The 144,179-nt window shown below is 39.7% G+C and overlaps 1 protein-coding gene across 2 annotated transcripts; it reads left to right on the top strand.

The window, feature by feature from the left end:
• Positions 1 to 73,082: 73,082 nt before the first annotated feature.
• SULF1 (sulfatase 1) lies at positions 73,083 to 134,700 on the top strand. 2 transcript variants are annotated; one of them, XM_010213261.2, is made up of 19 exons: positions 73,083 to 73,313; positions 78,835 to 79,074; positions 90,841 to 90,992; positions 92,985 to 93,154; positions 102,535 to 102,685; positions 103,736 to 103,911; positions 104,455 to 104,583; positions 104,842 to 104,898; positions 105,894 to 106,023; positions 117,837 to 118,053; positions 120,615 to 120,861; positions 123,147 to 123,243; positions 123,334 to 123,428; positions 124,074 to 124,139; positions 124,595 to 124,767; positions 127,622 to 127,764; positions 127,880 to 128,003; positions 128,857 to 128,890; positions 133,798 to 133,937. In XM_010213261.2, exons 1-19 carry the CDS (start codon positions 73,142 to 73,144, stop codon positions 133,826 to 133,828), a joined length of 2,604 nt encoding a protein of 867 aa, XP_010211563.2. In that variant the 5' UTR covers positions 73,083 to 73,141; the 3' UTR covers positions 133,829 to 133,937. The 2 variants fall into 2 exon arrangements, with proteins under 2 accessions (XP_010211563.2, XP_088385869.1); XM_088529743.1 differs by lacking the exon at positions 128,857 to 128,890 and having other exon boundaries at positions 73,092 to 73,313; positions 133,798 to 134,700.
• Positions 134,701 to 144,179: the final 9,479 nt, after the last annotated feature.

The following is a 144,179-nucleotide window of genomic DNA, read 5'->3' as shown; positions in this document are numbered from 1 at the left end:
AGAAACTCTCTACAAAGTACTTTGGAAGTGCAATATCTCGCTCTTCTGGCCCTGAGGTTAGCTTTGCTGTTCGGTTAGCAAAATGTATCTATGTTCCTTTCTATTCTGCTGCAGCTGTGATATGTTCTCCCCGTTCTGCTTTGCCTCTATCCTTTATTAATTCAGATATTTTTCCTTCATGTTACATTAGTTCTATGTCTTAAGGAATTTAGTTAGACACTACTTGCGGGGGCAAAGCCAACATTTTCGCTGTGCTTTCTAGAAATCACAGTCATGAATTGTGTAACACTTTTATATCAGGGTCTTCCCCCAAACTAGTTCTTGTCCCTGACTTTCACTTATGCTAGATTTCTGGCTTGCCAGAGACATTGATTTCCTTGCTGGAATAAGTGATTGCAAATCTCTTGGAAGCCAACTGCTAATCTCTGAGAAGGCGGAGGGGACAGCAATGCTCGGCCCTCAAGAAAAACAGGACAATTTTTTATCTGTGCAAATACAAATATCCATGCCTCATTTGTCTCTGCCCCCAAACACCAGGTAGTTAAAACAAATAGACAATTTCATGAAATTCTGCTCTTTTGCTCAAAGATTGTCTGAATTACTCTAAAGCCACTTCCTCTGTAAACCAGTGTATCATTCTCCCATCCAGGTTGTTATTTCAAGGTTAAATTATAGGCATTCAAAACATGAAGAGCAATAGCAAAAGGGTCTGGAGAGAGTAGGAAAGTAAGATGAAAAAATTAAAGTTGTGATTGCAGCAGTAACATTAGACACATGACATTTGCCTAGCCTGTGCTCATTCCATCAGTGCAGGAATTTAACCTGCCTGGGGTATAAATGGGGAACGACTGGGGTTCCTCCCACCAAAGTGTGTTTTAAGATCTGTTTAACTTCCTTGCCACACACACAAGTTGGGAAAAATTGCTTGGTGTCATGTGGCCTTTCTTACCTAGGGCACTGCACAGCTTCCCATTTGTGGCAATAGGTCAATTAGGATTACGTGGGGAGATGATTTGGTCTGAAAGCCGAGAGCTGCTGCTATTTGTTGGGGGTAGGTCCGTCACGAACGAAGCGTGTCCGCAGCTCCAACCCCAGGCACCCAGGAGAGTTTCCAGCGTGTCTTTCCCACTGTAGCATTGACTGTGCTTATCTCGGTGTGCACACCCTGCACGGGTTGTGTGCACACCTGGCACTAGTTGTGTGTACAGCCAGGAGTGTTTCAGATCTGCTCACCTTCCCCAACAGCAAGGATGCAGATGGGCTCAGCAAAGACCATAGAGGAGATGCCCATCAGTGTCCCTGTCAGGCCACTACTTGAACTTGCAGTGTGATGTAGGTGATTTCTAAATCTGTTTCCAAGCCTGCTTGGAATACTAAAAAAAAAAAAAAAAGGACCTTGACAGAACTGCACAGAAATATGGTCTGTTGAAACACCACAGCAGTTTTCTACTTTCAGGAAAGGTTTTGTAATGTGTTTGAATTTGCCACCTTGCTATCTTTGGCTGTAATTACTAATCCTTCAATGTCCTTAACAGGTGTCCTTGATATTATGAATTAGCTAATATTTTTGGAAGGTTTTAATTTTTATTCATGATTACACAATGAATAGAGCATGAGATATTTTTCATGTCAGTATGATTAAAATGCTTAATCCCCCTCAAAGAAATTTGCAGTGATTTACACTACTGTTAAAATTCAGGTTTAAGGTTTAGGAGAATAAAAAAAAAAAAAAAGAGGCAGCAAATTTTCCAACAGGATATTCTACTTTTCAGAAACATTGGGACAGATTCTCTTGTGTTTCTTATTTCTCTGTGCCAGTATTGGGAAAACTGTGGTGCTGGGGGTTCTCTAATTTTGCTGGGGTTTGTGTCAGAAGGTAAGAAACAGATCTGAGGCGGCTCAGGCAGCAGTGGAGGGCCCCTTCTTGGCTTTAGGGACAATTGAGGGACTGCATATGTTCAGGAAAGGTCAGAGTGGTCCAGTTCTCACACAGTGGACAACAACAACCGAGGCTTAAATCAGGTTAGGAAATAGAGCACTGATTTGCAAAAATATCTGAAGTAAACTGTGATGAAATGAAAAAAAAAAAATCTTAATATCTTATGATAAGAGATAATTCTGCTATTCTGCTGAATGTTAAGAAGGGCCAGTCCAGGACGGAGAGATAGAATGATCATAGACTGAGTTTTGAATTATATTCCACAGTCTGCGCTGTTTCTGATCATCTTTGAATTTTTTGAAGGAATGATCATTATAACTGTATTTAGTCTGTTTTCAAAACAGACTGCAAAACAGCCATTGTGCATGCACCTTCTGTTTTTATAACTTCTATGCTTTGATATTGTAATTGATGCAAGTGGGTGCAATTAAATCTTTATTTGGAAACCTGAACCAAAGCAAGTCATTCAGAAAAAAAAAGCCACCAAAGTACTTTGACTCTAAATTCTCACACATATTTGCACTTACAATCAAAGCTTTTGTTCTGTTAAACTAACAAGGGCTGTTTAGCATAAGAAAGAGTTAACACAAGCTACTTTAGGTTGTGCTAATTTCAAGGGTAACGCTAGTATTGGAAAAACCTACACAAAGCTAGGCTGTCTCCATTAAAAATGATTGGTTTTAGTTTTAATAAGTAATTGACCACAAGCAGAAATGCTTGTTCCTGAAAAGGACTAACAGTATATCAAAAAACACTCTAATTTGATCAAATGCCTCTCTCTTCATTTTCCTATTAATGAAAGAGTATAAGTGAACAGATCAGATCTCTAGCTTAAACTACTTCTAAAATAGCTAATAAACTCCATTACTTTATCTTGGTGGGGTTTTTTTATTTATTATTTCTGAAGATGAGACCAACAGTGTGAAATCTGTAGATTAGTAAGTTGTTTATTAACATGTCTTTATTACTAGTCTTGTGACATGGGTACTGATCAATTATTATATTACTGTACATGATTCAGGTACTACTGATCTCTTAAGATTTACATACAGATTAATATTCATGAAAGAATATTTTGGAAAAGGACAAGCTTGATTCATTGCAGTGGAATATTCTGTCTTCTCAGTCCAATACAGGGTAAAAGCACAAAGCCAAGTTAAGGCTGCCAGCTGCTTCTAGAAAGATTACAGAGTCAAAGTTTTTTACTTTTGCTCAAAAACAGTGGTCTAGCTCTCAGCTGAAAAAGATTTTTTTAAATGCAGGAAAAGACAAAAAAAAAAAAAGGCAAAGACAACTTTTCTTCTCAGACATTTTGGGTACACCATTTTACCATAAAGCAAGTCATAATAACGAGGCAGGTCATGATGTGTAGGCAGGTTTAAAAACCCTCACTTGCATTTACCTGCAAGATACCATATTGGCCTCTGGGGACACAAAGAAAGGGGACTTCAAAGGGCACCCTTGGACAGAAAGTGTCTCCAGCACAAGCCAAGATTATTTATGGTGCTCCTGTGTCAGAATATCTTCATGACGACCAAGGTCGGTCTCCTCAAATCTCCCAGGCAACTATGGCCAAGACAATAATCACAGTTTGAGTCTGCTTGAGGCAGACCATGAGGCAAATGAACTCATCTCCAATAAAAAAAATCCTTATTGTTCATGAGAGCGGTTTAAATAGCATCTGGGATAGTGTCTAATAAAAGTACTTGTCTTCTGATGATTCTCTCTTGAGGTAATTCAGTATCTCCATGACAAGCCTGATTTTCTTTAGCAGGACAATTACCCATTACTAGAGTACTTTCTGTCACTATACCCCTGCTTCAGCAGAGAGAGTGTAAAGTTTCTCCAGGCTGTCTTGCCTGCAGTGTGAGTGAGTTCCAAGATGGTATTTTCAGACCAGTTGAAGGCCATTTAAGGTATGACTGCCTCTAAAAGTAGTCCTTTTATCCTTCTCTCCCTTGGTTATATAGTTCTGTCCCATTTCTTGTGTCAGCACTCACAAGTCCATAACCAAAAAATAAAGGAAGAAAAAAAGTCAGCTAATGTTTATGAAAAGAAGTCAGCAGGAAGAAGAACCTGGAGAAGAGAGGCAGGGGAAAGTTTTTTTCTTTTGAAAATCTAGTTTACATCAAATATGAACCTGCATTCAAAAGCTGCATAGGAACAAAGCTGATTGATAGATACCTGTCTGGAGCTGGAAGCTGGAACTGCATGTCAGACTATTGCCTTTACTGCAAATCTTTTGCAAATTCTGTTTTTTTTTTTTTAGTATAAAAGAAGTGACTCTCTTATATTATACAATTTGAAGAAAATGTTAGGAAGGCTTGGTTTTAATCATGTACGAAATGCAAGCAAATTTTGAAAGTACCAGAACTACTTGCAAAATGGCATTTCTGTCCTCTTTTTAGAACTATGTACAGCCTTGGAAGCAGAATAAGACAGCTATAAAAAATATTCCAAATTCCAATTTACCTATGATTGTACAGAAGCAAGAATGACTCTGCTTTTTATGCTACCCTAGCTAAGACTTTTCATGATTCTACATTCCCACTGATGACAAAGAAGGAAGAGAAAAAGTGTTTTTCTTCCCTACAACCAGATGTGGACCTTAGATAAAAACAAAATAAGACAGTCAGACAAATATTACAACTTCATGCCACCAACCATTTAAATTTCTGCTTCATTGACACAAACTTGGAAATGATTCAGTGCCCTAAATTACCATTGAGAGTAAACAATAATTATGTTTGCCATAAGAGGAAGATTTGGGTAAGCGTCAGCCTAAGGAGTGCAGAAGGGACTATCTGTTATGAGTTTTGCTTTGCTTCTGCATTAGGCTTTGCTTTGGCAGAAAGTAATGGAAGGGCTGAAGGGCTACTCAGACCCATGACAGAGACCTCTGTTCACACCCCAGGCCTTTCATAAATGCAGCCAGCAGGCTCAACAGCTTAATGTCCTTTATCAGACACACTGCCTTTACCAAAACCTCCCCAAAATGCATCATACACTACTAGAATCCCCTTCCCCCAATTACCCTCCTAGAACTTCTCCCCACTACAAATTTTTCAATTTTCCAAACTCTCCAATTTTTTGCAGCCTCTTCTCTACCAAGACAGCTGCCCAACTTCCCTGTTGACTCCCCTCAACTTCTTTTGCTCTCTCAGAATTCAAGTAGTGTCATCTTGTTCTCCAAGGCACCATCATATTTTCCATCATTTCTCCCCCAGATTTTCTGCTACTACTAGATTTTCTTACTGACACAAGAAGTGAGCAACAGAAGTTTCAAGAGGTGAACTAGAGATTTTGGCAGTGGAATGCCCTTCATTTATGTCTGTCAACAATAATTTAGCTTTAGAAATACATGTATAATTCTATATACTGATATCTATACATGTCTATACATACTCATTTAGGGCTGGATCTTGGCACTGAAGCCATTCACATGCATAGGAGAAGGTACCAATTGCACCTCAGACAATACCAGGAAAATTTGTCTCTAAAAACACATTCTCCCACTATATGGGAAGAATGAATGCCACCTTAGCACTATTTTTATCAGCTAGAGCTGATTCTGACCTTCTGTATATATCTACCTGAGGAATTACGGCTACTTGATGGTTTAATGTCAAGAGGTTCTTAAGTGAGACAGCCACCCATCCCAGCTGCCTTTAGTCTGCCTGTATAGTTGTAGGTGCTTAAGTGAGAAGCCAAGGCCCAGGGGTTAATTACCTTAGCAGGTGCACTCTGAAGTTAATTGCATATAAGAAGTGGCCTAACCATATTTGCCATTTTTCTTAAAGGTGACAGAAGAAGAAGGTCAGAACAGTCCCTGCTACCATATAAAAGAGCTCTGCGGAGCTTTTACTGCAAATGTAGCTGGTCCTTCCGCTCCCAAACATTCTCAGTGTTATGTTTGAGACAAGATCACAAAGGGGTTAATTCAAATATTTTCTCCAAGTGTTTTGGGATTTGCTTGATGCTTTGTTGTTATAAAAATAAAAGGGCAACAGGGGCTAGTGGTTCCTTGACTTGCTAGGAAAAAATGAATCTGTATGTTAAACTATGTGTATTCCCACGCTCTAACCAGAAAAACATCATGAACATAGTTACATAGTTATTTTTTTAGGCAAGTGGTACCTTGACTATGTGCAGCATTAAAGGCATACTCAAAGAGGGAAATGGTAAGGTTGAACCTCCATAATAAAGATTTTACTGAGTTTGGTGAATTTAATATAACAGTCATTCAAGTCCCTCATTCTCTGTCACTGCAGCTTTTTCAAGCTGGAAGTTTTGAGACACTGAGGACAAAGATTAGCCGTATATAAGAGGGTGGACCTTGAAGATAACCACTGGTCCCCAGTTTACTAAAAATTAGCACTAAAAGCCTGTGAGACATCCTAGATTCTAAGATGCTGGCATTTTTTCAATTTTTGTTAAGTATTGCATGGTTTACCTCAAAATCTTACTGTAATGAAATTGAACTCTGTCCAAAAATGTGAAGTCAGCATAAGTTCTGAGAGCACATTGCTTGGTGAGTTCTCACACTTTCAAGCCTTATAGACTCCATACACACTCTCCCCTTAGCACTTTCTCTACTGAACCTGGGATCACCTACCTTGTGCTGGCTGGTTTACATCTGTTGATTTTCCTGCCTTTATTTGTGTCTATTTTCCAAATGTCTGGTGTGTTGAGCTCTTCCCAGACTCACTGATCACTTGTTTACTGTGCTGGAGTTGGAATTCTTGGCCAACTGGCAGCCGAGAAGAGAAGAACCACAGTTCTCAGTGCATTAAATCGTCATATTAGGCTGTAGCTTGGAAAAACTTTTGCTGGCTGTGTTTTCTTTTTCCCTAAACATGACATGACAAATATGTGGGGTTTTCATTTGTTGTTTTTTTGTCTTCCTCTTTTTATTTTGGGATATTTAAAAAAAAAAAAAAAAAAAAAAGTTAAGTAGGACAAATTTAACCAGGTCTCCTGCCAGGGTGGGAAATTTGACCTTTTTTATTATTGCAATGGTCTTGTTTGGTACTAAATTACTATGCAACCACTAATAAGGGAGCTACTTTAGAAGAAACAGTAATTGAAGAGAAAAACTATATTGGGATGGGATGTAAGTAAAGCAACACAAATTTGGGACTGATGAGCATTGCAAGCATTAATCTTTTTCTGGGGTGAGTGATAGTGATGACAACAATCTGACAAATTGTAAAGCCCTGTGATAAATTGAGTCAATTATGAACTTTTGTCTGCCTCACCTGCACTCTACCCACTCTTCTAGTTATCCCTCAGGGGTACTACTTGTAGTATTGCAGTCCTGAGATAAATTGTAGTTGGGTTTGACTTCCATACCATCCAATTCTGTTTCAGGAAAGTTGGAGGAGGACAAGAAAGTTTTCTTTAAAACTCTGCAATGACTAGAAAAAAACAGGTAATCATGAGTTCTTAACTGCACACTTAAAATATTTCTAAAGCAGTTCTTTTGTATCTATCATATGGATGGATTCATACTGGTGAAGTAAATGCTTATTTCAAAATACATTTAGTTGCTGGAGAAAATATGAAAAAAAATGTTCTGGGACATTTGAACTAGCAGGCCAGTCTAGGAAACAGAATCCTGCCCTTTCCTGTGCTCTCTCTGTTTGTGACCCACTGAATCTTTTTGCAGCGCAACCTTATCACAATTTAACACAGAGTGGTCATTGTTAGAATATCATGTTTGGGGGAATGGTTTTGAAGAATGGTTTTAGGTGAAAGTTACAGTTTTTAACTGCCACCCAAACACCTCAGAGTTTACTAGGTATACTCTAAGAGCCCAGAGAAGCAATTCAGGGCCTAAGGTGGAGCAATATCAAACTCCTGAATTTTGCTTGGTGTTCGTCAGAGTCTTTCAGCACAGAGAAATGCATCAAGGTGTCTGGGCAGTGCTTTTGAAAAGCCATGAGTCTGATGAACTTAGGCACATCCAGGTTAGGAAACTGCTGAGCAGGTGTTTGCTCAGGCGATAATGTTGCATTTAACCCCCAAATTTTGCATGAGCCCCTGTCTGGATTTAGAATGCCTACATATGGGAAAAAAAAAAAAAAAAGGTAAAATTAACTGCTGACTTCACTACATCAGAGCTGTATCCTCAATACTTTTGATCAGACCATTTTTACTTAGGCTCCTAAATATGGATTTATGAGCCAACATATTAAAACCTCAGCTGAAGTTCTTAAAGGAATTCACCTCTCTTACACTATATGGGATGGGGCCCAAGAACTACCCGTGGTTAAATTCTAATAAGAAAGTGAGAAGAGGTGCACCCCATTAAATCATGGGTATGCCAGGCATCTCCAATAAGAGCAAATAGTAGGTGCCAGGAGTACAGAAAAAAATGAGAAGCATAAAATGATACTTGTCCTGAATCTTGCCCAGGCAATTCAGGGATCTTCTGCAGTGGAAATGCATTTGTACTTAATTGCAGAGAATAGATTTTCTTTTTTCAACTTGCCCAAACACTTGAGTGCATGCAAATTTTTGCCCTCCACAGTATCCTGTGGCAAGGAGCTCCCCAGCTTTACCAAGCAAAGAGACATCTCGTTACAGACTTTTCCTGAACCAGGCACCTGCCAGGAGTGCTAGAGAGGAAGGGACATTGGTTGGCCACCCCCAGCTCACCTTTTCTTTGTCACTCAGGATTTTGCACACCTCTTATTCTTCCTCATCAGTATCAACATGAGCTCCTGTGCATAGATGTTCTAGGCCTGAGTTGGACTATGGATGTGTCAGTGCAATCTATCCATGCTCTAGCAAACAGGAGAACCTCTTCTTATATAAGCACTTTCAGACCTATCCAAATCTCTGTATTCAAGGAAATCAGGAGCGGATCCTATTCATAGGAGCAGCTCAGGTAGACAGAGGTTGGGGCACAAACCATGAGAAACGCCGCTTCATTACTGCTGAGAGCCGCCAACGCGGGCACTGAGGATCACGCGCTGTCCCCGAGCGGCAAGACGCGTGCACGTGTGTGAACGCGCACATATGTCTGCGGGGACACACAGAGCTCAACTGCCAAGGCCATCTGTGCCCAGCAAAGGTAGCGCGGGCCTGGTCTAGACAAAGATGAGGGAAGCGCCGCGCTTCGGGGCGGCTCGCTGGTTGCTGTGGAAACTAATTGGCGCTAATAAGGAAGGGCCACGTTAAGTGTGGGAACAAAGCAGGAGTGACTCTTCCTCTGTGTCCCAATTACCTACAATTAATCCTGCATATTGGGATTGTCTTGAGTTACATCCAGCAAGTCATTGTTCATGTTACTGCAGGGCCTGCCCAAGCAGGGCCAGGGTGACCCTCAGAGGAGTTTGCAGCTTCGGGAGTCAACTTGAGAATGTGTTTTATGGTGCATTATTTTAGCAGTGTTTCAGGTAGAGCTCTTCCCGCACGGCTTTCATGTCAGCCTTTAAGTCCTAAGCTCTTTGCAGATGGCAGTCTGGAGAGAGGAGCAGCATTGGAAAGTGTGGTATAAGCCGTCACGGCACAGCAAAGCTGGCTGCAATCATAAGGGTGGCAGGTGAATTACCCCTGGCAGCTGCTTTTAGGGGAAAACATGATCATGCACTGTGTTGGAGGGCTGGTGCCAATGTTGGCTTTGGAGATGTACATCTGTATTTCAAGTTGTTCAACAGTCTTCAAGAATAGGTGTGCACACACAGGCACCTGTGAACAAACACCCAGTTAGGGGTCATTTTAACCACATCAATTTTACACTTTTGTGGCCTAAAAGACATCAGCAGGGATAGGCACAAAAAGTAATGGATTTGGGCCCACACATTATATGAATGCTCATTATCTCATTTATGTTGCTTTATATACAGATAAAATGTGTGTGATTGCATATAAACACTACATAAAGTAATCCTACTGCATGTCATTGCCCTGCATGTTGGTTAGAAGTGTCTAGAGTTTAAACCACATTTAGTTTGCAGGTCACCTCACCAATATAAAATAGAAGAGTTTTGAGCTGAGTGCCAGTTCAGATGATGATTCAGCACACATTCATGTAGCACATTTTTTATGACTTTGATACGCCACATCACTGGCTACTATGCATTTTTAATTAAGAGCTACTACTGCAAGAATGGTAAAAAGCAGTTCAATAGTGGTAGAAAGAGAATGCCAACTAGTTTCATAATGTCTCTGGGGTTTTCCAAATGTGTTAGGTTATCCACCCTGTTTGCAAATCACAGTCTGCCAGAATAAAACACAGTCAAACCAAACCCTTGCCTTAAAGCAATAATTGGCAATGTTAAGAATCTTAAGATGCCCCAAGGACAGTAGTTGCATCTCTACTTCACCACATAGTGCTGCTGAAAATATTGTTTAGTTGCTTATTTCTCGGGAATTAGCAGATTAGGGAGTAGTGTATTAGTGGATATCCAACATCTGTTAAAGCAGTTTCAGTTTAATAGGCTGAAACACACACCATATAATCACTCTGGGGAAGAATCGGAGCAAATGTAATCATGAGTTACTTTTTTTCTTCTTCCTCCTACAGGTCAGCTCTCCTGGGCACAAGTCACAGTTCTTTAATCTGACATTTTGTTAAGTATTCAGTTTGTCACTAGTGAGCCTGAAATAGCCTTGTGCAAGGTATTAAAGAGCGAGCAAGCCAAATCAATGTTTCAAGGCTTTCATATAGCTGGATAGAGGGTGTCTTTTCACAACTGCAAACCTTTCTCTAAGCTGCGTCTTAACACTTTCAGAGTAACTTTTAATGTCAAAACGTTCTTCCTTTTCAGTTCAAAGAAAATACAACATCTGTCATAATGTGAAATGTAGATTTAATGCAAGTGTCAAGTCAGGCACTTGTTAATGAGGTAAAAACCTTTGAGTTTTTAAGTCTTTCTTCGAAACTATCCTGTTTCAGGGAGGGGAAAGGAAAGAACTCTTTCTTTGGCGCTTAGCGGCTTTTTGTGCTTATCTATCCTTCCTGGACATCTTCTGTAAATTAGTGTATTTTTCCTGGCAGTGTCCCTGAAAGGGAGGAAGGTGTGATAATCCTTGCTTTTTAACTGGGGGGAAACTGAGGAACAGGATGCAGACACAACCCAGAGCTGCCGAGGGCTCTCCGGGGGCCTGGGGGATGCGCGGAGGCCGCGTCCCGGCGGGCAGGGACAGCGAGCGCCGAAACTTTTTGGCTTCGTCCCGCAAGAAAGTGCGGGGGCGGACGGCGAGGGGAGGAAGCGGCGGTGCAGGAAGCGGGGAGAGCAGCGGGGAGAGCAGCGGGTGGCCGCAGCTCTTCACAGGGGGAGCCCTCGGAGCGGGGCTGTCACCGCAGCCTCGGGGGGAACTTGAGTCCAAGGAAGAGCAGGCTTGTGGTAAAGGCTTCTAGATATTAAGGTATAATTATTTGCCCTATTTACGCTTTGAATCCTCTCTCCTCTTGCACCCCCCTCCCCCCCCCACCACCACCACCTCCCCTTTCCTTTTTCCTTCTGCCTGTTTCCCTGGGAAGGTTGGGAGCAGCCATGGGGCAATCAGGGCACGGTGGGGCGGTGGGACTGCGAGATGCAAATGTCACATTGCAGTGCAAACGACTCCCGCATTAGCACTTTATCAGGATCTCGAGCAGCATCTTTTTATCTCTTTCAGAAAAGCCTCTCTCGGCGGAGATTGCCCTCAATAGACCTGCCATAAAAAAAATAGTTTTGCTGTGGTGCTTCTGTGCATCCCACTGCGAGGCGGGGGGGTTGTGTCCCAATGGTCCCTTGGGAATACTAGGAGTTGTGAGAAGTAACACAACTGGCCACCACACCAGACTAATCCACTCCCTCTACCTTCCCGCTAGTACCTCCCCCTTCTGCTCTTTTTTTCAATAGCAGCCCTTTTCTCAAAATCTCAGGTTACTTTGCTAAAGAGTTCTCAGCCCTATAGTTTCTGCCCTTGTCTCTGCCTCCAGCTCCTTAAGAGCCACCCAGCCCCAGCGATTGGATTGGGCAGCCCGTCTTGACACACCACTGTGCTGAGTGCTTGAGGACGTGTTTCAACAGATGGTTGGGGTTAGTGTGTGTCATCACACTCGAGTGGGGATTAGGGGAGAGAGGCAGCCTCGCTGGAGCTGTGTGGTCTTCCCCAAGAGCGAGCCGCAAGCGACAGAAGAACTACCTAGCTCTGGGGGAGAAGAGGGCGGACTCACTCCTAGCAGCAAAGAGGGAAGCACAAACCCCCCCAGTTTGTTCAGGTAAAGTAAAAGGCACCTCATGCTTCTCTCTCTCCCTCTCTCTCTTTTTTTTTTCTTTTTCTTTTTCTTTTTCTTTTTTTTCTTTTTTTTCCCCTTCCCGGTTTTCAGAGGAATGCTAGCACAGCACACTTGTCAAAGCCAGTTGCTGCTGCCTTATCAATGCTGCTATTGTAGGGCTGACAGATAACAGCGCCCGCAGCCCGATGCTCGGCTGTCCTCCCAGAGCCCACACTCCTAACGCCGCTAAGGTCACGCTTGGGAAGGTGCAGATGAGAAAAACCTCCCCCGGAGCGCCCGGCTCGGTGCGCGCAGCTCCGCGCAGCGCCGCCCGCACGTGCGGAGAGCCCCGGCACGGAGAAACGGCGGCGATGCAACGTTTGCAGCTGGTTCTGGGGGGGAGAAAGGCTTCTGCGTCTACACGGGCTTTTGCAAAGTCGGCCGGGGAGTGAGGAGAAACCCCAGCAGGGCATTTCTTCGATTTTTGCCGAAGATGCTCCGGGCAGCGTGCGGTCGATCTGTGGCTCAGAAGCAAAACCCGAGTGTTTTGCAAGGCAATTTGGGATGTCTGTAAAGTTTGGAGACTCCCTTAGAGAAACCTGGCTGGGCTCCTGGTGACCGGCGGGGACACGGTTTGGCTTACACATGGGCTAAAAGGGAAGGGAAAGTGGGAAATGTAGGAAAAGGCAGCGTGCAGTGTTAACGCTGCTCCTGCAGCTGCAGCAGAGCAGATGGATGTAATTCATTTGCAGATCTGTTTGTGAAAGTTTTACAAGTCATTGAAAACTAAGTAGCATCACTATAATGGATCGTTAAAGTCTTACTATATTTATAGATTCTAAACAAGCGATCTGAAGTGTTAATTAAATGTGAGGAAAAAATATGTTCAGAAAGGAAGAAGGGCAGAAATGTAATTAGAAATTAGTTATGGCAAGCTCTCTGTTATCATCCCCATTTAATTTGACTACTGAGTTCATTGATGTCTGCAGCAGGGGAGCCCAGCAAATTAGCTAGAAAGTGAGAAATGTTATCACTACTCAGAGTATGTTTAGATATCTGAGAATTAAGATATTCTCATTGTTTTACTCTTAAGTTATCTAGATGGGGAAACTAGAGGGCAGGATCTATGTTCCTTTTTAAATAAATCATTTTACTGTATATATGTATGTTGTGCAGGGTAACAGAATGATTTGTTTCTTTCACACTATCTCAGATATTCACACTAACTCTCACATACCTGTGGTGCTTAAGAATTATTGCTCTCCTACTTGTGAAAGAAAACTAACACTGTCCTCACCATTTACAGGTGAGATATGCTGTGAATAATGCTGTATGCTCTCTGTTTGGAAATAAGATCTGTTTAGTAGGCTGAGCGGGAGTATTTATGGCTGATGCTTTGTGATTTTGGCATTCAGCTGTGTAACAATGCCCATAAAACCATGTGTCAAGTAGCTTATACGTTTATGCCTCAAAGCAACTTTTTGTTAACATTTTTTTTTCTTTGAGCAGGCTATTTGGCCCCTTTACAGGTTGTTCACAGTTTGTATTTTCAAACCCAGTCTTCAGCAAGAATGTGTCCTCATAACTGACCCACAGTAATTTCAAACAGAGAATTAGCTAAATCCCTAATAAGACTGCATGACCAGACCAAGACTTATGTGAATAAATTGGACCATTTTAATTTTTCTCTCAGTCCACTCTTCTCTCACTGTAAAAAGCGATAGAAACTTTTACAAGCTGAAATAATGAAAAACAACCCCCAGAAAACCCCCACTCTGATCCTGTGCTAAAGCATTGTATGCCATGTGTATTGGACTAATTCTCCCCTTCCCTCTTCCCACTGTGTACTGAGGGAAGCCCAATGCACCAGCCTCAGCACACAAAGGTTTAGTTCCCCAACAAAGATAAGGTGCAGCAATATGTGACACTGTAAGATGTAACTTTTGTTGCTGTCACAGCCTGACTGAAACATGGCCATCTCCATGGGTTTGTCAGAGCACTAATCAGATGATCTATTAAAAACCATATTTTAAAGAAACAGCATAGTCAATTACACATGTCCATCTTGTTATTAGCTTACTAAAAAAAAAATCAAAAATTTGTTTAGCACTGGTAGAAAATCTGAGAACCTGAGAACCTAGGAACAGAAAATCATGTTTTCCCTTCCTTTATAATGATGGAGCTGTCTAAAAGACAATGCCCACAGGGCAGTCCAGCTTCTTGTCAAAATGTAATCTACTGTTCCAGATGGTAAACATTCAAAGACATATTTATGGTGACTTCTACATACCTTCCTTTGACTTTTTTTTTTTTTCCTGAGAGCACTTGTACTGAGTACACACATGAAGTTCCCATTAGCATCCTAGCAGCTGTAAAAGTGTTCAGAACTCACAAAGATGTTCCTCACAGTGAGATAAAAATAATCTGAGGGAAAGATCTGAAACCAGTGCAACCTCGGTAGGTCCGTGATATGCTCAAGGTAAAAAATTCCAGAGGTATAAAAAGATCCATAAACTGCTGCATGAAAGCTGTAATACATTTTTGTTGCTGCTAATTCATCTTTGCTTGATATGGAATGCTGAACATACCAGGCATGTCTGTACTATCTTCCGTACTTGTGATGTGAGGGAATCTGCACTGCATGAAATCTGGTGAGTTTCTTCTACTCTCATAGTTTCCTTCAACTCCCTTCAGCTGGAGAAGACTGGGCCAGATACTAGTTGCCTTCATAGAGTTGTTTTCAAAGCGTCACTTTTTTTTTCTCACTGCTCCGAGCACTGAGACAGAGCCCAATAAATTGTTTTCCAGCCAGAATGTGTTCTGCCCCGAATTGTCTTAATTATCTGTCAGTTTATTGCTTGTCAGGAGCTTCCTCTTCTTAGCACTTTATAATTGAGGTGGATGAGCTTGTTCCATCATCACATGCAACTTAATTTCTGTTGCTTGACATGTCTCCTTGGCCTTTCATTGATTTTTGAGTTTGTTTCAGAGGAAAAAGAATTAATTATGATTGGCATAATTTCACTTAAAAAATGATAAATTTCCAAATGTCATATGTCATATTTCCAAATGTCATGCTTTCAAAAAGTAAGCTAAATCAAAAAGTCATTAGGGAAATCCATATAAGAAACCTGAGTTGTCCTAGGGATGGCAAGTATCAATGTGAAAATTATTATAACAGCTCTCATACGAGTCAAAAATTGATAAAAGCACACTATTAAAAATGTTGTGATGCTGGGGACAGTACTTCCAAATGTGGAAGAAATTATAAAACCCACACTCAGTGGAAGTTAAACAGCTACAGAAAAAAATATTCTGAAAGCTTTGCAGATTCTGTTCTGACTACATCACTTCATTGCATACTATTTTGACAGTTTGCAGTTTACTCTCTAGTTGCGTCTGACTTAAACACTGCTCTCTACGTTGTATGTTTGTTCGTGCGCTATCAGGAGCTTGAGTGTTGTGTAATGGCAGGACTTATTCTTATCCCAACGAGGCTGGACACTTGTCACAGATGTCATGGGAGTCATGGGTTTCATGATTTTCTTAGCTTTAAAAAGGGCTTTGGGGGATTTGTGTTTGAGTGGGAAGGCAGACTGATGTGATAACAATTGAGAAAGCCTCTGAGTGCCTCAAGAGCAGCAGAGTTCAACAGAGAACGAGAGTCCCGTGACAACTCTGTGGTGACACAGAAAGAATCCAATTAGTGGCCACTCCTGCTGCTGATACCAGATTTCTCCCTCTTTTTTTTTTTTTTTTTTTTTTCCACCATTACTGCCCTCATTGTAATCTCATCCATACCGATAATGGGATCAAAAGTGTATTTTCTGAATGTCTGTTCAAATTTTAACTGCGGTGTTGGGAGATTTGAGGATGTTAAGTTAGAAGATACTGAATAGGACTGCTTGCAAGAGAGCTGCATGATACCCATCACTCAGTGGCTTTTTCATATGCTTTCCTAGCATGTCCGTCACAGGCACCGGGCACAGGGGTGCATGTCCATAGTGAATATGCCATTGATATAGTGAATATTCCACTGAGCCAGATGGCTTTCCTTGTCACTCTGTCACCTGTAAACATGGTCCATGCATGCCTGCCTATTACATACATGTAAAGGAGGGAGGAAAGAAGCAGGATTATTCCCTTTTGCTATATCCTGGTAGTAGCAGCAAGGCAAATCTAAATCATTGCTCTGCCTTTGTGGCTGTGTCAGCCCCCTAATATTCCCTCCATGCTTTTACATATATATATATATATATATATATATATATATATTTCACTATTTTTGTTCCACCACTATATCTCAATCAGATTTCACTCCACTATTTCAGTGTGATCAGAGGGTAGCAACTCTGATGTTGTTAGTGCATGCGCATGTAGAGGACCCTAAAATGCAAAGGTTCTGATGGCCTTCACCAGTTCTACCTCAGAATTCAAGGCACTAATATATGAACTGCCAAACTGGACACTTTTTATCCTAGCTGAATTATTTTAGCATATTTTAGCTATGTCAAGGTAACCCTTTTCTGAATCCTACAAAATCCTTGCCATAGAATCTCCTATTCCCACTCATTTTTTTTTTAACCAGTGAATTTAGTCATTTGTGTGTGTGTTTAGATTTTTTTTCTGAGAAAAGTAATACTTGATTCATTTTCTATTTAATGCACTGCAGACAACAGTTTTGGTATCAGTAATTTCCCAGAAATTACATTTCCACTCGCAGAAGCTGCTTAAAGAACTTGGTAAGCCTTTGTTACTGCGTGTGCTTTATTAAGCATGGAGCTCCGAGCTTTCCAAGTCTTTCCCATCACTAGTGATTTGGTTACAAGGAATTTTTTTTTGTAGTGGTTCACCTTTCATCCAAGAGTTCTTCATGACTTTCTTAAAATTTTGCTTTGAGTTATTTCTTAGTACAAATTATAAGTATTATAGACTATAATTCTACCTTGTAATTTTTAGAGACCCCCTGCAAAGCTGGTAATATTGGCAGAACGCCAAACAAAAGCCATTTTTATCACCATTTTTTTCGTAAGCCAGTATGACACTACTAAAACATATTCTGGAAGGTTGCTAGATATGGGTCTGTACTATAGAAATCAGAACAATTTCATAGGTTGGTCCCGAATGCTCCACGGAATATTTCAGAGATTTTCTAAATGAAAGCCACACACTGAAAGTCAACAGTTTTGTGTTCTAAAATAAAATAAAATAAAATCACTTCTGATGCTGTCTGGGTGTAATTATGGCACATCATGCTGCCATTTCTCTCTGTGATGTGACTCTAATCCATTTTAGCAAAGAGAGGAGCTGCTCTACAGCAGCTGTATTTTTGTGGTGCTTCCCAGGAGGTGGAGTCCTTTGGAAAGCACACAGAGAAAATGGGGAAACCTTTGGCACATGAGTTCTGGAGAATAAATGTAACAGGGAGCTGAAAATAGGGATTGTTTTTCTCAAAAGTGTCCATAAAAACAGAATAGTTGTCTGTTCCAGTATTGTAATTGCAATGTGCCGAGATATTCATTACCATACCATGTGTACTCTTTTGTCTGTTTTTACTTAAAAGAGAAAATGTGTTACCAAGCTCATAAATGTCTGCAGAGCTGCCAACTCTCCTGACTTTTATCAGTAGTTTCGTGATATTTAGCCTCCTTTTTGAAGGTTCAAGTGTTAGAGTCAAGATGCTACATGAGAACTTGAGAATTTAGATCTCTCTCCTTTTATTTATTTATTTATTTATTTATTTATTTATTTATTTATTTATTTATTTTTTATTTTAACTTGATCCTCATGGTTTCTGAGGAGGCTGAGATGTAAGTAGCTCTATAAACATGAAAGAAACCAACCAAAATTCCAAATTTTGCTGTATGTCAACACATGGACACTCTGCTATGGTGGCTTTGTATATGTTGTACCTGGAAATTTTTTAAAAAGCTCATTTTTCTTAAGCTTTACTGAAATCACACCATTCCTCCTCCTGGAATTTCTACTTTTTTTTTTTGTCTGATATTTTCCACTTTTTTGTTAAAGAGGTTTTATTGTGACAGAGGGTGCGGTTGCTTGACACAGCTAAGCTGGTAGAAGAGCTCCCTGCTCTGGAGAGAGAGGTTTTCCAACCTCCTGTCTTCTGTTTCCTGCTGTGTGTTCCCGTCTCCTCCCATGTACCCAGTCCAGCTCCCAAAGGACCTCCTGGTGTGTTGGATGAGTTCCTCCATGCAGCGGGAAGCTGACTTTGCTGCCAGCTTGGTGAGCTGATTCAGCCCACCGAGTGGAAGTCATAGGAGCCTGTGGCCTGGCCAGAGGGGGATAAATGTCCGCCCCTTTGTGAGGTGAATGTGGGAAGTTCACTGAGCTGCCTGGTGAAGCCTCCTCCCAAGAACCAAGGTGCTGTGCGTGTCAATGGGGAGGATGTTTGATAACAGACACTTGTGACTCGGCCAGTGTCATGATGAGCAAAGGGCTAAATGTGTGAGGTTTTAACAAAGGCATATCCAGTTTTGTGCAGGGAATTGCTGCAATATGACTCAGAGTGTGGAAAGAGCCTGCTTACTGTTTCTGACATTTTAAATAAACAAGAAGGCTTTGGAGAGAAGATGTGTGGGGGAGAAAAGAGGACAGAAACACAAGTGCATGCCTAGCTCCTGCTATAAAAAGATGAATGAGATTCTGAGGGTGACATCCAGCCTGCACAGCCAAGGCACTTAAGCTGTCCTGAATATTAAATACTTACGAAGCAGCTACCTAAAGGTAGTACCCATGTTCTCTATCTAATCAATGAAGAGCTTCCCTCTAAAGCCTCCAGGCATTTCAGTTAGGCAGACAGGATTTCCTTTTAGAAACCTTCAAAGGCGCTTGCCTCTTTCAGTTGAACATATAGGGGATGGAGCTTATCCACTTACTTTTTGAGGACTGTTAAAGTGCTTATGCTGGAGGGACTTAAGTTTCTTGGTTTGCCTATAGATGAGCGATGCCATGGATAAACGTTGTCTTGATTTGAATAGCTTTGATCTTATTCTTTCACATCAGTTTAAGATATCTCCTACACATCCCACGGAAGAAAGCATGAGGCAGGTCGTCCGTTTGAACAGCAGGTGCTGTGATTCACTTGAAGAGGCTAGTGCACTTATTTTAGTTTAAATGTAATTGAGGTGCTGAGTTAAAGCATCATCAGCCTCAGTACTGGGTTACAGTGACTGGCCCATTCATTCAAAATCATTTGAGTTATAGCAAGATGCTTTGAAAATGCTTGAATGCTGAATTAATATCTCTAAAGGCTGAGGGGTAGGTGAAATTTGGGGGACAGAGGTACTGGTGGAACTTAAAAGCAGGAAGGGGTAATGGGAAATAAAGGAGGATTGTACAGGCATGAGAAATCAGACTACAATTGGAGGAAGGAGAAAGAAAATTTTGGAAGGTTCAATACCCATATGTTTCTGGATTTAACTATGCTAAATCTTTTGAGGATTACCTCCCACTGACTTGGCTGCCTCAGGGCATGCCAGTCACAAATTAGAGAACAGTAGTGCAATAATAAACTGAACATGCCATAAATTATCAGCAGAAGATACCTTTTAGCTATTGCTTTTTTTTCAGGGACTAAAAAAAAAAAAAGCCAGCAGTAGTAGATTTTAGATTAATACTTTGGTTTTAGTAACTTATTAGCAATCATGAAATATGCATTGAGTCTACCTTTGCAGTCATTTTAGCAGTGATTCTCTTGGTATTATTTGCTGTTTTATTTAAAAGAATAAGAATGCTCTTAATACCTGAATTCCTAACTGTGTCCCTAATACGACACGTGAGTTTACCCTGGGTTGTTATGAACTATTTAACATCTAGAGGCAATTTATGATTTGAGATCATATTACTCTGGTTGTCATTGTGGAGGATTTAGGGAAACCATTACCAGAGAGCAATAAAAATGTTCTAAAGTTAACACAAGTTTATCTGTCAGGCATGCTCTCTGTAAGAGTCAAGGGGCAGCATTTCTTATCTCACTGTAAACTTGAGCCCATTGCAGGCACATAGACTTACAGAAGAAGATTTCCTATGGTCTACTGCTCTGCAAACTTGGCTCAGAAGGCTGCTGAGTTAGTTTTATAATCTTTTTTTTTCTCCTGCATATGGAGAATTTTTCATAAGCACCGATCTTCAGAAGTGAGAGAGGATAAAAGGAAGAGAAGGAAGGGAGATGTGTGGTCAGGGATTTCTAGACTCCTCAAAAAATAACAAATTGATTCAACATAGGAAGATGAGTAACTGCAAGGAAGTGTTGAAACAGGTGTGTCCCTTTTTTAGCTCTTCTCCATTTCTTCCTGTTCACATCCTATTTTCCCCTCTCATTAACTTTGTCTAAAAGATTTTCCTGTCTGTGAATGCAAGGCTTTTTACCTTGCAGCTCAGCCGCTTGTGAGGGCTCTGAGGTGCAGTGTACCTATCTTAAAAGAGAGAGATTTGTGTTACAAATAGTTGTTTTTTTTTTTTTTTTTTTTTTTTTGGTTCTTGGGTGCCTTTCAATCTGTTTTCACATTGGAAGAAAGAGGAAAATGATGCCCATTAAATTCTATGACTCCTTTGAAATGGAGAATATGCTACGATGGGCTGGAAAACCCAAGGAAGGCATGTGTAGCTTGCACTAGGCTCCATTGTCTTGGGCAAGGGGTGTTATGTGGCCATATCCTGACATTGTCTGTTTTTAGGACTCCTCTCTCCCCTGTGTCTAAGCTTGGAGAATTCCCTCCTCTTCCTGGCAGCTGTATGGCATGAACAATATGAGAAGACCATGAGTGTTTTGGGTGTCTCTCACCTTGTGTACAGTCAGAAACCTGTCAGAAACCCACAGGATGAGCTGAGGAGCTTGAATGCATCCCTGTGTGATGAGCGAGTTCATCAACCGTACTCAGAAGTAAATCTAGGACACTGCTGACTTTCTGCTGGTTCTCCCTTTATGCATTGCTTCAAGCTTCATTTGAATAAAGCTAGTTATTACATATTCTGTGCTGTTTGCAGAGGTCATTGACACAGGAGCATCAGCAGCTCCAAGTGGAATGGGTTAAGGTGCTACTGCTTGGACCTATCTGGTTCCTTCTGCTGGAGATCACTAATGGCAATACATGCTCACATCTCAGGAGCTCCAGTGCCAAGTCTGACATGCTATAGAAACTTTTTACATTGCCACAGGAATATTTGCCCGTTGTCAGGCAGAGGCAGTTCAGGTGATGAGCAGTGTGATTCAACAGTTCTCCATTACTACACTGTTACAGCTCTACACCAAAGTTTTAACTGTGACACTAGTGCTGACATGATAGTGTAAATGACACACAGGCACATGTAGCACCAATATGTTGAATCTGGTACCTGTTTGAACTATTTTTTTTTTCCAGTAGCCACCAAACTATACTTGGCCAAAAATACCACTTTTTTCCCTCCTGCAGTAAGTGAATGTGCAGGGCTTTTCAGTTTGGGACTGACTCAATAACTCATATATTTATGAGTGAGTCTGGGGCTTTTTTATTATTTCTATTTAAGTCATACCTTACTGTGACTCATCTATAGAAGAAGTATTGCAGTGAGTTTGGATAGGAGCATAGCACAAGGCAGCACAGATCTCCTGGAGCGCCTTGCTCCTCTGTTCCAGACACCTTGCTGAGTCACAGCTGGTGCTAAAGGAGGAACCCAGTGCTCTGCCCTTATCTTCAAAGCTCTGTGTGGGCCTCACTCATTGTTTGAAGAAGTTCTTTGTCTTTCTTAATCGTGAATCATCAATGCCACCCTCTACAGGAGCAACTTTACAGTTAAGGATGAAAATTCAGGTGGGCAGTAAACTGCTATTCTCACACTATAGATACAAGCATCAAAACTGTATCTGGGTGGATAGGGAACTTCTAAAAGAAACAAAGTAGGAGTCTAAATCATGGCTGATAGAGCTACTTAAGGAATGTAGACCAGATGGAGGACAGAAAGCAAACACATTATCTCAGTAAGTAGCATGTTGGAGTGCTTCTTGCACTTATCTGTCGATCCATCCACATATCAGCCTGCTCAGAGGTGTACTTATCTCCTAGGAGAAATCCTGAGCACGTTGCGACATACTCAAATGCTTCCAAGAGTCATGGCATTTACCATATATATATGTACGTATACTGCCCAATATCTACCTTTTATTTGCTGTAATGGACACAAGGAAAGAGTGATGTAAAAGAAGAGGCTGATCTATGTGCTCAGCAGTTTGGAACTGACATAGCTGGAGAGCTTTATTTCTGGCTTACTTTCTTTGTAGATCTGGAAGAAAATTCTCACTTGCTTGGAAGCCTCATGTAAAGCAAAAATTTTTTACTGTGGTTAAAGCCACACATGCCCTGGGAATGGTTCAGCTTAAAGTGTGTGTACATAGAAGTATATGTGGGATAAGTACATGGAATAGTAGATTGCCTTGGGCACCAGGTATTATATAATTTGCTAAGTCTAAAGGTATTATTTCTGCTTTGCTGTATCTCATGCATTCCTCCTATTCTTCCCTGTTTTGTATGCAGTACCTGAACTGCTTTTCTTTCTGCTTTTACCTTTTAGTCTTCCTACTTTAAGACCTTGTGTTAAATGCTGTCAGGAAACCATTTTAAATGCAAGTGTAAAGTAATTTTCCAAAGTTCTAATGAAAGTCAAAAGAATGGGAGCTTAATCTTTTTCATGGGAAGTTTTGTTCTGTTCTGCTCTGTGCCCTGCTTAAATACATTGGCCTTTTTTGACCTTTTCCTTGATGAAGGTTAAGTGGGAAATATCTTGACTGCAGCCTTTTCAGTTTAACCAAGAACATTTTCCATAGTCCACATTTACTTTCCCAGCTATGAACATTAATCTTCCTCAAATCAAAATTATCAAACCATATTTATAGTGAGAAATGGATAGCCAGTGGCAATGATCAAGTATGAATCCTTGTCCTCTCATGTCTTCAGGTCTATTTTTCTGCTTGTGAGGGTGCTATTCTGCATCATTGGAGTATCCTCTCCAAAATACTTGGGCGGTCTCTCCGTGAAAGAGTCTCAGAGAATGATCTATGACAATAAGACCCTGCTACCTTTAAAGGAAAGGCTGTCTTGTTCTTCAGTTGTTACACTCATGAGAGGATAAGACCTAGGTATGCCCCTTTCTTTTGCCCTCAGTGACAGAAGTACCCATTTTACTTCGGAATGTCTCCATTTGATATTCCACAGAAAATTGTATATGATGGAGCTTTATTGTGAGAGACACCACAACACGCAGTGACAGTGGAAAGAGATGATTGTGCTGTGCAGGGAAAGAACCGGCCATTCTTTACCCTCAAATTTCACTTTAGTTTAGTTCTCATTTTAATCAAGCCACTTCTTCCCCCCACAATACATCATCACATGATTAACATTATGTTCTCTCATAAATAATCTCAATAGGGATGCTCAAGTCTTTATCCCTCAGTCAAGAATATAGAAATTTGCCCATCTGTTCCCTTTGTCACAGAATTCCTGTGGAGAGAAGACTTCAGTTCTGTGTGCTTTGAACTAGACTCTTCACAAATGTATTAAATTTATTTACTATAGTCACAGAATGATTACAAAAAAAAAAAATCAGGTTGGAAATGACTTCAAGAGGTCTGTTGTCCAGCCTTCTGGTCAAAGGAGGCTCAGCTGTGAGATCAGATCAGGTTGCTCAGGGCTTTATTCAGTCAAATCTTAAAAGACTCCCAAGGACACAGGCTGCATAACTTTGGGGAAACCTCTTCAGTACTTGACTGTTCTCACAGAGGAGAAGTTTCTTCTTGTAGTCATTTTGACTTTTTTTTTTCTTGCTACCTCTTATGTCCCTTATCTCTTGCCTTTTCACCATACGCCACTGCAAAGAGTTTGTCTCTGACTCCTGGGTGACCTCTTTGTACCTCTTGGCAGGTGGCTGTTAGGTCTCCCCTGAAACAATCTCTCCTCTAGGATCCATAAGCCCAGGTCCCTCAGCCCCTTCCCACAGGCCACCTTCTCCAACCCTCAACGATCTTTGTGGCTCTCCATTGAACTTGTTCCACTTTATCACAGTCTTTCTTGTACTGTGGGACCCCAAACTGGACAGTAGTCAAGCTGCCACTTAATGAGTACTTACATGAGTGCTCTTGTTTAAAGACAGTGGCTTTTTTACTTAAAAGAATTAGTGAACTCAAGCTGAATTTTAAGGGTTTTTTTATTTGAATTAAGTTTAATAAAAAAAATTATTCTTGATATTTGTCATAAGTTGAGTTCTTAGTGGCTCTGAGTGGTTGAGCATTTATAAAAAACAGAATATGAAAGCAACTCTTCATTCCAGCTAGTAATTCATTCATAGCTCACCTTTAAATAGTTCATCCAGGACAAACAGGACAAACATTTATCCAAAATATATTCACATGTGATGGTCTCCTTCCTGTTATTGGCCAGTTTAGGTCTGTTGCACCGGACATATTTAAGAAACCTCTTTCAATTTCAGTGGTTTCTGTGCAGCCCAGCTAAACATAGCGTTGAAGACGCTATTCCATATTAGCTAAAAACTTTTTTTTTGTCTTTTTTTTTTCAGTTTAGGCTTTATTTTTAGTTATTGCCCTTCTCAGAATTTTAAGACCACTTTAACTGAACTTCATGACTCAAAGAATCCTTGCTTCAAAGGATTATGGCTCGTAGCCTGGAGCCATGAAGCAGCTTGGGGCTTTTCAGCTCTTCTGGTCAGCAGTGTTGCTTCCCCTGAGCTCCCTACTGCTCTTCAGCAGTACTGGCAGTGTTTCCTTTCCTCATCTGCATGTGGCTTGAAGCTCCTGCTGTAACTTCATTTTCGGTTCTCAGCAGTGGTGGTTCTTGTATGTCTCTGTAATTTAAGAACTCCTAATTAAAACAATCCAATTTTAGTTCAGTCTGCATGTCTTGTTGATGCATGTATTGTCCTTTTAAAGCTATTTTAAAGTTATTTTCTCTGTCAAGATAAAAGCCAGAGAAAATTCATGTACTTCAAACAAACAGAATCCAAAGCAACCTTAGTTTAGTGATTATTCTAGGTAGTTTCATTCCCCAGGCAGCCTGTGCGATTTCCATGTTTACTTATATCTACCCTTTTAAAATACTCCTTGCTGCCTATAGTTAAGAACTTTGTGAATGGCACCAGCCATTTAATTGATTCAGTGAAAACATTTAATTAGGAACACATCACTTCTGATTATTTGAAGACAAAATTTTAATTTCTTCTGTGGCAGAGTTGTGGCAAAATATCTATCTGAATCACATCTTTTAGTGAAAAGGTTGTTTGAAAGAGGTTAAGGGGTGGAACCACAAACATCCTCTGTTTTGCTCTGATGTCTGCTGCTATCTAACATATTATGCAAGTGATTTTAAATGATGTGGACTCCTGCACTGCTCAGCCACTTTTGGGCTATTTTGAGTGGAATACATCCTCAAGTTTGGTCTACATCTGAGCTGTCTTTGTGAGAGCTCTGCAAGGTGAAGCCTTAAGCAGAAAGAAATTTTAATGGATTTTTAGAGGGCTGAGGAAAAATCAAAGAACTGTTTCTGTTTTTTTTTTTACAAGAACTTCTTTCTTGTAAAAGAAGTTGTTTTAAGGTTTAGCATTGAGAATACTAAAAGTAACCTACATTTCAATAACTTTTACCTCTAAAACCTGCCTGCTATCCTGCAGTTTTTGACTGATTGAATTGAGTTGCCATGAAGCCAGGCCTGGTTCAGTTTTATTCATCCTTCTTCAGTAAGTCATCATCTTGTGCTCTTGCATTGGTAACCAATATGTGATAGCAGCAGTCACCACAAACCTGCTTAGCTATCAGGGGTGAGGGCACTACAATTTCTGTGTCTAGAAAGGCCTTGTCTACAAAAGCATTTACTGACCTTTTAAATCCTTGCAAACCTGCTTATATGAATGCATTAAAATGGGCTCAGTATTCCTTAAATAATTGCAAAACTACATCCACATCAGCTTATAGCTTTGCAGTTACCATACTCACCTAGAAGAGATGTATGTGTGACCTCCCTCAGTAAGAAGGGCTCTTACTTTTTTCATGGCACTTTCAGTCATAAGTGCTTTGACCATATTACACCTGAACGTATCCAAATACCCCCACAAGAGAATGAGGAGACCTCTGTTCCTGAACAGGATGAATTCAAAACTACCTCTCCCAGCTGTTGCCTCAGCCCTACTCCTGGAGATTAGAGGCTCCATTAAAAAAACAAACATGAAATGGGTTCTGTAGCCATTCCTCGTGGCTATTCCAATCCATAGCTTTGCATGTAGATCTAAATAGAAAGTAGTCAGTTTAAAATAGTATGAGAGGCAGTGGAGATCTCTCCAACTGGGTCATACTTCCTATCTGCTTTCTCTATTAGAGGAACAGTAAACTTGGGGAGAGATTTGGTTATCAGAAGATTGAGCATCTGGAAGAACTACCTCGATTAGCACAGCATACAATGCCAAAAATCACAAATTGAAGCCTTAAGTTCTACTGTCATCTTGATAGTGAGCTATCCTGTAAGACATAATATTAAGGGAAAAGTGCTGATACCAATCTTCCAGCCTTTAGGCTGTGGGAAAACTTAGCAGTAAACAGTACAATGGTTGAGTTTTTAAAAGTTGTTTAAGATCTAAAGTTGCTTTTTCAATTATGAACTTTCATAGTTCTCCATATTCCTGGAGTAACTCAACAAAATATATATTGAAAAAACTCTCCTTGGAAGAGGAGGGTTAATATAGCCAAAGCTTGACTCTAATATAATTTAGACTTTGTGAGGAGAGCATGGTAAGATACTGTGTTAGTAATAAAATAGTTCTACCATCATCTTTTAATAAGGAAGTAAATTCTTGTTCTATGTGTTCCGAAGGGGAAGGGCGACAACAAAAGTTAATCCCCGTATCCTTAGTGTAAAAATATTACTTTTGGTAATAATTCACTTCAGAAATTGTCTCTTTTTTTAAGTTCATGATAAGGAAAAACACTGTTGTAATAAATCACACAGATATGAGAGAGGCCGTGCAACCCATAGAACAACAGGCAATCCATAAATACTTTTGCCTCCATCTTTAGCCCTGCTACACAACATGGTAATAGGGTGTTTCAACAAAACTTTCTTTTTTGCTGGCAAACATAACTTTTTCATATTCTGTATTATATAATGTATTGAGGATGTAAAATGTCTGTGATTAGACTTTCAAGTCACCTCTTGTCTGATAAAAAAAAAAATCCCGACTGCACACCATGCCACAATATTGCTTAAGGGTAGTGGTGCAATAGATACACATTCAGACCATAATTCCTTTAACCTCAGTAAACATGTTGCAAATGCTTAGTGTCTATTGTGGTAACATAAAGCAAAAGTCTTAATTAGCCTAAACAAAACAAATACATAGGAGAGTCTTTAAGTATGCTTTCAATTTCATTAAAAACTCCTTGTGAATTTGCCAATTTTTTTTTCCCTTCCGATTTTGATTCAAACATAGGCAAACGTATTTGTATGTATGTGTTTTCCCCAAAGCACTGAGCAAAATGTCATGTGAGAATTATCTTTTCCATTCACAGTCATGCTGCTATTTGGTCACATTTCAATCCACTGCAAGAGAAAAACAAAGGTAGGGGGATTTGAAAGCCTGACAGATCTCCCTGAGTGAATTCAAACTGGTGAGGGTCCTGCAACCCTTAACAGAAGGCAGAGCTCAGCTGTGCCTATGGAGTGGTTCTACATTTCTCCCCAAAAAATCAGCCCCAACTGTTTAGCAACACAGCACAAGACACTTACTGTTTATTATAATTTCTTTGTATTCTTCAAATAAAATTGTGTGCTCTTCAAAATAGAGAGGCACAAGAGTAGTCTTGCCTTTTAAATGCTTCAGCTTCCTAAGTTGTCCCTTAACTATTTCAATTAAGGACATCTAACTTTTTAGTTCATGAATTGTAATGACATTGTTCTTTCAACGTCACTTTTCAAATGTTCAGAGGGTGATAAGCAGGAGTAGATTCTAAGTTATAGTGACTTTATTATTTTGTGTTAAAATATAGAAAAAGTCTGTTTTTTAAAACCACTGGGATATTTTTCTGTCTCAAGCAACCTTGTCTATAGTTTATGTTTCTCAGTGAGCAGCAGACCTTATCTGATTGCTGAAAAAGCAAATCTACCAGTACAGTGAGGCAAAGGGAGATGCTGGTATTTTATCAACTAAGAAAGCACACACATAACTGAAGGCTCAAGTCACATCTAAAGAAATTTCCTGCTCCCATCTCCTCCCTTCATATATTTTGAGGATCATCTTACATCTTAAAACTATCATGGTCCTGTTGGTGTGCCCCAAATATATTGAAATAGATGTGCCTTTAAATGTAGGGTTTTTTCTTCTCCCATAATTACGTAGCAGATCACAGTTAAGAATACTTTACAGTCATTGGAATTATAACAGTTCATATAAAGAGGCATTTTTGAGGAATAAGTGCCTGTCAGGTTCAATTTATTTCAAGAAGATTCTGTCACCTTTTTGCTATTTCTCAGTTCCCTTATATTTACTTCCACTTTCCCAAGAGACTAATTCTATTGGAATAATAATGGCAATATCCCCAAAGCAAGGCTCTATTCACTTTGCTTTGTAAGTTTTATTCACTTGTTTTTGTAAGTGTATTAGTATACTTACAAAAACAAATCTTTTGGTGAAGTCAAAGTAAGAATAATTGCAATCTGAATGTTGAGTAGATTGCTGTCTGAGATGAATTGAATCTTTTCTTTCTCTTTCTTTTTCCTTTATTTTTTTTTCTTTCTTTCTGCCTTTGTGTCTTCGTGACTTTTTCTTTTCCACCTAGGCTTTGTTTTATTTTGCACTTAAGAGCTAAATTTTTAGTTCAGGTTTCTACCCATAATCTAGAAAGTAGAACTTGCCCTTTTTTTTTTTTTTTTCAAATGTAAGAGTTGTGTCCAGTTTTGTCACTAGCTAGCTAGCTAAAAGACTTGGAAGCAGACTTTAATTCTATAACCAATGTGTTTTTACAATGTAGTAAAATAAAGTGTCCGGCCAATGTATTTTACCAAATGAATGATCAAATAATATGGCAATATTTCAGTCATTTCCACCAAACTCATGAGGACAAATTCAATGAACAGAATCTATTGTCTAGGGATATACACTATATATAAAGAGAGAGATAGTTTAGTCTTAAGTTTAATTTAAGGTTTTGATTCATGATTTGTAAAAGGAGCATTTCACATCTTTCAAAAGATGACATCAAGAAGTTTTCTTCTGTACTGTTTCCCTCAGATAAAAGGGGGTAGGGAGTGCTAACATTTTTAACCTGCTGATGCTGAATTACTTTGTCCAGCATATTGGAAATGAAAGTTCTTTTAACAAGGAGTCTTTAGCAACATGTGAGACAAACCCTTTGGAAATTGGCCTTCAGAGATAACCCTGCCGCATTATGAAAATCTAGAACCATGTGAGATCAGTTTTAACCATCATCAGAGTTTTTCAAATAGATGGTTTTCTGATCTACAGGGACTGATCCATTGGCTTTTTAGACAATAGCCATTTCAACTACTTAGGCCAGTGTTGCCACATGAGTGGTGAAGTCACTAATATTCATAAGTTGCTGGCATTTGGTGGCTTTCCTCTCATCCTCTGAATCTATTATGAACAAGGCTAGACAGCAGGATAGCAGTGCCAGATAGTGCTGGAGCTCCCTTATGTGCCAATAATGGAGTTGTACTTCTGAGATATATTAGAATATCTCCTTATTCAGAAATACTTGCTCCGTACAATGTCTACTAAAGGCAATGAAAAATCTAAGGTCACAGGAGAACGGAGAACTGTGATGTAAAGCGTTGCTGCTCAGTCTGCTCTGCAATCATCCCTATAGATGGATAACTGGAACTGGATTGTTCTGTCCATTTGTTGGTGTTTCTGAAGTTAAGCACCAGATTATTTACCAGACTGTTCTGTCTTCAGTGAATTTGAATTGCAATCAGTCATCTTGTTTTTGCAAATTCTATGTATAGAATATTTAACCCACAGATACACAAAATCATTTTAAGCACAGGAAGCAGTACATTCTCAAGCAGAATTAAGTTATTTCTGAGTGCTGGGAAAGCTGTTGTTTATCAGCAGTCTTTCTGTAGGGCTGATTTGAGAAAGTCATGAGCAACATCTCTGTCTGAGTCCGTAGAAGGATGTGCATGTAGGATTTTCATCTTGTCTGAAAGACCTCCCTTCTGGCATCAAGCTGAGTGCGTAAGTTCAGGTCTGACTCAGAGATCAAGTTCTGCCTCTCAAATGAATCACACACAACTCTCCCTGCAGTCCTCTCGATCTTGGAGGTTTTGCAATAGTGTTTCTTCTGTGAACTCAGATAAGATAACTGGAGCCCCAAGATAGCTGGATATCGGCACTTCTGGAATGATTCTCTATCGCCAATATATCCCAGCTGTGGAAATATGCCTGCACATAGTATGTCCTCCTATGTCTTATTGAGTATTGATAACCGGGATTTCTCTTGCTACACACACACACACACACACACACACGCACACGCACACGCACACACACATCTACATCCTCCTAGTTTTCCCCCAAAGAAGCAGTCCAGCAGTATATAAGTATCTGTTGTTTAAAGAACTATAACTTAATTAGACTTGCATTATGGCATGCTGTAAACCTTTCTCACTGTGTGACACTGTTAAGTCTCAGTCTGTACCACAGGTTGGAAATGTATCGTGACAAGGCACCTCAAAAAGGTTGCATGCAGAATCTAGATAGTAAGTGGTACACATGGTGCACAGAAACCTTAAGAAGAAAAATGAAAGAAAGAAAAAGAAAATGTTTCTGCCATTTCTTTGAACATAGAAGCATTTAAAGAAAATAATGGATCAGTTTTCAGTAGAAAAAGATTATGGAATAGCATTCTTTCTAATGTTAAGTCATAAATGAAGTCCTTTGTACACCTGCTGGAAAGTATTGTATTTTCCTATGCTCATGGATGTGGAAAACAGAGCTGGAAACTTTGACAATAGTAGCTACCATCTCCGTGTGTCTTTTTCTGCTTTGTAACAGCTGGTTCAATGCCTACTGAAGTAGATGGAAACATTCAAAATGACTGAAGAATGATGGAATCATTCTTCTGTATACTGTCCAATGACTTATCTCACCACCACTGTGCTGAACCAGCCCATTTTTTTACTCCTGGATGTGCAGATAAGTAGGTTCCTAAAGCCAATGTTTCAGTCCATTCACAGAATCAGAGAATCACAGAATGGTTGAGGTTGGAAGGGACCTCTAGAGATCACCTAGTCCAACCCCCTTGCTCTAGCAGGAACACCTAGAGCACATGGGACAGGGTCACATCCAAGTGAGCATGGAAAGGTGTTCTTCATCTGATAAGTAACTGTGCTTTTGAAATACAGTCTGCTTACTGGGCAAACCTAGGTGTTGTTATGATCAAGACAGCCAGTACATCATAGTTTTTTCATATGATATAAATGCAGACGTCTGAGTTCCTGCAAGTTTAGGTACATAAACTTAACACATAAATCAAAGTGTTAGGGCTGCAGACAAATGACTAGGTCACTGATAGACCATGGCTAGAGGTTAAGCTAACTGATAACCACTGGCCACGACAGAAAGCAGTGCAAGATGCTGAAAAAAGAAATTAACAAAATGGCTGTCAAAATGTCACATCATCATGACTGGATGTCACTGGTGGTCAAGGGGGACATAATATGTGAAATGGCACAACCACACACACAATCAGATGGGAGCACAGGGGACATTTCGGGGAGCAGAGTCTTACAAGACCAACAGCACCCAGGAAACCATAGCATTTGGTGCTGCTGTAAGTGATTCTTGATTTCACCTTACCAAGTAGATGTGAAACTAGCATCTTCAGAGCAGTGCTGAGCATGCAAGAAAAGATAAAAAATGAATGTATCCCTAAGTGATATTTTAAACAGAATAAAAAAAAGGAGCTTTTGTAGTACATATGCAGTCAGTTTACTGATTGTGAACAGATAAGGGCTGTTTTTGTCTTTTTTTTTTTGATATCTTCTTCTGTTTCATTTGCTCTTCTAACCATTTTTTCTTCATTAGCTTATTTTCATCTTGATAATTCATTTTCATTATTTTCTCTGCTATTACATTTATTGGCCATTACAAAATACTTTCCTTCCAAAAGCTATTTGCCCAAATTGTTTCCCATAACAACAACAATAATAGTATTAAAAAATACTCCTTTTTATACCAAGTTTAGGGCCAAAATCTGTCCTTTGGTAGTTATATGCCGTCACCCTTTCATTAGGATTTACACTCACATTCCTGAGGATAAAAATCTGGCCTTTGCATTGTGATCCTCCCCTCAGTGTAACTACAACAACTAACTGTCACCAAACATAGTAAGACCTTATTCATGTTTCAAAATTGAGGGAATAACTTTATTACAAGTCTTTTAGTATAGCTTTCCCTTCTTCAGATCCTCTAATTCAGTAAGTGAAAAACAGCGTCAGTGTGAACAGTGATGCTGTTTCTGTGAACAGAAATCGCACTTGTGACATTTAGCCTTTTCACTATATCACATATTTTGCTGGGAGGAAAGTTGCTTGTAACACTACTGTGCATTCAAACAACTCCTGTGGGTAAAGGCATGAGGGTAGAGACACACACTCACCCCTTGCTAGTGCCAGGCACTCAGGATACATTTCTCTCAGAAGGTCAGCAGAGTCTCCTATATTGTGGTCAAGTTAGGCTTATGTGGCCATGGGGACAGAGAAGTTGTGTTTCAGAGTGTGTTCTTAAGCCTCTTGAACCAAACAAATGTAAATGCTTGAGAAGAAAGTATTGAGGGTACCCACAGAGAAGGTCTAGTCATCATCAGCTGTCTATAATTTTGTGTGATGTTAGTGGGGAGAAAATGGTTCAATGGTAACTAGTGGGGATCATAAAAAAAATCTTCACTCCAATTACGCTATTACATCATAGCTAGGAAATCAAAGACTGATCAGCACATTATTAAAAGCTGGTGCGCTGGAAAGAACCAATCTTTTAAAGGAGAGCCAAAATACCTATTAAGTAGTAATAATGTTAATAATACTTATTAAGTGGTAGCGATGGTAATATTTTTCACTTTCCCAATTAATGCAATACCTGTGTACTTTCGTTGCACATTAAAAGTGTTCAGTCCAGATTCTGAACTTAAATCTTCAAGACAAAAGCCCAGAAGACCTAGTGTGTTTTTACAGCCACTAGCAACCTGAAAACTTTAGAGCACAATGTTGGTTTTGTTTTGTCTGTTCGTTTTTATTTATTAAGAAGTGGAATTCTTACTGAATTTCTACTTTGCACTTGAAGAAGCAGGTTTAGAAAGCTACTGCTATTTGTAGATAGTGTACACTATCAATATATCCTCCTGAAGAAAGAAGTTAAGAACAGGAAAGATAGTTGATAAATCAATAAAACTTTTTTAGCAATATACTTTGAGGAAACCCTTCCTGCCTGGTGGAATTAGAAGCAATGCTCCCAGTATAAATACATCATTCTGTGCAATATCTTTCTTATTGCATTGGGCTATATTCCTAGAAATAATATATATAAAAGAAAACTATTTAATCTTTCATTTTAAAGATATCACTGAGTTTATTTCTTAGAAATTGTTAAAACTTTTATTATTTTACTTATTGCAGTAAAAAAAAGACTGAACTCCGAAAGAGTGGAAAAACGATGACAATATTTCTTTCCTGCATAAGAGAAAGGTAAGAATTAAGAAGACTGTAATATTGCAAGTACTTATTTATAGCATAATAATAACTATGAGGTAATTTGTTAAATTCCCAAATACTGGCAACTTAGTATTTAAACTTATCCAGACCTTCACAGTCTTGGCAGCCTAAAAGCCAGTGCTTTAAATTCACAGTCCTTCCTGATTAGCTGACACAGTGAGTCATCAGCCAGAGACTGTGTGTGCCACTGCGCTGACCTTTTCTGCATTAGAAAAGCAAGGATATGTGTTGTTTTGTAGCAGTATATTGGCGATATAAGTATTTCAGGCCCCTTGATTTGTTCTGTCTCTATTTTGGACTTGTTGGAGGGAGGATTCTTACACTTTCTTTTCTTCCGCTCCATTCCCTGGAGTCTGTAAGTAAGTGCCCCAGTTTTCACTGGGATTTCAGTTTTGGGGACTCGGGTGCCTACTTGTGCATGAAATAAAGCTCCCCATATGTATCTGAAGTTCACAGTACTGTTGCCTCTGCAAGTTACCCAAGTTTTCCTAATAACGGTGTTTTTGACCTTTCTGAATTTCTCAGATGAAGAACCTAATTGGGTTCATTGTCCTTGATGGAGATACACTGAGTTGCCACTGTTCTAGTAAAACGGCTATAAGAAGCATCAAAAAAACGCTTGTTCCAAGAACAAATTGAACATGCAAGAGCTCCCAGGCAACAGGGTCCTTTCCAGCATGGTGCTGTGCCACATGGACCGAGATCATCAGCAGGGGTGCAAGCGAACTGGTGCACCAAAGTCTAGGGAGAAGTCCTTTGGGTTGATATGCTGGCCTGGGCAGGAAGGGTGCTGGGATTGATACCTGTTTGGATAGGTCTCTTGGTGAGAGAGCAAGGGCAAGGGGCAGGAAAGCGCGGGCCGGAGACGAGGGCACATCCCTCCAGTGAGCAGCTGGGCTTTAATCCAGGTTAAGGGAAGGTGACACGACAGCCTAGGCCAACGGTATTTCCTGTGCCTGCAAAAATAAACACAACTTTCTCCTGGCTGGAATCGTCTGTGAGATCCCGCGGCTTAATTAGCTGCCCCGGTCGGAAGAGGGGAAGCAGATACGAACTGCTCCCTGTCAGAGGAAGAAGACAAATGAGAAGTTTAGATTGACACTGCAGATACTGGTTACGTTTTAGTTACGTTTTAGTTGCCCAAAGACAAAATGGACTAATTTGTGCTAACTTCTAAGTGATTTGAAAATTACTTCGTTTTCAAAAAAAAAAAAAAAAAAAAACCAATTATAAGAGCTAAGACAATTATCTCCCAAACTGACAAGTTTATGAAAATATCACCAATATTCTCTATTCTCAGAAAACATCCTGACAACTTACAGAACTTAGTAGAGATGGCTATCTTGATATGTGAGCTGCCCACTATAACTTTAAGGTAGAGGAGTAAAAAACTTTCAGCTGAACAGTAAGATTAAACTATGCTTAACTTGAAGAGAGACAAGTCTGTTAAATTCCATAGATTCTCCTACAGGGAATACAAAAGAAAAGCACATCAGTTTCATTTTGACAGCTAAGTATAGCTTATCAATCTTATACATTATGATCAGAAGGAAGGATGCATCTTATTGAAGCTTATATACTGACTTCTGGCATTACGTAGAGTTTTTATTGAAGGGGAGTGCTATTCCTTTATGAATTTTGCAGTCTGTAGAGTATAAAAGTCTACTATATATTAAAGTAGAAGCAGCAACCTGTTATTTATTTAATACTTTAATACTTAGGCTTAACAACAAATGTTTTTGCTAATGTACTAGAAGGCTTGCCATAGGTCTTCTCAGGTGACTTAAGGCACCAGAAAAGCAGATAGTCCTTGGTAGGTACTTCAGTAAAGAACAGAACACAGGGCAATCAGGAGCTTTAAAAATTAATGTATGATCTCTAAGGATTCATTTCTTTAACAATGGTTACTTTGTGATTTGTAAGCAAGATAAACAGAAATGGATTAACTTGGTTTTGCAAGATGCATCAGCAGGGTAAAAAGGAAGGGATGAGTTTAATTTTGCAAGCATATTCTAAATTCAGTGTTAACAGAGTTTTTGTTACAGCTGAGGTCTGTGATTCCTACTAGATATAAGTGTTAACATATTTTCCTTCTTTTGCAGGTTTCGCTTATAACTAAGTTCACTGAGCAAGACATACAGACCTCTGCCCAATGCTATGAAAATTAACCAAGGCACATTAACTGCAGGAAATCTTCAAAGGTACAAAAATAAAATGTGCACCTGATAATTAATTAAACAAAACAAGTCATCAGCATGTGCTACATAGCCTAAGTATTATGTTAGGTCAATAATTAAGCTGTAGTAAATCTTCCAGAGATTCCCTCCTGCCAAACCTTAGAGACTCAAGACTAACTCAAGGACCCTTAGCAATTCAGTAATACAGTAAATAATTATACAGAAATCTGCTCAATCTGAATTTTGCTAGCATTAACTTTCTATTTTTTCAAGACAACCAGAATTAGTCTAAGTTGTTGCTGTTGAATAATGTCCTGGGAGCAAAATGTGTGTCTTTCTGGAGCCTATGAAAAGTAATACTTAATAGGTTTGAGTTATGTCAAGATAAAAAGCACACTTTTCCTGCAGGGAAAGATATACATTGAACAAAATGTAAAGGTCTGGAATTTTCTCTTGTTTAAGAAGCTAATCTGACTGCACACAGCTTGTGCTGGCAGAGAAAAGCACTATGCAAGCTGCCTTATGTGACTGCCAAAGCAATTCCAAAATGATCTGTACTAGTTTTGTTTAAGTCCTGGCTGACTTTTAGCAGGGGTTAGGCAGTCACAAAAAGGTGTGTGGTGGTCTTGTGTTGTGGGAATTATGACACTAGCCTAAGAGTATCAAATCATACGTCTCAACAGAAAAAATAAAGCCACATGATAGATCATAAATGAGGAAACTTAAAATGTCCTGAGATTTGCTTTTCCCTCATCCATAGTATTTTCTGTCACCTTATGTACATAAAATATTTCTGGCTAAAGAATTTGCAGCTATATGTTATTTAATAGCAGGTGTATGTGTATCAGAGGCAAATTTGGATTAAAAATTTCATTACAAGAAATGAAAGACAACTGGTATACTCACAGTTTATTTCAGATAGTATAGAATAGTCTGTATAGAATTCTGTTTGGAACCAGTTAATATTTGATATGTTAACTCCTGGTGTATTTTAATTTCAGAAAATTTAAATTACTGGGTCTTCAGAAAGAATATTCGATTTTTCAACCAATTAGAGTATTCTCTATGTTCCTCATTCTTTTTAAAAGAGGTATATCTTTATAATGAATATTTTACAACTTCTTCCATTAGGAGAGAGTTCATGGTTTTATTTTGTATTTTAGAAATATAAGTAGCAGTATTTTAAATTTATATGGCCAGAGGGATTTATGCAATCATCTAGTTAGCTGTCTTGCATAGCACATGTCAAACTATGCGCCTGTTTGAAATATGACATATCTTTGGGAACAAAAAGAATTTCAGTTTTAAAATTTCCATTGATGAATATCATCTCAGGTAACTGTACGGGGTCTAATCTGAATCATTATTGAAAGTGTAGTTTGAATGACTCTAACTGTGATTTCTAGTCCTTTGATATTGTTTGACCTTTTCCTTATGAGATTAAAAATCTGTCTTTTTCTCTATTTATTTCCCTGGATATGTATTTATAGAGTTAGACCAAGTCAGCCCTAACGCACTGCTGAACTGAGCAGTCTGAGTTGTAAAGTCAGTGCCTAAAAAACATACCTTTTGGTCCTTTGGCCCTTCCCCTATTTCTTCTCTGCACCCACTCCAAATAATCAAAATTTCTAGTAGTGGTTTTTAAGGTATGAACAAGATGTTAAAGAGCTAATATTGTTTCTTCTCACTCCCTTCGTTATGTCCATGAGGCTGTGTTGCGCCTCAGCATGATCGTAATAAGGTGTTAGGAACTTATGGTCACTTGACTATCCTCATCACTGCTAAATCCTGCTCAGAACCATTGCTTCCAGAATGACAGTATATTCCTATGGGTAAGGTCTGCCTGCTTTATTGGCCCTCCCCCTCTGTGACTGTATATTATACTGACCCTGTAGAAAGCATGTATTTTTGCTGACATCCAGCTTAACAGGAGAGCCAGGCTGTCCGATGTTACTGATGTAGTTATTACCTCTCATTTCAGTTCCATGCCATCTGCCAACTTTTTCTAGAAATATATTTTTGTGGGTTGCTATTAAAGATATTAACCAGAACAAGACTAAGAAAATGCATGTTTTAGATTCCCTCAGCACTGGAAATTGCAAAGTAGCATGCATTAGACTAGTGATCTTGCTTTGGTTGGAGAAGATGAATTAGATCAGCATTTGAAGTGCCTTCCAGTTCTATTCAATGTGATGATAAGTGATCATGGTGTTCCCAATCTACCAAAGGCAGGAAGAACAAATAATCTTATCAAGAACTTTATACTGGAGGATTTCCAAGCAATTTTTGTAGTTCCAAAGATTTATTCTATTTTTTTTTTTTTTTTTTTTAGTGGCTTAGACATTGTTTATCTAACCTGAGCCTTGAAGTTCACTCTTCATTGACTACATTCTAGGTTGTTGAGAGAATTTTTTCAAAAAAATTATAATCATCTCTTTTCTGTGCAGATTTAGGCTCATGATAACTCATGCAATGAAACTATCATGTATACTCGCTGTGAGGTATGCAAAACTGTAATTTCTATTTGTTGACATTAGGAATGTCTTCAGAATATTTATGAAATAAAGTGTTATCACTTTCACCATGGATAAAATAGTTGGAAAGTGCCAAGAAAAATTAAAAGGCAGCCTTTTGACCTAGAGCTTAAAAATCATGTCTCTTCTGTATATAATCTATTAATGACACTTGCAGTGCAAAGACTTTCCTGGCACATTATCCACTGACATTCCAAAAGCCAACTTCTACTAATTAAGTCAAATAGAACTTAACCCTTGGGGTCAGGTTTTTTAGAAATGTAATTTCGTTAGTGCACACACACATATCCCAGGTCCAGTTCCAAACAGACTTTAGGATTCCAGCTTATTTGGAGATGTATAAGATCTTGAAACCCCCATTTCTCTAGATATGAAAGGGACATGATCTGGAAAAAAGAAATGAAGAGGCTTGAATTAAGGCATTTCATCCTGAGTTATGGAGATGAGATGAATAAATCTGTGTGAGAGATCTATAAGTCAGGAGTTCTGATGTGATCAGTGGTGTTTGCAACCAAGAGACCTAACAATAACTAGGTAGATGGTCAGATGAGTCTCTCAGAGTAACTTGAATCCCTGTGGGCATAAATTTGTTAGGAGAGGCTATGAAGCCAGGATACATGGAGATACTGCAAATGTAAATGACAATCTTTTAGAGTTTGCTACATCACTGTTCATCATTTATGCATGCTGAGGCCACTGTGACTGGTCTGCCAATTGTAGGTATTCCCGAATTTCCTGCAAGAAGGCCAACAACCGAAATACCATCTTTTCGTACGGTTCTTCCTTCTGTGCTGCCATTACATTGTTACGAGTTGCCTAGATGGGATACAGCCAAGTCATGCTGAATGTGTAATCGACAGCCTTTCTCTAGCCAGGATCTTGTCAGGGTTTTCATCTCCTTGTCTGGAGAATTTTTTCTTTCTTTCCCTCTAAAAGGCTGTAAGGAAACACCTACCAAAACAGGCAAGTCCTATGGGAAAAATCCTCTAACAGAGAGGTACATCCCTGTGTTGCACACAAAAACAGATTCAGGCATGTACCCATATCTGCTGAGAGTCATGTGGACTCTTTCTTGTGCACCTCTCGCAAGTGAACTCTGCAGCCAGGTCTTAACGCATTAGAATATTTCATTTTTGGAAACAAATTTCATTCATTTTCAACTCTTTTTTTTTCCCCCCTCCCATACTGTCAGGTTCGGAAAAGAGAATTGTAAGCAAAGAGATTATTTAGCTGCCAGATACATTTATTCCCCATGAATACATATAGGTAAACATCTTCTTAATTACAACAGATAGTAGCAGATGAGATAATACACTCAACTCTGCCTCTTCACTTCCTCTTGATTTCCTGGTTGTCTTGCCCACATCAAACTTCTGCTCTGGCCTGGGAGAAGAGCTTCCTGCTTTGTTTTCCTTTAGCCATCAGCATCTCACATACAAACTGTTTCTATGTTTCTCTCTATACACTGTTAATTAAGGACCAGATGGATTTTTTTACAGCATATCAACACAATGAAAGAGTCTGTGAATTTTACCTTTTCCTTTTTGTTAGTCATTTGTCGTATTTCTGTAACCTACCAAAGGGGGCCTGGAACATCTGCCCTACGAGGAGAAGCTGAGGGAGCTGGGCCTGTTCAGCCTGGAGAAGAGAAGGCTGAGAGGGGATCTAATCAGTGTCTACAAGTACCTCAAGAGAGGCAGTGAGGAGGATGGTGCTGGCCTCTTTTCACTGGCGGCCACTGACAGAACTAGAGGAAAAGGCCACAAACTGAAGCACCAAAAGTTCCACAGGAACTTAAGGAAAAAAAAATTTAACAGTGAGGGTGACAGAGCACTGGAACAGGCTGCCCAGAGAGGTTGTGGAGTCTCCTCTGGAGATCTTCAAAATCCGCTTGGATGCAGTCCTGTGCCACGTGCTCTAGGTGACCCTGAGTGTGCAGGCAGATTGGACTAGATGACCTCTAGAGGTCCCTTCCAACCTTAAGCATTCTATGATTCTATGATTCTATATGAAGCAACAGCCAGTTGTTTTACTTTGTCGCTAATCACCTGTATTATATCAGTTCACACCAGTAGAGCTTCAAAGGAGAAGCTCATTTTTTTCTCCATTTGTTTCCTCTTTCTACGTAGTAGAAGGGATTTCCAACTGCTGATCAGGTTGCTTTGGTTCTTTCCTTGCTGACACATTTGCCTGCACTGCACACCATAATGAGGAACTCACAGTCACAAGTTAGGTGCTCAGCATGCTGAGAGCATACTCAGGAATGGAAAGGTGCTAAAAACTTTTCTTATGGACTGCAGCAAATTGAAGGCATGAGTTTTTGACTAGCTGTCCCCTTAGGATTTCAAGGTCAAGCTTTCAAAATGCTGATCTTTAGAAATAGTTATGAACTATGTTTTCCCACATTTAGGAGGTTGTTTTTTTCCCGTAAGAGCCAAGACATTTCCTTCCTAATGAATGTCAGTTGTATTAACCTGCCTTAGTAGTGACTTGGTGCTATTCAAGGGCATCAGAATAAGACAAAGTTAGTCCAATAAAAATACTTTTAATATTGCTTGTAAGGAATGTTTCTAAAGTGAATTTTGTAAGAGAATCATGTGTGACATCATTATTTCCTCTATCTCTTCTAAATATTTCCATTCAAATGGATGTTTAAGAATAATGCAGGGTTTTTTTTAGCCACATGCTTCTACCACCAGTAACTTGATCCAGAAGTATCTTACGGATTTTCTAGCAAAAGTACAAAATGTCTTCTTAGGAAGAAGACCTATAACATCATTCAGATTGTAATGATATATATAGTCAGGGAATGGAAAAAAAATCCAGAAAGACAGCTCCACCCTGTCTTAATGTATTGTGATCAGAATGACAAAAACAAAACAGCTAAACCAAAACCTTACAGACAGAACTCCCTAATGTGACATTGATGGTGATGTAGATACAATAATATTAAAACTGTACATGCTTTTTGAGTGAAGTATATGGATAATATTAACATTTCTCCATAGAGGAATTTTTGGGCATCACAGGAAAAAGTAACTTATCTGCAACTGCTTAAATCTGTTTCTAGTGAGAAAAATACTTAAACAATGTTTACATACGTTCATGTGTTATTGACACAGCAATGAAAGTTTATTCAATTCAGACCAAGAAACATTAATAAGACAATATTTGAGCATTTGTTGTTGTCTTGCAGATTTACAGATCTTAGACAACATTTCTTCACTGTTTTTTTACCCCTATTGCCTCCTCAATCTCTCCCTAGAAGGAAGAGAGAAATGGCCTATTTTCTGTGTCATGTTACGCCTGAGAATTTTTGATTTTGGCAAGCAATCAAATTATGTGCCAGTTAAGTGTAGGCTATTGCCTAAAGAAATATTGGAAGTGAGGGCAGTATGACTTCCAGGGAAAGCATCAACCATGCTGTGTAAGTTATATGTATAAGTTAATTTCTCATTAAGCAGAAAAATGAATGGGTTTCCAGCCAACTTTATTGATACATTGGAGTGTGCATAGATAAGCGATGAAGTGTATGCTATAGATTCTCTGAGGAGTAAGTCATCACCCCACCCTCAGCCCCTGTGGTGTTACTCTGCAGTGAGAAGGCTGCTTAGTTTATTAACCCAGTATTTAGAAGAATTTAGTCTCAGCTCCTTGCTGCAGTTAAGACTTCCTGTGTGACAGTGCTAAAGTCCACAGGGAAAGGATTGCTATGCCAGCTCACGGGCCAATTGCAGAGACAAGTGTATTTAAGATTGTGGAGCGCTTGAATAATGCAGCAACAGGAGGCTCATAAATGCCATCGAGAAATCCCAGGCTTCACGCCCCAGAAGCTGCCTGTCCCCCAGTGGTCATGTTTATCTTCAGGCCTGGATCCTGGAGGCTGCAGGCCATCTCGCTTCCCACTAATGGCATTCTCAGGCCCTCAGTCTATCAAGTCCAGAGCTTCAATGGGATTTTGAAATCCTTTGAGATGTAAATTAAGACAGTTAAGGCAGTAAACTACAACCACTGATCAACAAAGCAAGACCTTATAGCCATTAATTCTATAGTTATAGGTAGCCAGACATGACTGAGTGACAGTGTTCAACCATGCAACAAATTGAAAGCAAACAGAGATATGATGACACAGTAATTGTAACTGAAATGAAAACATTCTTTGCCAGCATTTCTAAATTCTTACACATACACATTAACCTTCTCTTTTAGGTAGTAGGCCTGTTTTATAACATTTCACAGCTCAAATAGTATCAGATTAAGAAATTACTTGCACTTTGCATCCCTGAAGATTTCAAACTATGCATAGGTATGGCTATCATCTGGAAAAACAGAAAAATATGATTGAATATGGTTTTTCTGTGGAAGCACAGATGCTGAATTTGGGTTGCGATTTAGGTGAATACGTAAATTCCCCCACCAGTGGCAGAGAAGTAGTAAAGAATGTTTGCAGAACTTCATGCTAAGGTATACTTAATATTCTCAAAGGGTTATATTCTTTTGTTATGCTCAGAACAAACAGCAGATTTTTACACCTCAAGATACTTGGATGTATTATGATGAATTCTTAAGACATGAGATGCATGGTAGGTTTTAGAGAGGGTTAATTTTGTTTTTTTCAGAGACAAATGCCCATAATTTCCTTTCTCATATTTGTGAAATTGCTGCTGTACCACCTTTCTGAATACATGAACAGATTCTTGGATTGAAGGTGCACTTGAATTTTCTGCCATCCCTCTGCTGATAGAATTTTCTCCCAGTCTAAATATTGTATCACAGCCAGCAAAAACTGGGAAAAAATAAAGGAAGGTGACAGAGTGCTGAAGATCTAGCATAATGCTGAAATAAAACAGTGCAAAGACAACAAACTCTGAGGAGGTTAGCACATCCTAAGGGATGCTTATTAGGTGTTTGTTGGAAGAAAAGCTGATGGAAGAGAGACGGGTGGGTCTGTTTCATTCCAGAAATATTTTGTAGATTGAGCTGTTCTTATTGGGTTTCAGATTTCCAAAAAGGTTCTGGTGATTTTTATTGAAATTCAGCCCCATCTTAAGACCAAAATCATGAAGTAGCCATGTCTTCTAGGATTTGATGTTTGTTACAGTGAATGTATTGAAGTTGCAAGCATCTTGCTGTATTGTCCAGCAGGAAATTTTGCAAGTTTAGCTTCCAGTTTATAAATCATTAGTACTAAAGATATACAAGCTACATTAGACACTGATCTTTAGGAAAGATTTACAGGCTAGGAACTTCATATATATATGCATACACACATACATGTACATAAATAGAATCATAGAATGCTTAAGGTTGGAAGGGACCTCTAGAGGTCATCTAGTCCAACCCCTCTGCACACGCAGGGTCACCTAAAGCACGTGGCACAGGACTGCATCCAAGTGGGTTTTGAAGATCTCCAGAGAAGGAGACTCCACAACCTCTCTGGGCAGCCTGTTCCAGTGCTCTGTCACCCTCACTGTCAAGAATTTTTTCCTTAAGTTCCTGTGGAACTTTTGATGCTTCAGTCTGTGGCCATTACCTCTAGTTCTGTCAGTGGCCACCAGTGAAAAGAGGCCAGCACCATCCTCCTCACTGCCTCCCTTGAGGTACTTGTAGACACTGATTAGATTCCCTCTCAGCCTTCTCTTCTCCAGGCTGAACAGGCCCAGCTCCCTCAGTCTTTCCTCACAGGGCAGATGTTCCAGGCCCCTGATCATCCTCGTAGCCCTGCACTGGACTCTCTCCAGCAGCTCCACATCCCTCTTGTACTGTGGAGCCCAGAACTGGACACAATACTCCAGATGCGGCCTCACCAGGGATCAGTAGAGGGGCAGGATCACCTCCCTCGATCTGCTGGAGACGCTCTTCTTAATGCACCCCAGGATCCCATTGGCCTTCTTGGCCACGAGGGCACACTGCTGCCTCATGGTCAACTTGCCATCCACCATGACACCCAGGTCTTTCTCCGCAGAGCTGCTCTCCAGAAGGTCGGTCCCCAGCCTGTACTGGTGTCTGGGGTTATTCCTCCCCAGGTGCAGGACCTTGCACTGTTCTTTGTTGAATTGCATGAGGTTTTTCACCGCCCAGTTGTCCAGTCTGTCCAGCTCCCTCTGGATGGCAGCGCAGCCCTCTGGGCTATCAGATACTCCTCCCAGTTTCATATCATCAGCAAACTTGCTGCGGCAGCACTCTGTTCCTTCATCCAGGTCATTGATGAATAAATTGAACAGGACTGGACCAAGGACTGACTCCTGGGGGACCCCGCTAGCTACAGGCCTCCAACTAGACTCAGCACCGCTGATCACCACCCTCTGAGCTCTGCCATCCAGCCAGTTCCTAATCCACCTCACTGTCCACTCATCTATCCCACACTTCGGAGCTTGCCCAGGAGGATGTTGTGAGGGACGGTGTCAAAAGCCTTGGTGAAGTCGAGATAGACGACATCCACTGCTCTCCCCTCATCTATCCAGCCGGTCATTCCATCATAGAAGGCTATCAGGTTAGTCAAGCAAGATTTCCCCTTGGTGAATCCATGCTGACTACTCTTGAGCACCTTCTTTTCCTCCATGTGCCTGGAGACAACGGCCAGTATGAGCCGTTCCATCACTTTTCCGGGGACGGAGGTGAGGCTCACTGGCCTGTCGTTGCCTGGGTCCTCCTCCTTGCCTTTTTTGAAGACTGGCATGACATTGGCTTTCTTCCAGTCCTCCGGCACCCCCTCCCCTGTTCTCCAGGATCTTTCAAAGATGGTGGAGAGTGGCTTAGCTATGACATCCACCAGCTCACACAGCACTCTGGGGTGCATCCCATCAGGGCCCATGGATTTGTGGGTATCGAGTTTCCTTAGGTGCTCTCTGACCCAATCTTCCTCTATCCAGGGCAAGTCTTCCTCTCCCCCGCCTTCTTCTCTTGTCCCTAGGACCTGGGGCTCTAAAGGGCTGCCCTTGGTAAACACTGAAGCAAAGAAGGCATTCAGCAACTCTGCTTTTTTGGTGTTATTCATAACCAGGGTACTCACCCAGTTCACCAGTGGACCCACATTTTCCCTGATCTTCCTTTTGCTGTTAATGTATTTGAAGAAGTTTTTCTTGTTATTTTTAACGTCCCTTGCTAGATTGCGTTCCAACCGCCCCTTAGCTTTCCTTGTCGCATCTCTGCATTCCCTCACTATGTTCCTGTATTTCTCCCAGGGGGCCCGTCCTTTTTTCCACATTCTGTATACTGCCTTCTTCTGCTTGAGCATTGCCACAAGCTCCCTGCTCATCTACGCAGGTCTCCTGCCCCCTCTGCCTGACTTCTTACACACAGAGACGCACTGTTGCTGGGTGTAGAGGACGTGCTGCTTGAAAACTAACCAACTCTCTTGGGCCCCCCTTCCTTCTAGAGCTCTAGCCCATGGGATTCTCCCGAGGAGGTCTCTGAAGAGGCTAAAGTTGGCCCTCCTGAAGTCCATCGTTGCAAGGCTACTTACAGCCTTGCCTCCTCCTCCGATTCTGAACTCCACCAACTCATGGTAACTGCAGCTGAGACTACCCCCCACCTTCACATCTCCTACAAGTCCCTCTCTATTTGTTAGTACGAAATAGGAGCTACTTTTTAGATTATCACCATTATAACATCTGAACAATGCACTGAACAGCTCTGGAAGATTTAACAGAAGATGTCTGACTAGAGTGACATTATCTGTTGGGTTATTATAGAAGGTGACATAAAATTCTGTTGAATATTTTTTGCATAATTGTTCAGAAAGCATTAAGAGAAAACTGGAAAAGGACTAAAATGTTTTGTTTTGTTGTTGAAGTAGTTCTAAAGTTTATTATTTCTATATTAAGAAAAGATCTGTCGAATAAGAAGGTATTGCTTTGCAAACTGACTTTTAAATGCAGGACAGTAGTTTTTTTGCATCCTGGATAAGCATGCTTGATAGCAACAGAATACTGCTATATATTGATTTTAAAATTCAAAGTTAAAATGTGTGTGCATTCTGTTTGAGTAGAAGCTATACAAGAGACTTCTAGCAATTATGTTACATATTTCTTTTCCTTCTTTTTGCAGCACTTACACATAAATATCACAGAGAAATACATTTTAAATTAGCAATATACTTCACTATGTAAAGAAAATAAGAAGGATCATTTCATCCATCATTTAAGGCAAACATTTCAGGGACATGGGACTTTTATTGGCGGTAGCAAACTAAACAAGTCTTGAGTGAGAAGTAGAATAATTTTTGCTGTCAAAACCTCAGGGAAAAGGTAAGCAGGACTGAATGCAGCTACCTATCATTTCTGGCACATATCTTAGAGGCGTTTATTTGAAATAATAGGTATTTTCTTAAGCTGTATGAACTAAAATGCTGTTCCTATAAAGGGACATGTTTGACCTGCTTGAAGCTATAAAAGAAGATTTGTGATTCTCCTAAGTCCACATGCCCTAGATTAATGTTAGTGTCAAACTGGTTCTACGTTAAGCTCATTTAATGTGCCCGTAGGCTATAAGATGTTACTTTGCCACCAGCAAAGGTCACGTTTTCAGGTACTGACAGTGCAAGTAATGACAAGTTGCTTCTCTGTTTGAGTGGATCAGGGTCTTTTTAGCATTTGTCCAATGAATCTGGCAAACTTGCAGCCTCTGCCTGAGAGGGCTCTGTGCCTTTGAGCATACAGCAGAGGAATTATTAAACTTCTGGCTCTGAAATCTATAGCTGCATTTAGTTCAGGCCTCCCAGAGGAATTTTGATGCCTTTAGCTAAATATCAAACAATTTCAAAGCTCACTACCAAGGTAGCAGATTTTTTATTGATCATAAAAGAAATTGAAAAGTTAATTTATATAGTTTTGTTTGTTTGTTTTTAATGTGTGTTTTGATCATGTTTCAGCATAGTAGGTTACACTAGTTCAGTGCTGCAGTTAGTTAGGAAAAGAATATATATAATCTCTGTAAAAATTTGCAAGTATGTTTCTTAAGATCTGATCAAGCAGCTCAAACTCAGAAATGGAGCTCAAGTGCACTGTTTTGCCAGGTACTTCATAGGTGGTTGAGTCACATATGCAAGTCATGTAACAATATCAAGATCTACACAAAGTTGTGAGTCATCTTTAACAGGTGATAGGAAAAAGCATTAACCTGCTCATGTGGAAGCTTGACATTTCACCAGGTAAATATGATTTCTCCTCTACATTTTGGTGGTGATAAAGAAATTTTTGTTCTCGTAGCAGAAGCCAACAAAGGGAGCTAAACATTGTCATGGGTTTGGAACAGATTTTGACACCAACATTCTGCGTGGGAGATTCTGTGGGATCTGACAAAAAAGAAATGGAAGTGGCTTCCAGGAGATGACAAAAGCATGGCTACCCTAGGCCTCTGTCTCTTGCACAAACTGCAATAGATAGTCCACGCCTGGAGTCATGCCTTCATTTCAGTGATTTCTCTCAGACTGTTTATGCTGTTAGTCCAAAATTGTCATCTGAGAAAAAAGCAGGAAGGTCTTAAGTATACCTCCCATGTCCTCTTTAAGATGTCCTCCCAACAGGTGATCTCACCTGCAGAATCTGGTCTGTCTCCTCTTCCCAAGCACATGGAGCTTGTCTGGGGCAACTTCTCTAGGGGAAGAAGGCTCAAGGGTTTGCCAGCATTGGCTGGTAACTGAGGAGTTCCTCGGGAGAGGAACTGTAACTCCAAATATCAGCAGGAGAAGGACTTAAATCTCAGAGCTCTGTTTCCACAACAGGTCCCCATCACCTTGTTGGTTTTCCATGGCTAGGGCACATCTTGCAAAGTGGGGTCTCTGGAGACTTAGGCCTGTTTTGCATCTTCCAAACATCTTTAGGATGTTTGGAAGGATCTTAGGAAATTAGTGTGACAAAAACAGGGTAGAAACTGAGCAGGCTCGGAACCCTAAGTGTCCAAGGAAATGGAGGTATCTCAGGCTAATGAGCATGATAGGTAAGAATTATTTTAATTGCTTTTCTAAAGTTAAGCTCCTAAGTTCCTTTGGAAGGGCACCAATGTGATTTGCTGCATGCTTGCTGAGGAGCACAGCGGTTCACGCTGCAGTGACCTGAATATCACAGAGTTTGTTCATTTGTTCGCATATGTGTCACGGTTCCCAGGGGTGTCCATGCAGGGGTTTAACTGGACCTGATTAGCTTAATCAGCGCAGACTTGTGCACAGACGTGCCTTTCTCGCCTCTGTGCTGTTCTGTGTCACTGATGCTCTTCCCCCTTTCCTCTCATTACATTTTTCCTCTTCAAAAGTTCCCCAGTTTTGAACACTTTCCCAAATAATTTCTCTCCTTGTTCTTTTCTCAGATGCATCTGTATTGCTTATCATGGGAGATGAGATGATGAGGTGGGATATGATCTGAAAATATAGTAGAATTTGACCCACAAACTCTTCACAGCAAAGTCTGGGATCTGGACAGCTTCCTTAGTACAGCTGAGCAGAAGGGGAAAAGAGGGCACTGTAGAGAATGGTGGAGTATTAGGCTTCAGGAGAAAGCAAACAAGCATTACAAGGTAAACCTGTGCCAGTCTTTTCCTCATAACAACACTGGGTATTCAGTCACAGCTTCTCCGAAACATAAGGAAAAGAAATAAGGAAATATTTTGTGTGGCAAGTGATGTCCTATGTCAATGTCATTCTTCCAAGAGCAACAGGAGAATTACACTGGCTTATGCTGTTAGAAATTCATGATTATGATTGATGCTTTTGAACACAAGTATATTTTCCTTCCAATTCCAGATTATAGGACAATTCTATGCTTTCTCTTTCTTTGTGAGGAAATAATTATACAGAGTGTTAAATACTTACATAAGAAAGGAAAATAACGCAGGTATGTATGTGCATATGTGGCTCTAATTATAGACATATACAGATACATAGATGAATAGAGATCTCCGCATTTTGTTTTGTTGTGGTGATTACTGATGCCCTCGGACACAAGACGGTACATCATAAGAATTTAAGAAAAACTCCCAAATGTGACCAAGCTTTCATCCTCTTTGCCTTTCTCTGCATTTTTTGCAGTTGTGCTATAACTCTTTGAGGTAGGGGAGCATCTCCAGGGAGATTGTAGTCTGTGCATGAACAGTACTTTGATTACTTCTGAAGGTTCTTTCATTTTTTCTGCTTTTCAATACCTTTTCAGTAACTGGCTGGAGGTAATACATTGTAAATTACATCAATTACGTGATCAAGTAGGTGGGATTCAGAGACTGAGATTTAGGTGTCAGTGTGTGAATATCTGAGCTGCCATTCTAGACAATCGCGTTCCCATCAATACAACCAATGGTGCCTGGAGAGCTGGGCAGGCATCTGCACCTGGTGAGCCAAAGAGCTTTCCAGATTGCATGATTAACCTACTTTTACATGCATTTACCCACAGCAAAAGGAATATATACACCTGGACTCATGAGGTCAGTAACTCTTCCTACAGTGTCTTTCCCATTATTAAGATATTCTGGGTGCTCAGTAACCATTTAGTAATACTAACGTCCATTAAGCATTACATAACTTAATTACACTTATTCTTGTCCTATGAAAGTATTAAACCCCAAAGTTAGAGAGCTGGTCTGGTGCAGTCTGAACAGTTCCAAAAGATAGTTATTGCCATAAAGTAAGAGCGCTCATCACCTTCAGAAGTTGTTTAGCAATGTGCAGAGTGGAGACCTCAGGGTTATGTTCATACCTCTAGAGAGGCTCATCCTAACATCTTAAAATCACTGATAAGTCTTCAAAATGGACTTTAAATGATTCATAGATTTCTGTGGTTGATCCTGTACCTGAAGGTGAATTTGATTGTTAAGTAATAAAATTCCCTATTCTAAATAAGACTTTCAGTCTTCTTTGTTTTTGGTTTTGTGTTTGTGTGTATGTGTGAAAAACCAGTTGTTGACAGGTTAGAAATAAAGAAGAGTTTGAATAACTAGACTGAGAGTTCCCAAATTCTTTTGTCTCAGCACTGCCTCACTAGATATGTTGGTTGTGCATCCATTCAGAAGCAAATACAGTCAGCACTTGATTATTCATGTGTTACAGATTATTCATGCCACAGATATTAACTGAAGCCCAGAGCCATATGAATGTGGCTATGCTACTTCCAGGAGCATCTCAACTCCATAATCGGTACAGCTGCTTTTGCATTACACAGAGCTGGAGTTAATAAGCCCATATGAATCTTATCTGGCTCCATAGTAAGCCGGTTCCCTGGGAAACACAGAGGAACACTTGATGCTATCAATCTGTATCCAGCTGGGCTTCATTATTTTGGGCTCAAAGCTAGGTCTGCCAAGCCCATAGTGGAGCTGGCATTGGTGGCAACTCTGTGGCTGGCAGGCGGAAAGCAGGGGAGCAAAGCAGTTGCTTCTGCACCATGATCCCTTTTGCTAGAAGAGGAATTTGGGATTAACTAGTGGAGGCGCAATGTCATAAGACAACTCATTCAATTTTGTATATTAACGAATAAGTCTTTCTGAAGCTCTACAAGAAGCAGCATGGAGCCACCCAAGTGTCCTTGCCCTGAGTACGGGTGCTGGTGGGGAGTACTTGTCCCCTCAGTCCATGTCACAACTCAGGTACCGCAGCCACTAAAGTATCTCCTGAGGCTGTTTCTACATTTCAGGTGGAGTGAAAGAACTGTGTTGATTCTACACACACCTGTGGACTGTCTTTACTTTGTCCTTTCTCATCTCAGAGCAGCCTATGTATTCCAAAACCAACTTTTGGTATGTAAAAATTGAGGGTTTTTTAATGCCTAGTTTAGAGGAAAAATGTTTTTCAGCTGTCATAAGGGCCAATTTTAAGGATGTGTATTCATTTCTAAACTGGACTTTTGATCCTAGTCTGACACTGGCACCATGAACTGGGCAGCTCTTGTAAGCTTGCATCTTAGAAGAATGAAATAATTCTCCAGCTCTGATTATTTATTTCAGTTACTGATATTCTTGCACATGTGCTTTTCTCACATAATAGTTAGACACATTTTTGCTAGACTAAGATTTATTAAAATTGTAGTGATTTATGATAGTCATGAAAGTTGTCATAGTTTCAGGATGCTGTTTCCATACATGACAGAAGCACTTCTGAATAATATTGTACTTAGATACAGTCACTGTCTGGCCTTAATTTTGCCTTCCTGCCAAGTTTTGGGACAATAAACTTTGAGGGTATCCCCCCAGATTCTTTATGATTGTATATTTATTTCTTTATTTTTAATTTACTTTCAAAAGTCTGATTTCAAAGAATGTAGGTTCTGAAACTATGATGTTAACCCATGTAGAAATGAAATCCAGAAACCTCAAGCATGCTGTTAGACAATGGAAAACTAAGGTCTACAGACAGACTGAAACATAATTAGAAAAAGCATAACACAAAAAGCATCTCTATTGTGCTGAAACAAAAGTCTCCATGGGTTGCAAATATTTTTCATTTCTTTAGCAACTTATCATCAAAACAATTCTACATAAAATATAAACTAATTAAACCTCACAATTTGAAAAGTAGGTAAGAGCTATACTGAGATAAATTTCTTTATCATTGAAATACAGCTTGATCCATTTGTAATTGACATTTGACAGCATATAGCCCACTTAGACCAGATGGTGACAATCACATATGGAAAGTATTTTGAGACTGTTATTATAGACAAGATTCTAACCCAAATTTCCCAGACATTTAGTGTAAGGACTGTGACAAAATTAAGGCACTGCCTAAGCTTAAAAAGAAACTACTTTAGGTATTGTCTGTTAATTGCACTGGGAACTCCCATAAATACAGGTGGTTCTAACCATGCCTGGGCAAGTCCCTTAATGTTTTCTTAGCAAAACAAGGACCAAAAACGTGCTATGAGGAATAGATTCTGAAAGCTCACGGAGCCAAAAAATCTGTTGCTTGTGACCCCAGAGAAAACTGCAGTAAGGACATTTGGTAAGACTTCAGTTGCTTGTATTTCTTTGAGCTTTTTCTTTCTGCTAAGTGCTGAATTATTTGAGCTATGTCAATAATTGCCCAAGTTTGTCTGCATGATCTAAGTCCTTTAAGAAATTACTTATGAAAGGAGTGAATTTGATGAGTATATTAGTTAAGCTAATTAATCATCAGTTAATCATGGGCTTGTATCTAGACAAGCACAAGCCTTGCTATATACAGTGCCTCTGGGCAATAAGTAGAGAATACTGTATCTCACATGAAGCATTGAAAGTATTTCTTTTTCATCTCACTTATGCTAGCCTATAGGTATATTATAAATTCATTAAAATGAAAAAAATATATCAATTCTTTACAATCTCTGTTCTGCCAGTAGTGCAGTGCGTGTTGTTCAACTGAATTTCCTCAGTTTGTAGGAAAAGGAAAACCCAGCCTGCAGAAATCCCTCTACCACACAAACTGCCCATTCTATTTTATAAACTTGCATCTTTACCGAAAGCTTCAGAAACTCTTAAGCGTGCCTGACAGGTAAATTAATCTATTGTCTGACAGACCAAGATGTAAAACTAGTACTTTTCCAGCTAGCATTCACTTTCAAGGCATCTTCAAGCCATCCCCATTTCAGAATTACAGTTCAGGAAAAGAGATGCTCTACTGGGTACAATGCGCACAACTGTTTCTTTGTGGGTGGAAATCTGTGACTGTGACTACCTAGGAGCAACTAACCAGAGCAACCTCTGTTGCACCATAATTTCTGTTCTTTGTACAGACTACAGTGTTTTGTAGCAGCTTGGATGTATCATCATGTTTCTAAGAACTCATCACCATGCTTGCTGTGTTACTGTAGTTGAGTGTTAATGTGAGAAAGTCTTTGACATTGAGAGGTTTTTTTTAATCCAAGAGGAATGGTGTCACTATTTGTATAACACAAAGCTTAAAAAATATCTTTGTGGTCTCTGCTGTTATTTTCACCTCTAAAGATTTAACTCAAGGGCAGTTCAGCATACCTGGCTTTTGCACAGCAGATCTGTGGCTTGCTAACCTTAGTCTGCTGCCGTGCAACTGAATGAAACTTTCCCCACTACTTATGTAGCTGCTTTCTGCTGTGCTTGTTAACTCCAATTCTGTCAGAATTCGCAGGGCGAAAAGCAGGGCAATAACTAGAAATTAAGATGGTGATAATGTCAGCACCGTCAAATGTACTAATCATAAAACAAAATAATAAAATTTCATTTCACTGGTCTAATGGCAGTTTGTTTGCTCCACTCTACTCACTTATATGCTCAGTTCAAGACTAAAGAAATGTCTCTTTCTCGGAGGATGATTCAGTTCTTTGATGCCAGAGCCTTAGGCAAAATTCCTCAGCTCTGCTGTATTTTCTGTGAGAATATTCGTGTTCTGAATCCAAGCTCAAATGTTCAGTCACTTTGGCTATGTGAAGAAATCGATTGTTTAACATTTCAAGAGACTCTTAACAAAGCCCACTTCTAAACAAAAACACTCCTAGTTAATTCTTAAGTTTACTTTGCTAGGCCAACCAGGCTGAACTCTTGAACAACCCAGGAGTAGGTGCAGTAATATGAAAGTACATTAGAAACACATGGTTGTATTTACATTAAGTAAATTTACTGCATAGGAGGCCCTGCATTAACAGGGTCTGCTAAGGCACTTTCAGCCATTATGTGACGCAAACCTATAGTGGCAATGTGGCAATAGTGTTTCTAACTCTGCCAGCAAACGGCAAGAGAATAGCAGGCCTCTCAGTGGTCTTGAAGAAACAATTCTGCTCCTCTCTCTCTTCTCTCCTTCTGCCCTGTCAAAACGAGAACGTGAACAGTAGCCTCACCAAAACACTTGCCGGAGGCAGTGGGAGCCGAGGAGAGCCTCTTGTGCAGGAGGGACCTACCAGCTTCCTCTCGGTGAGGAATGCAGAAAGTACAGGGGAGCTGGTGAGAAAGGCTGAAATTTCATGGTTCTCTGGCTTTTCAGACAGGTCCCCACCCTTGCATACATGGGATAAGTTTACTGGGGAAAAAAAAAAAAGAGAGAGAGAGAGAAAGAGAAACATAGAACTGAAAACTGGTAATTCTATCAAAATGAAAACCATGTTCCCAAAATGTATAGCTGGCTTGGCTCAGTACACAGGAGTGTTCCTACTCCTGCCCTCCATCTTTTAAGGAGGCACTGGGGAGCATGGATTAGATGATTAAATCAAATCAACTAACTAATTACATTAAAACAGTAAGTTGGATAAAATTATTGGGTTTTGCTTCAAGGTATTGTGAAGGCAAATTCCCTGTACAGCTTCACACATTAAGAAGGAAAGACTCTTACTTAATAGGACTTGGCCACAGGAGCTGTGCAGAAGATCAGAGCCAGAAATAGCAGTGAGAAAGAAGTGATACTTCAGACAAAGTGCAGCAGTATTCTCTGACAGTTCTGCCAAATTTGTTAATTTATTTTAATTACTTTTTAAGACTTAAATGATACTTTGTTTTAGTGGTGGTAACCTGCCCAAACTAGCAGCCTATGTGATGTTGAAGTTATGTTTTGATGAACATCAATATTTTAAATTAATTCATTGTGCAAATGTACAAAAGCCAAACAGTAATAACATTTATACTGTCAGAATTACTGACGTTTGGTCATTTCTTCTCCAGCAAGGCTGTAAACACAGATGAGTTACCCGGTATGTGTCATCCAAACTCTGTCTTCTTCAGCCCTGAAGAATAGACATTTCTAGCATTGCCAACGCTCTCTGCGTTATCGGGCGTCTCACTTTTGGCATTGTATGATTCTGGGAAAATTTCTCTCTCATTTGGAAGGAAAAAGAAATGTTCTTTAGGACTTATGATTGCCAAAAAAACTTTCAAAAAGTACAACTATAAAGACTAAGAAGCCAAAAGATAAATACCATGAACACAACATTTTTTAATATCATTATTTTGAAACCAGTTTCTTGATTTGTCTTGAGGCTTGACTCATGCCTCTTTTATTTAATGCTTGGTGTTGGCAGCATTAGAATCTCCTTTTTTTTTCAGTGGTTCTGCTTATTTGTGCTCTTCAGTAACTTGTACACCTCTACCATTTTCATCTGCACCAATTGCCTTCTTTCTTTAATGTTGCTGCAACTATTGCAATAAGTGGGAGTTTTGCCAATAATTTCAGAACTGAACTTAACAAAAATATCTTTTGGGAAATTTAAGCAAAGAGTTAGTTCTTCACAGTATTTCAGATTGGATCAGCATGCTATTGTGCAGCACGATTAAACCATTGTTATGCTTTTATTCCCCCTGTATAAACATAACTGTGGTATAAAAATCTTTTTGATGTCTAGAATAGTGTATGGCATCACAGAGAAACTAAGGAGGTCTCCTAAGCTGATTAAATAAAACCAACAAGAGTCACAGGAGGGAAGGGAGGAGGGAAAACACTTGCTCGCCTGATCTGAGATGTTTGCAAAAGCAGCAGCAATTCTGCACCAGTTAAGGACTGAAGTTTCCCTGGTGGACTGATGACCTTTGAAGTGATAATTGCTGGCTTTCCTGGAACTCCAAAAGAGAGTATGTATAGTGGGTTCAGAAGAAAAAGGGATAAATATTAATGAAGCATTGGATTTTCATTCAAGAGCAGCGGGAGCCAAGCAGTTAAACGCTCTTTTTCAACCCATGAAGCAGGATGAAAACTCAGTTCCCTATAATATTTGCCACATATTCTACATACCTTAATCTCTTAGCAGTTTTATAGAGTGCTATGCATTTCTGTGGAGAAGAGAGCTTATTCTGATTTTGGAAAGTGTATTCATTTTGTTAGGCTTTCTTTCCATTGAAACTCTATGTTTAAAAAGTTGGCTTAAGATACTTGCAGTATTTACGCTCAGTGTAACCCATACGTATGTGTAAGAGCTTTAGTTTCCCATTATGGCGGCCTTAGAAGTGTCAGACCGAAAGATGAAAACACTGTGCTTCTTCTGACGTGATCCATGTGAAGGCTGAATGTCTTCTATACTATAGAATGTCTTCTATAATACTTTTAAAGATGATCTTGCACACACTTCACCGTCTGCTTGATTATAGAAAATAACAGGTGAATGTACAACCATTAGTATGCACTTTCCATGCTCACTCACAAGCAGGATGAAAGGAGTTTTCTGTAACTGTCCAGAACAATCCCTGAAGCTACACAAAAGCCAGAAAACTTATCCCATAGCTTACCATAGAGATTTAAAAAAAAAAAAAAAAGGGGGGGGGGGGAGTGTTTCTTAACTGGTGGTGAAGTTATTTTCTGATAGTTAGTGGTTACTTTCATTAGCAAGTGAAAAAATACTTAGAGCCAAAAGGCTTACTAGCTCCAGTCAGATGTTAATTTACATGTCTGTCCGGACTTCAAAAAGATTAAGTATTAGCCTTTCATCTAGCATGTCAGCCGTATTGTACTGTTATCTTGAAGTATTTTAAAGACAAATAAGCTTGCAATTTTCAGGCCGATTAGATGGTGTGACTGCAAAGGCATTTTTGTAATCAAGAAATGTCTTTGTAAAAGGGCCATCATATCTGATCTGCTCCCTAGGTCAATAAGGCTGAAGGGCTCTTGCTCTGTTGCATAAGGAACTCATGGTAGCCTAAGGCTGGGCCCACCTTCCTATGTATACACTTACTGCCAACCTAGCAACATACTCTACATGTTTTCTTCAAATGGTGAATATAGTATCGAAGGAGACATCTAGTTTCTCTGGAAAACATCCTTGTAAAGCTGACTGAAACGAGAGTGAAGTTTCTAGGGACTAGCACAAAGAAATGAGTGATCAAACAGCCAGACTACTTAGTGATTTACAAGGTTATTTTGCCGATGATTTTGTAAATGCAAAAAATGCTGAGTAAGTAATTACACACTGAGGAAACTCTCCTACTTATTGGCTTATTAGTAGCATTCATAACTTGAGAGACCCTCCACAGAGGAATCACTTGCTAATTCCTTATAGTTAACAGCTTTCATTTGCTTACATTATATAATTTTCTTGGAGGAAAGGGAAAAGGCAGAAAATATTCACAACTTGTATAATCACTGAGCATCAGAAAATTCAGTAACCTTCCTTATTTGTAAATAAGGAAGGCTACATGCTTATTAAGAGACGTATCATATCTTCAACTGTGAACAGCCTTTTCTAAAAGGCTGTTTAATAAAAATATGTGAGCGATGGTGACTACTGTTAAATCTTTTGGACGCCAGCAAGTGCTCTTCTTTAAGGTGCCAGTGGGCTGTGAGTATTTCTCTGAAAACATGTAATCTAGGGATGACCTAGGTAACAAGGTATCAACATAATAACCCAAATAGTAGTCTGAATATGGGATGAGAAAGCTAATCTGTTGGCACAACTATGCTAACTTTGCAGCCATTTTAGAAGTGCTGCGCTTTTTACAATGGATGAGATGATTTGTTTGCCACTATAGTCTATATGTATGTGTAGAAGCAAGTGATATTACGTACTCTAATCCCCACTGATATTGTCATTGATCAAATTTGAATGCCTCACAGATTATGCAATTTAAGTGCCCTCTGTCTTCAAAGGGATAGACAGCTCAGCACTGAGGAGTGTTTAGCATGTTTATATTTGGCAAAGAATCATAACTCAGATAATTTCTGTAACATGAACCCATCTAAAGAATTTTTATTAGTAAATAAGCAAATATTAGTGAAGCTTTGCCAGTTCCCTTGTTTAGTTCCTAAGGCATACTTTGATTGAAGAAATACACTCTGTCTTATATTACTGAGGTATAGAACAAGTGAGCATGGTTATGCTTGGAACAGTGACCCAGATAAAGCACTAGGCTTATCATCACTCTTAATAATTTCCAAATAGCATGTACACCTTTTACAAATAAACAGATGTTTTAACTCTAAGGTGGCCATAGCTCAGATGTGAAGCTGACGCATGGAAGCAAATCAGGAGCACATCTTTGAGGAGGTTGGATCCAGCTGGGTCCACTAAGGACCCAGGCTCCTGGTCCAGCCTAGCATGAAAAGTCATCATCCTTAATAAGTTACAGAATAGTGTTAGTTTTTAAAAGTTCTTCTGGCATAGCATCTGCAGCTTTTATACCACAGGGTTTTAAGGAAGGTCTTGTACTTATGACTGTCGTCATTTAATATTGCAGGGATCTATATCCAAGACACAACTTTCATTAAGGATAGAGCTGGCCACAGGGTGACAATGCAGAGTTAGAGGCTTAAGATTGTATTTTCATTTCACACTGCAATGAAAACAAAACCCTTCCAGTGGTTTTGAGGTTTTCTTCCACAACATGAAATCATGTTGAAATTTGAAAAATTAAGTATTTTGGTCAGATCCTCTGCCTGGAAATAAGCAAAAAGCTTATCCTATCCTGAGCCGCACTTCCTTTGTTTTAGTTCAAATGTTATCTCCTTGATATCCATGATATTTAATCAGTTAATTGCTTGCACAGTGAATTGAAAAGCTTAAATGAAAGACATTGCGTAAGAGAACATAAAAATATTGAGATTGGTATAGCCAATATATAGCTTACGAACAAGGACATATTAAAAAGTCCTATAGTCCTACTCTGCAGGATATTTCTGTAACATAAGGCATAAGGAATAGTTTTCAACAATAAGCCTTAGGCAGGTATTAGATGCTAACTTGTGACATTTATCACCCTGTCTAGGAGAAGCATATGATTCACACTAGTCAGTCAGTTGCCTTGGTTTTAAGCAATTTCACACTAAAGAGAAAATGTATTAGCAAAAGCTCTCTGCTCTTTGGTTACGGTTATTTGCTTCCTAAGATTGCCTTCCCACTGCTTCTTCACCTTAAGCTAAAACCTGTATGTTTTGGCTGTTACAGTTGATACATATTTTGTCTAGACTGCCAAACTGCATATTAAATCACAGAAGACAGAATAGAAAATGTATAATAAATAGACCTCTCATTATCATACAATATAGGTGATGCCTTGTGACATGTTCTAGTCTACTTCCTCTCCATTTTTTTTTTTGCATTTGTTTTGTTTACACCCTTCCCCACAAAGTAGCCAATTCTGCTGATTATCAAGAGAAATTTCCGGATGAAACATGTGGACCCATCATAACTGAGATTGCCCTTGTGGGCAGTGCAGAAGAGGCTACTCTTCTGCATTTATAGCTTAATGGGCTTGACTTTCATTCAGATACACAGGCTTTTTTTTTGTGCAAGTTCTGAGTATCTCATTTGCAACTGATGCTGCTGTTTCCCATCAGGCAGGCCCTGAGGGCAACCCGCCCTGTCCCCACACACCCCCGGTCCCCTCCACCGCCAGCAGCACCGCAGAGCCCCCAGCCCTGGCAATGTGGTTATAAACGTTACTTGAAGCATGGTAGGATTTCATTTGCAGATACATAAAAATTACATTAGGGAACATAGGAAACACATGCCAATGCTCAGACATTTTGCTGTATCTGCTTCCCAGCTCTGTTCCATGAAAAGCTGTATAACCTAGTTTTAAGAGAGAAAATCATGCAGTGAATTGTGAAAGGGCCTTGCTAATAGTTGTGATGTTAAGACAAATGCCTGTTGCCCAGAGGTCAACAGTTTTAAATGTAGGAGATAATGGAAACATAATCTGGTGCTATATGATGCCTTAACATAATGCATTTTTCATTTAAAATCTTTTCTTTCTCTTTATATCTTACCATGTTCAGTATATTTTTGTCTGAATATTAATCTCAAAGATACTTTACCCATTAGGGAAGAGGCAAGTTTCTATAAGCCTTCAATAAAATGGAGATGTAAGAAAGAGGGGAAACAGAAGCAAGTGACTGAGCAGTGGATTACAATATGTGCTATACCGGTTCTGTCATCCTTGGTCTACAGGTCTGCAGAGTGGATTTAGAGTACATAATCTGTTTGAAAACACTGTGCCATTAAAGAAAATGCTATGGAGAGTTAGGAGTCTTATAAAAGTGAATTACAAAATGGAGCAGAGACAGAAAAATGTTATTTTACTTTCAGGGCATCCTCCTTTCTGTGGCTTAGAATTCCTCTGCAATATTTCTCTGTTTAACAACAAAAACAGAGAAACAGAGTATGTGATTTTTTTAAAACATCATTTGTCCCCCCCCCCCTTTTTTTTTTTTTCTGGAGTAAGTTACAGTTTCCTGACGTGCGTCATGACGCTATACATGAATAATAGGGCGTTTGCAATCTGGAGGTTTTTTTATGCTAATATTCAGTGTTGCCTTCCTTTACCACAAAAAGTGTGGGCCAAAAATAAGGGAGAAATGTGCCATGACCTTCTTGTACTGTTTTTCTGAATATTCTGTCCAGTGGATAGTGTTTGTTTTTCAGTGAAAAGCCCTGAAAAGCATTCCTTTGCTTGGAGGATACCACAAGAGGTATCTGGAGCCTGTAGTAGTCTGTGAAACTTGTGGTTCGCAATCTCAAAAGGTATCTGTTATTAAAATCTTATGATCAGAGCTGCCTACACAAACAATACTTCGGGAGAGGTTGTGCAGAAAGAAATGCAAGCTATTCCTACTACGGAAATCTCTGAGAAAACTCGGGGAACTCATCATAAAGTTAATAGATCATAATGATATCTTGAAGAATAATCTGTTTTTATGATAGATTTTAATGTGGTAAGAAATAGTACAAATCTTTAAAACTTATCATATGTAGAACTCATTATGATTAGGCTTTATTTCCAGGAGAGTTTTCCTGGAAAACTACTTTACAGTAGTTATAAACATTTTGTCAAAATTCCCAGACTAAAATCTATGAACAAATACATTTTGCAAATGCAGTGCCATTGTGAATAGAGGCTTTGATAATACTGGATGCCTCTAGCAGCACTTCTTATCTGGATTTCAAGACAATAGTGGTTACAAGTGTTACAGTCCTCATGTTATTGACGAGAAAACTGAGGGCAGGGGGATGAAAGACTTATAGCTCATCCGGGAAACCAATGGAGAAAAAGAATGTGGTTATGTACCTCAGTTCCTTGGAATATTTAATTACAGACCTCTGAATGTTTAACTTCTAACTTTTCTCAGACATTGGAAGATCCTTGGAAAATTGTCATTGTTCATTCTCTGGAGCACTGGAGTATCCAAAGGATTATCAACCTTCTAAGAAAACAATAATCAACCTGAATAGTATTTTTCAGGAACAATTGGAACTAAAATTCATGTTTTAAAGCAGCAACAGTTTCGCATAATGAAACAGGGGATACAAGATTTAAGCTCCCTCATTTAGACTTTAAAATCAGCCATTTGGAACAGAGGAGTTCCCATTGGAAAAACATTATTTTAACTCCTGATAAATTACTCATTTTGCTTGTTTATTTTAAAGGACACCATACACAGGAATGTATTCATTGCACATGAATTAGCTCCTATATTATGAGTGTGCAGTGTGGTTAGTGTGAAACCTTTACACCACCCAACTCATCAGAAACCAGTCAGATCATTTGTTTTATTCCAGCTGTGCTCTTTACATTTACACAAGGCCAGGAAGGGAAAGGTTTTCAAAAATCTTTTTTTTTTTTCTTATATATAAAGTTACATTTCTTTTTCATATCCTGATTGCTTTAATCACTCAGCTTTTACTAACAACAACAAAGGAAAAGTGATTAAGTCTAAGTTGCATTTCATTTCTTCTAAAGCAATGGCCCCTGGAATAATTAGAAAACTTCTGTCTAATTCAAACAACTTTGGATTAGGCCTGAAATCCTGCATAATTCCCACAACTGAGGAGCAAAATTTAGCCTTAACATTTGGGAGTTTTGAATGTGGGAAATAATTTCAGAGATTTTTTATAAGATGTGTACAGTGATAAGTGGAATGGGAATCCGAGAATCGAAAAGGGAGAGTCTTAGTCTTGCTGAGTAACAAGAGACATGGATGCTGTTCAGTGGTACTACTGTACACTGAGCCCTAGGACCTGCGCTGATGCCCTTGTCCTTTGGAGAACAGCCTGGTAGTTTAAAGCTGCCTCTGTTCCTAGAGGCTACTACTACCACTTTGGGGGGCCCACTGCCAAAAATACAATAATTAACTGCAACAAGGTCTGGGGAAGGCCACCAGGTTGACCAGGGGCTGGAGCATTTGCTCTGTGCATAGAAATTGCAGGAGCTGGGCTTGCTCACCCTGGAGAAGAGATGGTTTCCTGGGCAGACAACAGCAGCCCCCGGTACAGTGAGAAGACAGCCCAGTTTTTGCAGTAGTGCCTGACAGAAAAACAAGAGACAACAGAAAAAATATGGAAATAGAGAGGTTCAGATGGGATGTAAGGATGTTTATTTTTCACCCTGGGGACAGTCGAGCAGTGGAAAAAGTGTGAGAGAAGCTGTGCGGTCTCCCTGCTTGGGGGATTTCAAGACCCAAAGCCCTGAGCAACCTGGTCTGACCTCGCAGCTGAGCCTGCTAAGGACGAAGAATTAGGTTCTCTCTCTGCTGGTCCAAGCAGTCCTGAATCGGGCCATTGACATAGGCGAGAAATGCAGTGTGTGAGAAACTTTCCAAGAACACCTCACCTACATTTATGAAAAAAAAGTCCAATAAAGCAAGCATTGATGATATCCCAACAATAATCACTGTAAATGTCCCAAATTCCTTCCTGAACTAAAAAAGAAGCACAGTTCCTTGCCTTTCTATCTCCTTTCCATTATCTAAAGTGTGATTTTTGATTTCAGCCTGGTCCTTTCTTTTCCTGATGGATTCTTCATTATTTAGAAGATTCTACCTAATAGTTATCAATTTCCATTCCTATCTTTCTTCTCTAAACATGATGCAAATCAGATGCTGAGACACAAACTTGTCTACCTGCTCTATCACTGCTATAGAAAGTATTTTATGTTGGTGCTGTGTCAGGCATCTTATCAGTCCTGGCTCACTCTGCAAAGATGACATAAAATCACATCTCTTTTTTATACTTATATAGGAAATTTTGTTAATGAGAAGTACATTGGGGAAAAAAAATGTGATTTAATGTGTTTCGCTTTCATGCTTTAAAACTGCGCTCTCATATACAGAACTTAGGACTGTGAAATGGAAAGTACCTGTATGTGCACTTGAAAGATATGGAAGGTCTTTCTGTAGGGAAAAGTAGATGCTTGTATACCTGTTAGCCATTTAAAATGTTTTCTGAGGTTAGGCTATTCACAGAATAATTTCAATAAGTAATTCCTTAGTCTCTCAGATGTCATACTGAAGATTATTTTCAAACAGCTCTTTGAGAACAGATTTCCAGGATTCAGGTTTGCTGAATTGGTATTCTTTGGACAGATAAGCTGTATATGCTACATTCAGTACTTGAACATGTAATTTTGACTGTTTAATTTCAGGCTTTTGGGGTAATAACATTAATTTTCAGATGAAATTCATCATCCAGATGCTTCATACATTTTGGTCTTTTCTGATATGCCAGCGATATTTAGCTTATTTTAAAATGTTCAGAAAAGATCTTAAGGCATCCCTGTGCCAGGGATTTGTTGTAGAACCAGCAGAAAGTTCATTCAAGGGGTTGAGAAGTCATGTTGAATACAGCAGACATGTTTATTTTGCACAGCAGGACGCATAAGCACCTAAATATCAGGACTAAATAAGGACTTGGATGCCTGCCTTGAGAAAATTGGCATTCAAATCCATCTGTCATATTCCTTGATTATATTTCTGGTCATCCTCGAACACAAACTTTTTCAGCTGGTAGGACATGGCAGACAGGATGATGCTGTTCTTTTTCCTGGCATAGGTTCAAGGCTACGTGGAGACGCCGTTCCGAGTTTTCTTGCAGCAGGTCAGCAGCCGGTCACTGCAGGAATCCCCCCTAAGCGCTTGCAGGTGTGTTCTGGTGTGGGGACGGCAGGGTGGCAGGAGGAAAGGGACCAGAAGGGTTATGTGACAGCGGGCACGAGCCCCTTGCTTTTCAGGACTTGGGCTGCACCTTGTTCACCCCTACGCTGGTCCCAGCTAATGCCAAGGGCCTCCTGATTGCAAAGGCTAGTAAGAATAGGATTGATACCAGGGTGATGGACTGTTCCACAGTGTCTCAGTCAGCGCAGCTTCCTTGCTGACTAGCCTTTATGGAAAAGGATTGGAAGCATCTGTTTTTTGTAACATTGTTTTGTTTGGGCTGTCTGCCTGTTTACTATTATTAGCAGGCTGATTTATCTATCCTATAGGTTTCTCATGGAGGATAATTATTTTAAAACACATTTCTTGATCTGCCAAAGAGCTTATATGTGTATCAGTGGAGGTAAAATTTATGCTGTGTCAAGGCTGGAAAAGCCACTTGACGAAGAGAAGCAACCTGGTCAGGAAAACCTTGCCTAAAGGAAAGTACTCTGAGGGTCTGATCCACTGATTGCATCTTACTATTCCTATAAAACTCAGTTTGAATTTATTGAGAGTAAGATTCATCTGAATATAATGGGACTACTCCAAAAAAAATTTATTAGGCTTGGTGTCTAAACTGCAAGTGAAGGGGAAAGTGAACAGACACCATATGCAGCCCGTAGCGTACGTACGTGCCCAGGAGCACACTCCCTGTGCACGTAAGCATATCTTGTACTGATGCTCCAAACAAATTCCCTCTCTGCGTGACAGAGCAAGCGCTCACAGAAGCTGCTCAGTTTTCCTGCTTAACCAGTGTGTGGCAGCTGCCCATGGTGGCTTTGAAACGTCCGTTCTTCTGTGCTAGAGTTAAAATTCCACCCGAGAGCCTTTCCCTGGGGTACAAGTGCCACTATCTGTTTAAGCACATATGCATATATAGGTGGTTATTTAGAGTTGTTCCTCTTCTTAGCATCAGTTCCTCATGCTTTAGTCCTTCAGTCCTGACACTTCCCCGCTCCCTTGCCATCAAGGAGAGCAGCAACAGCCACTGCGTTAGCCTGGATCCCACCAAATCAGGGCCCTGGAGGTGCACTCTGACACCACACTGACATCACTCTGACATCGGTCTGCTTTCCCACCTACATGATGTCACTACCTACCAGAACTGCCCATATGATAATGGAGGGGGGCACAATATGATAAAGAGCTTGATTTGTTCTCTGTTTTCTACCTGTATATATGCAGATCCATAAATAATCTGGTCTAAAGATGATGTATTCATATTCAAGTTATTTCCATTATATTGTATTGTATTATGTTCAAGTCATGTCCATTTATTTAGAAAAACAGGCTGTTTACCAAAAAAAAAGGGGGGGAGGGGGCAAATAAAGCCATCTTTCAAGCAGACTGGCAGTTTTTGAGAAGAAATACATACACTTAACGAACAAGCCATTAAATTTCTCTATTTTCTTAGCTAAAGGAGATGTGAAGAGCGGTGCTCTTGCACAATTTCTCTATACTGCAGACTCGAAAAAAGAATTATAGAAATGCACAAACTGTGTCACTGCTGTTCACCACTGTGATATGATCTCCCAGCTCAAGGCTGCTTACTGGGTCACTGAACCCTCAGTATGTTGTTGTACAGTATGTTTCAATAATGCCCCACACTGTTGAAGTGAGCAGAAGTATAGCAAAGATATGTGGTTTTAAAAAGGAATTTGAAAATTATGTTAAATTCCTTCATACACAAAGGCCGCTCTTTATCGTTGAAAAATACTCTGAGTGTTTTGCCAATTATATTACCTGGTAGCTGGAAAGCATACTTCCTTTAAAGATAAAAAAAAAAAAAAACAGAAAACCCTGATATCAGAAGCCTTTTGGAGCCTAGTGCACATCTAATTATCTGTCTTGGTCTTAATTATTTAGCAAGTGCTAATAAACCACACGTATCGTGACACTCATGTTTAATAAGCATATAAATTTAATTGATTTTTTTCCCCTCTCTTTGAAGACTCTCAGACATGGAATTCAATCATGAGCCAATGGCATTATAACTTCCAATATAACATCAGGTTTTAATAAGCCTCCTGTTTGCTGCACACATGTGCTTAAGACTGCCTGGAAACCAAATCAGTAGAGAAAAGGGATTACTTTAGATTACTTTGAAATGTGCATTGTTTGAAATGGCCTCTGGTGACCAGCTTTCATGAATGGCTGATTTTACTTGTGGGGCACGTCATCTGGCTCAATTATACCAGTCTCCTTTGTATGACAAGTGCACTTGGTTGTGCTGAAATATGAAATTTTAAAGCAAGGTAAATAAGAGGAGAGGGATATAAATTCAGGAAACAGTATATTATTAGAAGGTGTAACTTAACTTGCTGATAAATATGCTAGAATTTTCTTTTAAAATGCTTCACTGAGTTGAAGTTGATATAAAAATATTATGTTTGATTTTCTTTAATGTTTGGTTCAACTATATGGACATTAAAATAAAAGAAACATTTTCCTTTTTGCAAGGCAGATAATTTCCTCTACAGAATTTCTTTTAAAATTATATTGGATTTGGTTGTTTTTCTCTGACAAAGAAGTGCTGGAAACTTTTTGCTAAGAATATTCCTTAACCTATTCAAAGTTATAAAAGTGGGTTAAAAAGTGTGCATTATCCTTTCAAGCTGCTGCAAGCTTTTTCCTTTTCTGTCTGTAGCTGTTTGTGAAATTATAATGTAAAAGCTTAATATAAGGTTATGATTCTCCCTGCCTGCAATTACTTTAAATTATAGTTACTTTAAATTAATCTAGCCTGGGGCACTGATGATGTATCGCTATAATATCCAGATTGTATTTGGAAGGTGAGTAGATAACTAATTGATTTGTAAAGTGCCTTGGAAGTCCAATAGATAATGATTAGATTAAACCTAGATAGGAACTACATTCCTTGTGTTCACTATAAATCCTGTACTTTACTGCTAAGATTAGTGGATTAACCTTTAAGAAGAGACAGTAGATCTTGCTTTTTCCTGACTTATACTGTACTGTAAATGTATTTCCCATGGCTGCAGGCTTAATATTCCCACAGGAAAGTAATCTGCACATTTACACTGTGACTTCTAGTCTGAGAGTTCTGTGTTTTTCTTTTAAAGAAAAGATAGAAGTGGAAGACGTGATAAAAGAATTAACATTACTAAACTCAAAACAGTAATCTGTCAACAGCTCTTTTCACTTAAGTGCTTTACTATATTAGTGAAGCTGAGAGTTGTTATTGTTGTTGTGGAGTGTTACAACCCTCTAGTTGTCAAGGCCAAATGATTTAAGGAGAGATTTAAGACTTCTGAACTCCTGGCTCACTTTGGTGCAAATGAACCTCTATCCTCTTGGATCTCTGATTATTTAATTTCAAGCTGTTTATACAATTTGTCACGGAATAACTAATTTCATAATTTTACTTGGATCTCTAACTGCACAGCTGTTATGATTCAAGTTATGTGAGACTTTAACAGGTCTTTCCACCCTTTCACATAAGCATCAAAGATTCACAGAAGTTGTACATGTGTGCTTGAGAAAAAAAATCAACCCCTTTCACCTTGCCTTTCTTTGTATGCAAAATGTTCTGAGCATCCCAGCGAGGCTGTGGAGTCTCCTTCTCTGGAGATCTTCAAAACCCACCTGGATGCGACCCTGTGCCATGTGCTCTGGGTGTCCCTGCTTGAACAGGAGGGTTGGACTAAATGATCTCTAGAGGTCCCTTCCAACTTTACTATGATTCTGTGATTCTGTAATTGCTAGATGGATGCATTTCACTTTAAAGCAAAGAACTGAAAATGATTGGCATAAGCCACTGATTCTGGCCTTCATTGGCACACAAATGGATGAAGCCAATGCCAACCAACATGGTGCCAATGAGCAATTTCTGTCCCTCTAGGCAGGTTGTAAGATTTTTGAAACTCGGCTAAGTATCCACCATAAAGTCATAATTATAAAACACTGTCAATAGCATTGATGCTCTACACTGCTTTTAGGAATAATCAGACTTCCTATCCCCTGACATTCTGCTTTTCTTATGGACATTCTGATTTTAAGGAAGAAAAGAATAGCAGTGTCATATTCCTATCAAAAACATTCATCAAAGCTATAGCTGGTACCTCACCTAGTCATAGGCGAAATATCAATAATAGTTCTTGGAGTCCTCGTGCTTGGGGTTGAATGGATTGAATGCCCATTTTCTTGTGATGATTGATAATTGGGGTTTGGTTTGTGTGAGGTGTTTTGCTTATTCATGAGAGAATCCTATGAGAAGAATGAAGTAACTCGTCACCCACAATGAGAATGCCTTCCGCTTATTTTCTGTGCTTTTGGTGATCTATGTGCAAATTCATAGCACTGTCAGCAAATCTCAGAAATGTCCTTCATTTGTTGTATATGTCTTAGCTACATAAAACTGTGCAATGTTTGTAGTCCAGAGAAATGATCTGTAGGTTACCATAGGATTAGAATCCCTGTGGAACCTTGCTCCCAGTCTGGCTTTGCCAGGCACAGTTATTGATAACGTCAGAGGAAATGGAAGCTGAATTCTGGATGCAAAGCTCACTATCACAGTGCATGTTGCTATTATTTTTTCTTTGATTGGCCAGAGCAGATCCATCTTTGTATGGAAAGACCACTAGGACTGCAGGTCTTAACCCGTGGTTTCATCTAACATCCTGCTGTCACTGTTTGTGCTGCTAAGAAAACATGAACACTTTGGTTGGCAGTTACTGAACTGGGGTATTGCATAGTCTGTAGTATTGGAGCAGACATTTGTCCAACATCTTTACTCATTATCCTTGCATTTTATTTCAGATTTACAAGCAAGTAAGAATCCATGCAAGTAAGCCCACATCCTTTTGCAGGAGTACCTTACAGCCATGTTATTTATAGAATAATAAATATGAAAAAGTACATTTATCTTTAAAGTTTATAAGGAAGAATATGCTTAGGGATACTCAATGGTCAAGTTTGATATACAAAGTTTATGATTCTGGACAGATTTTATTGGCCAAACACAAAATGACATTTTGAGGGCACATACTTAAGAATGGAGATACAAAAACAGTGTGGATTTTCAAAGGGAAATGCTCTTTTCGAAAACTGATTGCCCTTTGCCATTTTACTAATTAAGCACTCAAAGCTGAAGCATGAAAAGAATCATAAAACCCTTCCTGACTTTAAAACAAATATGTTTTTAAAAGAAAATTTCAAAATATATTATTCTAGCTTTCCCTTTTCTTTCTGGTCACTGAAAGATATTCTATAAAAAGACCCAGCAATAAGGTCCCTCTAGTTTTTATTCCACATTACAAGAAGTGGCACTGTAGCCCTTCTTTGCAATGCCCTGCCATTGTAATTCCAGTTTCACGGGTAATTAATTCTCCATGCCAACGAGACCTTGAACTGCCTGTTATACTACTTGCAGCATAGAACCAGCTAAAGAACCAAGTTTTCAGATTTTATCCCATGAAGGGTGAGTACAAACTATGAATTTATGTTCCAATGGGAAAAAAAAAAGAATTATCCAGATGAGGAAAGTAATTTCTTTGGATTTCCTAAAGTTTCGTGTATTTACTGACAACATTTCAGTTGTCATAGGTATGTTCTGTAAGAAAAATCTCTCAAATTTTCCAAATAGTATCAAGAGAAGTTGGGATCATTATTTGTTTACTCTCTAGAGAGACACAAATTTGTAGTACAACTTTAATTTCTGGACATTGCACAAAAAAACAAGTTTACTTCCCCATGTGATTTTTTTAAAAAAGGCGTCTTTCTCCTATTTTTTCCTATTTCTAAAGACAAAATTACAGTGTCTCTAAGGATACCTGTAGACTATCTGTGACTACACATACATTGTAGCCTTGCCTTCCATGTCAAGCCTATATTCTGACGATTTTCTTCTTTTCTTCATTTCATTCTAGCAGTGGGAAAGAGGTTGTAAGGATACAAGTTCTCAAGGATCACTTTGGAACAAAAGTCTGTCTTATGCAAAATGAAATTGTTATGAGCAATGAAAGCCAGCATAATCAGGCTTTTGTGTGAGAACTGTTGAATAAAACTAGATATATTATTCTAAATATTTAGATTAGTTCTAATATTTTCTTTTCTCTATCAAGGTGAAAAAAAACAGATAAGGCAATTTCCTTAGAAAAGGGCTATCTAAGGTGAATCTGACCTGCTAAAGGAAAGTTGAAACAAAAGGGTTTTTTTACAAACTAACATAGCCCAAAGAGGATGAAATGAAGAATTAATGCTGGCTTGGGTTAGTGATTTTTTTTTTTTAACTAAGGTGTAATTGTCAGGAACTTACATCTTCATATTGTGGGGGATTATTCAAACACATTGGTGCCAATGTTTGTTCAGTGCAGTCAGAATGACTGCGCTTTCTGGGTCAACACTGTCTGAAAAAGTTTGCTGTACAGTACAGCTGATGTAAGAAACTAAACATTGAGTCTCACTTCATGTATCCTTTTGTGCTTTGTGAGGTGAGTCAAAGTTTTTCTATTTAAAGATCAGACATTGAGAGAAATTGTATCTTCTGCTTTTGCACGAAAAGCATGTGGTGTCTGGTGGCTGTCTGAAGAACTGTGGCTGTCTTCAAGAAACCCTGTTCCTCGGTGCTTTTATCCGCCTTTATGTGAGTTAGAACAAATAGGTGGAAATTGAAGTATTTTTATAAGTCAGTCCAGACTAATTACAGATGTCCGGTCTACTTAACCTAAGTGTCATGTAGTCTCTGAAATGGCATGTGGCTTTACCTGCTGATGCCCTGGATTGGCACTGCCAAGGCACTAGTCGGGGACTGGGTCGCTTGTTGGTGCAGAGACAACGCAAGGCAGGATTTCTCTGCAACAGACCCTGGGATTTTTGCTCAAGACATTCACACTTCTTCTGTAATTACAGCCTGCCAGAGCGAGGAGCATGAAACTCTTTAGCTTGTGAAGCTTAAAATAAAAGGTGTATGTGAAAACAAGAACAAGATCCTCTTCCTAGCAGTCCAGCCCCAAGTCCCTTCCCCTCCCTTTCTTATGCTTCCTTTGCCCTGCAGTTTAGAGCACCTTCCTATTGAGGTATTTTCAGGTGAGTGAGGGCCCTTTCTTTTCCTTCTGTGTTGCTCTCATTATCTTTTTTTCTTGTCTTTCTGTTACTAGTTAATGTTGCATGTCTAAATACAAAGTCACAAGTGTGGAAACTCAGGTCTTCTCGCGAATTATGCTCCAGTGTAATTTTGCAATGTGCACCACAGTGCCCAGGCAGCCTTTCCTACAGGCAGGCATCTTAAGGTAGCTGGCTCTAGGTTTTGGGTGGCTTCATGGTTCTTTTTTGTTTTTGTTTTTAACCTGATCAGTGTCTCTATGTTCATAGCCCCAAAATAAAAATAGAAGGAATGTGCTTGGCAGGTTAATACCCAGAGGGCACCGGCATGAATGGTTTCTTTCCTATCCTCTTCCTTTTTGCCCCCAGAGATCCCCTCTCTCCTCTTGTGCAACACGATGGTTTCACAGCACTGCAGCCAGTAATGCCAAAAATGTTAGCAGTGTAAGCGGCGGCCTCATCCTCTCCAAGCCAGTCCGTCGTCTTCAGCTGCAAATTGCAGTGTGCTGCAGTGAGGCAAAGCCTCCGTGCTTGCATCGGGGCTTACGGGAGCAAGGCTGCCTGACTGACAAGCACCGGCACGCTGCGATAACGCGCTGAGAAGTATCGAGGACGAGGCTTTGCCAAGGGTACCGTGCATTATGGATGAGGCGCTCGGTGCCGCCGCTGATTGACGGAGGGACCGTTGTGCTGTTCTACAGCGCTGGGTAAGATCCTCCGGATTGTCACTTAATATGAGCTCTCTTGTCGGGGGGAACAGGACTTTTCACGTTGTGATCCAGCACAGTTTGCAAACGACAGCCACACTTGCCTCGCTGCACTGTAAGGGCTCTGCTGCTCGTGCAGGAGAGTTAACTGAAAAGAGCGGTAGCTACTTCCAGGTGCCACACACTGGAATTAACTCCTCAGGATTCAGGATGTCTAGAAAGGGTGAAAAAGCACCTGTGTTTGATGGCATGACATATGTGTCCTTTTTCTCCAGCAGCCAAGATGCCAGCTAACCACTACATAGATCTGGTATTAAATCGAGCAGGTGAGCTGGGGTGAATGCAAAGGGGTTTTTTCTCCTCTTCTTTTTCAGGGCAGAGCAGGAAGCTGTAATGAGCAGTTCTGGGGACTTTGAAGCCCCGTCGCCATTCTGAGGTCCTTGACTGACAAGCCTTCTGCTTTCTCCTCCCCGTGGGGCTCCTCCTGCAGATGTGCTGAGCACGTCTCGTCCTCAGCATCACTGCAGTCCTGCGCTGCACCCAGGTACTGAGCGTAAGGGACGTGGCATGAGCAGGGGGTGGGCAAAGAGCCCTGTGAGGTGCGGACTCGACATCCTGCCCGCACCAAATGCAGGCACTGGCATGATCCCGAGCCAAAATTATCCTGGAAAGTAGAGCTGCAGAATGACCAGGTTAACTCATTCTTAGCAAATGACTGTATAAAGCTCTTTTTTAGCCATAGGGCTTATAGTCATGTTCGGTGTCACATGTCAGGGTTGACTTCCCTAAATATCATCCTTTCCCTGTGTGAGTGAAAGCTCATTCGCTGTTTGAACAGATTTTCTTTTCCTCCCTGCAGGTCTTGAAAAACTAGAGTTCAAGCACTTCTGGATCAGTCTTTTCACTGCAATATTGGAAATACTATGAAGCCTGCTTGCTTTGCACTCCTTTGGGCGGTGCTCAGCACTGACCTGCTCACAAGCCACGGTTCCACTGCCAAATCACCGAGGTTCAGAGGACGCGTGCAGCAGGAGCGCAAAAATATCAGGCCAAATATTATACTTGTACTCACAGACGATCAAGATGTGGAGCTTGGTGAGACATAATTGTTATTTGCTACTTCCTTTCCTCATTTGAGTCTTTCAGTAATTTCTGCTATGCAAATAGTGTTTTACTTGCAGAGAACATGTATGTCCTGAAACTGTATCAGCGTATAGGAAAGGTATGGAAAATAAATTTATGGAAATTGTTTGATAGCATTCATGTGATTTAGTTACGGGAAATATTTGCTTATCAAAATTCACCACAAAAGGCTTTCATGATCACCATAAAATGGTTTACTAGTATGTACGTAAATATAAAGTTAAAAATTTTGCATCCAAACTTCTTAGTAATGTTTTCCAACACTGTGATTTTCTGTAGCATTTAAAAATTTGATCCTTATGAGGCTAACCTTTGCCTTGATGCTCTATAGATGAGTATTTGTATTCTGCACATAGCCGTCATATGCATGTGCGTCATCTGACATGTTTACACACACAGACAAACTGGCCTGCAGGATATAAACTTAACATTTCTATCAATTGTTGAAGTGTTTAAAAGCTGCCTGTTTTAAAATTATGCTACATATAGACAATATATGATAATTTTGTTTTCACAAATATATTAAATAAGTGAGCACAGCCTGGACATAGAAGCCAGAAGTGATTTTCACATATTTTTCTCAGGGTAGAAAAAGTTAAAACACTTGATGAAGTTCCAGAAGGCCTTTGAGTGTTTTTCATTAAGTAAGTTAGAAAGATATTAATTATGTTTATGCATATAATTGTTTTTTCTGGTTTACTGCCCAAAGTGAAAAATTAAGAAGAGGAAGAGGATCATTTTAGGTTACCCCCAAGCAAATATTTAAATTAGGAGTGGGGGTATGGGAGAGGAGACCAAAAAGATAAAAAAAACCAGCAAATCAGTTCTTAGTGTTTTTAGTGACAGGTATATTTTTAAAGAAATAATGTGAATGTCTAACCCAAATGCCATACGAAATTCAAAAATCAAAATCCTTCATTCCAGAAAAGTTGCAGCAAAACTATTCATCCACTTTAAAAAACTTGGCCTGAAAAGGTGTAGGCAAAAACATGGTCCAGATCTGATAGGAACTCCAGCAATTCATTTTGCATTTGGCAGGATATGATAATAATTTATGCACCCCTATAACGGTTGGAGGTTACGCACCCCAATGAGAAAATATGGTTAATAAACTAACTGTGCTGCCGGTTTGAGGGTTAATCCTCCTATGTGGCAGTTTTTACAGTGAGCTTGCAGGGCAGGGCTTTGGATCTGAGCACATCTTATCTATTTTGCTTCTCGCTCTTTCAAACGTCTGCTCCATTTAGCCACGCTGCATAACGAAAGGCCGTCCCGCTTCTATTTTTGGCCTAAAATACAGCCATTACAATAGGAATGTGCTTCTCCATGCAGCCAGTTTGAAAATGCCTTTAAAAGGGTCAAGCCATGTCGTCTTCTTTGTTATTATTATTATTTTTTTTGTGGCCAGAAAGTGCCTGCGTCCTCCAGGGCGGCGAGGAAGGTAGGTCAGCAGTGCGCATCCCAGCGCAATGCTCGCAACTGCCTCTCTCCACCCTGTGAGCGGAGCTTGTGGAGGCGCTTGGGAGGGACTTGTGAGGGACTTGCAAGAGGTGAGAGGGCAGGAAAGATGATGGTGAGAGGGCAGGAAGGATGTGGCTCCTATTAGTAACCAGCTGAGCAAGAGCCTGGACGCGTATGTGCTCCTGCTGCGTTGAAGGAGAAGATCCGAGTTTTCCTTTCTCATAGATCATTTCTCAGGAAACAGAGTCAGCCCCAGACTTACTGTATTGGATTATTCGCACTCTTACTAATAAATCATTCTGCTCCTTTGAAAGCAAAGCCATATTTTTCTTTCCACGAGCAGATTATCGCCTCGTCCTTGAGCAAATCCTGAGGAAAAAGGTTTCCCGAAGGTCAGTGGGAAGTGACACTTTGTACCACAAACAGAATAAAGTTCAGGTTTTGTTATCCAAAAATCACAAAATTGAAAATCTCTTAATATAGATTATTTGATATTGTATTCCCAGCCTGAGCCTTTCTCAAAGCTGTTCTAAGGGAATACTTAAACGTGAAAGGGTACAAGGCACATCATTGTACACTTCAATCAGGAAAGATTTGTCTCCAGAGCATGCAGAAGTATTGAACCAAAATGGTCAGCTGCCTTGAGTGCAAATGACCTACAAGAAAATTTCTGAAGAAGCATTCAATCAGAGCTCAGAGTATGGAGGAATGCACATCTTCGTATGGATCTGTGCTATCCCTCCAGCAATTTGCATTCTGACTGCACGTAGAAGTTTGGCAGGAGTTGCTCCCTCACACAGCTCATCAGATGAAACCCTCACACTGCTCCACAACTCCATTTCAGTTCCCATACAGGCCAGGACGTACTTGAAGAAATAACTGTCCCACCCTGAGGCAAACTGGCACCTTTCTTAAGGAAAAGCACCAGGACTCAGATCTGTACAGGAGCATCTCTGCAGACACTATCGTTCTTCTGCTTGGTTCTGGAGCAGTGGCCCAAGCTCCCAGAGACCAGGGGGGTAACCACCAAAACTTCCATGATGCATGCAGATACTTACAACTTTTTGATGACTCTTTATTCACTTCCCCGTTCTCCAGATTCTCTATTACTTATTCCTCCCATGTACTGCACACATCAGTCTCTCAAGCCATTGGCCACCCAGTCATTCTCATAATCTCACTGCAAGCAGTATCTTGTGCAATGTTAGAAATGAGTCACAACTAATAAATACATTGGTATTTCCAGTTTTTCTAACCTATCCTTTGAGATTTGGGATGATGGAAAAAGGTTAAAAAAATCTAAAATAAATAAGTAAATGAAATGCACCTTTATATTTGCGGCCCAGTGCACCAGACAATGAAATCCATATAAAGTGTTCACAGGGTACAACATCAGGGGAAGAGTTCACAGTATCATCTAGCCCCATATTAGGCATAATTTGCCCGATTTGCTCTCCATGTTCACTAAACTTTCCAAGTACTAAAAAAAAGACAGGCTGGAAAAATGGGAATATGGTCTAAGAATTGAGAATCCATCACCTCACTAGGATTTTGCACAAATCCTAAGTAAAGGTTATATCTTTCTAGTGACCGTTCTACTACAGAGATGTCCAGCTAAGATACAGCTGGTTGAAAATCCGTAGCAACGGCAAGAATTTATGAAACCTTGGTTACCAAATATATTTCTCAATGTAAGAGGAGAATGAAGTGAGAGGTCGTGCTGAATTTCTTGTCCAATGAAACTTAACTGATTTCTGGAGCTGTATTGGCCGTTCCCAGTTATTTGGTTCCCCTCGGGCCCTCCCTGATGGCTCATGCAGAACGTGAGTGTCCTGCTGTCAGGCAGTGCCTGCAACGTGTGCCCTGAAGACGAGGTGCCAGATGGTAAAGCACGCAAGCTCCGAGGAGAGCCACAGACAGCAGATCATAACTTATATCAGCAAGTTTTTTCTCCTACTTGTGTTTTGTATTCAAAATGAGGAAGTCTCACCTCCTTTGAAGTGTCTATTCCAGGAATTCCAGAGGGGGTAAATCTATTATCAGTGTCAGTAAGTGCATACCTGGAGGAAAAACTTACTCATAAACAGCAGGTTTGCAAGAACAGAGGGCTGACCAAGCACAAGAATGAGGAAGTGCTTGAACAGCTACTCATTTATAATGCAGGGAGGCATGAAAGCACACATCAGCTCTGCTGCTGTGCATCAGTGTACTACTAGCGTGCACTTTCCACCTGAGGACCTACGAGCACTTCACAGCTGAGCTCTCAGTGTAATAAACTGTGTGTGACATTTCAGAAATGGGACAGCTGTGGCAAAAAAAGAAAAAAAACATCCCCTGCTACTTCACTGTAGCTTTAAGCACATGTTTTTTGGCTGTATTCTGTCCAGCAAAGCACCTTCCCAACTACATTTGGCTCTGCAGACGTCTAAGAGCGGGTGCTCTGCGTTTAGAAAAGAGGAACTGTGAAGGAGGAAGAGTCCAAAATGATGATGACTTCATTGTATTAGGTGTATCTGTAAAGACACTACGTGCCTCTTTTAAAGACCCAGAAACTGATTCTGTAGCAAATCACTTTGATGAAAAAAATCACATCTTGCACAAATTCATTAGCCCCAAAAAGAACAGAGTACACTTAATTAAGAGCATAATTTGTAAGGTTTTAAATGTTTACATCTATCCTTGAAACTTCTTGGCAATTTGAGGAGAGGAAGAGAAAGGGTGGCTACAGCTACTTTTTCATGATTTTGAAACTTCTTATTAGATAAGCAAAGTGAATGGTAAAACCAAAGTAAAAACAGAAAGTAGAATTCCAGAAACTTCTTTTTACAATCAGAATTGTGCAAGCATTTGAATTCACAGACTTGTTTCCAGAGTGCATGCTCACATGTCCACAGTTTATATTCACTCTTCAGTAGCTGTTCTGTATGACAGAAGGAACAAAATTTGGCAGCTGTCAGCAAGCACTGACATTCCCTGTCAGGATCTGCTGAGGCTTTATGCAATAAGAAATCTACAGTCCCTACCCGTCTCACCTGTTGTGATGTCTTAAAGGATGAAACAAGTAAAACAAAACAAAAAATCCCTTTTTTCTCTAAACCAAATCAATGCTTAGGAGAAATGCAAGAGGTTCTTGAGAAGGATGCCATATTTTGGCAGTGTTTTAGTATACAGCCCAAAGCTGATTCTGAATGCCATGCTAGAGTCAGACCTGCTACTCCTGTATCCAAAGAAACTTTCCTCTAGGAAAATCATTACAGAATTTTGTCTTTCTCTCTCTCTTTTTTTTTCCTTTTTTTTTTTTTTTTTTTTTTCCCTCCCCTTCCCCCAAGACTCTTTCTTGGCCTCAGGTAAGTATATGCTTACATCACTGCTTAGTTCTTGACTGCAAATCCAATGTGGAAATCTAATATGCTGCTAATTACTGTAAGAGATTATGTATCACTGGAAAGCGGTGCTTTTAAAAATCTTTATAAATAGTCCACCTGTGAGAAGTTCCAGCATCACTGGGATCAGCTTACATAATTTAGGGTTACTCACATGAGTAAAGAACTGTAAGAATTCATCTGTCAGAAATGGAGTAAATATTAAAGATTATTATCTGATAAAAGAGAAGGAATTGTAACAGACTTCATTAGTAATCTCAGAATGGCACATATTTTTCTGGCACATTGACTAATGATGCAGTCTGTATAACATATTATTTTTCTACTGCAGTATTTGAAGAGCTACTGACCTGCAAATATGATACAGGTCTAAAGCTTTAACATTGTATTTCTAGAATAGCTTGCACTTCGACTTTGCACTGAAGCTCAAGAAAAGAAAGAACTCAGTTTTGCTGGAGTCCTGGAAAAGACTTTTGGCAATATAATATAGAATTTTTTTTTTTTTCCTGGAATTACCTAGTCTGATGTCTGAGGACAGGCTAAACACTGATACTTCTATGGCATAATAGCAGCCAATAAACTACCACCATCTTTTGCAGCCATGGAGTGATTAGTTCCTCTCATTTCAGGGTCCTTGCAGGTGATGAATAAGACCAGGCGGATCATGGAGAACGGAGGGGCCTCTTTTATCAACGCGTTTGTGACCACACCGATGTGCTGCCCCTCGCGCTCCTCCATGCTCACCGGGAAGTATGTGCACAATCACAACGTGTACACCAACAACGAGAACTGCTCGTCCCCATCATGGCAGGCTACCCACGAGCCACGGACCTTTGCTGTGTATCTCAATAACACAGGGTACCGGACAGGTAGGAGATGAGTCAACATTCCTCTGTTTAAGATGAAAATGATGGGTATTCAATGGCCGTTAATGAGCGTTGAGATGATTCAAGAAACGGATATTGAACCTCTGCCTAAAATGAAGGTCCTGTCATCCCAGGTTGGGGTTACAGTGTTTTGGTGAGGGAGGGACATACCACCCGCTGCTCCATGTTTTCATGCTTGGATATCCCAGGTGAGAAATAAACTACTGGGTAGTTAGTCCTAGTGAGAAAGAGGCTCATTTTCACTGCGTTGTGGGTCCAAACTGGCAGGCCCAGCTGTGATTATGGTCAGGATTATGGCCTGCTTGAGGACAGTTGCTAACAGTTATGGGAAAAGATGTCAGGGCCAGGTTAGAGACTGGTGCCAAAGACCTCACAGGAGTGAAGTGCCCATCATGAGAGTGAAACAAGGTGAATGCTATAATTTAAACTTGGCCATGGGGTGATATTTCATTTGCATTTTCTGAAAATGAATAGAAACATGCCTTTAAGAAGGATTGTTCTGCTGAGCACCACTAAGATCCGATAATTTCCTTGTAAATTCCTGGTGGTTTTCCGTAGTCAGGAGATCCCTTTCCTGTCTACAAAGAACTCTTCTTATTCCTCTCATTTGTGCTTCAGCTCGATGTAAAACCCGATTCATTTATGCGTCACCTATCCCTTAAGATTCAATCTGTAGACATGTTAGGCTCCAGCCTGACTCCCATTCCTTAAGGTACAGGAGTTGTGCAAGGTCATCAGGGGGCAATTTGTTCATTCGACCACAAAGACTCTCCTTTACGGGACCAACGAGGCACAGGTCTCGCTGCCAACTACGTTCCTTACACTGTCATTGGCAGCAAAGAAACTTGTCTCTATCAGCAGCTCAGGCACAAGAACAGATTGCTTTCAAAACATATAGGGGAATGTCTCCATGCTGTCTGCTGAATGTCTCTTAATGCTGCTACATGCAACACCTTAAATCTATCATCCTGTTTGCCATCTTTTCTTTACCGCTCAGACAACTCACTCTTTTTCCTTCTGTCTCTCTGCATCTGTAGTTCTGGAGAGATTCTACATCCTGTTTAAAAAACAAAAACAAATATTTACCCTCTTTGGCCCTGGTTTTGGCGCTGTCACATGCACTGAACAGTACTTCAGTCTCTACTAAGCTGATTTCATGGCTAGTGAAGATGCTGAAGTTCCTCTAAAATATAAGCTTCATTTCTTGGCTTATGTCTCAGAAATCCTTTCTGCTTGTTTGATGAGTGCTTCATGTGAGACCCTTTCTTGTTCTTATAAAATACAGTATCTTACTGACTTATAATCTAACACTTGCACAACTGATTGCCCCCTATGTAAACTAGGCAGCTGTGGTGGACTTTTCAGTCACTACCTCTCTGCTCTCCTGGCAAATTTGGATATACTCTTGATTTGGGTATACTTTCTGCTCTGCCATGTATTATGAAGGCACATGGAGCTATCTACTAAATGCAGACTTAGTCCCATTAAATGTCAAGGAAAAGAGTAAAAAGAAAAAGAAAATGAAAAATCCCTTTTCAAAGGCAGTTTGAGGGATCATTATTCTTGAAACTATCAGGGTGGCTGAATTTTAGCAAAGAGCAGAAAGGAGGAAAAGGAAACAGAAAAAAATGGAAGTCTGTGTCTGAAACTCTGTTTCTCCATTTCTGTACATTGTTTAACCTTATAATAATATAGTCCTAAAGAATTTTTCCATTTATTCTTTGTGAGATAAGATTACCTTCCAGTTATCCCATAATTACTTTTTGAAGTGGTACCTTAATTACCGCCAGAGCTTATAATGCATTTTTCAAGGACATTGTTTCCTCATTAAAAAGTCATCTAAAGTCCACTAACTGACTAATAGTCTACATTTCACAGCTAGAAGATTTAGTAAAATTTAACGGCTCAGAGAATACCTGGAAGTGGTGGAGGGAAAACTGGGAGAGAGGGAGACTATGTGCTAGGTAGGCTAGTTGCAACTCTGTGCTGATGTTGTGGACAAAGTAGATACCTCTTCTTACGGTGCTTCTTTTACCCTCTGATTTCTTTTATGTTTTGAAAGGAAATCAATATCTTCTTCAAGGTGAAATTAAGGCACAGAAAGAGCAAGTGAGTGACCAAGGCCACTCAACAGCTTGGTGGCAGTCCTGATAACAGACTAGTCAAGAGCACACCAGTCCAACATACTAGTCGAGACCCATGTGCCTTGTATACCTTGAACCTGGTTCTCTGTTCTTAATAAGATTTAACTCTCACTTTTTAAATAGGGCCAAATTATTCTATAAGTTAGTGGAAATAAGGTGGAGAAAGAGAATGATGTTTATATAACCAACTTAATTCTGTTGATTCCAGATGGTTTCCAACATCTATAAAGTATCCGCTGTCTAAACCTGCTGCAGTCTTAACTAAATCCTCTGAACTGTAACTGATCATATGTGGGCAGATTGCTTACAAGGAGCATCCTGCTAAAGTCACTAGGACTCCAAGCAAGCACAGCAGTCCTTTTAAAGAGAGCTCTGAAATGTGCTGCAATAAACTGCAGTCATAATTAGAACTCCCTGGAAAAACCTAAAAAAAATATATATATATTTTCTTTCTGTTCTCCCCTTAAGTGAATTGCAGGAGACATTGCAAATATCCCCTCTTTTTATTTTTATTTTTTTAAGTAATATGCCAGTGCTAATTCATAGGCAGGAACTATGCTGGGTGGGAAGAGGCAGATAACATTCAGAAATAACACTGCCAAACCCAAGTCATTTTTGCTTCTAATTCAAAAAAAATCTCCAAAGAAACAAGGCAATTAAGGATGTTGCAATGTTTATAGTTTCCTTTATTTGTAAGCACTGAGTTAATACCACAATGAGTCAAATGCAGAGCCTCCTGATTTTGAAAGCCCACAAAATTGGGACCATTAAACTAGAATTTGTAGATTTCCAACTTGACGGTAAGAAATACCAAGGGAAGATACACCAAATAGGTAAAAAAAAAAAAAAAAAAAAAAAAAAAAAAACACACTTTGGAGAGCTTCAGAAAAATGAGACATTTGTTTTCATTACATAGGCTCCATCTGCTCTTGTCAGGAGGAGAGAGGGACAATCTATAATTACTTCCAAATTTGGTGGAAAATATGAGAAAAACCTGAAATGTTTCCCCTTGAAGTTTCTGATGTCGATAGACATCCCTTCAGCAACTTATGTTTGAATCTTTTATTCATATTCATTAGATGCAGCAGTTGAGAGATTTGCTTAGCGTTTTCCAGTGTTTTGGCTAGTTATTTGCTGTTCTTTCAATATTGCCTGTAGCACTGTAACTCTTTTTTTTACCTTCTCCTTTCTGTCCCAGCCCTTCAATATGTAGTCTTTCATCTCAGATCTGCCCTTTTGTATTGTCAGTTCCCACTGACACTCGGCTACACAAATACAAATGAAATATCCAGGAGTGAACTACATGAACCTTAGCTTCCCTCATAGGAAAGGAGGATTGTGCTACATCTTAATAACTGAGCAGTAACTGAGAAATTTTGTCCTATTTTAGAAAACAGCCATAACAGCAATATAGTCAGTATATAGCAAACATAAATGTAACAATCACTTTTTTGTTCAATAGTGCATTGCACTTCCTGTGCTATGGTATTTTACATTCTTACCAGCTGAAGCTTTATCCCTTTACATACGTGACCAGGAATGTAAGTCTAAAAATCTCACTCTGGCTTGACGTGCACATGCATTCAGAGCCCTCACTGCTTAATGCTACTTTATAAAATAATTACCTCCTAATCCTCACTCTTTTTAGCCCTTCACAGGCAGGGAACCCATGGAGGAGAGAGCAGGAGTCTGCTGTGTCTCAGCAGTCATTGGCAGACTTGCAGGACGTGACAAAGTTAGGACCAGATTCTCCCATTACGGAATGCCGCTTGAAAGAACAAAGATCTCCAAATTAGTCCAATATTTGCTTAGTTTTTTTATTATTATTCTTCAGGAAGGCATGTTTCACAATATTTTATTCCTTGCTCTGAAGGATCAATCAGTTAGAATAACATTCTTGCAAAGCTGATGTCATTCTCAGGCTTTCATGGGGCAGAAATGTCAAAAATAGCAACATTGAGCAACATGAATGTTACTTTATAAATACTAGTTTTTGTAAAACTCAAAATGCAGGAAGTGACTAGACATCTAGATGTCACCATATGGCATGCTTTGAGGTCATTCACAGACTTCTTCATGGTGATGCAGAAAGCTGGTCACTTGCTGGACATCTAGCTAATAACTGTTCACGTTGCCTTCTGATGCAAGCCGGTTGGCATCTGTCAATTATGGGTATTTTTCTTAGCATAATGAACAGAGAACTAATAATATGACAAGATAACAAAAGGTAAGAGACTGATAGACAGGCTTTTAGGAGAAGGGGTGTATAAATTGTACACCATTCCTTTTTGACATTTGGGCCAGCTAATCTTTTGTAAAGAGGGCAAAATGTCCCCGTTTCGAAGGCGTGGTTCGACAATACATTTCCTCAGAGGCAAAGCCTTCAGTGTTTCCTGTTCACAGCCTTACAGTAAAATTCGCTGCCAGCACACACTATTTTTATTCTGGATTGTTTCAGTGACCTGATTTGCAGCCTGCCTCACACTCTTTTGCAAAACTGAGATGGTGGCAGAATACAATATAGGGATGGGAAAGAGCGGGCAAAGAATGAGCCCTGCTTTTTAGAAGATTTCTAAAGTAAAAATAAAGAGAGAACCCCAGGCTTTCAAGTTCTTTATTGATATGAAAGAGGGCCACCAAACAATTTAACTTATAAAAAAATTAAATAATTATTAGATATACATCTCACTTTTCATAATAAAATTGCACTTTCAGGCAAAGTGAGGAACTTATAAATAAGGATGAAATATGATGAATATATTCAAATATATGAAAAGCCCAGAAAAAAAATGACATATGAAAGAGGAAAAAGGCCAGAAAGGAGAAGGAAAGGGATTTTCTAGTTCTATGGTATCATTTAAGTTAAACTTTTTTTGGATTCTCTCCAGAACCTCATCAAAAACCACAGCATGTTTGTCTACTTATGTTTAAAGCAGAAATCTGTGCTTTTAAATACACACAGAAAGCCTTATTCTAAAAGAATATTACTAAAGCTGCACATTCAAGCAGTCCATTTAGGACAATCTGGGTAGAACATTGCCTGTGAAATTATTTCTTCCCTCTTCTTCTTATGGCCTAATGATTGTGCTTCACTACATGATCACAAACCACATTCCTGGAGGTGAAATTTCCTAAACTGAAAAAAAGGAGTGTAGGTCCACTCTTGTCAAATGGAATAGCATTAGTATCCACATAGGTCAGCAGCAAGGATGAGGTTACAGACCTCATCTATAAAACTCTACTATTTCCTCTTTCAGTAGTCAACCAGAACACTCAATTACTTATCACTAATATACTGTTATCACAAGTAAGGAGGAGTTTATCAGACGTATTTTCAGCTGTTTGCTGAAAGGAAGGTGCTTATGGGGCTGAGAAACCTTCCCAGGAACTGTCCTGTCCATATCACTGCCCCAAAGTGTCTTTTCTTCGGCACATCTGGCTCCTTTCATGCTACACCATGAGGAGGAGTGCTCCACTCCTCTGTTTTCTCTGCAGGACGATGTCTCCACCGCTGCTATAAGCCTCGTCCCCACTGTCTGTCTGTCTGTCTGTCTACCATTGAGCCATTCCCACCCTCCTTCGCCACCCACAGCTGCTCAGTCCTAACAACCACATCCTGTTCCCACTGGTTGACATCAGCAAACTTTTTTCCCAGCCAGCCCAGCAGATCTGCTTTGCCCACCCCCTTGTCTCCTCCATCGCCTTCTTTCCCCGTCCTGTACTCTGTCCACCCAGTCCTTGGTGGATACTTCCCACCCAGGGTGTCCAGGCCAATGCTGCTTTATCCCTTCTCTCCTCTCGCAGAGTCCCTGTCAGTCTCCTGGCTACTCACCCTGTATCCACCTCATCCCCTCCACATTGACATTGACCTCCCCGTAATGCATGCACAGGTGGGGTGAAGGAGTTGGTGGCAAAAAGGAATCAAGAGCCCTGTGTGCCCAGATCTTCAGCACATGCAAACTGCAGGGCGTTTTTTTGTTGTTGTTTTTTTCAAAACTGAGCAAAATTTGAATGGGTTTTCACAAGCATAATAAAAGATGCCTCCTAGACAGAGAGTCCATCATGTCTTTGACAGAGTTCATGCTCTCATTGCAGAGCATGGGAGCACTTTCAAATGAAAGCTCACATAATTTTTTTCAGATGCTAAATGTAATTCTTTTTCCATTACTACAGTTCTCAAGGATGGCTACTGTTAGGGCTAGGAAGTTTCAAAAAATTTTGCCTGAGGCAGACATCCAGTGTGGAAAATTTCAGTCCAAGTATGAGAAAGTTATAAGCAACTGAAAACAGGGTCTTATAATGAGAAGTGTCAGACAACATCAATAATGGCAAGTGCTACCAGCCTGGCCCATAATACAAGCTTTGTTAAAGGCATCACCCAGACTAACGATTGGTGTATCAAGTTATAGGCTAATGCCTTTTGCAACTGCTGAGTTATAAAAATTTTAATGCTCTTTTTGGTTACAATGGTAACACTGACAGCAACTGGGAAAGACCCACAAGGCTGCATTAAAAAAAAAAAAAAAAAAAGTAGAAAACCTGAGGTTTTCTGCTGTGGTTAAGTTACAAGACTGGGAACTAAGAAATCTGAATACTGTTCTTGGCAATGCCACAGATTTCCTGTGCGATTTTCACTAGTTGAAGGTTAATCTCTGGGTGCCTCAGTTTCCTCAATACATTTCTGGGACAGTGCTTTTTTGATTTCCCAGTGAGTGCTGTAATACTAAAGTGGCTATTTGCAGTTTAATGAAGTGATACCCTAATGCTTGGTAATCTTTTGACAGAAGGGAAAAATCAAACAACTTCCCAGTTTTGAATCTATCGCTTGCATAATGGGAAGAAAGCAAGGAGAAATTTACTGGAATAATCCTGGAGTTGCAGTTTTGTTAGGCTCTGTCCCCAAAAGCACTGAATCACTGTGTGTCAGCACTGAAATGTCATATAAACAGTGCTTTGCAACTCCTGCAAATGGTTTCCTGATTTTGTTAGAGGAAGTGGGCTCTCTACTTAAAGCTCTTGTCTGGGTCACAGTGACTAAACCTCATTGCAGCCTGCCTTTTTAAAGGTTTGGTTTTGTTTTAAATCAGAGACATTCCCACAAGCATCAACAGACAACTAGGGTATAGAATATAGCAGAGGTCCTTTGACCCGTAGCAGTGCAGAGATGTCCCTCCAGTGGATGTGGTACAGTTCACCTGTATGCTGATCCACTAACGCAGAGCGTAAGTGGCCTATTCTACTGTGTAAAACTTAGTCATACACATTCATGGTACATGCTGGGAAAAATGTGCTGGGAATGGCAGGAAGCTGAATCACATCAGGGTGTAGAAATCCTGCCTTGAAACCCCATGGATAGCCTGCGTTAAATTCTCCTTGTTTTGCACCATGTGAAGCTCCTTGGATCTCTCAGCCCAGTTCAGGACCCACTAGCTAATTGCCAAAGGGAAAATAGCAACCTGCATTAAGGAATCTGTTTATATGAGATCCCAGACATGTATATTCTGCAGCCACTCCTTCGACACATAGATGTCTGTATAACAGTTCACCGCGCCGTGCGTTGTTGTTTGCATAAACTTAATTGAACATACAGAAGCTGCAATTACCCTGATATACTAAGCTACTCTACATGTGATTAAAAAATAACAATGCGTCCTGGGAACAGTTAGCAAAAGTGCCAGAATGCAGATAAAAACTGTCTTATTAAAATGCAAAATTCGGCATTTATCTTTCCTGTTATCCCTGTGGGAGCCATTACACACAATAATGAAAAGATGTCCCTTGAAATGGCATAGATTTTAATTAGTCTTTTACCCATTGAATCATAATCTCTGTTTTATTAATTACAAACAGAAATGTCTTCCTAAACCCCATAACTGCTGAGTGCAAGTGGCTTCTAAAGTCACATGCATCCTGCCAGGGGCTATATCTCAGTCAACCAGTGCTGATACGTGGGCAATTCAGCAAGCATCAAGCCACAGCCAAGTTGAGGATGTGGGTTGACTGTATGAGCCAAGTACGTGAGGGTGCAGGGAGAACATTTGCATGTTGTGTGTCAGTTCCTGGGCAGTTCTGTGACATATACCATATTACTTTAATTATTTACAATCCTTTGGCTAGCAGAAAACATACAGAAGACACATAGTGCTGACTTGCTGACTGGGAGTTTACCCTGTGGGTACTACTGTGCTTTCTTTTGACTCTAGCACTTGTCCTCATGCAGAGGTTGAGGAAGCATATGCTGGCAGTGTGCTCCAGCTCTGACTCCCTTGCCCCTCGCATACCCAACTCTCAGAAAATGCTATGGTGAAGTCCTCTGGTTTAGTAAAAACCTGGCTTTTCCCTTCATATGTCTGCTTCTATTATCCTCCCCAGCTTTTGATCAATAAACCATCTTTAGTTAAAGCAATTTGGCAAACGTGATCCATTATCAAGGGTAGTGCTGCTTCTCTGAGGATTCAGGGGTTTACCATACCTTTGACATGGGAATGACTTTAATCCACAACAGGGTGAAACATCTATTTCTGCAAAGCGTCACTCAAGGAGCTGCTTAAAACTTGACAGTTCTGAGATTGTATTTATGATAAAACACTAAATCATTGCCAGCACAAAGGTGAATGGTTCAGGCTGTCAATCCAAATTCTAATAACGCACCAAAATATGGGACTAAGGGGGGGCTAAGAAAACATTATTAAAGTTGCAAAGTTGAGTAATCTACAGCAAGGAAATTCCAGAATGAATTGGCCCCCACCAGCTCCAAGCTTCCCTTTCCTCTTTTTAAATTCAGTTTATCTCTTTCTGTCCCCGTGCTCCAGGTCTTTTCATCTCTGCATTTTATGCTGGTGGTTTTCTCTCAGGTAGTGCCAGAATATCAGCAGAGGAGCAGGATACAGAGAGGCTGATTGCTCTTTGTTTTATTGCCCAAATTGAAATTGTAAGGACTTTGTCAGGCCCATAAAATAACACCCTATGGTGGCATTAAACTGAGAAGCTTTAGCAAGTCTTTCCTGAGCATCTGTGTAGTGCAGTTTTTCTGAGGTTTACAGCTTAGCCATTTTGGGATGGATTTACACAGCCACCTCTGTTATTTACAGAGGCACTACATCAAAACTCAGAGACACTAGGGCTTCTCATAGAAAAGCTTGTAAATGATTTTTAACTGGGCAAATCCATTTATTTTTCCCTAGCCCTTTTCTAGGAAATTGCTGAACCATTTGGCTAAAATGTTCCATAGAGCAAAATTCAGCCTGAGTCACATACTTGTCATGGAAAGTATCATCATTAATGGTTCAAGTCTGGCAAAACTATAAATAGCAGAGTTCAGGTCTCGGCATTAGTCAATCTAACTATAGGTGGGGCTATCAAACCAGTCTACATGATAAATTGCCATAACTTTCTATTTTAGAGCTTGTGATTCTGTGATCGTTGGTGGTGGCAGGTTGGCACTTGAGTCCTTTACAGGAGCAAATGGAGGGTTCCCCAAGGTCACACAGTAGTTACTGGTGGAGCTGCAGTGGCCTTCAGCAGACCTGACATCAGATCTTCCCCACAACCAGAGGACAGTCCTGTATTTGCTTGACTCAGCAGTGGTTTCTTGGCCACCTTGCTCTCCCATACTTCACTGACTTCTTCTGCCTTTCCTGCCTTTCCATTCTACGGCTTCTATTACCACAGTATTTTGGCCTTTACCCTTACACTTTTCTTGCACATCTGATACCCTGAGAGTTTTGCATGCTTTGGCTGCCTTACAGAGGTGAGATACAGTTTACTCTCCATAAGGCAGCCATGCTGGGCACGCGCTTCCTCCCCACAGTCACCCTCTTCACCTCAAGCTCCTTGACTTCCACTTGGCATCAGGAGAAAAGAGGAGAGAGACCAACTTTCTTTCTTAATGGATGTGGGAGGAAGAGCTGAAAGTCTTGCCTAGTGTCTGTAGGACTTGTTTATAAATCACATTCCACATGGTATAGGAAAGTAACATTATATATGACTGTAACCTCTGGTTAGTGACACTTGGCAGTTAGATGGATGGGTTGCGCCATATTTATGTTGCCTCAAGCAAGTTCAAACTATGAACATTTTGTTTTTTTCCAACAGTTTTCCCAGGAAGGAGTTCCCCATGCCCACATCAGTCAGATCCAAAGTATTTAAGCCCTTCCACAAATGTGCTTTTTTGGTTAGACAGAATGTGTCTAGGTCAAATGCGAGGTTTTCCAAAGTGACTTCATTTCCGAGTCGGAAACGAGTAAGGTTGTTTGCCATGTGTCCTGGAAGGCAGCTGAGGCTGGGTGGGAGGTCGGCTGGGATGCAGGGAGCGCTGACAAGGGCAGGAGAGGGCGATGCAGGAGGAGCGGGCGGCCCAGGGGGTTCTCAGCAGGGATGTTCATCCCTGGATGTTCATCCCCGCAGAGGGATTTCTTTGCTGCTTGCTCCTCTCCTAGTGTGTCTTGCTTTGCCAATACTGGGAATGCCGTCATTCCCACTGCTCAGGATATAGGTGACAAAAATGCTGGCACCAGTGACTTTCCAGGGCTTTGAAACTGCCTCCCCAAAAATCAAATCAAACTCAAGACACCCAAATGTCCAGCATTGCTGGGTCTGAGCTGGAGTTAAGGAGACCCCAATAACCTAAGTTGCAGACCTGGGCAAATGCGTTTTGTCACTGCATTTCCCAGTGTCCCAGGAGTGGAAATGCAGCCCTGAGACATCTAGACCGACTTTATTACCCAGGTCAAAGCTACACATAAGCAACTAAAGAGCTTCCCTAGCCCAGCTGGCTCTAGAAGCACTACAGCTGCATTTGCAGCGCTAATCCACGTGTCCACAGCCAGCTGAACTGCTTTGGTGTCTGTGTGACTCTGGCATGAGTAATCCACAGCTCCCAGATCGCTGGGAGCTTTATGTATGGGGTTAGATAGAGCTCTTTCTACTTCCTTCCAGGAGAAGGAGCAAGAGCCCCTGCAGACACTCTTAGGACTGGTAGCCAGTTCTGAAAATTTCAGTATGAATGGGAACTGATTTGTCATCTGGAGCTAACCAAAAAATATACTTGTTTTGTAAACCAAAGAGAGGTGGTTTGCCGTCAAATCCTGCTTTTTTTTTCCCTTTAGCTTTGCCTTAGAGAAGCTGTGGTAACTGAGCAGGGCAGGGATTCCCTCCTTATCTTTCCAAACGGGGCCAAGCAAGATGGAGCTGCAAAGTTCCCAGACGGGTTATCAGACCAGGAAATATAACCACGTTGCCAAGCCCAAATTTCCAAAAGTCAGAGGCCAAGCTTTGAAATATCATAAGATTTGCCTAAAATGACAAGAGGTAGTCCTTGGAGGTTTCCTCTGAGGGTTGAGTTTTATTCCATTGTCAAGAGGAAACCATGAAAAATCTCCAAAAGCCACAGGTTATGTAAATCAAAGGCTTTCAATTCTAATAAAAACTCTGCAAATTATCTATGTTAATAGTCATGAAAAAACCTCTTTGATAAAGCAAATCTGATACATTCTAACACATAATTTTGTCTCCATTCTTGCATGCTTTTTACTTAAACTAAAGGACTCCAATTGCAAAGCCTCATGTCTGTGTTCTTTTTTTCTTTTCTTTTTTACCTTCACAGCTTTTTTTGGGAAATACCTCAATGAATACAATGGCAGCTACATCCCTCCTGGGTGGAGAGAGTGGGTTGGATTAGTGAAGAACTCCCGCTTCTATAATTACACCATTTCTCGCAATGGTAACAAAGAGAAGCATGGATTTGATTATGCAAAGGTATTTTTCCAGACACATAAATGCTGCATCATTAATCCATATGAAAATCACTTTCAGATAATAAATTAGCCAGATAATTAATTAATTAATGAGCTACAACCGAGAAATTGAGATGTCATTTTCTCTTCAGGGCTTTTCAGATCAACTTCTGTGTGAGAATTTTAACTGTGCAATAGAAATAATTTTCCAAGGGTTCTTCAATGCGGTCTGCTCTTTCTTCTTTCTCTCTACCAGAAAGTGTTGGTTCCATGGAAGAAACAAATAATAAATAAAAGCTTCCTTGAAAGTAACTGGGTGCCTGGTGCTACTGGATGTTAGCTGAGTGTTGTCAGTTATTACCCACATAAGAAATCTTAGTTAATGCTGTTTTCCATTATACAGTGCAAAAAAAATGCGTGTCTGTGGTGTCAGACTCCGGATATGACTATGAGAATAGATAAGTGCAAGAATATGGCCGTTGGAAAACTTCAGAGCTTGTTTGTGCTCCTGACAAGTTTGGAAAGTATGCCAAGGTGGCCTGCCCACTGCTGTGAAGTTTCTCAGAAACACAGATCGAGACTTTCCAGCCTGCAAAAAGCAATCTGGAATTTCCTCAGAATGCAGCTCACAGAAGATGATACAGATGTTGCAGCTGTGGTTTCTGACCCATGTAATGAGATTTTATTGGAAGCTCGCAGTGCCTGTTTGTGATTTCCCCACCCATAGAAATTAGATGATACTGATTACATATTTATATAGAGTGAAAAAAAGAAAAAAAGAAGCGGGAGGGGGGAAGAGAAAAGAAAGCATGTTGGTTAGTTATACATTCCTTACCCACTCTGCCTATGGAGCAAGAGTAAACAGGGAAATAGGAGGGGAATGGATGCTTTGGGAAAGCGGTCCTCCAGGCCACAAAACCAGAAATTATCAGAAGCCCAGCGTCTCGAGACCAAAACCGCTTCTGCAGCCCCAAGGGTCGCTCCCTGCCACTTCTGTGCCATCGCAGAGGTTTTAGCAGCCAGGGCTACGGCGTTTGCTCCAGGGGCAGCACGGGCGAGGGGCAGGGGAGCGAGGAGGTCACAGCTGGCGGATGGTCCCAGCACCGCTGTGTGACACAGACCTTGTCCCTGAGGCTCTGCTTGTGCAGCTGTTCGGGGCCGCGGATCCACAACATATGATTAGTCATGCCTGGAAGTGCTTGAAATTGCAAACATCGTCTCAGCACTTTCTCAATGAAGCTCACAGCAGACCTCCAGGCCAACAGTGAATGCTCAGAGAGGGCAGGTGGTTTAATTTAAGTTTTCATCCTTTTTTTTTCTGAGTTCTATTTCCTCCCTTCCCCTTACAGGCTTCCATTTGCCACCTTGGCTGTGGGTTAAGCCGGTTTATTAGCAAGTCACAACCTTAATCTCAGCAGCTGCCCTGTTTAAAGTTGTACCATTAAAAGAGCAGAGCCTGCAGGAATCTGACTGCTCCCTGTGTTTGCATTTGCCTTTTCTCCGATAAGGATTTTTGTAATACGTTGATTGCAGATTTCACCCAGTTTGTCTAAAAATAAGAATATAACTGGAGCAAAGAGCACAGAAGTAGTGGAAATGTGAATGGAAAACTATCATAGGAATGAATTATTTCTTGCAGTTATGAGGCGTTACTTTGTGAAAGCGTTTTGTCAATGAAATTTAAGAGGGATATCTGTGTCAGTACAATCCATCATTTCAACTGCTACTTAGTATTATATTGTAAAATATGGTAGTTGTATTTATTTAATACAATCTGCTGTATCTGATTTACAAAATACCTTCTCATTTTATGTGGTCTTGTCTACTTCAGAAAGTAATTACTGCGCAGTCTCCCCCGTGCTCTTTAGACTCATACATCCCTTTGATGGTTTGCTTTTACTTCCTGATCAGAACTTTAATGAGGACTTGAAAATAATATAATAACATGATAGTTATGTGATCTAATTAATCATGGGCTTTGTAACTTTTGCTTTGTGTTAAATGTATGTTACAGGACTACTTCACAGACCTAATCACTAATGAGAGCATTAATTACTTCAGAACATCTAAGAGGATATATCCCCATAGGCCCATAATGATGGTCATCAGCCACGCTGCTCCCCACGGTCCGGAGGATTCTGCACCGCAGTTCTCCGAGCTCTATCCCAACGCTTCACAGCATATGTAAGTGAAAACCATCCACTGCAAAAGCAGCTCCTTATATTTGCTTTTTGTAAGGTATTTGCTTGCAGAGGGATTAAAAGAACAGAGAATTCCAATATAAGAAACCCATATGGAGTGGTGAATTTTTGCTTGTATATTTTGCTGTGCTTGTTCCTTTTGGAAAGGAGAGTGACAGCCTTAAAGCAGAGAGACGCTCTTTTTTCTCTTGGGAGGTTGAGGGAGATTAAAAGGTCAGTATTTGCCTTTGTAAGGGCAGCTTCTTACAACACCCTGAAAATATGTAGTTACAGGTCAGGATCTGTTAGAAAGATATTACTTCCTTCATGTTCCTCCAGACATGCGTTTCCTGTACTCTAACTAAGCAAATGCATTTTTGTAGCTTTTGAGAGCACTGATTTTTTCACAGACTAGATACTGGCAGATTGCTGGAGAGCTTATCAATATGCATTTTTAAATAACATGCTTATATTTGCTGATGATTACCCCGATACAATAAAAATTTGTCATGGTGTCTACAAAACTCAGGCAAGCTTCAGGTAAAAAGTAGACAATAGTCTTGGATTCTACAGCTTCCTCTATAGATTGGATGGTCATCTATCATCGGTACGTGGACGATCTTTCCATGTAGAAATGGGAACAATGCCTTTGTGCCTCCTACCACATAGAAAAAAAAATAATAAAAATATATAAGCTGGATTCTACAATAATTTCCCTCTGAAAATTAGAAGAAATCAGCTCTATCACACTTTGGAAAAGCTCTATGTCTACAAATTGCATTTTGGTCACTCTGCACTTGTTCACACTCATTTTTATGTTATTTGTAGTTATACTAACAAGCTTAAAATTGCAAAGAATAGCAGCTATCTTGCATAAACTGGTCACTATTTGGGGCCAAAAATATGCTCTTCGTGGCACATGGTTAAATATCTGTTAATCGGTATTTTTTTGTCTCTTGGCTGCTACTTTCAAACTATGTTACTCTCCCTGACCTTATCTTGTTAACTCTGTCTTTCTTATCATGTGTTCTACTTTCCCACATTCCCGAGATGCTAGACTTTGCAGGTAATGCAAACCAATCATCAATATTTCAGAGTTATTAGGTATTTGGAATAATTCCTAAATTTCTGCAACAGTAATGGGATTGTTACTTTTGTAAATATTTGCTTGAATGGGAAACTGGTTCTTGCATAACCATCCTGAAGAATTAATATTGCCTTATTTTTATCCAAAAGTTAAATTAAGACAGACTTGCTAATTTAGTTCCCTGAGTTATAAGCTCCAGTAGAAAGCAGCAGGGGATGTTTAAGAAAAAGTCCAGAGATATTCCTTTCTTCCTGCTCCTCCAGCTTTTGGAAATCATTGGTTCAGGTGAAGCGGATATAGGCTGTTGTTTCCCATTTTCTTTGAATTGGTCTGATTTATTTTGGCCATAGGCAATTGCATTGCCCTGTGGCAACAAATGCACAGTTCCAGTCTGCACTGTGTGCTCAGAACACTGACTTTTCTTTAAACGCATGGCTTGCCTGTATCACCAGTTATTCCCTTCTTCCTGTCCTGTGAGAAATAAGGAAATCAAATTTAATAGACCTTTCCCATATCTTCTTTCAATCACCTCATTCTATAGCAAGAGAGTTTTAATCTATTTGTTCTGGCTCTGGTCAACAGATTGTTCATCATTTAGACAGATTGTCTAGCCTTGGGCAAGCTCTTCTTTTTGCTGGGGACAATTCATCAGAAAGGAGGGTAGGCTTCCCACTGTGTCAGCTTAGCTGTGGGGGCTATGTCTGAAGGAAAGCACTGAATCATCATGTCTTGCCCTACCTCTCCCCAGGCCAATGTAACTCATTTTAGGGTCCATGCTAGCCGTATTCTGATAGAACAGCGCCTTACTCTTGGTGTGTTCAGCCCCCTTTCTTCTAGCTTGCGCTGCTAGGATCAAAGGATTAAGTTAGCAACCTAGAATATGAGAATCAGCTGTGCATCTTCCCATTTTCTGGTGGTGTTGGTTTCTTGGCAGCTTTCTTGCAATGAGTTTCTTCTCTATCTAGCTGGAGAGTGACTTGGGAAATTGTTTTTGTTTCTTGTTGCACTGACTTGACTGTATACGTTAGAGTTAAGTCTGAAGACTAAGAAATGAGACAAATTGAAGACAAACTGCCAAACTGCGTGGCTGAAACTACCAAATAACTGATTCCCTAGAAAAAAAAATAGTAACATGTTCTGCCTAAAAGATACAAGAAGTTAAGTTCTCACAGAAATACTTGTTGCTCTGTGTGAAAAAAGTATGAGAACAATAAAATCCCTCCTGCCAAAGTTTGTGTAACTTGAACATTTAACCCTTAGGTTTTCTTCCTTGGTGGTCAAGCACCATTTGAATCTCTTTTTCTGACCTTGGGTGACAGCCATCTGACCTTGGATCTTGTTTTTAAAAATGCAGTTGCTATATCAGGTTACTGTAACGCCTACCTCCAACAAAGAAGGGAAAACAGGTCAAAAGCTGCTTGCTGGCTTTACAAACTGAGATGGAAGGTTATACCTACAAACTAGGAATCAACATAGCCTGTCAACCACATGTGAGAGGAAGTTTTGCTTAACAGGACAGCTGAGGCACAGCTTAAATTATGTCACATTCTTTGCTGGTAAAATGCCTATCATTTGATTGAAAGACTGCCTTTATAAATTAAAAAACAACAACAACAACAAGCTGAATTTTGAATAGCAAAAAATTGCACTTGTGTGTGTGCCAAGGAGAGTGATTACTGAAGGAAATACTCAACTTCAAGGAGGGTTCTGCTCTCAGTATCTCAAATGTTAGGGCCTAAGTGTCTTATTTCCCCACCTTGAAATAGATGCAGCAGAATAGTCCATAGTATTTATGAAAAATCTATCAAAGACAAAATGACAAGGAAGACGTACATTCCATCCTATAATGCTTTCCTCTTCAGTATAGACGACCTGCTAGAGTGGCATGAAAAGGCTTACAAAGACAGGAAAAATAATGAGGTGTTCATGGTTTAATCAGTAATTTTAAATGATTTATCTTAATTCTCAAAAGCTCCAGTTTAACGTAAAACACAAACTATATCATACTGGAAGCAATAAACATTCTCTAAGCATCCATGCTCTCTCCCACCCTTCTCAACTCTCCTCTTTTGAATGGTTCCTATTTCTGACAGTTAAAAGTATTTCCAAAAGTTTAGCTGCTTGCTCCAGGCTATCACCACAATGAGTGATATTATTATTTTTTTTTTTCTGAAAATAAATCATACCAATACAGCTAGATATGCCCAAAGCTTATTTCCATGGAAGACACTTTGGAGAAGATGTACTGAATGAAAGCAGTACATTGATGCTGGAAGAATTTTGGTAATAAACATCATCTGCTGAGGTTGCTAGACCTTTGGAAATGCTGTTGTTAAATATGAAGTTGTGACACAAGAGATGGCACTTGAGGTATCCCTGACAGCTGTTATGGTAGAAGCTTGTTCCATCACGCAACGGAGCAGGAAAGCTTTGACTCCAAGGGTGCTCTAATGAAAGCCTGAATTCTCAGTTATGCTTATGGCCTCTGGTGCTTTAGCTTCGTTTTACCTTGCAGTGTGAAACAGTCTTAGGGGAACTGTGAATCAGGCCTAAACTGTTTATAAGCTGTGAAGTAAACAAACATTAGAAGCAAAAATCTGCAGGAGGCAGGGTTACTGAAGAACATGAAAACTGGAAATCTGAAACGTTTCTTGCTGCACTGAGTAAAAGACAGGCTGGCAGGAGGACTGACAGCTATGTTTTATGATTATCTAGAAGCAGTCCTACTGTCAGGCTAAATGTCTTAGATAAAGCAATTAGAAATGGTACGAGAAGTCAGAAATGTTCCCAATATAATACGGTAAAAGGGAAATGGTCTTTGGGGTAGGAGTTGCACATTTGGCATGCCCACTAGTCACCAAAGCCGAGCATCAAACATCTGCCAGTTATGATGGTCTTTCCTGTAATGTGGACACTTACCCATTAGAGGAGGATCACACATTTGTATCTGTCATAAATCTTGATATGTCTAAGTCTCTTGTCACTGCCAGCCCAAGGTCTACTTGGCACCGTGACTAAGAGGGAAATGATCAAATTCATGCATCTCACACACAATTACAGGTGTGAGTTTAAACATAAGAAATAGGGTCATATAGAAGATATAATAATCAGATTTTCATTAAAAGAGAAACCTCTACAGCAGCAACAAATTCTGAAATACAAAGGCAACGTATTTAACAGACAACTTTTTTTGCTATTTTATCTTGAAGGAATCCCAGTTAGGCTACACTTCAGGAGTCAAACTTTCATATGTCACACCCTCAGTTGCATACATACTCTTCACTTTAAAGGAATACACTTGTAAAATGCAACCAAAGTAGAGCCGGAAACAGGGTAGGGAAAGTCAACTTGGTCTTTATATCAGCCATCTGCCATCAGTCTAGCTTTCTTGACCATTAAGCTTGCCCAAAATCAGGACTGCCTGCTTTCCAAGAATAGTGCCTAAACTTGGAAGTCTACTTTTCTTGGAAAAAAATGATTCAATTCCTTTCATTATTTACTCTTTTTCTGAAGAAACATCACTACTTAAGCTATATTTGCTACACATATTTTAAATAACAATATAGGTGCCAATTTTGTGCTGGTAAGGATTTTTCACAATGATATCACATTTCACAATCATTGATATTATTTTAAAATATTGTTGACTTTTATTTTTATTAAAGGAAGATGGTCCCATTTTAAACAAGTGCTGTATTATTTTTACTATCATCTGGAGGATTCCCAGTCAAAATAGAAGATTAGCCAAACATGTTTAGGATGAATACAACGACAATTCTATGGAAGCATTCACAGTCATCACTTCAAGCAGTATTTTTGTGAATATAATTTTGTTTTTTGCTAAATAAAAAGAGAAAGGAATCAGTAAACTGTAAATAGAGGCAAATGCAGATTTTTAGTATGAACACTTTAACAAATAGTTGTAAATGCGTTTATTTATTTCCATATCAATGCCGCTTTAATGGAAATAGATATATTTAGGCCAAACTTCTGGAAAATAAATGTTAATAGCACTAAGGGAGCTCTTAAAAACACATTTTTTCATGCATATGCCATAACTCTGTAAAGAGCAGTAACCACATTGAATCCTATTTTCTTCTTGAAACTATAATATATCTTTCTGTAAAAATGGTTTGAGGAAGGACCTTATTGCATTTTTTTGTTGAATATCACACAAAAGGCAATTCAGTTATTAGTAGAAGTTAGTGTAATTCATTTCTGAGTGCTTTGCTGTTTGAGGATCCCATTTTAATATGTCCCCAGATACAAGCAACATTATTTTAAATTTCTTCTCTAACCTAGACACCTAGTGAGGTGTCTTAGAAATTAAATAGGATGCATGCTCCATTTTGCACTTCAAAATTAAATATACAAGCACTGTCAGTAAGAGCAATTATAGTGTGCGATATGAAATGCATATTGTCCATGTAACTGAAAGTTACTTAGACCTTTTGGATTCAGGCCACAAAGCTGAATGCCAGTATAATTCCCCTCCTCTCTAAATTAAAAAAGCATAATTTTAAGTGGATACTTAAATTGATGTTTAGAGATTTTTTTAATAGAAAAATGCACATCTGCTTATAAATATTTACCTCCATAACCTATGGAGCGCTTGGCTATCACCATTCTGTGCTTGCCTCTTGCAGTCTAATGGGTGGTAAATAGGCAATTAATTCAGTTTCCATGATGTAGTGCTAATAACACAATATACAATTATGTAAAGACATTAAATGCTAAAAGGACTCGAATCATTCTTTTCCTAAGGAAATTGTAATCTAAGGATAGACAAGGCTAACTTATCATTTTGTTTTTGCAAATGTGCACATGGGATGAGTAGTCTGTAAACTTATTTACTGGGTAAATGCTTACAAGATGTCATCGTGGTTTTTTTTTTCTCATTCAGAGAAAACAGTTGTGAGAAAATGCCTGACTGGGTTCAACTGGGGGATTTTTTGTTCGTTAATCTGGGAAATCAATTTGAAATTTTATGAATCTGACATTTTCCAACGTCCTACACAATGCCACAGCAGATCTAACACGTGGTCTTCACACAGCATGTTCTGCCTAGTATGTTATGGACAAACTTAAGTGAACAACTGAGGGGTCCAAATTTAGACAGCCTACATGAATGACTAACAGTATACCTTCTCAATAGAATAATCATTTGTTGCTTTTGTCCTTGTCTTCTCCACAGATTTTAAACACATTAATCTCCACATGGCTGATAATTTTGAACCTACTTATATCAAGGAGAGTATTTTTTCATGTTGTCTACTTTTGTAAAATATAAAATGAACCCTCACTCAGTTTCCAAGCACACGTTCGGAAGTTAAAATGCTTTCCTATTTGCTGACCAACTGGCATGAATGATCCTGAAATCAGAAACTCTCCTCAGATATAGCACCTAGGTCATGCAGTTGCAGCCCAGTAAAGAGCAGTGAACAGGGAAGCTGTAACTCCTTGGCAGATTTGGAGGCCAAAATAATTGAAATATTTAAAAATAAGTATTAAGTATTTAAAAATAAGTATATAAAGTATTTAAAAATAAATAATCTATTTTTTTTAAGAAAATTAAACCCAATACTCTTTGCTAATCATGAATCAACAAATATGCCATAGTCAAGATAGGGTCTGTGGCAGAGACAAAGGGATAGAAGACAGAGGACATCTCTTCAATGGTCAGAGGAATCACAGAAATGTGGATATCCAAAATTCTTTACAACAATACCTTTTACTACAAAGCAAAAGCTTTTCCTCAAAATTTAGAAGTAGTAACAGTGACAGATGAGTTACTTTCAAAGTCTTACAATTGCTGAACATTTATTTGATATCTCCAACTCCTTCAAGACAAAAGTGTTGTAGTAACAAGTTATCACTGACATAGAAGAGGTCTTTCCTTTTGGAAAGATGCTAAGACATCAGCAATATTCTTCCCTTGCATATATATATATATATATATATATATTTGTAATAACAATAATAATAATGTAAAATGGGTAGGTAGAGCTGAAGGCAATGAAACATCTACTTTCTGGAGCTTTGTGCCTGGCAAGCAGGGCCATCCTGTGAGGAACTCAAAAGGAGTTTGAATTCCTCAAACTCAAAAGAACTCAAACAAGGATTTAGAGGGATCATAGATATGCCATGGGGTTTTCTGATCTCTCTCTTCCTTCCCTATTACTCTTTCTTCTCCATTTAGTTCTCTTTCACATTAGATATTTCAGAAAAAGTATTGTTCTTTGAATTGTCAGAAAGGGAAATTCTGCTCACGCTCTGGCTACTGCATTTCTCACCCAGAAATTCAAAATGCATTTGGAAAGTGTCTGTGAAAGGTTTTAGCTGCACTGTTATACCTCTGAGTGCTGCTTTTAAAGCCTATCCATTATGTGGAGGAGGCTCCTGACAACGGCCTGGGAACGTGAGAGCTGCGACTGTTTCAGCAGCTGGCTCTCCTTGCTGGCACTGCCGTGGCTGTCACTGCGCTGCCGGCTGAGCAGGCCTCACAGGCACCTCATCTCTCTGCAGCTGGGGCACGCAGGAGGTGGCTGGTGGGGAGGCAAGAGGAGGGGGGACGACAGCATTTTGCTGGAGAACGCTGATTCATCCAAACGGACTCGTTCCGTAAGAGGAGAGCTGGTTGTCCAACTTCTGAAGAAACAGGGGTAGGTTTCCGCTGGAAGTTTCCATGCTTTCCAACAGCCTAATGCCTAATAGATGACCAAGCTCCCAAAACCTATTTCTTCCAGGTCTCAAGCTCTGATCTTCCATGTGCCAGGGCAGATGCATAGCCAAGAACCTAGGGGCCTTGTGCTCCGGGCCTCAGTTTCATTATATTTAAGACAATGTAGAGATTACTTTTTAAAAAAACAGATTTCTTCTACCATGGGAAATGTCAAAATTTTGACTTTTCTCACTGAAATAGAAGAATTCCCTGCAGATAAGGAATTCTACTTTAAGTTTGCCTTCACTTAGCAGGAAGCTAAACTTTCTGCCCCTGCACACAATGAAAATGTTGAAAAATCCTGTGATATCATCTCAGTTCTATATTCCCTTGATACTTGTGGTTAAGTAGATTAGACAGAGCGAGCTGTATGTCCTAGAGAGGTACTTTTCAAATTCTATTTAAATTTTCAGTAATATTCTCCAACTAAATTGCAGATTTCCATTAGTTTATTATAATTATAATCAGATTCTGCAAATGGTAGAGAAGGAAAGTGGCCCTACATTGTTGAAGCACTTGCATGATATGTATTTTGCTCTGTTTCTCTTCACCTTTTAGTTGTCATGCATACCAGGTATAAAAATGGATTAATGGAGAGCTTTTGTGCCATGTATATGTCTATGGCAAATTTACATGCAAACTTATTGCAATGCTTTTTCCTTCAGAAGTGTTATATCTGGGAAGCTATTCTTGTTTCTTATATCCCGTTAAAATTCACAAGCCCTGGTTAGAACACCTTTAAATCTCTTCTGTCTTTCCTTTGATGTTTGTGCAAACTTTAAACAAGGACGCTGTTCCCTGATTCAGCAGGGCTCTGTGCCGTGCTCCTCCTTTGTACTAGTTCTGGTAGCAGGATTAGTTCCGCTGCATTGTCACAGGTCATGTTATGGTGGTAATACATTGTGTTTTATATTCACATAAGAAAAGAATATCTGCACAGGATTTAGGCTTCACTGACAATGCTTGTGTTTGGCTTTGGAGACCGGGAAGAAAAACAAATCAGTGCTTTCGCTCTTTGGAGCATCTTAAAAACTGGGAACTGGAGCTGTTCTTACCTTACTGCTGACTGCGATACTTCTTCACCCCATGAGCAAATGTCTTTCTTACGAATCTCATAATACGTGTGTTTATATAGGGGTAGCATTTCTACTGGAAGCATCAGGCCAATTCACATAAATTCTAAATGGAAATATCATCTTTGATCTCCAGTTTCTGTTATCTTTTGAGTTATATTTACAGAATGTTTTATGAAGTGGTTGGAGTTTTTGTCTGACTCAGATAAACATGTTGTACGATTACAAATTCTTGTAAGGAATATATTTTGACATATTCCAAATAATAGCATGGATTTGGCAGTGCTCTTTGAGCCTGAAGGAAAGCTCAAAAAACAGGTGGGGTTGAAGGAGTTTTGAATGAACCAGTGATGTTTGGAAGCCACTGAAGTGAAGTTTATTGATATTTTTCCCTAACAATACCAGATGGAATATGTACTTTAACTGATTACTGGAATAATTTCTGTGTTCCTCCAACGCCTATGATACTGCAGGATTTCTCAGATCCTTTCTTTTCTTCCCAGCACCCCCAGCTATAACTACGCACCAAATATGGATAAGCACTGGATCATGCAGTACACCGGTCCCATGCTACCTATCCACATGGAGTTTACCAATGTCTTGCAACGCAAAAGACTTCAGACCCTGATGTCAGTTGATGACTCTATGGAAAGAGTAGGTTCAAGTAACTACTGTGAATATGTTCTTTTTGGTCTGCAGCAAAGCTGATGTACTGAGAAACCGATTCTTTCCTTGCGTTCACCAACCTCAGCCTGGGGAATGCCCCTGACTATGATGAATTAGTCCAGGTAGCCCCAGTACACATAAATTCTCTGTAATGTTGTGCCAAGCTTATGGCAGATTTTTTTCAAAGTTTGTTGCTTTCAACTGCTGGGGTGAATAAGCTGTTCTTTTTTAAACTGTTTTTTTAAAGAGGGTGGAATCACTGGGCATGATATAAATCCTGGAGTTAAGAAAAGATGCATCGCCTGTTTGTACACATGGATGCATTCAGGAGCACATGTGCTCACTCCTGTTCATTTCCCCCAGTCCCTTCACAGTTCATCTTTCAGCTGAAAGTTAAGTACTGGCAAATCACAGCAACACTGACTGAAAATTCAGGTGTCTGTCTGCTAGTGTTTGCAGGACTTAAATGATGCTGTGTACAGCTAATTATAGGTAACGTGATATATGAATTATTAGGTGTAGTTTGCCTGACTTTGTTCAAAAAACAAGCTCCATGAGCAAAGATGTTCCCCTAGAGAGATTTCTTTAAACTTTATTAAAAATTTACAACCTTTTCCCAAGCCCACAATGAGTAGAGAATGAGAAAGCTGTTGACTAACACAGTAAATCAGATCTGAGTATCCTTTGCTCTAAAGTTCTATCTTATTTTTTTTCCAAGCTATGTTTGAGTTTACAGTGACTTTTAGACATACTAATGCAACTACACTGGTAGTACCATATATTTCTGGACCCTCTCTCTTTCCCTAAAGCAAGTATCTCTCTGTCAAATGTAAATTGAACTTGTAGGTTGAAGATTTTATCCAAACAGTTAAGGCACTATGTAAAAATGTCTATCTCCAGAATGTCTCTTTCTGTAACTTCATCAATGTCATGTTTGGTTCTGTGTACCTAAGGCAGTAAAATAATAGTTATACACAGTTATGTACAAAACATGTTTTGCTACATTTAATTCAGAGTTTTTCCTATGCTGTATTTCAGTTATACCAAATGCTTGTGGAGACGGGAGAACTGGAGAATACCTACGTTATTTACACTGCTGACCATGGTTACCATATTGGGCAGTTTGGACTGGTCAAGGGGAAGTCAATGCCATATGACTTTGATATTCGAGTTCCCTTCTTTATTCGTGGTCCAAGCGTAGAGCCGGGATCAGTGTACGTTCTCTTGTGTCCATAGCACAGCTGTTGAACCTAACGCAAAATGTTTCTAAGCTCATGTAGTTGCCACTGTACAGCCTCATTTCATAAAGGACGCTCTATTATTGCAGAATAATGACTCTTAATAAAAGCCATGTCTTTCACTTAATGTACTGTTAAGAAATTATAATGTAGATGAGAAAATTGCATGATGTTTAGCCCTTGTAGTCAGACTTCAGGCTTCGCTTTTACAAATCAGGTCACCATCTTCACTGCTCATCTTCTGGTTTAGCAGAATGGATGGCTTCATGCCCTCGTGAACAGTGTGAGAATCGCAGTGCATCTACTGAACCCCATGATTTCACTGTGCTTAGCTTTTTTCATGGTAGTGCAATCCCACCTGTCATTCTCAAAGCCATAGCCCTCAAATGGGAATTTCCAAACTTAGACCTTCTGTAGAGCTTTGCATCTTCAAAGCCCTTATAAACATTAATTACCATTCTAATTCCAAGAGAATGTTGAACATGCAATACAACTATGACCTTTTCTGTTGATTTGCAGAGTGCCTCAGATAGTTCTGAATATTGACCTTGCTCCAACAATTCTGGATATTGCAGGACTTGACACACCTCCAGACATGGATGGCAAATCTGTCCTAAAGCTTCTGGACCTAGAGAGACCAGGAAACAGGTGGGTCACAGCCCTTTTTTTTTTTTTAGCCAGTTCAGAAGCAAACCCAAGTAAATAAAAAACTAAATGGAAAAAAGATTCTGTAAAAATGAGCTATATCAGACCAATGATCACAGCTTTCACTTTGAAGACTGTCTTATATAGCACATCTGTAAAATAACACATATATGTAGGCAGAGGGGAGTTTTTTTTTAAATTGTTGACATTAGCAGTGTTATACATAAACACCAGCAGTAAATATTATTATTTTGCTTTTAGGTTTCGAACAAACAAGAAGCCTAAAATTTGGCGTGACACATTTCTGGTGGAAAGAGGGTAATTATTAGGGGTGAGAATGTTTGGGGAGAGCCTGCCTGCTGGGTACACGTTTGTGCATGCTTTCCTTTCCGCCCTCTCCTCTTTCTTATATCACTCAACGAAACTGTAAATCTTGAGATCCAGCTTACAAGCCTGACTTTCCCACACTGGCTATGTGAACTGCTATCCTTCCAGATTCCTTCCTCAGAAGAAATTTGAAAGCATGATTTTCTGGCAACTTTTCCAGCCTATATCTCGTACTTCTCTAACATTTACTTGTGACCACTCATGTCATCATCTCTCTCATTTTCTTTCCAATTCTATCACTCCATTTCAAAACCAACAGTGCAATATTCTCTTACCAATTGGTTTTGTATTTTCTAACTCAGTCGGGAAGCATTCTTTATTTTTGTTCTAGCTAAGAAAAGGCTTGCGTATAAATGGGAGTTATGACTGTAGCTGCTTCTCTTTTCTATTATACCACTTTAGTTTCTCTCATCTTGCCAATTATCACAGTGAAGTTTTTTCTGGGTAAAAATTTTTCAGCAGTTTCCCTGTGGCACTTATAGCTTTTACAGATTATGGAAATCCTCTGTATCATACTACAAAATAATACTTATAAAACATATTATGAAATATTTTGTATAGCCACTTTAGTGCTAAATTGGTGTGAAAGCACTGTAGTCTCTTCTCATCTTTTCAGCACGGCTATTACTGCTTCGGGACACCCTGTCTCCTGAAAGAACATGCACTAAAGTGTTAATGGTGCTGAACTCTATCCAGTAGACTTTTTTCAGTAGTCCTTATTTCTCTTTTGGTAATTTCCAGAATATCAGTTGAATCTTTCCTTTACTGTATGAACTTATGTCATTTTAAAGTTCCCTAGCAGAAATTGGGGGATTTTTTTCTCTAAAGATATTAAATCTTCAAGTAGCTTTGCTTTTCCAGTTAAAGTCATCACCTCCATAATTTAGAAGAATACATATAAAATACTCAATTTCATTTTTTTAAAGCAAATTTCTACGCAAGAAGGAGGAAAACAACAAAAACACTCAGCAATCTAATCAGCTACCAAAATATGAGAGAGTAAAAGAATTATGCCAGCAAGCAAGATACCAAACAGCCTGTGAGCAACCAGGACAGGTAAGCTGCTGCTAAGTACAGACCTGCATGTGCCATGGTGAAATAAGTATGTTTTACAAGGGATAAAAAGAATTTGAAGAAGACGGTACCTGGAATATAGCTAAAAGATCGATATTCTGAATACCTTCGGAGCAAGGAAGAACCAGACATAAAGTACTCTAAGCAAAAGTTGATTTTAAGACTTGGCCCTTAATGCGCTGCCTCCATATGATAAAACTCCTGCATTCAGAAGTAACATTTCATGACTATTTAATTTAGTGTACTGCCAGATATATAAGATAGTTCAATAAGAATTATGAATTAAGAAGAGAACCTTTCTTAGTAAAAACTGGCGTTCACTAGACTAATTCAGAATTACTGTACCAAACTGGTTAGGCCTGTGTTTAAGCATTTTCATCTGCTGTGGCAAACAACACATTCAGTGACCACCATGGTTTATTATTTATTGAAATACTACATATCGTAGAAAGGTCCTATTCTTCTGAAATAATTTCTGTATAAGGTCTCAGTAAAGAATCGAGTGGTGATACCTATATGGAGGCATTATTTTTTCTTCCCATGGCTTTTTGTGATTTCAGTGTAATGCCAGATTCTGATAGAAAGGTCTAACTGGCAACAAAAAGAAATTATTACAAACCTTAATAGTGTAATTATACCTGCAGCTCAGTACTTTTATGGGGGGTGAGGGAGGATACTAACCTCACAAGAAAGTAAGTTAGTCAGACCCTAAATTCTGCCTGACTGGTTCTGCATTAATGCTATAGCTATAGCAAGGATGCCAAGGTGAATTTGTTGCAGATCCCTTTGCAGGAGCAGCAGTGGGCACAGCGCTCACGGCCTGCCCGACCGCGCTCCCTCTCCGTCCCCACCACGTCCCTAAAGAGTGCTAGGAGATTTCTCCCAGGCACGTGCCACACGTTTCCCTCAGATGTTGGCTCCAGCCAGCTGTCAGTTGGGTGTTGCAATATTGGTAAACTGTTTGGAAGGGGAATATAAAGCCTGACTGTGCTCGGCTGCCATCCGTAACCACCCAGGGTGCTCTATCCGGAGCATGTAGAGCTCTGCAAAGCAAACAGGAGGGCACTCGGGAGAGCTCGTCCACTTGGAGCAATGCTCCTTCCCTACCTTGTTCCTTGTCATTCATTAGGGCCGAGCGTTACAGTAAATCTTAGTTAATCCCGTTTTGGACAGGCCCATGTTTTGGCTGGCACATCATCCTTTAGATCCTTTGCCGCAGTTCTCACCTCACACATGCTCGTTAAATATAGCTACTTTTAAAGGGATATACACAATGTCACAGTCTCACCCAAGGGCAAAGTGTTCAGGAGTTCAAACACTGCCATTGTAAACAGAGATTACATCTGAAAAACTGAGTATTTTTGTAAGAACTGAAGGGGATCAATGGAGTCATTTAGACTATTAGACGCTAAAATGTTTAGTCTTTAAACACCAAAATATTTTCTTTGCAATTATTTCTTATACTTATTAGCTCTTATGCCAAAATCCAGGTTTAGAATAACTTTGCTTTTCCACATGTGAATAGAAAAGGTTAAGTGTACTGACCGATATCACACCTGAAGCATGGGGAATCTCTGCTCACAGTGCGACTCCCAATCTGCTGTGGTAGAGGTGTCTTTCCCGCTGATATCAGTGATTCACCTTGGATCAAAAAGTGGGGAGACGGTGTTGAGCCACACGTAGCTTCCGACATTTGTTACCATCTCTCCTGTCCACATATTCTCCATGTCCTTCAAATGAAGCCGATCCTTCAATTCCTAGAGCCCAGCAGCCAGCCCTTACTGCCTTCATTGAAGGATGGAGTCGTACCAGTTTTTTAAGACAAATTTCCAGTCCTAACCATCAGTATACATTTTATTTCCTTAAACAGAGACTAAAATTGACCCTGGTACTTCTAACCTCCTGAAGGCTTCAGGAATACAGAAGCTACAGAAGGTCTACTCAAACCAAGCACCTCTAGATGACCTAGAGTCATGAACTCTGCTTCTCAAACACCATTTACTCCACTTCTGATCTTATTAAGCAAGAGCAAATTCTCTTTAACAGATTGTCCACACAGGGCACTTGCAGGGAAGTCAGTATAAAGTAAGAAGGATTTGAATTTAAAGAGCAACAGTGGAATAGCGTAAACTTAATTGAGGCATTTTTTGTGTGAAATAAATGCCCACAGACTTTCTTTTCCACATAGAAAATCCTTAAAGAATATTAAAATTTGACTTTTAACACAGATGATATTCCCTCATCCAGTGTGAGGGACCACAGTTTAACAAGAGGTTCCTCCAGCAGATTTCATCTGGCCACCCTGTGTCTCTTGGAAAAGAGATGGTATTTTATGTGTTTCTCAATTTCAGAGAGAAACGTTACAAGGTTCAACAAGAACAAGTGCAGGGTCCTACACCTGGAGAGCAATAACCCCAGATACCAGTACAGATTAGGAGTTGACCTGCTGGAAAGCAGCTCTGCGGAGAGGGATTTGGGAGTCCTGGTTGACAACAAGTTGACCATGAGGCAGCAATGTGCCCTCATGGCCAAGAAGGCCAATGAGATTCTGGCCTGGATCAGGAGGAGCATTGCCAGCAGGTGAAGGGAGGTGATCCTGCCCCCTCTACTCAGCTCTGGTGAGGCCGCACCTGGAGTATTGGGTGCAGTTCTGGGCTCCCCAGCACAAGAAGCACTTCTAGAGAGGGTCCGGCATAGAGCCACAAAGATGATTTGTGGCCTCAAAGATGAGCTGGGCCTGTTTAGTCTGGAGAAGAGAAGGCTGAGAGGAGACTTGATCAACATGTTCAAGTACCTGAGCGGTGATTGTAGGGAGGATGGGGCCAGACTCTTCACTTAACAGGACAAGGGGTAATGGGTATAAGTTAAAACACAGGAAGTTTAATCTTCATATGAGGAAGAACTTCTTTGCTGTGAGGGTGATGGAGCCCTGGAACAGGCTGCCCAGAGAGGCTGTGAAGTCTCCTTCTCTGGAGATCTTCAAACCCTCCTGGATACCACCCTGTGCCATGTGCTCTAGATGTCCCTGCTGGAGCAGGGGCGTTGGACTAGATGATCTCTAAGGGTCCCTTCCAACCTTAACCATTCTGTGATTCAATTTCCTCATTTATTTATTTATTTATTAGAATTAGTTTCTTTAATTTCAGTTACATAGATGGATATTTATAGAAAACATCATTTTATTTTATGATGCTTTATAGTAAATTGTAAATTAAGCCTTTTCAATTACAGTTGTAATCATTTAAATTAAGATCATCGTAGAATGTGTGATTTCTGGCATATTTTTAAAGAATACTGGTCTGTGGGAAGTTGCAGCTAAGCACCTAGAACTAAACTTAAGCAATAGGTGAATTAAGACACTGATATTGTCTAGTACATTTAGAACGTATTCTTCATTTTAACTTACTTTAGTTCAATATCTGGTTCATTTGAAATGGAGAACACAGCTGGCAGTTGAAAAAGAAGAAGAAAAAGTTTTTTTCTCTTCTAAAATGAGGTGTGATCCTGAGATCTACTTGTTCCAAAATTTCAATGGATGTGGTATTCAGAAAAATAATTGCTCCAACTTTTTTTTCTTGGTTTCTTGGTTTGGTAAGTAACTATCAAATTTTTAAAAAGGCATAGTTAAAACATTTATTTAATTAGTTCTGGTTTGCAGTTTTGCATATTTCATTGATACATATTTCTCCATTCAATTTTACAGCAGTTTTACCCATTTTAGAAATGTTTATTCAGCTGCATCACCTATATTTTCCCTGTTTTTGTTTTAACATGGGAAACAATTCATGCAAAATTTTAATTAAATTTTGTTGATTTTGCTGTGGAGCAAAAATAATAGCATGTGAACAAATGTTTCTCTGGCTTAATACAACCTTATCTTGACACATATCTGCTCTCTGATTCCCAATGAAACAAGCTGAGAATCCTTGTTAGTTCAGGAGGTTTAGAATGAGGCTGCTGAAATCCTCTGGCAGGTTATTTTTGTTGAACTCACTCCATCTTTTTGCCCATGAAATCTTCCGGATACTTAGCAAATATCAAACAAGAGCAAGTTAGCTGGTTTTTTTGTTTGTTTTCATTTATACTTTTTCTTTCTCTCTTCTCTTACGTAAGCATGTAATTAGTGGCTGCAGTTAATTCATCAGTATTTATTCTTTTTCTGTCCACTTGTCTGAGTCATAAGAATTTTCCTGAGCAATAATTTTGACTTCTGGGACTGACACTGTTTCCCAGATAGCAATTAACCTTCTGAGGTCTTGTGACGGATGTCTGCACTGCGCTGTTCCATGCGTTGTTCCTAATCAGTTTCAAATCCATAGCAAAAACATGCATTTTCATCCTCTTTAAGAAGTTGCACACACAGAGCCTTATTTCAAGGTTTTCCCAGCACACGCACACACAGAGGAATCCCTTCTCCCAAAAGCAGGACTGTGAAGGTCTGTGTTTAAAACTTCAGTCATTAGGTTGGATGACTCAGCAGGCAAACCCAGACACCGGTGCCTGTTTATTTTACGGGCAGGCATCCCTGCCATCTGCTCCGTGCTACCTGCCAGGGCGAGACCGGCAAAGGGCTGGTGCTCGTACAGAGCAGGCGCCCACTGCCAGCTCAACCGAGCCCTGGCAGCGAAAAATGCTCCATGTTACGTGGTTGCTATGGCCTATGTGCCCACGAACTCACATGGGGGTAGCTGGATAGAGCGCTGTAGACATTGGACCCACTTCTGGACCTTTTTTTATGCATAGAATGCAAAATATTGTATTTCCTCCTGAGGAAGTGCATTCCCAAAGTGCCCTAAAGAAACACAGCAAGATTTGGCTCTGTTCTCACAGTCTGCCTGAAGACCGTACAAGGAGATTCTAGTTAGATTAGGTCTGAATGTGTTTTATAGTCATTTAAGGCTTTGCAGGTAGTCACTAGAGACATGTTGCTGGATCCAAGCATCAGCTCAGCAGTAAATGCGCAAGATTCTTCTGGCTCTGATCCAAAAAGCATATTATGCTGTCTATACATATCTCATTTCTGGTGCATGCTTTGCCATTTTAAAATCTAGTGGAAAAAAAAGTAATTTTATTGTTCTTTTCACTTTTATCACATTATCATATCAGCATTTGGTCAAAAGCTTGTCCACTTGTAATGCTAAAAAAGCACTTGCCATCAATCAACTTACAGATAATATTGTAAAGGAAATTAGAATGTGGCTTATTAGGTGTAGTCTGGTTTGGCTCAAGTATCTATGTTCTCATAAAATAAATATCACAGACCATACATTTGTAAAGGTCAGCTTTATGACCAGCTGCAGTGTATGTATAAAAACACATAAGCCGGTAAGAGTGGAGTAGAAGTGTCAGATGGCTAGCCAGAAAGTGACAGCCAGACCCCAAGCACCCACTAAACCCACCCACCCCCAAAATGATGATATGGCTTGTAAGCATCACTCACCGATCCTCCCATTTCAGAGCAGCCCCCTAAGGACAGCAGGACTAGAAAGGACTGGGCTTGCGAGGGAGCCTATCCTATGGCTAGTCCATATGCTGCCTGCCGCCTCAGCTCGTCCTTCTCCCATTATATCATATGGCACCTCAAGCAGAGCTACATAACAGCGTTCCTAGAGATATTAGCAGCCTGGTCACTGTAGCTTACTGGAAGAAGGGAAAATATTTTTATTCTTAGTGGTAACAACATCCATTTGTCTTTAAAGCAATGACCGCTGACTTTATCAAGTTTTCTATCAGTTCATCAGTTCAAAGCTGGCTCTTCTTTGCCATCTGCCCATTGGCACCATTTTTTTCTTAACCATAATTTAGCAGAGTACCTGTGCACAGATTTCACACACAGGTGGGCAAGATCACTCATATGCTTAAAAATAAGCGCAATAAGTGCTTCCTTGAACAACCCTTATAGCTCTTGGCAACTTTAGACTCTGTAGATCTGTGCTTCATAGCTGGCAGAAACATTATCTGAAACGCTGTTGCTCAAGAATTTTTAGCAATTGCCAGAAATCCTTGCATTTTTGCTTAACATGCCATCCTGCCTATGGCATAGAACCACAGGAAGATAAGTTTCTTTATCTCCAAAGATATTTCATATTACAGCCTAAATATTTAGGTTTCTTATTCAATAGACAACAGTTTTTTCCAGATTTGAAAATTCTTTAAATTTAAGCAGTTGCTAATATGAAGCAATAGTTCTGTTCTGCATGAAATCCAGAGATTTCACCAGTACCATCTCTTCCAAACTATGACCGTGTTCAGCATTATTGCCATCTTAACACTATTCCCTAACACACAGCTCTTTTGTAGAATGGCAGCTTTCTGTAACAATTTTATATACCAAAAATTTTTAGACAGAAAACACAGCATAAACAAGAATTATTTTTAGCCCTGTCTGTAATACTCCTTTTAGTTTTTCTTGTTGCAGAGTTTCCATAATAAATTGTCCAGTTTAATATAGTATAAATTAAGTTTTCTGCACCCATTAGAGATCTGATTATTCTCAGTATTCCTTTTTATAACTGACTAGCTAAATTCATTGTTGAGAGTCATTGACTCTTATTTATTTGCACCTGAGAGTGGATATTTATTGGATGATCAGAGACATGTATTGCATGGAGTTGTAAGTAGTTGTAAGCTAATAGATTTGGTAGGGAGTGCTATGGCAGTGACATATTTAATGTCTCAACTAAGTGCCTATACTTCCAGAACTGACAGTGCAGTCCTTGCAGCATTTTCTATAAACTAGAGAACAGCTATAACTATGACATTTAAATCAATCATGTCTATACATCAAGAACAAAAACTGTAGTCTGAAAACTTGCAAGGTAATTTTCCCTTTTTTTCCATTTCTTAAACACTGTGAAGTAGCTTAAAATCAGCAATTTAATCCAGATATTTCTATTATTCGGTGATTAATTTCTTTATCCTTTTTTTTTCCAGTTCTGTCCCTGTGTGTATTAGCTGTGTGTTTTTCTTAAGTCCCTTCAGAATTCCCCCTATATTACGTTAGTTTTTATGTGACAAATTGCTTCCCTATCTCTTGAATCACTAATCCATTGCACTTTCAGAAACACTTCCTCAGGGCTATGACTGTGTATAAATAATTGTGTTTGAATCTATTAACATCAGTAAAATTTGGAACTGCAAGTGCTTTAATAGAAGTTGGTCCAACTATGACGGAGAGTTGCAAAATCTGCGACCTGCCCTGTGGGTGGCGTCAACCCAGTTCCAAACGCAAGGAGGTAAATTTTGTTCCACACAAGGCAGTTCCAAATTTCCTGAGTGGACCTGGCACGCCACTCTTGTGAAACAGCTGCACTTTGCTTGCGATCTTCAAATAACGTCACAATAAAGCAACACAAATTATTATTTCTAAGAGCACTCAGAAGCCTCAGGCAGGCCCCGGGTTCATGACGGTGGTGCGGGAATGCCGAGAGAACATGGCCTTAGCCTGTAAACATTTCTCAGTATTCAGGTCCAATTCAGCAGAAGGAAGTTGTTGCTGGTCTGCATTATTTACCATAGCCAGCTAATTATAGAGCACTTCTCAATATGCTCCATGACAGGACCCCTTTGAACAGCGCAGGGAAAGCAAGAACTGGTCCTTATTCCACTAGCTGGAGCTTAAACCAGATGCCTTGACCAGTATTATCACATCAGGTCCTCTGATATAAAGCCAGTCTGATAGCTGCTAGTAGAGAAAGGTTTATTATACACATACAGGCTGGTACAGGATTTTCATCTACCCATTTTTTAACTGAAATCATACCTTTCCAAACTGGCAGAAAAAAAAAAAAAAAAAAAGGAAATTAAGTCTTAACGACATGTTTAAATTCATAAACTTTTCCTTCTCATGCTTTGTCTGAACATCCCCTAGGCTGAGTAAGGATATTCAGTTAGTCATAAAATCTACCATTACTAAAATGAAAAAGCACCTGTAAAAACATTGCAGCTGCGTTATATTTCCGGTTGCGTGTTTTTTAAGGGTTTCATAGCCTGGTGATAAAATCTGACAAGATATTTAACACTACAGTGTCTACTGCAAGTGCAGTGCAATTACATTGCACAGAAACCTTTAGCTCGCCTCTTGTCAAGGCACCTTTCAGGAACTGTCTAATTAATTTCTCCCATATATGAGGCAGCAGCAGCTCTCTCAAAGCTGTCACAGTCTATTAACTAAACAATGTTGACACGAAATCCTGCATAAGTGGGTATTTACAGTGCAGCAGGCCAGAGTGATGCATATTTTTATGCCTTAATTATTTTCTGTAATGAAATAGACTGACCGAATTTTAGGGCTGTGGCACCAAGTGTTTCGTACCAGGAAAGTGCAGCGCTAAGGTAGTCACCAAGTCACCTGCTGCTTTCTGCCTTGTTCCAGTGGTCCGTAAGTTCTGACGGGCATGGTGCTGGCTGCACTGTAAAGCAAAGCGGCCACGTGCAGATAATACCCTCATAACCAGCTCATCTGCCCCCTCATATAATTATAGAGCTGTAGAATCATTATGGCTGGAAAAGACCTTCAAGATCATAAAGTCCAACCATAGACCCCTCACCACCCTGCCTGCTAAACCACATCCCTCAGTGCCTCATCTAAACTTTTCTTGAACACTGCCAGGGACGGTAACTCCACCACTTCCCTGGGCAGCCACATCCTTAGATGAAAGAAAGGAAAGAGTCGAAGACAGGAAAAGAGACTGACACAGGTTGAGTTTCACAGCACAACTGACATTACCTCGATGCAGCCAAATGGTGGGGCTCTGCTTTTCCTCTCCTTTTTATTTTTTTGTTCCAAGTTAGTCCATTTTCCTCTTAGTGACAGAGTGAAGAAATCAGCCCGGGGGTCCTGAAGTCTGCCGGCAGCCGGGCGCAGGGCAAGGATGAGGCTGTCCCTTATTCTTATGGCAACAGTGACTTGTTAGATCACTTTAGGTGTCTTGTGAAACATCGCCAGATAATAACAGAATAAACAGGGGGGAAACAAGAGTATGTAGCTTAAAATTTAATGAAGATACATTTAGTTTGTGTGTATGCCAATATTTTCTTTTGTTGACGGAAAGACTGGGGACCCGGGCAACCAACCTAATAAGTCTTAGATTTCCAGAAGCAGTTTGATATTCATAGCGGGAAGGAAGGTAGAAAATGGAGGAGGAGGAGGGGCAGTACATCAGTCAGAATATTCTTTTGTGTGCATTAATGCATTTTATAGATCTTAAAGGGAGAAGAGAAACCATTAGGACTTACTGCATAATGCATGCTCAGTTCATGATCGCACTGGCATGGGCAGGGATTCAGGAAAGTTAGTCTAAAATTCCATTTTAAAACTCTAAACCATCTTTATAATGATACTTTTTAAAGCTAAAAAGAAAAAAAAAAGGAACTGAATCACATTTAATCTCTGTTTTCAATAGAGAACTATTATTGATTCATACTAGACACGGACAGTCTTGTTTCAGTGTTAGTCATAATACCGTTAGACCTAAATGACTATTGAAGCCACTTCCAGAACTGTTGGTACCTGTAGCTATAATTAGGATTAGACAAAGAAAATGCTCATTTTAGTTTAGAACGGTGCTTCAGAGTATCATTAACATCTAGAGCAATATATGTGCAAGTGGAGCATACCCAGTGCAGAAATCATTGCTTATCCTGTAAGTGATTTCTCTCACCTCTGTAGGAAAAGTGCACATGGTAGGGCAGAAATAAATCTAGTTCTCAGATACGTCTACTTGTTGATGCTTACACAGAAAGTCTGGATGTGAATATGATTCTCAGAATATGGTCAGGCATGAGCAGACTCTTTTAAACATGGCTTGTTTTCTTTGGATCAAAGCCATGCCAATAAGCAGGCAAGGTCTCTGAGGGTAGGACACATCTTTTAGATCAGGTTAAACTAGAGTATGCTCTTACAGTGCTGCAGTTCAGTCTGTATTTCAGTGTTTAATAGAGAGGTGCTGCATGTGAGAGAACCCCAAAGTTAGCTTAGTAGGGATGTATGGATATAGTAGATAATATATTTTAGCTCACCTATTCTTCATTCCTTTAGTGACTGCTGTGTATAAATCAATATTCTTTTTTAAGGTTGAATGCTACCACAGCAAATGTTTCTTCAGGTTATTGGGTCACCAAATGTACCTTAGGTGTTTTTCTTCATACTTCAGCTAGCTTGACAGCAGCACAAAACCAGACCCACGTAGCCTTTAGCTAATGGGAGAGACTTACTCCTATGTATCTGCTCTGATAGCAGTTTGCTATTTCAAAAATTGTGGTGGGTACTCCATTAGGACCAGTAACTATCAAGCTGGTTTACTGTTATTAATGAGGAAAGAGAAAGTTATGGAATCCTTTTGCAGGAACTAGAAAAGGACACTGTACAGGCAAACTTAGCCAAAGCTACAGCTAGAGATTTCAGTCACCAACAGTGTTAGTGAGCTGCGTGTGTTCTGCACTACACTGTGGTAAAGAATTGCTTTGCATACAAAGTCTGGCCTTTGCAGCTAGGCCTCTCAAACTGTATTAAAATCATAAATAAACAGAACTATCTCTAGCTCTCCCTTCTATTATTCAGACTACAACTGCCCTTAAAGCTTTCGCAGGCTGCTTCGCCGGGGCGTTGTGCCGTGTGCCAGCTCCATTCAGCAGCCCAACACGGCAGCTGTAAGCACGGGCAACGCAGCGCGGAGCTGTCAGCACCGGGAGGTGTAAAACCCAGCATTTCCTTTCAGCTTCTCTTCAAGGCAGTTCAGTTTGGAAAGGAAATTAAAGCTCCAGCCACTTCGCCACTTTCAAAATGTGAAGATGGTGGGATCCACTGGAAAAATCGACCAGGAATCTTGCATTTGGGCTCTTGCTGATCGAGTCGGACTGCAGTTGTGCAGTGCAGCTGCAGGAAGCCTGGGCTCCTCTTGCCCTCCCTCCTTCAGTCTGATGTGCAGCACAAATATAAAGCCATGTATCTTCAGGTGCTCCTTCCAGCCTGCCCCTTCCTATCCCAGACACAATGCAGCCCGTAAAACTGTGTGTCCAGAAGAGCTCCTCTCTGCTCACTTATTTCTTGGCTATTTCTCCAGTCCTTCCCCTTCTACCTGTTGGGTGCAGCGAGAGTGGCTGGGCGCAGTATGTGTTAGCTGTTATTATGGCTTCATGAAATACTGAAAAAAAAAAACAGCAGCATTTGAGTTTCTGAGTGGCCCCGTTTGTGGGAACACATGTTCAGGTTCAGGCCCTACGTGTGGCCCCTTGTGAGGAGCCAAGTTACCCGCACTTAGTGCTGCCTGTATTTTTTGTACCTGCAATTTGTCATGCTCTTTTCCACAAAACTCTGCAGTTGACCTGATCTCAGCTCTTCTTCCTCTGTGAAGAGTTTTTCTTTTATTTTCCCCTGAATTGTGCTAGAAATTCCAAGTCATAGAACAAAGAAACAATGTTTGTTTTTCAAAGAAAAAAAAAAGAGTTGGTGAAAACAGCCCTGACAGCTGTACTTTGTGGCTCGGTAAATTAAGACTTGTTACTTGCTTCTTTCACGGATGTGTTTAGTCTAGATGCTCTTGATTTATATATCTTTTTTGGCTGGGTCGTATATTTTTTTTTAATGCCGATTCGCGGTGATTTCATTCAAGCTTGTGTTTGCCTAGGATGAGAGAGACATTGAGACGAACATGAGTGAATTTAGTCCCGTAAGATGTTTCGCTTCTCTGTTCGTTGTTTAAGGAACTCTTCAGTTTTTACAGAAACGCTCCTCTGGTGATTTACGAGGCACGTGAAAGCAGCAGGAAAATCACCTCCTCTTTGTTCCCTCGCAGAAGTGGCAGTGCACGGAGGACGCTTCGGGCAAGCTGCGCATCCACAAGTGCAAGGTGCCGGGCGACGTGCTCGCCCTCCGCAAGAGGACGCGCAGCGTGCACGCGCGCGGCTACGGCGCCAAGGACAAGGACTGCGCCTGCGGCGGCACCGACTACCGGGGCGGCCGGGCCCAAAGGAAGAATCAGCGGCAGTTCCTGAGAAACCCCAGCGCGCAAAGTAAGTACCTTGCGGGTGCTCCAAAGAACAGGACAGGAACGGCTTGCAGGGGGCTGGGTTACTGGTGCCCTCCTGTTTCCACCTCTGGGTATAATGAATGAAGACACCTGTAACTGGCAGTCGTGCTCTGCATAGCTGTGTCTGCAATAATAACAGCCTGACTTCTCCCTTATATCAAGGAATATTCTTTAGGCAAGCCCTTGTAATGATGCTTTGGTGCCACCTATTGCACTAGCCAGAGATAAAACCAGGGGAGTTCTGTCCAGAAATCAGAGCCGTTATTTGCCAAGGTAGCCAGAGCACCTGGCATCCCACTGCTCTTCACGAACACTGAGTTAAAACATTGTTTTTTCATATCCCAAAGATATCTTTTGCATGAGGTGTCTAAGTGCTCTGGCTCCTGCCTGAATGACCCGCTGCTGCAGCTTTCAAGCAGGCCTATCACAAGGTGCAGGAAAGGGAACAAGTTAGATTGCAGTGTCCTCTAGTGGCACATGAGCCCAAGGAATGCAGGCTTTGAGAGAGCCGTGTTTGGGTTTATCCTGCTAAGGATTTATGGAACAACAGCCTATTTGAAGAAGCCTCTTCACAGGAACAAATCTTTCCATCTCTCTGCACCGTGATGAAAGTGAAGCTGTACAACAGTCCAAGCAGATCTGGATTTCAGGGGATTCTCTATGTTGTCCATTCTCTGTACAGAAATCTACGTTGTGCAATGAAACAGAGACAGGCCATTATAACAGGAAGCTGGGGTGGTTATATGAGAAATAAAAAAATTAGAAGATGATGCACAGATGTCTATGGAATAAGAAAATTATGGCAGTCTAATCCAAATTGTTTCCTGATTTAAATCCTCCCCCACTATATATGTGAACAAGAATCCCTGGCATTCTCTGCACATCAGCCACAATGTTGTCTGTCTTGAGCTGTCTCACTGCTCAGACTAAATGCTGCCTTGAAATAATTTCTTCCACTTGTTTGACATGACCTGAGGAACTTTGCAGTGTGTGCATGCTGACCTCTGCCAGAAAGTCTACATGTCACAGTCTGCCAATGTGATTCCTAAGCTGGGGAATGTGCCCCCAGGTGATATTTTCAGGGAGAAATACCTGCTTCGTGCCTTGGAAAGAAAAGGTGCTACCAGAGCACCAGCAAGATTTGGATGGAGATTGTGGCTGGGAGGAAGTGAACTGGTGGGAGAAGGCTAGGAAGGAGGAAAGGGCAACCTCCCCATATGGAAAACAGTTTGCAAAACATCTGAAGTAGAGGAATCAGAAAAGGTCCGTTTCTTATGCTTTTCTCCCATACAAGTGTTCTTGCACTTCTTCCCTCTTCTTCCTCCTCCTCTAGATCTCTCAAGCAGAGCAGAGAGAGAGAGGCTCATGATGATAAAACATTGTTTGAGTGGATGGCTAGTTCAGACCTCAGTTTTTAGGTAACACTAAGATAAGATTCTAAAATATTCCAAACTCTTTCAAGTGGCTACCTGATTAATAACTATCTTCACAACAGACCATAGCCGTGCCAGAATTTGCCCTCTCTGACCATGTGAATCTTTCTGCATTGTTTGATTAAAGAGTATTAAGCTTATAAATCAGAAAGATGCTTAGAAGCTGCGGTTTCTCTTCAGGAAGGTGAATGTATCCAACGACTGACTAGTTGTAATCCTTTTCTTCACCTGACAGCAGTCATCCACAGAAACAGTTTAGAATAATAGGGTGGTTTGAATTAAATTTTAGATGAGACTCATTCTGTGTGCTGATAAATGATTCTTGCATGAACCTTTTAAAGAAACTAATAGGAAAACTGTGATAAACTCTGCACTGTCAAAGACAGTGCCTGCTTAGAGCTCTCATTTTAGAGCTCTCCTCCTGCTACAGGACTTATTAGTAGTTGTTAGGCTATAGAGGTGTGCTCAGCAGAGACACAACTAACGGACACCGATGCCCTGCAATAGCTTTTCACAAGCTGATTTGTGCATTTTAGGGCTTCACGTGGTGGGTGTTTTTTTGTGTCTAGGCAAAATGTTTACTGTCAGTTTTATCACTTTTTGATTTGAGGCAAGTACATGTGGCAAAAGAGGTATATTGTGGAAGGTCTTTCTGACTGAGCCCAAATGAGCATTCCATACACAGCATAAGAAACCCTGAAAGCATTAATTGCCTTAGCTAATTTCAGTCATATTCAGCTGTCTTGCAAAACTCCGAAACAATAATGAAAAGATCTATAATCCTACTCAGAGCTTTCCACAGGTTGCCAGGATCCAATATTTCTCATAACGTTCTTTTAGATATCCCACATTTGGAGGGTTTAATATCAAAATTTGCCCCTTTGAAGAAGTCAGACTTCTTCTGACACATGGCAGTTTACAGGTGGAGACCGGCCACACTGAATAGCAATAAAAAAAAAATTAAATCAGTCTTTATAGAGTCTGGAAAAAGCAAGCTGGATTTTTACTGAACAGCATTAGCATCCTTGCTCTTTGTATTACGCTGTATGTTCATTGCACAAGTCACGTGAATATGTATATGCAACTATGAATATTTCTTTCTTTCTGTTAGGATACAAACCACGATTTGTTCACACTCGCCAAACCCGGTCGTTGTCCGTGGAATTTGAAGGTGAAATATATGACATAAATCTGGAAGAGGAAGAACTGCAGGTGTTAAAAACCAAAAGCATCAGCAAGCGTCACAATGCTGAAAATGAGGAGGAAGCAGGGGAAACTGATGGTGCTCCTCGTGACTCGATGATAGCTGATGGCACAGATACTATAGGTCAACCTAACTCCGTCAGAGTGACACACAAGTACAATTGCTTTTCCTATTTTTTTCTTAATCTTATTCATTTTCTAGTTATATTCTCTTTACTTTTTTTCAGATTTTATATTTTCAATATATAAGGACTTGTATATTAGGACTGGCTTGTATCAGGAACAATGTAGCCAGCAGGACCAGGGAAGTGATCATCCCCCTGTACTCGGCACTGGTGAGGCCGCACCTCGAATACTGCGTTCAGTTTTGGGCCCCTCACTACAAGAGAGACATTAAGGTCCTGGAGCGGGTCCAAAGGAGGGCAACAAAGCTGTTGAAGGGGCTGGAGCACAGACCTTCCGAGGAGCGGCTGAGGGAGCTGGGGATATTTAGTCTGGAGATGAGGAGGCTCAGGGGAGACCTTATCCGTCTCTACAGCTACCTGAAAGGAGTTTGTAGCAAGGCAAAGTTCGGTCTCTTCTCCAGAGTAACTACTGATAGGACAAGAGCAAATGGGCTCGAATTGCACCAGGGGAGGTTCAGGTTAGAGATTAGGAGGAATTTCTACACAGAAAGTGTGGTCAAGCATTGGAACAGACTGCCCAGGGAAGTGGTGGAGTCATCATCCCTGGAAGTGTTCAAGAAACGTGTAGATGAAATGCTTAGGGACATGCTTTAACAGGTCTGGTGTTAAGCGGCTTAGGATTGAACTCAATGATCTTAAAGGTCTTTTCCAACAATTATGATTCTATGATTCTATGAGTTAATTCTTTTGTCACAGATAATTTTAGATATAGTTGAGTTGTATTTGTTATTAAGTTGAATCATTTCCCATAAATCCCTATATCTAAAAATGACAATATAGTTTATGTTTTATCTCTCAGGAGTAGGCATCTCCAGAGGGAAATTCATTCTCTGTATCTAAATATGTGTCTTATGATAGATTAATCACCCTTTGAGGCTGGTACTCCTGCTGTTCCTTGTAACGGCTACGTAATTACCTTAGCATAGAGGCCTAGATTTTAGATGGCTGAAGTTAGAAGAAATTAAACTCATTCTAAATGAGAACAGAATAGATCACTCACTTCATCTTTCTTAAAGCTTATTTTTTGCAGACGCTAATGTTACCTAAGATACATTAGACTTGTTTATCACTGAAGAGAGCAATGATCGTTTTTGCATCCTAAAAGATGCTGAGATTTCAGCTTTTCACCCTAAATATGAATGAAAAGTCAAAAAATTCAAAATATTTTAAGTTTTGAAAAATTATATGACCGAACTGCAAAGATTCAATGTAGTCACTAAAAATCATGTTTAAATGTTTTATCTTGTTTAAAATATAAATAATATTTTTCATTCTTTTCAAAAACATCAAGAGAAACATAAATGTTAATTTTGAGTAACTAAAAATTATTACCATTGATCATTTCCAGGTGTGGAGTTCAGAAAGTCTTAAATGGCTTTCTGAAAAAAAAAAAAAGCGATTGTTTCTCAATAAATAGTTGTGTCTTTTAGTGAATGAAGTGCTGTTTTCAAAATTCCTGTCCTATGACTGAGAAATAAGCATAATGGGAGGATATGAGAGGAGATAAACTCTCAAGTCCTCTTTATATATTGTTCTCGAAAATCCTGATGAAGCAGGGCTAGGGAAAGAGGAGAAAGGATATGTTATGAAGTTGGAATTGTTCATAATTAAGCAAATTGTGTATGTCCACTTGGAGACTTTGAAAAATTGGTAATCTGCTAGACTTTCTATCTCACCCAACCTCATTTTTCTGAACACTAGTGTCTTTCTTTGTCATTGCAACTACTTTATTATTTGAGTACTCTCTTTTATTCACCTCTTATTTGAAAACTTTTCCCTAACTTTGACCTTTATTGATCTGTGTTGATTTATATTGATCTTTACCTTACTGGCTTTATGTTCCATATTTAACTACTTAGTGTGCATGGGTAAGTCACATTCATGCGGCAAGAACACACTTCTCAGCAGTTGGTGGTTAAAAGAGCAATGACAAGTCTGGTTCATAAGAGTTGAAAGTTGAATTTGAGCAGAACTTCATTTCAGTTTTATTTCTGATTGGATTAAAAATCTCTGATATGGCACTGTCATTTCATTTTTGCTTGGGAGATGGACAGTGCCTGCTGTAGATGATGGACTCTTTTATTTTGGTGAGAAAACAGATTGAAGCAATTATGAATAATATTAAATCAGTATGAGACATTGTCATTTCTTAGAAAAATTTGATGAAGAAATAAGGAGAAATGTTGGCATAAAGAGAAATGGAAGGCAATTGGGAAACCACTGATCTTTTCTATTTGTTAAACTTATATCTACAGATGTTTTATTCTTCCCAATGACACTATTCACTGTGAGAGGGAACTGTACCAATCAGCAAGAGCTTGGAAGGACCACAAGGCTTACATTGATAAGGAGGTAAGAGGCATTTGAAAGTTCATTCCAAGTGAAGTCTCTGCACTGCTATTCTTTCAAGAAATAATTCTGACTCAGAAATATTCGCTGTAGATCGAAGCTCTGCAAGATAAAATTAAGAATTTAAGGGAAGTTAGAGGACACCTGAAAAGAAGAAAACCAGATGAATGTGACTGTAGTAAACAGAGGTAAGTCCTGACCTTCAGCACTGCAAGCCTTCAGCACTGCTTGATTAGATTTAGACATTTTGTGAGTTTTTTGAGATGTTGAAAAACATTACCTCTAGTGATATTTGCTACTGCAGTAGACTAAGAGCACACTCATAAGACTGGCCTGTTCAGGCATCATCCTAGTCAGGGGAAGGAAGGAAACTGAGGCTAGATATTTGTACTCCAATCCCTCTCTGGAGAAAATCTTGGCTCTGTTGTTTCAGAAGAAATTAACGTTAGCCATTCAAAGACATTCAAGTGTCAAAGTGTATGATCTAGTTCAAAGGAGTTGAAAATGAAAGGAGAGCCAGATCCAAGTTTTGATTAGACCAATTTTAAGAGTTGAAGCTATTACAAATTAGAGTAAGATAGATATATGAATTTTAGGATGTTGAGGTTATATGTTTGTATTCTGCTAACATATTTGAACACTCTTTTTTTTACTACAATCTAGCATAGGATTACTCACAAATATATTATTTCTTTACATTAAGTGAAATGGTAAATTATTCTATATAGTTCTTTAAGCTAAATGACAATAAAATCATGTTTCTATTTTTGTGTTGAAAATGAGTTATTTCATGAATTGATGACACTCAACCTCCTTAATAATTGTGTCTATAGCTTTTACAACAAAGAGAAAGGGGTGAAAGCCCAAGAGAAACTCAAGACCCACCTTCATCCATTCAAGTAAGAATCTTATTCATCTTTCACTCTCTCAGCTAGCTTTTTGTGACTGTAGAAATAAAGAATTGGGGTTTTTTTGTGATAGGGGGAGGGAAGAGATGGGGGAAAACTGTTACAAGAAATCTTCAAGAGTTTTGAACAGATATGAGGAATTCTATGAATATTTAAAAAATATTTATTGAGATGGAAGGATTTAATCATTTCAGAAACAATTTGATTTAGCAATTATTAAAAAAAAGCTAAATGAATCAGTGCATCATTTCTCAAATTTACTAAAGAGAAGAGCCTCTTGGAAGGGCAGGAGTAGAAGCTGAGCTAGAAGAGTCAGCCTACTGAAGGACGCAGTTCCCACCATCTAACCTCTAAAAAACTCGAGTGAATGTAAAAATCACTAATGCTGTTGTTACCTGGACAGAAAGCTTTCCCTGGCAGTTATGCCTCCCTTTCTCCCTGAGCAGAGAAGCGGCACAGGAAGTAGATGGCAAACTGCAGCTCTTCAAGGAGAATCGTAGGAGGAAGAAGGAACGAAAGGGAAAAAAGCGCCAGAAGAAAGGAGATGAATGTAGTCTTCCAGGGCTGACATGTTTTACCCATGATAACAACCACTGGCAAACAGCTCCATTTTGGAACTGTAAGTATCCTGTCTTATTTCTGCATGCCAGTATGAATTAGGATCATACATACTGTATAATATAGTTCCTCTTTAAGCAGTCAATCACAGATCATGTGTCTATTTGAATTAACACCTTCTCCTTTTTGCTCCTTTGCCCAATTAGGTTATAAATGAGATATATATGACCAATGATTTTTTCACTAATCCTTTCTGTGGCTCGACCTTTAATACTGCATGAAGTCGTAAACTTCAGCACATAAAAGATGAACTTTAATTTTGCCTTTTTTAGTTAAATGTGTATCATAGACAACTTTGCTTACTGAAGAGATAATACAGATACTATTCCTTACGAATTCTCCCCATTCTTTCCATTCTTTAAAGAATTTAAAAATCGCAACTGTGAAATGCATACCTAGTGCATAAGAGTAAAATGCTATAACCAAAAGCATTTCACAATCCTTTAAAATTCAGGCATATAGATAAGCGTCCTTTTTGGGGCATGCCTCAACATTTCTAGGTATTCAGCATTAGCAACACCTTTGTCATCATCCTGAAAATTTGTTGGCAGACAATGAAAAGTGTTTGAAAACTTTACAGGTAAAATTTCCTGATTCAGAGGTGATTGATCTAATCTAATATATTGATATTTAACTGATTTTTATTGTAGTGTATAAGCAGAAGAATAACTAGGAGCAAATACTTATTTGGAGAAAGATGTTTTCTGACAGTAATAACCTGTTCAGGTTGTATTAACACTTCTGCTAACATGCTTTTTACATTTTAAAATATTCCTAGAACAACTTATTTGCTGTCTTTAAAAACAAAAATCAAGCACAGATAGTGGCTTAATCCCATATAACTGTGAAATAACAAATTATGGAAAGCAATCTCACATTGCTGTGCATTCTGACAATGTCCCGTCAATAGCAATTGAGTAAAAAATGTCCATCTGACAAGGTCCACGACTGAAAGAGTTGTTGATTTAGGTTACATGGATACTAAAAAGGGCCCAATACCGGTGTGTCTATACTAATGTTATGAGGTTTGTACAATGTTTTAACACTATTACAGAAAATCATTGGACTAATTAAACATCTAGGGCGGATGACATTAATTATTGGAATTAAAGAAAAAAATAGCGCTTTGTTTAAAAAACTATTTTGCTACAGTCTTTTCTGCTGGCAGCACAAGATTACAAATAATCTTTAAAATATTATATTGTGAAAAATGTTTGCAGAACTGATATCAGAATATAGTCTATTAAAATCAAATCTTTTAAATACTTGTGTTCTAAACTACCAATCATCTCCTGTTATTCTGTCAGTTAAACAATAGTTAGTTTACTTTATTTCAGCAAAAGCAACATTGTTTAGTCCTCACCATAGCCCTTTAAATGTCTTATTAAATCTATGGTGCTAAAAAAGCCATAAAAGATTCCACCAGCATGTTATCGCCCAGGCTTGCACATCTCAGTCCAGCAGATTTATTGCAAAGCTTCATTGCCTTACTGCTGCACAATAAAATGTCTCTTTTATGTGTCAAAGTCAAGCTATTGCAGACACCATCTTATTATCATTTTCGGATAGATATCTAAGACGCTTAATTTGTGGTACTCCTACAGCTGCCACCAGTAATGTCAAAGCTGGTGATAAAGTGACCTTTGGTCACTTGAGCTGTGAGTAAATTTTAAGAAGTATCTAACTTCCCAGAGCTCACTGACTGGATAAACTTATGGTATCCAGAATATGATCTCAAGTCAAAAGACATTCCAGAGATGAATAAGCCTCATGTACAGACAGCTGAATTTCAGCCACTTGAAAGTCACTCAGTTCTTTTAGATTTCTTTTAAGGTTTCTCTCGTTTATCTCATTATGGCTAAATTCATCAAGCATGAAGTAGTAATGTCAGGGTATTATCTAGGGAAGCCTTTGTCTTATTGACATCTTATTGCTATGAAGTTTTCACACTGTCCTGGTGCTGAACTTGGAGGGAGTCTCCTCCTTTTCAGTTCTACCACAGAGCTCTGATATCTCCTCCTATCTCCTCTTCTGTGGTTAGTTATGCACCAGGGACACCATACAACACAGTCATTCAGGGACCAGGCTCCTTTCAAATGCAAAGACTGCTAAATCCACATGGAAATTACAAGTTTTCTGCTAACAACAGCTTCACTGAAAAGAAACTGGAAGAGGCTAGCTTGATATGTAATTCCAAATCTTATTTTTTCACAAAAAGCCCTTTGAAGACCGAATAAAGTGTATTTTTGAGCAGATGATAAGCATTACCCTAAAATACCTAACTACATTTCATCAGGTGAATAGCTCTTCATACCTCACTTATCTATATCGACTAAATCTTCATTTCCTCTAATGAGGGCCAGGACATTTACCTCACACGTGACACCTGAATATAGGTGTCTACTATCTGGATTGGAATCCCACTCTATGTTTCCTCAGATTGAAAATTGAAAACTATGTGAAATCTGATATGCTGCCTAGATTACACTGTTGATGGAAATAGCACCTGGGTATATAATAAGCAATTCTAGTTCTTAAGACCAGGAATCACTACTGTCTTACAAAGCCTGAACTCTACTAATTCTCAATAAACCTTATATAAATCGGAAAAGAGTAAGTCTCATTACAGTATTTCTTATCTTCTGGCTTCTTTAAATGGACACTTGTGAAAATTGTGTGTAACCATATTTACTTATTCAGAGTTTTTGATGAGAACCCAGCTGATCATTTTTAAAATAGGAGAATATTCGAGCAAATTGATCTAGAATTCAAGTACATTAAGAGCTACAGAAGTTTTACTAGTAAAAGAACTATTTTTTTCATCTAAAACTAATAATTTGTTTCTTTAATTACAGTGGGCTCTTTCTGTGCTTGCACAAGCTCAAACAACAACACCTACTGGTGTTTGCGAACAGTCAATGACACCCACAATTTTCTCTTTTGTGAGTTTGCAACTGGCTTCCTGGAGTATTTTGATATGAACACCGATCCTTACCAGGTAAATCCTTTTCCCTGTTACAAGCTATTCTATGCTAAGCTCCTGTAGATTTTTAAATTTTGTTGTTGTTGTCATTTTTGACAAGTATTTTTTTGCCTCCATTCCTTTTTCTTAGCTGACAAATACAGTACATACAGTGGAAAGAGGCATTTTGAATCAATTACACATACAGCTAATGGAACTGCGAAGTTGTCAAGGTTACAAACAGTGCAATCCAAGACCTAAAGGACTTGAAACAGGTATAAGAAAAATAGATGAATAGATTCATTTCCATTTTATTAGGTTATTTTCCTCTCCTTAAGTACTAATTGGATCCATGAAGTCTCACTCTCTTAAGTGTTGCTCTTAATACTTTCGAATGATCCATATACATCGCCCTGCATAACTGCATGACCAGAAAGCTTCTTTGCAAGTTTGCACAGGTTATTCTAGACAGATATTGATTATAAAGAACAACATTTGACAGACATTCCAAAAAGAGTTTCTTATTCATAGTCATAACTTTTCTCTCTTACAGGGTTTATTCTATTTTAGCTTTTGCTTCCCAGTAGCAGTTGTGTTCTTGTGTTTATTCGTGTTGCTGTCTGTCTGTGTGAACAACTTCAGGTTCTGTGCTACAACTGAGGCCTAACATTTCAGACTGCCTTTCATCACAGCCCCCTGTGTTTTGGGGGAAAGCAATATTTCTTACAAGAATCTCAGAATAGAAAAATAGGTGGTATTTACAATACATAAAACTGGAATTTGCTGCACTTCATTCTAGTTGACCAGACAATGTGATTTTTACAAGACTACCTCATTCTATATGTTTTATGTTATGGCATCTTTGTGTCTCTTTCTTTGGCTACAAAGATTACTCTTATTTTACCATATCTAATTGTTTGGGGGTTTTATTATTTTTGAAAAACTGTGGTTTTTCAGCTCTTTTATATAAAACTTCCAGGAAATCTTTGTTGGACTGCAGCTCTGTCTTTATTTAACACAGTACATTTCTTTTTAGGAATTAGATGCTGTGCATGGAAAACTACATTGTGAATGGTTTTACAAGTTCTAAACACTAACAAAAGTTACTCTTGTATTTTCCTATATCAGGAAATAAAGATGGAGGAAGCTATGATCCACACAGGTATCCACACTTTTTTATTCTCCTCAGCAGCTTCTTTCCAAATAATTGCATGATTTCAGTCCATTTCAACTAATGCCTGTAACCTGCCATGTTGCACACAGCATAGCTTTTGATGCATGCATTTTCTAACTACTTTACACTGAACTTGGCCATTGGTTTTTTTAGCTACACCATTCTGCATTTAACTTAGCTCATTGTCACAACAAGACTTCATACAGCTCGTATTCCATGCCTGTATTGCTCAGATTGTGAAAATGACACAAAAAGAATAATTTCTTTTGGGTTGTTTTCCTGCTGTTGGGTTTGATTTTGTTTGTTGGTTGTTGTTTTGTTTTGTTTTGCTTTGTTTTCCTGTTTTTATTTAGGAGGACTGTACAGCTACATTTTAAATGTAAAACAAATACAAAACTTCCTGAGATTCATGTATTCAAAGAGCCCAATCAATCTATGGAAATAAATTAAAGTCTTCTCACAGGCTTTAGGAAATGTTGGTAGACGCTGTTTTAAGCAAAAGCAGGGCTTAGTTTGAACAACATTTGCTCAGAAGCCATCAAGAGAAACACAAGGCTCCTTTGAGTAGCATAACGGTGCTTCTACATGCAGAAAACTGTGCCCAGTATTTTTTTTTTAAGTCCCTAGAGTTCGATCTGAGGAAAGACAGGTGAATTTTTTTAGTATTCAGTGATCGGACCCAAGCAAATGCCTGAAGAGCCTGAAGAAACTGAGGTCTTAACAGTACTGTGTGTGCTAGTTAGTCAGCAATGCTTGCCTGAAGGAACAGAAAACAATTTGGAGGTCTCTCAAGTTTCATATTTAAGCTTGATATCCTCTCCCTATATGTATAGTTTTATACATTTTCATCTCCATGCACTTTGGTGGAGAAGCTCCTGAAATATATCATTTTCCTGAGATATATATTGGGCCCAGAGAGTATACAGATCTATATTTAAAAAAAAAAACAAAAATCATAAGGACTACTGAAAAGAACCTTATTGTTAACTCCCAGCAGCCAGGGAACCATGTATCTCAGTGTTTTATACGATAAGCTGGGGGTTTTGTTATATCCCAGATGTTTGCATTGTTTGCTGCAGCCTGATAAAAACTGGTTACAATGATAGAATATAATTCTTGTAATTCTGTTTTCTTTCATTAGAAGATTTCCTTGCAAGCATTCCTAATTTTAACTGTACATCTAACTAAAAGAGCATTTTTGAATTTTAAGATTGCATGAAATAATAGAGCACATACATCTTTAAATTATACCCTGTTACACTGTTTAGTAATGAAAACATTTTAACCTTTGATGCCAAGTCAATAAAGAATGTTCTACTGAAATGTGACAGGTATAGTATAACTCAAATGATACTGCTATGTGCCCTTCCATTCCAGATGCCAGCTGCTCAATGTGCACAGGTCCTGGGTTCAACAGTTTGATTTGAGCCCCATCATCTTGGTGATTTTTTTTTCTAAAACCAAGAATTAAAAAAAGAACAAGAATAAATTCGTAGTGACCATGGAAATGATCCATTAAAGGATCTATTCCTCAAAATCTGCACAGAAACCAATGGAATTAGAAGGGAAAAAAGCTGCCAAGTCATCTGAAATATTCCTTAGGCTTCCTTCAGGTTGCTTAGTACCTCAGCTCATACCTGCTTCCCGTTAAAATGTCCCGAGTTAGTACAGAACTAAAAGCTTTGCCAGTACAATACTGGGACAAGTGGCCTGTATGGAAGCAGTCAACATAGTGCAGTTCGCTTGGTGCGCAGGAAGAAACCTCTGTCGGGGAGGAACATGTGTCACTTGTGTTCTCTGATGGAGAGACTGTGTCTCTGCAAGCAGGGTGACAACAGGGTGCAGGAGCTGCACAAGTCTCCCCTCTCCTTCTTCAAAGCCACCAGGGAGCTGATTGTCCCTTCCTGTCCTCAGTCTCAGTGGTGATATATCCAAATTCGTTGCTAGCTTTGAGACAACACAGATGGCATCATGGGTTTCAGGGGTACAATAATTTGAGAATTAAATTAAACTAATGCTTGGCTAAGAAAAAAATAAAAAGGAAACTGTCTTATTGGAAATAGTTAACCACATTTTTTCTCTTCCGGGTCTATAAGGTAGCTAACTCCAAAATACTGATAAGGGAAACTGCCATACAGTTACATATATGCAACTCATCTGCACTTTCCTGTCTTGTATTTTTATAATGAGATTTCTTGCAGGGAAAAACCTTTTCCTTACTCCCCCCTTACCTCTCTATACTTTGATTTCTGTGCGAAACTTGTCACACTTACTGTGAGTTGTGGCATTATGCTGAGAAGTGACCTGCTCAGACGAACTGTAATCAGCTCTAGTGCCTTATGACATTGCTTTTCCATCTGTTTACATGCACACAAGTTATCTCTGTTCCATGTGTTTAAAGAAAAGATTTTTTTCTGATTGATTGAAGATCACAGGCTAATTTCCAATGCCTTCCCAGCTGTGAAATTCCTGGGTCATCAGTGGTGAAAGTGGGACCATGGGACCACAGTGTTCCGATTAAAGGGGAAAATAAGATTTCCCACAGCAGAGCTGTGCAGCTCTGCTTCAGGCTTTGCTTAGAAATGCAGCAACTCTGCATTGGGATACAACCACAGTGTCCCTGCTCACCCAGTGTCCTGGTGCCAGTGCCAGCCCGGGGCCCAAACCCGCCTTTCTGGCCTGACTTTGCCCCACACCACTTGGGTCCACCCTGTCCCAAGTGGCCTCCCTCCACTTTCAGTTTCTGCCGTCAGGTTTCCATGTGCAGAAAGTGCTGGTGCTTCTCGAGGATGAGTTTTGATAAATTCCTATATCCTGAAGCCCTTTGCCCAGTAATTGTTCTTACAACACTTTGTTTTTCCTATACAGGCTCCAATTTGGCCATGACAAAATTTACGAAACTATCAAGACAAAGAACAACAGAGCAAAATTTAAATATTGCAACATTCATAGTGTTACTATCTGAGCATACTTGGTGGCGAGTTTCCTCAAAAGTGCAGCTTAGGATAGTAAGATTTATTTCTTGAATCTTCTCATATATTGGATTTGATTTTTTCAGGAAGCAATTTATGAATAATTTGACTTATAGAGATGGTTGTCATGTTGCCATTCCATGATTTTCATTTCTGTTGTTTTCTTAAGAAAAGAAAAATAGCAAAGTTTTGTTTTGCATCTGTTCCCCCAGATCCAAAATACTTCTGTGGTTTCCTGTAATAGGGAGTTTGCCAAGTGTTTGCCAAGCCACTTCAAGATACAAAGCCATGTTTCTAAGGAAAATAAATATTTTTAGAATTTGTTTTTAAAAAAGCAAAAGTTATATTTTTACATTTCAAATTTTTTTACAGTTGCTGTCTTTAGTAAGGGAATATAAGTTAAGCACCCGGATGTTTCCACATACAGAAAATGGCCCAACCTTTACCAGCTCTTCTTGGTATCTGTTCTTGTCAGAGCACATCATGATAAGGAAAGGGCAACATAAGAAAACCACATGTTTTTTCTGACCAATATTTGTCTTGGACACATTCTTTCCACTATGAACTGCAAAACTAGTAGTGAAGCAAAGAATATAAGCTGTCATATCTTCTGTTTTACTTGAACAAGGAGAAAGAGCAAGTTAAAATGCAAACAAAATGATGGAGTGGTCCAGAATCCAGTGTAGGGGTGAAGGAATGAGTGTAAATAAATATTTATACTCAACTCAGGTTGTTGGGATATAGGCACTTGAACTTTCAAGGTAATTTGTACTATCCTACCTGCCAGTAGGATTCAGAAAAAGAATAAGTCATTCACTGAATTAGTAAATACTGTCTACAAGGTTGTCAGTGAAAAGCAGATTGTCATTTTCCCCGAAGTGCTTTTTCTTTACCTGATTAGTTTTACCTTGTAGTCCACTTTGTGGGTAAAGTCTTTGGGCTGAACACCATCTCTGTAGTGAATTAAATGAAAGAAAGAGTGGTGTCCATCAGTGCTACTTGTCAATATGAATTGGGCTTTGCCATGCATTTAATAATCTGGGTCACTGTAGCTACTTTTGCAAGTGGAAATTGGTTTCATTCATGTATTTATTTTCTTCCGGGTATGATCAATATAAAATCCACTCTACTGCTATTTACAGAATCACATCTGTGCTCTTTATTCAGACACATTATTCAATAAATCTGCTAGCTGCCTTCTTTGAAAGCTTTTTTTTTTTTAAAAAAAAAAAAGCTCTAGGAGATACTATCTGTGTATCTTTTAACAATATTTTAGAGAGTGGTGCAGTTCTATAAATTAATTCACACTAAGTTTCTACAGCTATTTCTCCTAATGCTCTGTGTAAACTGAAATTAATGTCTACAAAATAAATTAAAAATTACCTTTGACTATCATTTATTAAAGACGATTGTGTCTTGTACATCTGATTAAAAAAACGTGACTAGTGTTTTTGTAGACTGCATCCTTCAAGCTGTCTAGACTCCAATTTCCTCTGGGCTTTGCTGAAGTTCTGGTCACTAATGGCTCTCAGAATTAATCCTGCCTTTTATACTTAACTGTTGCTTATCTACCATGTATTTTGGCAGAGTGTTCATGAAAGACAAAGGTTTCCTGAAGGAAGGTTTAGAAGAAAGGTTTATCTCTGAAGGTCATCACGAAGTCCCTTTAGGGCAGATTCTGCTCTTATTTACAGCTGCTCAGCCCAGGGACGTAGCTAAACCCAGCTTTGTAGCAGGAGCTGGGAACCCACCTGAGGCCAGACACTGGAAAGATGATGGAAACGTGGAATATTTTACTATTTGAGCTATATACATTATGAGTAGTACTGCTTTTCAGCATATTGGAATAGAAACACGCATGGAAGCTTTACTTGCACTTTTAAGCTGGTGTTCACTATTAGACCTTGTTCTTTCTTTTAACAGAGGACAGTTATGGGATGGATGGGAAGGCTAACCTGCCAAATTTCACTGGTGACATCAACTGGCAAGGACTGGAAGACTTGTACAGTGTGAATGAGAGTGTATATGAACACAGATCCAACTATAGACTTAGTCTGGCTGACTGGACTAATTACTTGAAGGATGTAGCTAGAATGTTTGCACTGCTGAACAGTTATTATGAGCAAAACAAAACGGACAAGACCAACAGTGCTCAAAACAACGGGGATGTGGACGAATCGTCTACACCATCGACCTTGGTGGAAATGACTTCAGCTGAGGAATCAAGCGGCCTGATTGCAGAAGAGTTGCCGCATATTGTGCCAACAGACTTTGCAGCCCTAGCTTTGAGCACAGCCATTTTACATCAAGAGAGGAAACTTGAATTAACCAATGCTATTCCTGAGAAAAGTAGTTCGAAAGACGCACACTGGAGAAATCATCATCAAGTTGAAAAATGGATGGAAGATAAAGAATCTGACCGTTTTGATATGGATTTCAGTGGAAACGGTTTAGTAGAGTTGGAGTCCAGGCATAGCTTCATTCTACAACCTATCAGCATTCTTCAGAAAGACACCCATCAGGACAGCGATGCTATGGTAGATATATTTGAAGATCAGATGTATCTTCCTGTGAGGTCTGATGAACCCGTTGTTCACCAGGCTGTCAATGTATCCATTAGAAATTCATCTTTCAGTACCCAGGAAACAGGAACTATTTTGAAAAAAATAGCAGAGAGTCTTGCAGGGGGGACCTCACCAATCCCAGCTGTGGAAGGCAGTGCCTCATCTCCGCTCTCCTTGGATTAAATCAAGTTGTAAACCGTTAAATAAGTTCTCCTTTTTTTTTTTATTAGCAAACTAATAAATGTAATCATGACAGCTGACATTCCATGTTTATTGTAGATACATTGTGCAGCTAAATTGAGCCCAATTCAGTATTGCTCTGTGTTTGTGTGTAGATTGTATTCAAACACACATACATTCACAGTAAATTTCCAAACTGGGAAGAAAGGTTTCCAGTTTCTAATAAAAAGAAACAGTGTTAACTTTCTAATGCAGTAGCACATTCTCCACAAGGTAAAAAATATTTCCTTGAAGAGGATTTTCAAGTTACATTCTCTTTTCCAAATGATCCCACCATGAATGAATGTTTCAGTCCACTCAGTCTGTCTGCATAATGTATTTCTGATAAATTATTTTAACCACTGGAATTTCTTAATGTCATGCTTTTGAGCAAAATGATGTTGCACTTTTAAAATCTATATGCCATACCATTTATAAATCTAGTACTTTATGTTCTTAGTTTGCTCATTGTCTAATGTAATTGTGAAACCAATAAGTAGATTGACAGGAAAGAGGTAATCAGCATGGATTGTGGAAACAGATTGTTTGAATAATATTTTAGCAAAAATATTGCATGTTTTGTTACTTTGATTTAATTAAATTTATTCTCAGAAAGGTATGGCTAATGATTGTTAACTGTAGGAGGATTTGTTTAAATTGGATTGTTTCCCTATATATGGATATTGTCAGTATTAAAAATCTGTGAGTTTTGGTTTTTTTTTTTATTGATACTGGTAGAAAGGTTTACATCAGTATGCATACGCTATTATCACCACAGTTGATCTTTCGATTTTTGAACAATATCTTGAAAGCATTATTATCATTTTGAAACTTAAATTCTGTTTTGTTTTGAACAGGCATTAAAGGGAAAGATAAAATCGTATCAGTTTTACATTATTTTAGATTACAAAAAAGGGCATATGAGGTCAAAAATAGTAGTTTAGATCATTTTTGTTGTTGTATTGTTCAAGTTTCTTTCTTAAACTTTATCAAACATTAAATTTTATAAAGAATAATACAAATATGACTTTGAAAATCTGTATTAGTAGAAACTTAATATCTTCCCTGACTTTTCTTTTTTAATTTGCAAGTAACTAGCACAAAAATGACAATAAAGAATTACCTCAAAGAAATGTAATTCCATCATGCCCAATTCACAGGAATGTTTCCTGTCTGTTACATGTTATTTAATGTAGGGAGTGTTTTTTGGCTATTGCAAGCACTGCAGGTTAAACTTACATTCATTGCTTTGTATTTTACTTTGAACTTTGCAAAAAGGAGATTCTTTCAGTAGGGTTTTAATAATTTTACGAAGCAGTCTTTTTGATGGACTCTGTAAATATGTTAAAATTAACTAGCTGTTTATCTGATGTATGTGTCATGGGCTGATTGATAGAACAAACGTATTTATGGTCATGAATGATGCTATCTGTACATAGATTTCAAGTCACTAGGATACTGTGTTTTTAAATCTTGTATAATATTTCTGTGATACTTTTATAGAACAATTCTGGCTTCAGGAAAGTCTAGAAGCAATATTTCTTGAAATAAAAAGTGTTTTACTTTACCTGCTTCAGAGAAGTCTGCATGCTCTATTTTGCCCAGTAGTTCAGAATTATTTTTAAAACATGGTAACAGTTTCACTTGCAGTTTTGCACCCACGGTCAAAGCAATGGGAAGCAAAACAGCACACTACATTCTGTTGGTTATAAATTATTCCTGGAGATTGTGAATAATATATTTTTGTTTTTTTGTTTAAGACGCTCTGTGATGTTTTATTCAATTCCCAGTTCATACGACCTCTCCTTCCCTGCCCCAAGTTGCAAAGCCAGAGGTTCCCAGGAGCAAAGCAATGGCACGTGGGACCTTCCCCAGGTTTGCCATTTTCCCCTTCTCCACATAGGGACCTCCCTGCTGGAGCAGAGTGCAGAAGACTGGACATGCAAGACTTAACCAGAAGGGCCTATGGAGCCCCTCATGGTCAGGAGTCCCTCCTTGGGCAAAAGTGAGCATTCATAAAACCTACGTTTATCAAAGATAAGCTTGGGTTTATTGAAGATAAACTCCTTCCGTTACTTCTTGTCTATGTTTCTTCTGTGGCCTGGGAATAAAATCAGTTTGAAAATGGGCAGAGATAAAGGAGGGAAAGGTCTTGTTCATCCATTCTGCTGGCTGGTCCTTACTGAACAGCTTAAAGAAAATGGAAGATGAGACTTCATGTCTTCCTTATCTACAAAGTGGACAACTTCTTTCTTCCTGGCTGGCTCGCTGTCCTCCACATTGCTTCATTCCAGCTTATGTGACAGCTGGGTGGAGGGTTTTTCGGAGTACAGGTTTAGGCAAAACGTTAACTCTCCCCCCAAACTCTGCATCCCATTTTAGATGGCAGCAGCTTTGTCTACATTAACAGTCACTGAAACACAACAGGCGAAGATCTGTGCCATTAAGCAGTTCTCTTGAGTTTCCCTTGGTCCAAGAAGCCACATCGCTGACGTTCTTGGGGAATTTAATCAGGACAGGACTTGCAGCCTAAGCACCAGTGGCTGGTTGGCGCATTTTGTGTGCTCCGCAGTGAAAATCTAACAGGGCAAGCGGGCTCCAAGCTGGAGAGTCACTTCAAGGTTTTGTCCCATGCGAACGAGTGCAGTCACGGCTGGGGCTGCCTGGGGCACCTCTCCTCCGGAGCAGGCAGCAGATGTCAGTGCCGAGCTGCAGCTCGGGCCGCGGCCCTTGCACCACCCCGCAGCGCTTCCCCGTCCTGCCAAGGGAGCCCATTTATTTATTCAGTTTTAAGCTATCGACTATATTCTTGAAATATCTGGATGACCAACATCACCCACAGTATATTCCTTAATTTAACTGCTCAGGTCCTGGACATTAATGGCATTAAGGGAACCTGCAAGACATCTTGCACATGTTTCTATTAATTTGAAAGGAAAATAAAGGAGTCCACCTGGAAGCGGAGCAGGATCTGGGTCCCACAGATTTGTCTTTCACCACCGCGAGCAGCAGTTGTGCTGTACAGTGCTGCCCTCCTCGCTGTGGACATGGTCTGAAGCTGTGGATATGGACGTGGGTATCTGCTAGGAGCTCTGCCTTCGTTTCTGACTTCTCCCTGTGCTCACTCACTTGCCATGTGCGTGACAGGTACTCTCACGCCTTGTGTACTTTCCCAACTACCTCAACATCCAGTTCATATTAACTTGCATTAGAATGCAATTAATGAGTATGCAATTACCAAACTTAGTGCTAGAAGAAAGTGTGGAATTTTGCAATTTATTTCAGTGTGATCAGTGCTTAGCTGTGAGTCAGCAGTCAAGAAATTCAGTGGAAAGACTTACTTTTGTCTAACTGAGCACCTAAAAGGCCACCCAAATATTTCATCACCTCATCCAGGCATCTTTTTTTTCTCCTTTTCTTCTTCTTGTTAGAAATAAAACACACTTGATATGCAATTTTTTATTTTCAAATATCAAGTATTCAAGAGTTTGTTCTGTAAACACACGTTTACAACAGATGTTGACAACAGATTTCATTAAACAACGTATTATACAGCTTTAAAATTACTCTAAGCTCTGCTGAGAAATAAATATCAATTAAAAATCCCCCAAAAGGAGCCTAAAGTATGCAAAAAAACGCATGAACCAATTAGTCTCTTTATAGCACAGCACAGCACCCACGCACTCACACAGTCATACGTACTCTACACATTTCCTCAATACTCTACGCAACGGCTTAATAACGAATTTTGAAGAACCGAACAGCTACAGGCTGTGCCCACTCCACGCTCCCACCTCGCTCCCCACGTTCATCTGTTGCTGTTCTGCTGGAACCTTTCGGCAGAGCTCCGTGCTGCAGCCAAGGACAAAACGCCCACCGCAGAGAGCAGCCCTTACGATGGAAACCTTCACTGACCCGTGAACCACAGTGACGCCAAGGGCAGCCCTTGTGCAGAAGTCTAGTTCAGGATGACTTTGTGTAACTTTGTATGTTGAAGTCTCCCCGAAATCTCACACGTGTCAGTGTGAGAGGAAACCTCTTAGTGCTTTGTAGACCACGAATGCTTCCTCTGAATGAGCAATCCAGACACAACAACACAAAATAACTCCCCTTCAGAACTATAAATGTAAGAACGACACTTTTGCATCTTTTTTGATAAAACCACAAACAACAGTTTTAAATTCTGGCTTATTTTGAAGTTGGATAATTTGGCCTTTTTCCATTGTTGGAGCTAGAAACTTGCTCTTATTCTAACCCCTTCCTTCTGGTATCTCATGGAACAATATTAATATTTCTGATTTGCATCCTCATTTTGACTCAAAGTGTTACTGATGTGAGTAGGAGGTTGTTTGGGTAAGAAGCCCCAGAATTTTGCCCAGTCTTCCTCTTCATGCCTATAATACTTATTTTTAGTGTCTGCCACTAAATAAAATAACATTCTACAGAAAGACGAATACATCCCACATTATATCTCTGTGGCCTGAATAGCCTCTGCTTTGGTTGCTAGTGCTGGGCCAAATCCTGTACTGCTTCCTGATATGACTTTCCCACAGAAGGGCTAGGTAGGAATTGGTGCACTAGGAATTATGAACACTGTCTTGGATGGAACAGTTCCAGACTTTTTAACAATAAAAGCACATGCAGCTGCATCGTTGACATGCCTCGAACCTGTCATTGAAATCGTAGTGAATACATCACAAAATACTTCAGTCTCTGTTAGCACCACAGTGTTGTTTAGTCGTTTGTAAAAAGCTTATCGAACTGGCTCATTCTTCCTTCAGCTGAACAACATTTGGATACTTTTTGTAGCCCTTCATGGATTCCACAGCTTTTCACCCATTTGAAATCATGAACAAAATCTTATTACAGGATAACACTGTGACAACTGGTTTGAGATAGATAGAAAAAATAGAAAATACTCTATACACAATGGATAATACAATGATCAGAAGAGTAGAATTGAACCTGAATGAATAAGCACCTAAACACTTGAAAATGAAAAAAGTTGGGAGCTACTTTGAACTTACAGAATTAGGCCTGTGGTTAAAAGGTCGATAGAAAAATAGCTTATCTGAAGAATTGGAGGCTTATGGGTTTCTGCTATAAAACACAGTTATTAACAGTATATGAACCTGGGTATTATCATCTGTTCTTTTTAATTCATATAATGTTTTCTATAGAAAGAATGGGGATAATTTCCTTCCCGAGGACCGAGTAGTTTTTCAAACCCTTGGCCACATGGTAACATGTATTAGTGAGATTCAATAGCAAGGGAAGGAAAAAGAATCCCGTGAGCTCGGGCTACATCCCGTCCCCCAGCCGCGGTTTCCCCATCCCTATTCCATGGCAATATTTACATTTAACCTCTCAGAATCGTTATACAGCAAACAAATGTTATAATAAAAAAGCCCTAATTCTACACCAAAGAATGACTCTACCATCATAATGAGGACTATCCATCTTCTAAATACTTTAAAGGATAAAAATACATAAAGTCTAGTCCAGCATGTGACAAGGCTGAGAGGTTAATACAGGTTTTCCTGCAATGGGCAAACACTGTCCAAAACTACCCAATTCATATTCCAGCCCATGTCAATGTCTCTCTGTTATCAAGTGTTTGACCCACTGGAGAGCAGTGGAGAGAAGTCACAAGCAGATCACTTCAGCTGTGGGAACCCAAACAGTGCAACCGAGTTTTCCCTAGTGCCACTATAAGAAAAGATGTCATTGAGAAAACAGACAAGCATAAACTTGTTAAGGGAGGAGTTTTTCATCTGTCCATGAAAACAGCAGTACTAACCAGTGGACAGAGTACAGAGGCTGAACAAGCACTTGGCATCACTTCCTGCACATCTGCTGAAGCGCCAGCTTGTCAGGGTCCAATCTGCTCTATTGGGCCAGATCTTCAGTCTTGTCATTACACTGATGATGATAATCTGGCACCAAAATAGCAGTAAGACACTTTGGACCTATTTGTCACCAGTTTTATGTCAGTAAACCACCAGCGAAGTCTGTGGTATCACACAGAAAATGTAATAAGGCAGCAGAAAGTCAGGCATTTGGGGGAAAAACATGCAAGATCAGTACAGAAAGTGCTGAACCTCTGCCCAGCCAGGAGCCCTGCAGTGACACGGAGCAGAGAGCACTGTTTGTGCTGTGCACATGTGTGGGGGACACTGAAAATCTGTCCTCTGAACATCTAGGTCCCAATGCTGTGAAAGGGCACAATTTCAATCTATAGCAATACTTCAGCAATTTTATAGGCTTTAAGGTCAGAAGAATGTCCTTACCTAAACCACCCTCCCATATAACTCCTCGTTTTTCGGCCAGAAGTTTTTAAGAGATGTATGTCTGTAAGAGCTAGAATGTGTCTTTGGGCAGAAAGACCAGAAAACATCTCAGTGCAGAAGTGAGAGCTATTTGAGATGATCGGACACCAGCCAGCTCCAGCTGGATGAGATGACATTTTACTGCAGTTCACACGGCCCTGAACCTACCCTAGCTGGATTTGCTGAGAAGAACCCACCTCATTTAGCACTAGTCCTCCAAAAGTCAGATATTCAGACTAAATATGTTGTCCTGCATTCTCCACAAGCAGCAGAGTGTGGGCCGAAGTGGCCTTTAATGGCATGCATTATTTTTAAGTGCATCACTCAAGTGTATAAGCTCACACACACATTTAAGTGCTCTGCAGGATCACGGTCATGATGGACTTAATGCTATGAAATGTATGAGGAGATTTGTGCCCCTGCTTCACTTTGAACATAGCAAGCTCTGAAGCCTTTGCATGTCAGTACCTACATTTTTAAGCATTCAGCAGTCAATCAAAGAATTTAAAGCTTCCAGTTAAATATAAATTGCACCGTAATACTCTACACATGCAGACAGCTATGTTGTAGCTGCCCAAGCTGTACCGAAAGAATATAAAATGCCAACAATTCCAAACCATATTATATCTAGTTTGTGCTGGGGAAAAGAGGACCAAAATGCAGGACTTTGCCTAGACTTTACTAATACAATGTCCCATTCTTCAGATATTCTTGCCAAGACCACAACCCCAGAGAGCTCTACACACCTCTTTCCTGATAGTGCTGCACTCATGAGCACCCTAAACCATGGGTCCCTCTTTGATATTTTCCCTTTTTTGAGGAAATAAGGAATGCACAGGAGAGTAAACAGGGATGAACGTCTGTTCAGCCAGGTCCATGCACTGGGGCCACTTCTCATGTCCTCCACAATGAATCACGTGAAGGAGGAAAACCGGCTGTCCTTGTGATGACATGATGGCACTTTGTGGACGTGCAAGTAATCTCCGGATGTTGTTGCTCCACATTATCCCTGGCTGGTTAACTGGAGGTAGAAAACTTGCTTTTGCTACTAGTAAGAGCCTGTGGGAGAACAGGAGCCCTGCTTTACCTTCCTTGTGCTTGTTGATAACCTAGCTTTAGTGCTTGGGGGTGGGGAGGGAAGGTGGCAGAAATTATGAGATTAGACTGAAAACAGACTGGCTTGAGGGTCTTGGTTTTTACAGCCTATGGTCAGACTGCTTCATGACAGCATGATTGCCTTCACTGGATGACAGATAGAGATGCGTTTTTTCTTGTGAGGCCGTCTACCAAGCTCCCTAGGGATGCACACAGCTTCTGCCGTTTCTGCTTGCCCTGCTCATTACAACCTCAAAAACAGGTAGGTCTTCATAGCAGATCTCAGTTCAGTATTTCAGACCATGTTGACAGTGCTGGAAATACTCTACAAAGTTCATGTGTTTTCCCCTGGCTGCTTTTATTATATCAAATTAGACTGTGGTAGCTTGTTCATAAGAAAGCCTCCTTTAGGAACCAGTCAAAAATTAGTCAGAGTTTGAGTTTTCTTTCCTTCAGAAGATACTGTCATAATTAAATGATTTGTAGCAACATACTTATATTGTCATAATTATCTATAACAAAAATATGGGAGATTTTTTATATTTCATTTTATGTTTAGGAAAGAATTTTGAAGTCAAAGTTAGAAGGCTATAGACAGCATGCAAGCAAGACTTTCCCAGTGTTCCCAGAGTGAACATCTTTACCTCTACATTCCAGTTCCTCAGTCATTCTAAGAAAGAATGTTGTTTAGAATTTGTAGGGTCAGGATTTCCAGAAAAACAGAAATTCTCTGACCAGCTCTGACTTGCCTTGAAACTAGCTCCAAACTGCAGCAGTTGTAGAGCTGCCACTTACTACTCTATTCCTCTGTGACCACTGTTAGTTCCTGAAGATCCAACAAGCTTCATGTGCTCCACTTTCAATTCTGATGGAGCAAAGTCCACAGAAGGCATGAAATGGAAGAGAAACCAACTTTTACAATTCTCTAAATGCTCTATCTTTTGAGGTATTGAAAAAGATTGTCTCTCTTTGCAGTATGCTCTGTTGATTAAAATGGGTTGTTTTCTTACACTCTCTCCGAGCACTTTGCGTCCAGTTTTGTTAAGGCAGGGATTTCTCAGTGCATGCAGAACACCAGGCTCTAGCAGAAGGAGTCATTTTTATCACCTGCTCTGATCTGCTATAGTGGGAAAAAAAATACCCAGTACTTTTGAACCAAGGGTATTTATTCCTGGGGAGAAGGAGCACAGAAGCTATGTCCTCGACTGCACATACCAACTGAGGACGTATTGAGCCTAGCAGCAGCACAAGAGAATAAAAAAATACTCAGGCTTGAGTCCAAAAAGCTAGTAGTAGCTATAGACTAGGAGGAGGTGGTTTAAAGCGCTACGCCTCTCATTAATGTCAATAATATTCTTCCATGTTACAGTAGAGGGCAAAGCTAGAAGCATTTGTGAATTGGCAGTGCCTGGGAGCAGGAGCTGCGCTGGAGCCACCCGGTGATGAACAGGTTCTGGGAGCAGTGTGATGGGTGACTCCATGTGCCAGGCAAACCCAAACCGGGCTGCCAGCGGAGGAAGGAAGGCAGCTGGCAAAGGAGGGGGAGAAGGAAGTCGGTTCTTCCCAGGTCAAACCAATGCATGTCAAAGAGTTCCACCACTGACTTCCACAGAATCAGGATTTGGTTCCGTATGTTGTTTGATCAACTTACATACTGTAAGTTAAACAAAACAATGCAAAATCATTCTTAGATTGCTAAAGCATCCCAAATATTTTTAATCTGTTCGAAATCACATGGAAGTTCTGCTCTCCTACTTATTTTTGTACAAGCTCTCTACATGGCAAAATTCAAGCTTCCCCATCATTCTGTTAAAATAATTCATTTAATTTCTGAAATTCCTAAGACATTCCCTGCAGGGCAAGATACAGCTTTGACTTCCGAGCGTCCACCTGAATCTCTCTCTGCCCTTTGAGACATCATTAGTACATCATAAGAAGGGTACGGCATTGCCTCCAGAATAAGGTAGGAAATGCTAAGTATCATTTCATTAAAAAGTCTCAGTGTCTCCAGGGGAGAAATCACAGGATAATAAGCTGGAATACGCAAAGGCCACATCAGGTCTCCTGGGCGCATGCTTGGAGACAACCCCCATTCCTA

The sequence above is a fragment of the Tinamus guttatus genome, unplaced genomic scaffold (genome assembly GCF_059628265.1).
Source record: "Tinamus guttatus ecotype Peru unplaced genomic scaffold, ASM5962826v1 Tinamus_guttatus_pri_ptg000343l, whole genome shotgun sequence".
In the NCBI taxonomy this organism is placed as follows: Eukaryota; Metazoa; Chordata; class Aves; order Tinamiformes; family Tinamidae; genus Tinamus; species Tinamus guttatus.
Note: the sequence above shows the minus strand (reverse complement) of the source record. Positions and strands in the feature narration are given on the sequence as shown.

What these genes read in the sequence shown, in the direction of transcription:
- SULF1 (XM_088529743.1), top strand. Translation starts at nt 73,142, where the DNA reads ATGAAGCCTGCTTGCTTTGCACTCCTTTGGGCGGTGCTCAGCACTGAC. An exon ending in ACATTTCTGGTGGAAAGAGG is followed by an intron (nt 104,899 to 105,893) that starts GTAATTATTAGG and finishes ATTTTTTTAAAG; the next exon opens with CAAATTTCTACGCAAGAAGG. An exon ending in GAGAAACCCCAGCGCGCAAA is followed by an intron (nt 118,054 to 120,614) that starts GTAAGTACCTTG and finishes TCTTTCTGTTAG; the next exon opens with GATACAAACCACGATTTGTT.